Consider the following 115802-nt stretch of genomic DNA (forward strand, 5'->3'; position numbering starts at 1 on the left):
CTTCGATAAACATCGACAATTTCTTCCTCCTAACCATCCATTCCGCCTAGACATCAAGAACTTTACGAAAGGTATCATAGTGACAGACCGTCCACCTGCAACAATGACTGGTGCTGAAATTCGTCAACAGATAGATGGGCTCGTGGCCAATACAGAAGGTGGTTTTGTGGGATATGGTGAGCAGCATATGTGGACACATAAGTCTGGCTTGACTCGGTTCCCCTATTATGACGACCTGCTCCTTCCACACAACATTGACATGATGCACACTGAAAAGAATGTTGCTGAGGCACTATGGGCAACAATTATGGACATTCCTGATAAGTCAAAGGATAACGTAAATGCAAGAGTGGATCTGGCAACGTTATGTGATAGACCAAACCAAGAGATGAAGCCGCCAAGTGGTGGAAAGACATGGAGAAGGCCTAAGGCCGATTTCGTCCTAAGCAGGGCCCAGAGGAAGGAAGTACTTCAGTGGATCAAGATGTTGATGTTCCCTGATAGGTATGCAGCTAACTTGAGTAGGGGGGTGAACTTATCTACTATGCGAGTTTTAGGGATGAAGAGTCATGACTTCCACATATGGATTGAACGGATTCTTCCTGCGATGGTTCGAGGCTATGTCCCTAAGCATGTCTGGCTAGCGCTTTCAGAGTTGAGCTATTTCTTCCGTCAGCTTTGTGCAAAAGAGTTATCTCGGACCATGGTTGCAGACTTGGAAAGATTGGCACCCATGTTACTGTGTAAGATTGAGAAGATATTTCCACCCAGCTTCTTCAATCCAATGCACCATTTGATTCTTCATCTCCCCTATGAGGCACGAATGGGGGAGCCCGTGCAGGGATGTTGGTGCTATCCAATCGAGAGATGTATAAAGACTATTCGAAAGAAATGTAGAAAGAAATGCAAAATCGAGGCTTCCATTGCAGAGGCATACATTCTAGAGGAGGTGTCAAACTTCACAACAACTTATTATGGTGACAAACTACCGAGCGTGCATAATCCACCCCCTCGTTACAATGATGGCGACAATGAATCGAACCTTAGCATATTTCGAGGCCAACTCGGAAGTGCAAGTGGCTCGACCACCAAGACCCTGACACATGAAGAGTGGCGGCATATCATGCTATATGTATTGACCAACCTTGAAGAGGTGACGCCATACATGGAACAATTTCTTCATGAATTCTGGCGTCGATAAAGGGACCCCACTCCACAGGAATATGACACTCTTCTTAGAAAGGGTGCGAGAAATGGTTTGCCCAATTTCATTTCCTGGTTCAAACGTAAGGTACGTGCTTAGTTTGTCAAAGAGATCCATCTATGAACTCAATTTAGCATCTTTTAACTTGCGAATACTTGCAGGGCCAAAGAGATCCGTCTATGAGTGCCGAGTTGAGACAAGTAGCCAACAGCTTTGCTTATAGGGTCAAGAAATATTCTGGGTATGACGTCAATGGATATCGTTTTCGCACAACAAACTATGACAAAAGTCGGGCCAATCGGAAAACAACGTGTTCTGGAGTCTTTACGACCGGCCTTGACGATGTCGATTATTTTGAACGAATCGAAGAAATATATGAGCTCAATTTTTATGGTTCCAAACCTCTTACTCCAGTGATATTCAAATGTCATTGGTTTGACCCTCAAGTGACGAGACGGACACATTCTGATCTTGGGATAGTCAAAATTCGACAAGATTCCACCTTACCAGGAGACGATGTCTATATCGTGGCCCAACAGGCCACACAAGTGTATTATCTCCCATATGCGTGCCAAACGAAAGAACATCTTAAGGGTTGGGATGTTATGTATAAGGTATCGCCGCACGGGAGGTTACCTGTTCCTAACGATGCAGATTATAACTTAGACCTGGACACATATGATGGAGAGTTCTTCCAAGAAGATGGGCTAGAAGGGCGATTTGAGATAGACTTAACCGAAGCTATCCGTCAGTGGGCTCGCGAGGCAGATCATCAGAGGATGGTAGAGATGTTTCAATACATGCAGAGCCTTGGCGCCGCACAGGGTTTCGCTCCGCCACCTCCATTGTTCCCTACAATGGACCCTGCTCTATTCCATACTCATGTGAGTATCAAAATTGTAGTTAGATGTTGGTAATGCATCTGGTATAACACATGCAATCTCTTCTCTGTGCAGGGCCAATCTGGGGCGGCATCCAACAACCCTCATGAAGTGCCCAGCCCAACGCAGCACCAGTCCAACTGCCCACCTCAATGAGTTATGTTTTTAGTGTTCAGATTACAAAACTTATGTTGAATACTTATGTCAAAGCTTGAAACTTATGTGTTGATACTTCTGAACTCGTGTTGATATTGTTTGTGTTGAGAACTTGTATATTAATGTTTGTATTGGATATTTATGTCTGTGATGATATCTGTGATGTATATATGTGATATCTGTGATGTATATATGTGATATCTGTGATGTATATTTTGTTTGTTTGGATGGAATAGGAAAAACAAAAAAAAGTGTGTACTGGTCACTTTGTCGAGTGTAACACTCGGCAAAGAGGTGCTTTGCCGAGTGTCAGGACCATAGCACTCGTCAAAGAACCAAGACCTGGGCACCGGTATAGGTTCTTTGCCGAGTGCAGTGGCTTTGGCACTCGGCAAAGAAGCTCGCTTTGCCGAGTGTCATACAAAGCACTCAACAAAGAACCTGACATGGGGACCCCACTAACGGATTCTTTGTCGAGTGCTGGCCGGCAGACACTCGACAAAGGCGTCACTTTTGTCGAGTGTCACCTAAGACACTCGACAAATACGCCGTCTCCATCACTTGGCACCGTGACAGCTGCTTTTCTTTGCCGAGTACTTCCTAGCACTTGGCAAAGTCTTTGTCGAGTGCCCGAGAAAAAGTACTCGGCAAAGAAGGCTTTGCCGATGCACTGTGTGCCGAGCCCTCTTTGCCGTGTGCGACACTCGGCAAAGACTCTACCGAGTGTTTTAAGGCTTTGCCGAGTGCTTCAGGCACTAGGCAAAGCCGTCGATTCTGGTAGTGAGTCACATACTCACATCTCTATTATATTTAAGCATGAGTTTATTAACCCTGCTTGCTTGGTATAAAATGCTTGGCTTCTTGCAACTCATGTTTGTTTGCGCTATATAAAGGAGAGATATTGTAAATATATAAACCTACTAATAATTTGATTAAATATTTAATATAATGGTGTTTGAAAAAGTATTTTATTTAAGCAAGGTCTACTTATATGATTTATAGAAACCGCAACATGTACATGCAACTAATTAGCAATTAGGAGTGTGACTTCTAAATTCCATTATACTTGTCATGTTTTAGTCACATTAATTTCAATCAACCACAGAACCTAAACAGAAAACTTCTTTGTTGGAGGACACTAATGTACCTTGTGACGAGGTACAGAAATGTCATGTCATATATATTGGATGAAAGGAACCTAAGGTGAATATGCTTTGTAGCAATGCTATGGTACACAAACATTCATGAATTGAGGATATTTGTGTGACATGACATATATCAATGCCATTTTCAAATTTATAACCACAGTGGGAAAATATTCAATATTCAAATTAGGGAAAATACATATTACTGGTACTGATATGAAAAACCAATTATTAATAATTTAAAATAATCATTGCAAAAAATAAAATAAAATACAATCCAAAAAATAATACATCCTTATTATCCATGACTAACGATATTTGTGTATATGAGCTTCAATACAAAATATGGAAAGTAATTTAGTTTTTCAACTATTCTCATCTGTAGTATGTGTAAGCCGACAAGTGTGTAGCGCGTACGAAAAAGATGATTATAAGAGATGTTTATATCCTGCTAGATATATATTACCTAAGGCTTCAACCTTGGAGGCCTATCCACACATTATTGATTCGTTCAAGAAGATAATCTCTTTGCATAGATGACACCCAAAAATATCCATGTATAGTACCCACAATAGCATCCATATTCATCATTAGACCTCCATGTAAATTTCCCACCTTTAGATGCTTGTAGAGACCATTCAATTTTCTATGCATCCATGTCGCGATCTCTATTGTGATGTGATCATCATCATAATAGTAAAATTTGTATCCTATAAGGCCCAAAGTGCTTAGATCATCAACCAAAATTTGTATCCTATAAGGCATAGGCCACCCTCAAGGAAGTCAACATCAAAGTGATATGCATGACATCCTCACAATCAAGATCTGCACGATCGATTAAATGCCAAACATCAAGATCCCAACCACACATTCTCCTTAGACAATCTAGTATGACTTTGTGGACAAAACTGTGGATGGCTTCCCTAGCTTTTCTAGAAGACTAAATGCCCTCATGTACCCAAAGAAGTTCAAGACCATCAACATCGATAAGTATGATAACAAGGACATGAATCAGTGGATTTGATGCTACTAATTTGGAAACTATGGTATAAGTTCGCTCTGCCATGGTGGGTTGCTTCTTGCTAGTCAGGTTCAAATCCTCCCCTTATGCTTAATTGCCATGAGTGCCTAGTTGTCATGCCTAGGGTGGCAACAAACATAGATTACCCTATAGGGTGAGGGTTTCACACAAATTTAGAGTAGTGGTAAGCTAAGTTAGTTTCTGCTACTTCCGGTGCCAAACTTCACATGGCTGGAGCTAGAGTGCATAGAGGACAGTGGATTTACGGGAGAATAGGAGGAAATTTAGTCAAAATAAAACAATGCCCGTGGCAAATCTTGAGAGAATCGGAGCATCGTAGTCATAGTAGTTGTAGGCGTGATTGCATCAATGCGTGAGGTGGTTGCTCCCATCCTTTGCCGTACAAGAGAGGAGAGATCGACCAGTCGGATGTTAGAACCAAATTGAAGTATTGGGTTTGTACCCTTGCTTTGTAATTCATAATCTAAAATGAATTGGGTAATATGTATTGTAGTTTCTATCCATCAATATGTTTTATCTTCTAAACTTCTATTTCCACAATACTTGTCATCTTTTAGTGGCATTAGTTTGAAAAAACAATAGAACCTAAATGCGAAACTTGTTGGAGGATACTAATGTCGCTGCCTTGTGATGGGGTACATAGATGTCATGTCATATATTGGATGGAAGAGGTGAATAAGCTTGGTAGCACGCTTAGGTACACAAATAGCCAAAAATTGAGGATATTTGTATGACATGCCATATAACAACATCATTTTCAAATTTAGAATCACATCGGGGAAGTATTCAATATTCAAACTGTGTAAAATGTAGATTAGTGTTATTAATATGACAAACCAACCAATAAGAATTTATAATAATCATTGAAATAAATAAAATGAAAGACAAACCAAAGATTAATACATCCTTATTGTTCAAGAGTAACAATATTTGTATATAAACTTTTTAAAAAATAAGGAACATATGACCTGAACCCTATTTTAAGCTCCAACACAAAATATGGAAAGTACCTTAGTTTTTCAACTATCCTCATCTATAGTATGTGTAAGCTGGTAGGATGTGTAGTGCGTATGGAAAATTTGATTGTAAGAGATGTTCATATTCATCTAGATATAAATTGCCTAATACTTCAACCTTGGAGGCCTATCAACACATTATTGCTTCGTTCAAGAAGGTTGTCGGTGTTTCAAACTAGCACCAGCAAGTAAATTCGTGTATGCGCATTTTACGCCCAGATGGTGTGGTCAATGGGCGCAAGGGTTATACTGGTTCTGACAGAATGTCCTACTTCTAATCTTCGGTCGCTCACACTACCAGTACCTAATTGCTGGTAGTAGGGGTTACAAGCGGGCAAGAGAGGGATGGATCCCAAGTCTCTATATGTTGTTTGTCTAAAGGGTATCCACATCTCACTAGTGATTCTATGTCTTCTCATGTTCTTCTCTCTCGGGCCCCCTCTTGAGGCCGATGCTCCCCCCTTTTGTAGATCAAGGGGGAGGTGATTACAAATAGCTTCTCTCAGAAGGGAGTGTGACGTTATGGTAAAAAGGAATGCTTCACCCCAAGTAAAACCTTGTCGTGTGTTGATATGCTTTCCTGCGTGGGTCTTGTGCCATGGTTCTAAGATTATCGTGGGAGCACTCGATCTGTGGTGGTGACGGAAGTCTGGGTATCGTCATTACCCATTCTTGTCCGCTTCTTCCTATGCCAACCTTCTACCTTCGTAGCCTGGCTATCGGTCTCCCCTTATCATCGTTGAAAAGAACACAGATGCCTAAGAGGGGGTGAATTAGGACTTCTATTTCTCACGCTAATCTAGGCCACAAATAATTCTTCTAAACAAAACATATGCAAATAACTAAGTAATAATGTGACCCAAGGATCCTACCAACTAGTGAATTAGTGCTGCGTGCCTAGGCCCAGATGGGTGATGCAAGGAGACACAAACCTTTATCCTTGGGCAAGAGAAGGCCCTACTTCCAGCAGATTGGGGTTGAGACTTATATTACTTGCATAAAGTAGACTTGACATCGGTCCTGTAGCCATCCCGTTGCCGGCAGCCTTCGCGAGGAGTTGGTGGCGTCCTCTGGTTGATGTGATCTATGCTGAGGCCAGGCTCAGGCAAGATGGAGGTTCATCCTGAGGCCTTGGTCGAGCCTGCCTTGGGGAATGCAGGAAGGGGTTAGCACAATTGTCGTAGTGGCCTCCTGTGGGATTCGCGGGGAGTTGTTGCCAGGGCAGTTGGCCGAGGCCGAGCTCGGTCGAGGCGGAGTTTCCCCGAGGTTGGGGCTGGCTTCGGTGAGGCGGTGATCCCTCTCGAGAGTGAGACCATGCTCTTTCACACGCACATCCCATCTAGAATTGTTTGGGCACAATAAAAGGAGTGGGAGAGTAGTGGTCGTTATTCTCGGGCGTGCGTCATCGTAGTTGGTGAAAGCGAATGGGACCGTGGTCTCGTCACTCCCTGTCTAACTACGACGAAACGTGGGGTAGGTATTTTTATTAAATGCTCATGTCTTCGCGGTTCCCATGACCTTTGATTGAGGTTGGGCTCAGGGTTGTCCTCTTGTCCGAGACGGGCTCGGGCGAGGCAAAATTGCCATTCTGTGAAGAGGGGACCTCGGGCGGGGCAAAGTTTTGAGCGACCACTGAGTGGGGTCTCGGGCGAATCATGGCTTATCCTTTCTTGACCTCCGGGAATGTGTCTTAGGGTAGTTTAAGTGTTAATCGTGTTTAGGGGTATAATCTGGGTACCCCTAATTACGATACCCAACAAAAGGTAAGTTATTAAACTTATTGATTTTGTTTTTCTTGTTGATTTTCGGTTAGTTTGATTTCTCCTTTTTGTGTTAGATGTCCGAGGTTGAAGAGAATCCTCGCGTTTCTTCACCTGATTCTAAAGATGATCATGTGGATGTCAAAGTCTCTAAGTTAGCACTTGATGATGAAACAAATCTTAGATTTGGAATGTCTTTGATAACATAGTAGGTTTTGGGTTCATTTGTTTCAAAGAAAATTTTGATCAGTGGACAAGTTAGTCTATTCAGAATGAGCCAGTTATGAAGCCAAAGACTAATGAATGTGTTGCCTTTGAAGATTACTTTATTGCTAGCCTTTGTTTCTATTGTAGGATCTGATCGAAGACATTCTTGAAGGTTATAACATAGATCTGCACCATTTAACTCCAAGTGGACTTTTGAAGATTGGTCTCTTTGTCTAGGATATCAAGACTTAGCAATTGACCTATAATATAACTACTTTTGGCTCGTTGAACAAAAATACATTGCTAGTTCAAGAATCAAATTGTTGATGGGGTTAAAGTTAAGAATTACTTTAGATGCCGTAGCTTCAAGCCTTGTCGCATTACGAAGAAATTGCTCTTACCTCAAAGAATAAGTTGCATGATGATTGGTTGGAATATTCGCTTTATCATATAGTTTCTTAGGCTGAGAAGGACCAGAATGATTAAAGGTTAAGAGGTATCCTTTAACGGCAAAGATGGGAAAGAACACTTTTGAATATAAGCTATCCTACAAAGATAGCGTAGTTTCAAAAGTTATTGAAAATGTATATTGTCTCATAGCTTTGCTTCAGAGTTGTAGACATGTTTTAGAAGAGTATGTCACCACTTAGATTTGGCCGCTTTGCCGAGGTTGGGTGCCTTGTTGGTATCATGTGAACAAGATTGGAAGTAAGAAATACAAGATTCCAAACTTTGAGGTTGTGAGGCCTTGTCATTTTAAGATTGACATTGAGTTTACTGAAGCAGTTAAAGTGAAGGCTTCTGAACTTATTAGAAAAATTATTAATAAAGAGAATAATTTGATTATTTATACTCTCGTAGTTGAATGTTTTATCGATTTTTATTATTTTATGTTTTTAATAATATGTGTAACACCCCAAAACTCAATTTTGGTATGTAGAAGAATTCTTTAAAAGATGTGAATTAAAATGTCAATCTAATAAGCATTTTCCTATTTTTAAATTTATTTGTTTTAAGTAAATAGATGGCAATAATAAAATTTGATGGTTCAAGTTTAGATTTTGAATATCAGCACTGGAGATTGAATTTAAGTAAACAAAAAGTATTTTTCCTTTATGTGAGAGGATGGTGTATTACTACTAGATTACATATAGAGTTAGATGCATTGATATACATGACCCAAACAATAAATAAATAAAGTAGAACCTTGCATTCATACTGGCATTTTTGTTTGAGCACTTGAAATCCACACCAAGATTTGAATTTGAATGTTTAAACCAAAAACAAAAATAAAAAAGAGCAATTTACATGGGCCAATTCCCCCAGTCGGCCCATCTCCTGTTTCCCATGCACCCAACCAGCCCACCTCGAAATCCTGTCACCACCACGTCGGGCCCGCGCTACTGGCCTCTCTCTTCTACCACTTACATGTGGGCCCCGCGGGACAGCTCTCTCCCTTCTTCACCCAGAGTCATTTACACGCGGGGCCCGATCGTCAGATCTATCTCTTCGGCTCGCAACGAACTGGAGCAGTGCTCGCCGCGTACTTCTCCGCCTTGGCTGGGATTCGCTCGGCCCTGGACCTAACTCCTGGGATATAAAACCGACCAGAGCAATCCCCTCGGCCTCTCCCTTTCTCTCGTCCAAGTCGTTGAAGTCCCCAAGCCACACCGTCACCGAGAGCTTCTCACCGCGCAGAGAGAGGAAAGTCATGGAGCTCGGCACCACCATCGCGATGGGCTATCGGCTTCCCTTAGCGTGCGGTCAAGGAGCATCGCCGGTGCTTGCCGCATGTGGGTGTGAGATTCCGGAGTGTGGGGATTGACTACCATGACCGAAATCCTTCGTCGTACTTCAATTCCACCACCAAGCCAGCGTGCAGCATGGCCAGCGTCACATTCGTCGTCATTTTTTTGGTAAGGGAAACCTCACCCCTTTGTATGCCCCTCGGATCCATTTAGCGCCTAGGAGAATACACATAGGAGCACTAGGTCGTTGGGTGCGTATGCCGGTGAGGGCTCCGCCATGGAGGTCGGCCGCGCTACCTTGGTCCTAGATCAGGGGTAGAAGACATGGCCTGGGCCGTTGGATCAATGGGCGAGGGTCGGGAGTAGATCCTGGGTAACAGTTCGGCCAGGGTTGATGCTGTTCGTCGATTTATGATTGGAGGGACTCGAGGCGATATCATCTAAAATTAAAGCGAAACCGTAGATCGTTGATCCTACGGCTCATGTGCCTACGGGAGCTCAGATCTAATCTTGACCGAGTGATCCTAATCATGCAGCTCAGAACAGAACGTACCCCTTCGCATGGCATTTTTTATTACGAACCCTTGGAGATTTAGCAAATAAACCCGCAGTCCCCTTGTGTTCAAAGATCATAGCGCATAGGTCCAGATTTTCACAAAAAGACCCTGACCTTTCCAGAAATAAAAGCCAAACACAAAATTTATAAATAAATTTGGAAAATGATTACTAGTTTTTAAATAAAAGTAGAAACTTGCAAAAATCATATATTTCATGTCTTAGCTCCGATTTAATCCGTTCAAAGTGCATTGGCTGCATAATAAAATTTCCCACACATTATTAACATTGTTTTATCATGTAACATGTTTTCAAAATTAATAAAGTACTTGATTAACTTCTCTAGTTACAGTGAAAGCAATATTTTAATCTAGTATATGGCTATAATTTGATAGAGATATGATTTCTAACTAATTTATAACTTAGAATAAGGTTCAATTAAGTTATTTATTTGTAATATCTTTATCATATGAATTATAGTCTACATGGAACATAGTTTTGTTATTTAAACACACAACTCTTTAGAAAACTGTACCTTTTTAATCGTAACTCCGATTTTAGTGATTCTCAAACCCACGATCTCATAGCAGCGCGTAAGATATTCTTATGCTGTTAGTTCTCATGGTTGATGTACTGTTATTTTTATGTACTTCTTGTCTATTTGTATGTATTGCTACGAGTAGCAGTGAGGTCACGAGAATCTGAAGACCAACATGGTACCTGGGATCTTAAGTCTAAGGCAAATTGTGCCCTTGATCACTCTTTTTACCTAATAATGTTCCTGTTAATCACTGTGACATGCTCATGTTAATTTGATGGGACCCAATAGGTTTCCCTAGCATTATTTATCCCACACCTTGCAAACAAAAGAACTATTAGGTAGATTTGCAATTGCTCTACCTGGTTTTGGGAAATTAATGTTATATTATGATTATGTTCTAATTTTGATATTGTTTTAATTATTGTTCAAGATAAAATCATTATGTTAATTGGAATATGGAGCGACCACCCGGGAAAACAGTGCTACCACAAAGGTGGTATGGGACGCCCTTGGCCAAGTAATTAGGAAAGATAGGGAGAGATTACCTTACCCAAAAGGGGCAAGCGGAGAGGTGTCACTGCAGAGTATAGGGAGGTTCTCGGGTCGAACTGCTGCGATGTCATTTTGGACGAGGGATTCCTATGCTTCCTTCTTCCTAAAACCGTAGTGGGTTTTCTCAAACTAGTGGAACTTTGGAAAGGCCTCCTAGTGCTACCCTGCCTCGCTTCCTCGGTAGAGGTGTATGGGGTCCGTACAACCCGTGACAAATGGGTAACACGACTTGTAGGTAAAGATGCTCAACCTCTACAGAGTGTAAAACTGGTATATCAGCCGTACTCACGATCATGAGCAGCTCAGACCCTCACATGATTAATTTATGGAATTAAATTTAATTTATCATTTGCATTGCATTGTGAGTGTCATTATTAATTATGATCTCTTATTTATTTGTGTTGGTATCTACTTATACTTAGTAAGTGCAAATAAAATTTTGACCAACTTTAAAAGCAATGTCAACTGTTGGGGGCCTTCGGCTTTCGAAGGTCCTCAAAAACATGATTTAACAGTATTTATGGAGTATAATATATGAACAGGTACCTTCAGATTTGGATCAGAACCACAATGCAAGAAACACAAAGAATATGAAGGTTGACGTAGAGCCGAAGCTATGTGCAGGGAAGCTTCGGCAGGATAGTAGAAAAGGGGAACCGACTTAAAAGGGAAAAGACTATTTAGACCTCGATGGATCACTATAGAATCATTAGCAAATGTGAAGGGCATAGGTCTAATTTTACATGGGCTGCGTCCCGTGCCTATAAATAGATGAACAGTGCTCCCGTACTGTTCACGCTGACTTGGCATTTGCTTTTCTATCACGCCTGTACTCTTACCTTCTTTCGAGCCGAAGGTACATTTGTAACTTAATATCATTTCTATTTTTCCTTAATAATGAAATAGAAATGAGTTGATAATAATACACAATTGTTCATGTTATCTTTTATATTTCATATGATTTTTTCTTTGTTATTATATGTTGCGTTGATGAAGGTACGTCCTTCATAACCTTCGTCCGAAAATCATTATATCCCAAGGGAAATAATGCGTCGGAGGATGAAGGACTTTAACGTTTAATATTTTTTGTGTTGCCTTGTTCTTAATTCATAGCATTTGAGAACAAGTCCCCAACATTGGCACCCACCTCCGGTGAACTTTTTTCGACCACCTTCGACAAGCACTGACCTTCGTCATGCCACCGAAGAAAGCTTCGGCGATAGGGGCTGCCGCTCTGCAGCCGCTGGACCCGAACTAGGAGACCCTTTCTCTTCGAGAGGTCTGAAGCCAGAAGAGGAAGGCCACTAGTTCAACACCTCAGGAGGACGAGTTGGACCAAGAAATCAAAAACATGGAGATGCTTCATCAACAAGTACAAAGGAAGAAGGAGAAGATGGCCCGACTAGACGACCTTCAGAGGCAGATTGACGAAGCCACTGAAGAAGTACGCCATCTTGCTCAAGATGAGCAAGAACGAAGGTCCCAACAAAGAGAGCTTCATCAAGAAGGCTTGTTCGATGATGATGGATGGTATGATGATTTTAATCATGGTACCTTTACTTTTGACGATGCTTCTCCCTTGGCAGCAGAACTGCAGGCTATCCCATGGCCCCCATTGTATAAGCCACCTCAGCTTCCGATGTATGATGGGCATTCAGACCCGAAGCAGTTTTTGATGAGCTACGAAGCAACTATATCCTCATACGGAGGCAATGCAGCTGTCATGGCCAAGTCTTTCGTCATGGCAGTTAAGAATGTGGCCCAAACGTGGTATTCCTCTCTTCGACCAGGAACTATTACTTCATGGCAGAAGCTCAAAGATATGCTGGTAACAAGTTTCCAGGGCTTTCAGACAAAGACAGTTATAGCTCAGGCTTTGTTTCAGTGCACACAAGATCACGAGGAATATCTCCAAGCATATGTCCGAAGGTTCTTGCGCCTGAGAGCACAAGCGCCTACAATGCCCAATGAAATTGTCATTGAGGCCATGATCAAGGGGCTTCGTCCAGGGCCTACTGCCCAGTATTTTGCTAGAAAGCCTCCACAGACTTTGGAGAAGCTGCTTCAAAAAATGGATGAATACATCCGCGCTGATAATGACTTTCGTCAAAGAAGGGAGGAAGCCTACAGGTTCTCTGAGATGACTAGGGGCTTCGGAGGGAGAATCCACCCAAGGCACGTCAGATCAATCCACTCCACTTAGAATGACGATAGAGGAAGTCAGCAACAGAGGCCACAATATTCCTCACAAGCTTCGGGGCAGCAACAAAGCTATCTTCGGCCGCCAGCTCCAAGGGGCAGAGGCGCCAGGGGCTTCAGAGGAAGGTTTGGGGATCAGCCCAGAAAAATTTATTGCCTATTCTGTGGTGAGAAAAAGGGCCATACTACAAGGATGTGCCATGTCACCATTCAGAAACAGAAGGAAATAGCAGAAGCTGCAGCCCAATAGAACCAGCCGAAGCAGGTCATGCACACTGCTTCGTATCACTCACCCTACATACCAGAGTATGTGGGTAACCATTCTGCAGCTTCTGTTGCTTCGGCTAGCCAGCCACAGACATCATGTCAACAACCTCCACGTCCGCCACCACTACAACCTGTGTATTCACGAAGCCAGTAGCCAGAAGGGAGTCAATAGACCCATCAACAACGAGACTTCAGGGAGGAGTCCGAAGCTCGTACAGTCAACAGTACTGTGCCAGAATCGAAGCATATCTACTAAGAGATATCCTACTCCTGAAACATTTTTTACATTCATTGCCATTTTCTTTTTTTAATAAGGAACAATTACTGAAAACTTAGTTCTCTCGTCATTTTCCATTTCTTGTAATAGCTTCGTTTTTGCCATAGTGAAAATATATCTTCTCCACAGACTTACGGAGTCCAAAAGTCACCGAAGCACAAAAAGTCGTTCTTAAGAGTCACAAGTATCTCCGAAGCTACAAAAATTTGTTCTACGGAACGCAGCGTAAGTTTGCCGAAGTCGTTCTACGGAACGCAGCGTAAGTTTGCCGAAGCTACAAAAAGTCGTTCCTAAGGGAGCACAGTGTAAGTTTTCTGCTCAAAAGTCGTTCCAAAGGGAATGCAGAGCCAAATACCGCCGAAATATAAGGCAAAGCGCGAAAAGTCAACGCGAATACCGCCGAAATAGAAGGCGAAGAAGTTCAAAAGACGTTCCTAAAGGAATGCAGAACTTACAGCGAAAAGTCAGCGCTGATACACCGAAAAATAAACGGTGAAGCCGAAAAATAAACGACAAAGAGATTGTGTATTCCATTATGGGGATGTGTGTGTGTCTTCGGCATAAATATCATTTTGCATAAGCATAACATCATCACATCATTCGCATAACATCATACATCATGTTGCATCAATGGCACAAGAAGGGGATACAATGTTGATCTTCGGAGAATGCGTCAGTGAAATTGTGCTAAGGCACAAAATAAGTTTTGAAGAAATACAGCTTCATTAAATCTGATGAGGAGGAAAAAATCTGTTGTTGACGAAGAATTAATGTTTTTGGGTGACGTCTGGAGGATTTTTTACGAAGCACTATGATATGGAGGAAAAATCTATTGTTGACGAAGCATTAAAGTTTTTTGCGACGATTGGAGGATTTTTCACGAAGCATAAAAGCTCTTCTTTACGAAGCATGAAAAGACGGGAAAGTGTTTTTTCGCCGAAGGCTCAAAAAAGGTATGTACATAAAAATTTCATGCATCGCAAAGAAATGAATTACAAAACTACTTATATATTACATTCAAAATCCATGAGCAGCAAAAATTACAAACATAGTCCAGCAAATGTTACATTAATATTCTAGCAATATTTTTACAATATCTATTCTTCTTCTTTCAAAACTTTGTCTGCAGCTTCGGTCAGCAGTTGAGTAACGACTTCGTCCATAATGCTTTCGGCCATATTAATAATTTCTACTGATTCCTTTGCCTCTGGATCGACCAATGACTCGAAGGGCTCTGGGGGAGTAGATAGTTCGGCTGCGGTAGAAAACGTAAATAAGTTCGAAGTCACAAAAATAAACAATAAAGTTAAAAGCTATTAAGCAATACCTATTCGCCTTTCGAGTTCCGCAGCTTTTTCAGCCGTCTTTGTTGCTTCCCTAGCATCATGAGTATCTTTTCGCTCTTCTTTATTATTTCGTGGGCCATCCTTCGGCCGCCATTTTCCCAGATGTCAGTGAAGAATTTTCTACCAACTAAGCTTGCTTCGGCCGAGGGGTCCTTTGTATCATCAATAGATAAAGCAGCTTCGGCTTGCGCCAAAGTTTTCACATGTTCACACCCTGCTTTCTCCAAAATAGTCGCGACTCCTCTTGCACCAGAGAAGGCACAGACGTCCCCACGATCATTTAAAATCTCCTCAAAGGCTTCGGCCTCGCTGCTGATCCATTCAATTGGGCCTTCGGGATCGCCCCGTACGAAGTTGTCTTCACTTGAATATGCGCCAACATTGGCGAAGCTAGTTTTTATCTTTTTCACACATTCTACAGATTTTTCGTAACATCTTTCTTTTGAGGAGCGAAGTTCTACAACTTTTTTTCCCAATAATTTTTCCAGTAATTACTGGCGTCTCAGTCAGCTTCGGCAATAACACATTTCAATTTTGCTTCAGCCAGCTGTTTCCGAAGGTCTTCAACTTCACATTTTTGGGCTTCACCTTGGGCTTTGGAAGTAGCTTCGTCTTCTTTTATTTTTTTCACTAGTGAATTTAATATTTTATCTTTTTCAAGACCTTCGTTCCTTAGTTCAATTACTTCAGAACGAAGGTTGTTTAGAGCTATAGTACATCCTTCGCCCTCGGCATTTTTCTGCGCCCTGAGGGCATTGCTAAGAATCAGGCCCTGCAAAAAGAAGCGTGGTATTAAGTATAAGCAAATAAAACAAATTTTTGTTTTTAAGTACAAAAAATTCATTCTCACACCTTTAAACTATTATATGCTAAACTGTCAGCCAATTCATCTTTCGATAGCACCGAAAGCCCGTCTTCTAGTGTCGGGAATCCAAAGCTTCTGCTCATCTCCCGACAAACAGAAATTTCCTTGCTGTCTGGGAGACAATACAAGAAATCTTCTTCTCCACTGCCGTTGAATACCAATGCCCCCTTTGGATATTTCAGTTTCTGGGCATAGTATTGAGCTTCTCGCTTTTCTTCTTTAGAAAGATTTTTTCCCGAAGCATGACGGATAATATACTCAGTATTCTCTTTCAAAGCTTCGGGAATAGGAGCGACAGATTTTTCTTCCCCTACTGCCTTTTCTCCAATTTCCGGGGATTTCTCCTTGGCGGGCACTGAAGGCCCAGCTTCGGCATCAACCCGGCTCGTTGTAGCTTCGGCTTCGGTCGGCTTTGTCTCGGCTTCAATCTGCGTTTTCGAAGCCTTGGCAACTTTTTCTGGGGTAGAGCTTGAAGTTTTTATTGTCTCCAACACATCTAGAACATTAATCATCCTTTTTCTTTTGGGGGTCGCTGCTAGACCTTTTTGAGTTTTCGGCATCTCCGCTCCTGCCGAAGGGCTTAGAACTTCTCATATTTTTGTCTCTTCGGTTCTCGGTTCTTCAATCTTGTTAACCTTCGGCATTGCAGCCGGTTCTTCAATCTTCTGCGTAAGGGCAGGTTCTTTGGCTTCAATAGCCGAAGAGGTCTCACCACCAAATTCAGGCACTATGGCCGGTTCAATGTAGCGCGGTCGGCGAGTAAGAACCTTCACCTTTTCCTCTTCGGCGCAGGCACGCTTGAAGCGGCTGAAGCAACATCCTTCCCGGAAGTTGCATTTTTTTCTCTTCTGCCCCCGTGGTGGGTAGCGGTAGTCAGGGTACATGAATCCAATAGCATCAAAAACTCTATTTAGCCTCTTCTTTTTTTGGCTCCCGAAGGCCGCAAATAATGCGTTATCTTCGGCTTTGGAATACGGCCCAAGCAGTTCATCACTTGTAGCTTCGATACATTTCAGCCAGTCATCATTTGGCTCATCAAATTTATCTCCATATCTAAAGGTGTATTTTAGTCGAACCAGCTCTCCTTCGCAAGTCTTAGAGACAGTCTCCTTCGGCATTTCCCACTTCTCTACAAGTGGCCATACTCTGAAGGCTATATGCTCCTGGATTAAATCCCTGGTCCCGATGAAAGAGCAAACTATGCCGAAGGCCCTTTGGCATCCTTCGACTGCCTCATCCATCTCTACCTTCGATTTCCGGAGGCCGAAGCGCTGCCAGATAGGGCGCATGATAATCTCTTTAACGTCTTCTCGGGCCTTTAAATCATTTTTTACATAGAACCATTCTTTCATCCAGTCTCCGGGTCATCTTTTCCGAAAGGTTGGCAATGGGCAGCTTGAGCCAGAACGAGCAACGAAGCTATAGCAACCAAAATTGTTATGATACTGCTCTTTACCCCAGGGTTTTGTTTCATATAAAAGTTCGTGCATGCTGCAAAAACTTTTTGCACTTGGCTCCAAACCCTGACTCCTCACGACCCAGACGAAGATTCCCATTCTGATTATTGCTTCGGGAGTAATTTGGTGAAGGAAAATCTGGTATATCTTTAAAACTTCAACCACAAATCTGCTTTGAAAAAGCTTCGGTAGATCACGACTTCATTCTCTTCGGGAGTAGGAGCAGTCTTATCTCCGACGTCAGCCCTCACAATAGACATATCTCGAAAATATCTTCCCCTCATATTATCAAGATGACTCTGTTTGATAGTCGATTTTCCGAAGACTGCGTGACTTGGTCGCCAGGGCCGATCTTCGGAGTCTTCGCCCCCGCTTTCTGGATCATAACTATCGCTGTCATCAGTATCTTCAGATAAGCCTTCCAGAATTTCTTTTGTAATCTTTTCTGTATTTGTCTTTGCAATTGACTCAATGAATCTAGCAGTCTTTTCCTCAAGAAGTTTCTCCTCTTCGGTTAGCTTCGCTTCAGCAATTGCTTTCTTGTCTTGAGACATCTTATCTTCGGAACTGACGAAAATATGGCTTAAATCCGAAGCTCGGAAAACTTAAGAAACAAAGCAACTATTGGAAAGCAAGAGCTAAGAAATCAAGCAAAGCAAAGTAAGCATACCAAATGTGTCCGGGGTGAGTTCTTATTTATACGCCCAACGCGCTCCAAGTTAGAGGGCCCAGGTTGTCATTGACTGTTGCTATTCTAGCAAAGGGAAGATGTTTTTTCGGACCTTCGGCTTAGGGCCTTCGTCCATATCGCAATCTGAATTCGTTATCTAACAAATTAACATTGCGAGGGGCTACTGTTGGGGGCCTTCGGCTTCCGAAGGTCCTCAAAAACATGATTTAACAGTGTTTCTGGAGTATAATATATGAACAGGTACCTTCGGATTTGGATCAGAACCACAATGCAAGAAACACAAAGAAGACGAAGGTTGACGCAGAGCCGAAGCTATGCACAGGGAAGCTTCGGCAGGATAGCAGAAAAGGGGAACCGACTTAAAAGGGAAAAGGCTATTTAGACCTCGATGGATCACTATATAATCATTAGAAAATGTGAAGGGCATGGGTGTAATTTTACATGGGCTGCATCCCGTGCCTATAAATAGATGAACAATGCTCCCATACTGTTCACGCTGACTTGACATTTGCTTTTGCGTCACGCCTGTACTCTTACCTTCTTTCGAGCCGAAGGTACATTTCTAACTTGATATCATTTCTATTTTTCCTTAATAATGAAATAGAAATGAGTTGATAATAATACATAATTGTTCATGTTATCTTTTATATTTCATATGATTTTCTCTTCGTTATTATATGTTGCGTTGATGAAGGTACGTCCTTCATAACCTTCGTCCGAAAATCATTATATCCCAAGGGAAATAATGCGTCGGAGGACGAAGGACTTTAACGTTTAATATTTTTTGTGTTGCCTTGTTCTTAATTCATAGCATTTGAGAACAAGTTCCCAACATCAACTTTAACCATCCTCTTCGGTAAGTTTTACACTTCACATGAGCCCCACCGTAAGTGAGCTCATGCACATTATTGCCCACAACTTGTTGAGCGATGAACATATTTGAGGTCATCGTAGCTGTACTCACACCCCCAGGTCAAGGACATGTACCACAAGATGAGGAGCATGAAGGATGTCGCGATGAAATTCGTGAGAGTTTTAGGCCGTCGTCTCTCAGTTAACTATGGTAGCTGGATCGTTGTCTTCGTATGACGTAATTATTTAACTATTTTGTACATAACTCCATTATATATTAAAGATGTGACATTCGTTTCGAAACCATGAGTCATCATATGTGTGAGACTTAATCTCAGCACACATTTGAGACGCACCCGGTTTGGCCCCTAAATCCATGTGTGACAATATGTCAGAGTGATATTTATAGATTCCTTATACAAAATCTAAAATATCACTAGATTGTTTTACAAAAATAACAATCTTTTTACCATTCCAAATCAAATGCAACCCAAAATCAAATTCCAAATTCCAATTCAAATAAGATTTAAACTTTAAATCCTACTAAATGCACCAATAAAAAATCTAACATGAAATGCAAACTAAATCTTAAATTAGTTATTTTATTTATTCAAGTAGATATTTCTATGTATGTAGAAAAATAATTGACTCAAATAAATAAATTAAAAGTCTTTCTATTAAACTCGCAAATTGGATTTTGAGGTGTTACATTTTCTTACGCCAGCGAAGAAAATTAGTTTTGTCCTTTGAACATCGACGAAGTGATTGTACATGCTTTGTCCTTTGAACTAAATTGGATCTTCTTATTCCAGCGAATAAAAATCTTAAACTAAATTGAATTTTTATGTAAATAAATTAGTTTTGGCTTCGCCTATCAGTGAAGTGATCGTATAGGCTTTGTCCTTTGAACACCGACCAAGAATATCAAATAACTTTGGCCATTGTATTTGATTTTCATGGTCTTGATAAGTGGTCCTTTTATCTTTGCTATTCCTTTGGCTTTACAACACAAACAAAGTGATTTATGTATAGAGATATAACAAAGGAAAACTCTGGAGTATCAGCGACTATTTATCCAAAGTTGAATCCCTAAGCGCACTGATAGAATATTTGGTTTGAAGAATGATCTTATGCTAGATGAGAATGTAATTGGGATTCTTTTTGCTTCAAGCCAGCTTTATTAACATTTGGTGATTTGGTTAACTATAAAATTTAATTTATAGCAAATAAATACACAGTGTTAAAATCAATGCAACAAACTATAGAGCGATAATAACGGAAAATAGAACTAAAAATAATCTATTGATTTTCTTTATACATCATGTGCTCTTCTTTACAACGAATAAAGACAACAAAGCCCATTACAAGCGCGAGAAACACCTCAATGGCCCATACGAGCCCCTCAAGACAAAAGAGTTGAGCCTCAACTCAGAAGCTCGCGTGTTCACTACCCTTTCGACTGCTTACAAGCGCGACAAACACCCCAACGGCCCATACGAGCCCCCTCTAGACAAAAGAGTTGAGCCCCAGCTAAGAAGCTCGCGTGTCCACTACCCTTCCGACTGCTAACTTTCTCGCTCACCTTTGGAGCTGGAGCGACAACGCGCGGCTTCTGCGTGGGCGGGACAACGCGAACATACATGTCTCGGTGAGCCACCCTACCCTTCGCACCCTCCTACACATAGCCACCATGGTCGTCCGCTACAGCAGATCACGTCGACTCGAGGGTAACACCGCACCTCACAGACCTGTTCCGCTCCAGACTCAGTGGGTCCCTACGACCTTGCCCAATGACATCGTTCCTCTAGGGCGACCCTGCATTAGCAGCAAGCAAATACATGGCCTAAAATGTAGCGATCTTCCCTGCCACTAATTTGAGTCAGCCCTAAGACATAGCACACAATTTTCCAAAAGGAAAACAAGTGACTTATTGTCGGCGTTTCGAGACAGGGGGGTCCCTAAGCCGACGAGTGAGTGTGCTGCGTGCCCCAGCCCAGATGGGTCGAGCGCGTGGGCGAGCGCGAAGGGGGGAGAGGCGAGGTGGCCGGAGTCGAGCGTGAGAGAGGTGGAAGTCCCGCGGCCTTCGTGTTCGTCCCGCGCCCAGGTCAGATGCGCTTGCAGTAGGGGGGTTACAAGCGTCCACGCGGGTGAGGGAAGCGAGCGGCCCCAAGTGAGCGCCTGTCCCGTCCTCGGTCCCGCGCGGCCAACCTTCTCTGAGAAGGCCCTGGTCCTCCCTTTTATAGTCGTAAGGAGAGGATCCAGGTGTACAATGGGGGGTGTAGCAGAGTGCTACGTGTCTAGCGGAGGGAGAGCTAGCGCCCTAGGTACATGCCAATGTGGCAGCCGGAGAGATCTGGGCACCCTGCTGGCGTGATGTCGTGGCTGTCGGAGGTGCGGCGGAGCCTGGCGGAGGGACAGCTGTTGGAGCGGTCGAGTCCCTGCTGACGTCGTCCTGCTTCCGTAAGAGAGCTGGGGGCCGCCGTCGTCATAGAGCTTGTGGAGCGCCATCATTGCCCCTTCGGCGGAGCTGGCCGGATGAGACGCCGGTCTTGTTCTCCGTGACCCGAGTCGATTCGGGGTAGGATGATGATGGCGCTTCCTGTTGACGTGGCGGTCTGTGCCCTAGGCAGGGCGACGTGGGGGTTCCTCCGAAGCCGAGGTTGAGTCTGCCTTCCGTTGCCGTGGCCGAGCCCGAGCCCGAGCCAAGGGGTCAGGCGAGGCGGAAGTCGTTCGGCCGAGGCCAGGGCGGAGTCCGAGCCCTGGGGTCGGGCGAAGCGGAGTTTCGTCGTCTTCCGGGTGTTAGCCCGAGTCCGAGCCCTGGGGTCGGGCGGAGCGGAGTTCGCCGTCTTCCGGGTCTTAGCCCGAGTCCGAGCCCTGGGGTCGGGCGGAGCGGAGTTCGCCGTCTTCCGGGTCTTAGCCCGAGTCCGAGCCCTGGGGTCGGGCGGAGCGGAGTTCGCCGTGGCGCCTTTGGCAAGGCCTGACTGCCTGTCAGACTCACTCTGTCGAGTGGCACTGCAGTCGGAGTGGCGCAGGCGGCGCTGTCCTTCTGTCAGACTGGCCAGTGGAGCGGTGGAGTGACGGCGGTCACTTCGGCTCTGCCGGGGGCGCGTGTCAGGATAGAGGTGTCAGGCCACCTTTGCGTTAAATGCCCCTGCAATTTGGTCAGTCGTTGTGGCGATTTAGTCAAGGTTGCTTCTGAGCGAAGCCAAGGCCTCGGGCGAGCCGGTGATGTGTCCGCCATAAAAAGGGGGCCTCGGGCGAGACGGAAGTCTCTCGAGGTCGGCTGCCCTTGGCCGAGGCTAGGCTCGGGTGAAGCGTGATCGAGTCACTCGTGTGGACTGATCCCTGACTTAATCGTACCCATCAGGCCTTTGCAGCTTTATGCTGATGGGGGTTACCAGCTGAGAATTAGGCGTCTTGAGGGTACCCCTAATTATGGTCCCCGACAGTAGCCCCCGAGCCTCGAAGGGAGTGTTAGCACTCGCTTGGAGGCTTTTGTCGCACTTTTTTGCAAGGGGACCAGCCTTTCTCGGTTGCATTTCGTTCCGGTGGGTGCGCGCGAGCGCACCCGCCGGGTGTAGCCCCCGAGGCCTCGGAGGAGTGGTTACACTCCTTCGAGGTCTTAATACTTCGCTTAACGCTTCGGCTGGTCTGGTCGTTCCCTCATGCGAACTGGCCGTAGCCCGGGTGCACGGTCGGGGCCCAAGCTCTCGGGCTGGTATGTTGACGCTGTCAACGATTTGGCTGGAGCCGGTTTTTGCGAGAGCAGCCCCCGAGCCTCTGCACAGGGCGAGAGGACGATCAGGGGCAGACTCGACTTTTTACATACGCCCCTACGTCGCCTTTCCGCAAGGAGGAGGGGGGGAGTGCGCCATGTTACCCTCGATGGGCACCGAACATGGTGTCTCCGGTGAGCTGCAAGCGGGTAATCCGAGTGGACGTCTGTGCCCCGTTCGTTGGGGGTCGGCTAGGGGCCCGGAGGCACGCCCAAAAGTACCTGCGGGTGATTTGCCGGACCCGGTCCCCTGGCGACGGGGTCCGAGGGCTCGATGCCTCCCTCCGATGGGATTCTGTTACAAGATCGTTCCCGCTGGTCTCGGAAATGTCCTAGGGTACCTCGGGAGCGCAGCCCGAGCCTCGGTTATGTATCGAACGTACCCCTGGTCAACCCTCGCTCGGTGTCTGAGGCGACTGTGAACCCTTCGGGGGCCAGCCTTCGAACCCCTGATCAGTAATGGGCGCGGAGCCCGAGTAGCCTGAGGCGGCCATGGAGCCCTTCGGGGGGCTGGCCTTCGAACCCCTGACCAGTAGTGGGTGTCGGGCCCACGCGATCTGAGGCGACTGTTGAACCCTTCGGAGGGCCAGCCTTCGAACCCCTGATCAGTAATGGGGGGCTCGGAGCCCGGTTCCTTCGCGGAGAAGGATTCCTTTCGGGGTATCCCCCTTTCCCGGTCCCTGTTGCAAGAGATAGAGAAAGAGGAAAACGGAAAAGGATACGAAATCGGACGACGTGGCGTACCTTTTCTGACGCGGTTATTACGACGAAGGTGAAGCGTCGCGCGCTCCTCCTGCCAGAGGCGCCGCGTGTCCCGCCGCGGAGTTAATGCGACGGGGCGAGTGGTTGGCGGGGCGGCCGTTGCGCGCGTGCGATCCGTTCGAGGAACGGGTCACGGGTGCACCGTCTTCACGCCTTGAGAGGAGGCTCTCTTGCTGTCCCAGGATGGGACGTGAGCCTGGCTGACGACGTGACCGCTGCGCCCGCCCGCCTGCCACCGCTATTACTGCCGGCCCACTTTCGGTCGCTTTGACCGACGCGCCAGTCTGGCGCTGTTGGGTCGCCTCGAGTCGCGGCATAGGCTTCGCAACCGAAGAGGCGCGATGGTGGCACAAGTGGCGGTGCAGTTGCTTGCATGCAGCAACTGGCGCGCCGGTTGCTCAACGCGTGGGCCTGGGTTCCCAAGCTGGCGTGTCAGAAGTCGGAGAAGCGCGTCCATCTGGCGCGGTTGCATGCCGCCTGCGTGGCTGCCCGCCCCTTCTGCCCGTTGGTCTGGGCGAAAATGGGGGGTCGCTTGTAACCGCTGGACGGTCGTGCGCACCACGCGCGACGGTTTGGCTTCTTCTGCCCTGAGCCGGCTTGCATGACATGCGGGACCCAGCCCCCGAGTCGCAGGGGAGGGCCTTGGAGCGTGTTGGAGAAGACTCAGCCCGCGGCGCCTGGGGGCGCACGTAGGGAGAGTTGCCTTTAAAAGGAGGGAGACTCCTTTCGGAAGGCAACCATGTCTTCTTCCTCCCTTAAGCGTCGTGTCTTTCCATCTTCCAAGCCCCCGGATGGGGGGTATCCGCCGCCTTTCCGCCTCCTCGTTGGAGGAACGCAACTCCATGGGAGTTGGTACCTCTCAGCCATCGTTCGGCTTCAAGGATTTTCATCAGGCAGCCTGGTTGCTCCCTCCCGCCGGCGGCCACCCAAGACGGTGACCTCCAGCTCCTGGATGGGGAGAGGCAAACCAGGCTGTGATCCCGCCCTCAGCATCGGGTGTGTTCGTCATCCTCGCTGGGGCGGGGGTCGAGGCGAGCCGGGGCTCTACCTCGCGTGCGGGTCGGCGAACCACCTCCTCTTCTAGCTTCTGATGGTGGCAATCGTCCTCCCGCGCTACGACGGAGTCGTCCTCCAGTCATGCCGGGGAAGGCGAACTGTTGCTGTCCAGCTAGGATGCAACATTCCGTCTCCCCCCTCGCATTCGGGGCGAGGACGGCAGCGAGGATCTACCGGAGCGCTTGGGAGCGGCCCGCTCTTTGGCTTTGACGACTTGTTCGCATCCCTTGAGTGGGACCGCGAACAAGAGCCTTCCGGTGATCGTGTTCACCTGGGGCCATGGCTGCCGCTGCAGAGGTCGCTGGCGAGCCTCCCGGCGTTCGTCGCCCCGCAGGCCCGAGGTCGCTTCGTGCCCTCGGGGACGGAACCGGAGTCCCGTTTGTGATGGCACCTTGGCTGCCAGTGTTTTTTGTTCATCGCGGCTGTCGGGGCCTGAACATGTGTGTAATTTCGGCACGGAGCCGTGTTTTTTCCTCATTTTCGAGCACTAAGTCTCGCCTGTTGATTATCTGAACCGCTTTACCAAGCATGAGTCGCCCCGTGTCAAGGTGACGGGTGAGGTATCCGTATCCCAGAGGCGTAGGAATCCCTCGGCCCGTTCGGCCTTGTTGTCTGGGGCTCTTCTAGCTTAGTTAAAGAGACCCCTCGGCCGCCCTTCGGTGGGCCGAGGCCAGGGGTAGCGATATCAGTATGAACAGAGGCGGAGTTGGCTCGAGAATGGGAACCTGGTTGGCCGGAGCCTAGCCGTGTTGTCCGTCAGCGGAGCCGACGCCAAAGTCGATCAGTCGAGGCCTCGGGTCGGGCTGGCGCCCTTGGAAGCCGGTTGACCGAGGCCCCAAGGGTAACCGGTTGAGCCGCCTGCTCGGGCCGGATTCCCGGAGGAGTCCCTGGACCGCGGCGCCGCCCGAGGCTGGGTCGGGCTTTGCTGAGGACGTCGTCGATGCCGAGGGTGCTACGGCTCCCTTCAGCGTGAAGACCCGAGCCTGCAGGATCAGATCATCTTGTAGCGTGTGCTTTCTGCGGCCGCCGAGGCCAGAAGAACACACCCTCGCTGCGCTTGCGAAGCTGCGTCTTTTTTCCTCTTGTTTCGAGCATCTGGACTCTGTCGGTAACAGCGATGTTTGTGTGAGCGAGAGTTGCTTTTCGCGGAAGGGACGAGTGAGGTATCCGTATCCCAGAGGCGTGGGAATCCCTCGGCTCGGTCGGCCTTGCCGCTTACGCGTGCTCTCACCCGTCCATGAGGCCCTGTCCCCGACTTAGTCGAGAAAGCTTGAAGGACTGCTTCGGCAGGAGAGCTTCCGAACGTGATGACTTGTTCGGTCCACGGAGTCGCTTTATCCGAGCGCAAGTTACTTATCGCAGAAGGTGATGAGTGAGGTATCCGTATCCCGGAGGCGTAGGAGTCCCTCGGCTCGGTCAGCCTCGGCTGCTTACGTGTACCCCGTCGTTTCCAAGATCCGCTTTCCGAAGTAGTCAAGAAGCACGAAAGAAATCCTGCTAAAAAGAGATCCTTTTTCGAGGAAAAATTCGACGCAGAGGGGGTCTCCCCCCTTTTAGCCCCCGAGGGAGGGTCGGGCTTTGCCGAGGCTAGGCCGACACTTCCTTGACGACTAAACTTGGCGTAGGTGCGAGGTATATGAACAACTTGAAAACATCTTAAGGGTAGAAGCGACGTAGCTGTTTGATGTTCCAAGCGTTGCCGTAGATCTCGCCTTGATTGTTGGCCAGCTTGTATGTTCCGGGCTTCAGAACTTTGGCGATGACGAATGGCCCTTCCCAGGGGGGCGTGAGCTTGTGCCTCCCTCGGGCGTCTTGCCGCAGCCGAAGCACCAGGTCGCCCACCTGGAGTTCTCGGGACCGGACCCCTCGGGCGTGGTAGCGTCGCAGGGACTGTTGGTACCGCGCCGAGTGTAGTAAGGCCCTGTCCCGAGCTTCCTCCAGCTGGTCCAGCGATTCCTCTCGGCTAGCTTGGTTGCTTTGTTCGGTGTAGGCCCTCGCCCTCGGGGAGCCGTATTCCAGGTCAGTGGGCAAGATAGCTTCAGCCCCGTAGACTAGGAAAAACGGCGTGAAGCCCGTGGCACGACTCGGCGTCGTCCTTAGGCTCCAGACCACCGAGGGGAGTTCCTTCATCCATCGCTTGCCGAACTTGTTGAGGTCGTTGTAGATCCGAGGCTTGAGCCCTTGTAGAATCATGCCGTTGGCACGCTCTACTTGCCCATTCGACATGGGATGAGCCACGGCGGCCCAGTCCACCCGGATATGGTGATCCTCGCAAAAATCCAAGAATTTTTTGCCGGTGAACTGGGTGCCGTTGTCGGTGATGATGGAGTTCGGGACCCCGAAGCGATGGATGATGTTGGTGAAGAATGCCACCGCCTGCTCGGACCTGATGCTGTTCAGAGGTCGGACCTCGATCCTCTTGGAGAATTTGTCGATGGCGACCAGCAGGTGCGTGTAGCCCCCGGGCGCCTTCTGCAAGGGACCGACGAGGTCCAGACCCCATACAGCGAAGGGCCAGGTGATGGGTATTGTCTGCAAAGCCTGAGCGGGCAGGTGCGTCCGCTTCGCATAGAATTGGCACCCTTCGCAGGTGCGGACAATTCTAGTGGCGTCAGCCACCGCCGTTGGCCAGTAGAAGCCTTGCCGGAAAGCATTTCCGACAAGGGCTCGGGGCGCTGCGTGGTGGCCGCAAGCCCCCGAGTGTACTTCTTGCAGCAGTTCCCGACCTTCGGCGATGGAGATGCATCGCTGGAGGATGCCCGAGGGGCTGCGATGGTAGAGCTCCTCTTCGTCGCCCAGCAAGACGAATGACTTGGCGCGTCGCGCTACCCGCCGAGCCTCGACTTGGTCGAGGGGTAGCTCTCCTCGACGGAGATATTGCAGGTACAGGGCCTGCCAATCTTGATCTGGCGTGGCCCCGCTCTGCCCTTCCTCGACGTTCAGTGCCCCGCCCTCGGGGGCCGAGGGTACCTCGGGCTGGGCCGAGGGTGCCTCGGGCTGAGCCGAGGGTACCTCGGGCTGAGCCGAGGGTACCTCGGGCTCGGGCGCGTCGTCGAGCTTGACGGAGGGTTGATGCAGATCCCGGGAGAAGACGTCCGGGGGGACTGTCGTTCGCCCCGAGGCTATCTTAGCCAGCTCGTCTGCGGTTTCGTTGTAGCGCCGAGCGATGTGGTTGAGCTCGAGCCCGAAGAACTTGTCTTCCAGGCGCCGAACCTCATCGCAGTAGGCCTCCATCTTCGGGTCGCGGCAGTGGGAGTTCTTCATGACTTGGTCGATGACGAGCTGCGAATCACCGCGGGCGTCGAGGCGTCTGACCCCTAGCTCGATGGCGATCCGCAATCCGTTGACCAGAGCTTCGTACTCGGCCACATTGTTGGACGCCGGGAAGTGGAGGCGCAGCACGTAGCGTAAGTGCTTTCCGAGGGGCGAGATGAAGAGCAGGCCCGCGCCGGCCCCCGTATTCATCAGTGACCCGTCGAAAAACATGGTCCAGAGCTCCGGTTGGATCGGAGTCGTTGGCAGCTGGGTGTCGACCCATTCGGCCACGAAATCCGCCAACACCTGGGACTTGATGGCCTTCCGAGGGGCGAACGAGATCGTTTCGCCCATGATTTCCACCGCCCACTTCGCGATCCTGCCCGAGGCCTCTCGGCACTGGATGATCTCCCCCAGGGGGAAGGATGACACCACAGTTACCGGATGAGACTCGAAGTAGTGTCGCAGCTTCCGCCTTGTCAGGATCACAGCATACAGCAGCTTTTGAACTTGTGGGTAGCGGATCTTAGTCTCGGACAGCACTTCGCTGATGAAGTAGACCGGCCTCTGAACGGGCAATGTATGCCCTTCCTCTTGCCTTTCGACCACAATCGCGGCGCTAACCACCTGAGTGGTCGCGGCGACGTAGACCAAGAGGGCTTCTCCGTCCGCCGGGGGCACCAAGACAGGCGCCTTTGTAAGGAGCGCCTTCAGGTTGCCGAGGGCTTCCTCGGCCTCAGGGGTCCAAGCGAAACACTCGGCCTTCCTTAAGAGGCGGTACAGAGGCAGACCTCTTTCGCCGAGGCGTGAGATGAAGCGGCTCAGGGCCGCGAGGCATCCCATGACCCTCTGTACCCCTTTTAAGTCCTTGATGGGTCCCATGCTGGTGATGGCCGCAATCTTCTCCGGGTTGGCTTCGATGCCTCGCTCGGAGACGATGAACCCTAGGAGCATGCCTCGGGGCACCCCGAAGACACACTTCTCAGGATTAAGCTTGACTCCTTTCGCCTTGAGACACCGGAATGTCACTTCAAGATCGGAGAGGAGGTCGGAAGCCTTCCGTGTCTTGACTACGATGTCATCGACGTAGGCCTCGACTGTGCAACCGATGTGTTCGCCGAACACATGGTTCATGCACCGCTGGTACGTCGCGCCCGCATTCCTCAAACCGAACGGCATGGTGACATAGCAGTACATGCCGAACGGCGTGATGAAAGAAGTCGCTAGCTGGTCGGACTCTTTCATCCGGATCTGGTGATACCCTGAGTAGGCATCGAGGAAGGACAGGGTTTCGCACCCAGCGGTGGAATCCACGATCTGGTCGATGCGAGGCAGAGGGTAGGGAACCTTCGGACATGCTTTGTTGAGACCAGTGTAGTCTACACACATCCGCCATTTCCCCCCTTTCTTCCTCACAAGCACAGGGTTGGCAAGCCATTCGGGATGGAATACCTCTTTGATGAACCCCGCTGCCATTAGCTTGTGGATCTCTTCGCCAATCACTCTGCGCTTCTCCTCGTCGAATCGGCGCAGAGGCTGCCTGACGGGTCGGGCTCCGGCCCGAATATCCAGCGAGTGCTCGGCGACATCCCTCGGTATGCCGGGCATGTCTGAGGGACTCCACGCAAAGACGTCGGCGTTTGCGCGGAGAAAGTCGACGAGCACTGCTTCCTATTTGGGGTCGAGCCCGGATCCGATCCGGATCTGCTTGGTGGTGTCGCCACTGGGGTCGAGGGGGACGACCTTGACCGTCTCCGCTGGCTCGAAGTTGCCGGCATGGCGCTTCACGTCTGGCACCTCCTTGGAGAGGTTCTCCAGGTCGGCGATGAGGGCCTCGGACTCGGCGAGGGCCTCGGCGTACTCCACGCACTCCACGTCGCATTCGAACGCGTGTTTGTACGTGGGGCCGACGGTGATGACCCCGTTGGGGCCCGGCATCTTGAGCTTCAGGTAGGTGTAGTTGGGGACGGCCATGAACTTCGCGTAGCATGGCCTCCCTAGCACGGCGTGGTAGGTTCCTCGGAACCCGACCACTTCGAACGTCAGGGTCTCCCTTCGGAAGTTGGAGGGTGTCCCGAAGCAGACGGGGAGGTCGAGTCGCCCGAGGGGCTGGACGCGCTTCCCAGGGATGATCCCGTGGAAGGGCGCAGCGCCTGCTCGGACGAAGGACAGATCGACGCGCAGGGGCTTGAGGGTCTCGGCGTAAATGATGTTGAGGCAGCTGCCCCCATCCATCAGGACCTTGGTGAGCCTGACATCGCCGACAACGGGGTCGACGACGAGCGGGTATTTCCCCGGGCTCGGCACATGGTCGGGGTGGTCGGCCCGGTCGAAAGTGATGGGCTTGTCGGACCAGTCTAGGTAGACTGGCGCCGCCACCTTCACCGAGCAGACCTCCCGGCGCTCTTGCTTGCGGTGCCGAGCCGAGGTATTCGCCGCATGCCCTCCATAGATCATGAAGCAGCCGCGGACCTCGGGGAACTCTCCTGCTGGGTGATCTCCGTTCTTGTCGTCGTCGCGGGCCCTGCCACCCTCGGCGGGTGGCCCGGCCCTGTGGAAATGACGCCGAAGCATAACGCACTCCTCGAGGGTGTGCTTGATGGGCCCCTGATGGTAGGGGCACGGCTCCTTGAGCATCTTGTCGAAGAGGTTTGCACCTCCGGGGGGCTTCCGAGGGTTCTTATACTTGGCGGCGGCGACAAGGTCCGCGTCAGCGGCGTCGCGTTTCGATTGCGACTTCTTCTTGCCTTTCTTCTTGGCGCCGCGCGGAGCAGACGCCTCGGGACCTTCTTCCGATGGGCGGCCCTGGGGCTGCTTGTCCTTTCGGAAGATAGCCTCGACCGCCTTCTGGCCAGAGGCGAACTTGGTGGCGATGTCCATCAGCTCGCTCGCCCTGGTGGGGGTTTTGCGACCCAGCTTGCTCACCAGGTCGCGGCAAGTGGTGCCGGCGAGGAACGCGCCGATGACATCCGAGTCGGTGATGTTGGGCAGCTCGGTGCGCTGCTTCGAGAATCGCCGGATGTAGTCCCGGAGCGACTCCCCCGGCTGTTGCCGGCAGCTTCGAAGGTCCCAGGAATTCCCGGGGCGCACGTATGTGCCCTGGAAATTGCCAGCGAAGGCTTGGACCAAGTCGTCCCAATTGGAGATCTGCCCCGGAGGCAGGTGCTCCAACCAGGCGCGAGCAGTGTCGGAGAGGAACAGGGGGAGGTTACGGATGATGAGGTTGTCGTCGTCCGTTCCACCCAGTTGGCAGGCAAGGCGGTAGTCCGCGAGCCACAGTTCCGGTCTCGTTTCCCCCGAGTACTTCGTGATAGTAGTCGGGGGTCGGAACCGGGTCGGGAATGGCGCCCGTCGGATGGCCCGACTGAAGGCCTGCGGACCGGGTGGTTCGGGCGAGGGACTCCGATCCTCCCCGCTGTCGTAGCGCCCCCACGCCTGGGGTGGTAGCCTCGGCGCACCCTTTCGTCGAGGTGAGCCCGACGGTCGCGTCGATGGTGCTCGTTGCCGAGGTGGCCCGGGGCCGCAGGCGCGGTGTTGCGCGTGCGCCCGGTGTAGACCGAGGCTTCCCGCATGAATCGGGAAGTCGCGGCATGAGGTTCCGAGGGATATCCTTGCCTTCGGGATGCAGTGCTCTCGGCCCGCCGGGCCGCAGCGCCTTCCAGGAGATTCTTGAGTTCTCCCTGGATTCGCCGACCCTCGGTGGTTGACGGCTCCGGCATCGCGCGGATGAGCATTGCTGCGGTTGCCAGGTTCTGACCAACCCCGCTGGATGTGGGCGGCGGCCTGATCCTGACATCGTTGGCGACGCGGTGCTGGAGACCTTGGGGCAGATGACGTATTTCTCCGGCCAGGGGTTGGCCCACCCATGCATGTCCGACGTCCCGACGGATCGGCTCAAGCGCTCCTGTTCCCTCGTTGAGCCTGGCCTGCGCCTCGCGGACTTGCTCGAGTTGTGGGTCGTAACCCCCCACCGGAGCGGGGACCACAGCTAGCTCCCGTGGGATGTCGGCGCGAGGCACCGGCCTAGGGAGATCACCGTCCTCCGGCATGCTAGGATGGTTGCCTTCAGAGGGATCCCCTAGCTCGATGTGGAAACATTCGCGGCTTGGGCCGCAGCTCTCGTCGCCAAGGCTGCGGCTTCCATCGGAACAGTCGGATAGGCAGTAGTCACATGCGGTCATGAAGTCCCGCACGGCACTGGGGTTGCCAAGTCCGGAGAAATCCCAACCTATGCTGGGATCGTCATCTTCCTCGGACCCAGAGGGCCCGTAGGTCGAGACGTCCGTCAGTCGGTCCCAAGGCGACCGCATACGGAACCTCAGTGGGGTTGCACTCGCCTCAATGAGAGCGCCCGCCGAAACGAGGTCGTTTGGCGGGTTGAGGCCGAGTCGAAATGACGCAAGATGGGAGTTAGTCGGTACCTTTTGGTCGACGAGGAGCGACGTAGTCACATCGGGGACTGGTTGCACCGTCATCTCTGGTTCGAGGGCGACATCCTGCAGGCTTCCCGCGAGCGCGCCGGCGTCGTCTTCTTGCTCGGGGTCAGCGTGCCGCGGGGGGACGGCGCTTGCCTCCGTCTTGAACGCAAGGTCGACGTCCGGCGTGCCTTCCGTCGGGGCGTCGGGGGCGTCGATTCGCTCGACGGCCGACGAAGCGCGGCCTCCCGCCTGGCCTTGACGGCCCCGCCTCCTCCTCCGTTGGCGGGGGAGAGAACGGAGCGAGCCTGAATGTTGCTCTTCCACCACGCGGGGAAGACGTCGTCGATTCCGCCGCCGGCGGGCGGGTTGTCGGCCGCCATTGTCGTAGTCGCGCGGCGGTGGAAGAAGTATCATGTCGTAGCTGCCGTCGAAGGACATGAACTCAAGAGTCCCGAAACGAAGCACCGTCCCGGGCTGGAGAGGTTGCTGGAGACTGCCCATCTGAAGCTTGACGGGGAGCTGTTCGTCAGCACGCAGCAGGCCCCTACCTGGCGCGCCAACTGTCGGCGTTTCGAGACAGGGGGGTCCCTAAGCCGACGAGTGAGTGTGCTGCGTGCCCCAGCCTAGATGGGTCGAGCGCGTGGGCGAGCGCGAAGGGGGGAGAGGCGAGGTGGCCGGAGTCGAGCGTGAGAGAGGTGGAAGTCCCGCGGCCTTCGTGTTCGTCCCGCGCCCAGGTCAGGTGCGCTTGCAGTAGGGGGGTTACAAGCGTCCACGCGGGTGAGGGAAGCGAGCGGCCCCAAGTGAGCGCCTGTCCCGTCCTCGGTCCCGCGCGGCCAACCTTCTCTGAGAAGGCCCTGGTCCTCCCTTTTATAGTCGTAAGGAGAGGATCCAGGTGTACAATGGGGGGTGTAGCAGAGTGCTACGTGTCTAGCGGAGGGAGAGCTAGCGCCCTAGGTACATGCCAATGTGGCAGCCGGAGAGATCTGGGCACCCTGCTGGCGTGATGTCGTGGCTGTCGGAGGTGCGGCGGAGCCTGGCGGAGGGACAGCTGTTGGAGCGGTCGAGTCCCTGCTGACGTCGTCCTGCTTCCGTAAGAGAGCTGGGGGCCGCCGTCGTCATAGAGCTTGTGGAGCGCCATCATTGCCCCTTCGGCGGAGCTGGCCGAATGAGACGCCGGTCTTGTTCTCCGTGACCCGAGTCGATTCGGGGTAGGATGATGATGGCGCTTCCTGTTGACGTGGCGGTCTGTGCCCTAGGCAGGGCGACGTGGGGGTTCCTCCGAAGCCGAGGTTGAGTCTGCCTTCCGTTGCCGTGGCCGAGCCCGAGCCAAGGGGTCGGGCGAGGCGGAAGTCGTTCGGCCGAGGCCAGGGCGGAGTCCGAGCCCTGGGGTCGGGCGAAGCGGAGTTTCGTCGTCTTCCGGGTGTTAGCCCGAGTCCGAGCCCTGGGGTCGGGCGGAGCGGAGTTCGCCGTCTTCCGGGTCTTAGCCCGAGTCCGAGCCCTGGGGTCGGGCGGAGCGGAGTTCGCCGTCTTCCGGGTCTTAGCCCGAGTCCGAGCCCTGGGGTCGGGCGGAGCGGAGTTCGCCGTGGCGCCTTTGGCAAGGCCTGACTGCCTGTCAGACTCACTCTGTCGAGTGGCACTGCAGTCGGAGTGGCGCATGCGGCGCTGTCCTTCTGTCAGACTGGCCAGTGGAGCGGTGGAGTGACGGCGGTCACTTCGGCTCTGCCGGGGGCGCGTGTCAGGATAGAGGTGTCAGGCCACCTTTGCGTTAAATGCCCCTGCAATTTGGTCAGTCGGTGTGGCGATTTAGTCAAGGTTGCTTCTGAGCGAAGCCAAGGCCTCGGGCGAGCCGGTGATGTGTCCGCCATAAAAAGGGGGCCTCGGGCGAGACGGAAGTCTCTCAAGGTCGGCTGCCCTTGGCCGAGGCTAGGCTCGGGTGAAGCGTGATCGAGTCACTCGTGTGGACTGATCCCTGACTTAATCGTACCCATCAGGCCTTTGCAGCTTTATGCTGATGGGGGTTACCAGCTGAGAATTAGGCGTCTTGAGGGTACCCCTAATTATGGTCCCCGACACTTATTTCAATTGAAATATAATATTGTAGTAAGTATTGAGCCGGTTCTTTTCTAATCTCTAATTGAGCTCTAGAAAAATGTTCTAGGGGTCACAACTTAGGAAGGACTTGATCATGGGCAAAGAGAAGATGATGAATTCAAAGAAGGAAGCAAAATATCTCACCTTGCCGTCACCAAATAAAAGGCGCAGGCCTCCCATAGTTCTTTGTCTTGACGGTCCACTGCCGCTTTTGCCTCCCCGCGTCGCCGTTTCTGACGAACTCCATCAGGTAACTGTAGTTCTCCGGCAGCTTCGCTTCCAACACGAAGTCAGCCCCCGCCGTGTTGCGGAACGTGTGGTTGAGCTGCGCGAGACTACAGATCTCTGGCATGTTGAGCCAGAGCAGCACCCTGGACGACGCAGAGCTCCGACAGGTCGGTCAGTCCCACAGCAGCAGGCCCGACAGTTGCCGTCGCGAATCCGTCCATCCCAAGAAGGACAGACACCCATGCCCCTGCACCGCATCGCCTCCAGTCGCGAGACCCAGCAGTAGCAGGCATATACATGACTGGCCTCCTTGTTGTGTGCAAGGTGAGCCTATCTCTGTGCTGCTGGGCGCCAAGATGAGAATATTCCTCCGGTTACGCCTAACGGGTTTATGGTTAATTTCGACGAAATTTTCAATGAGATAAGCTACAGTTGAGGGCCCACCCGAGAGGAGTGTGAGAGTTTGTTACCACGGGCTTGTATAGATTGGGATGCCGAGGGATGCAGGCGGGCAATGCGAGAAGCGGGTGGATGGGATATGAGAGCAGATGGATGGGGACACAACATTCTTGGATCCGGAACAACAATATACTGCGGGTTGTAAAAAAAATGAGGGAGTTTTTTGCAAATAAAAAATAACGTGAGACGACCGTTAAAACTGTTGCTTTAATATTGTAAAGATTATATTATTTTATTTCTCAAATCAAACAAAAAAAAATGAGGAATTAAAAGACGATATGGACTATTCTGTTTTTTTGAACCAAATGGCCCATCAAAGTGACATTGATATATTGTTATTATATATTCTATTTCACAAATAAAGTAAAAACAAAATGAGGACAGGAATTTAAAAGACGACGGACTATTCTATTTTTTTGAACCAAACGGTGAACAACATTTCTTAAACAAAAACTACTCTCAACATCATAATCCATCGGCTCGCTCGATTGACACGGGGTGCAACCGTGCAACTGCCTTGCTGTAATCTGGCTTTTAGACTCGTGCAGCACGCACCACGCAGTCGGCCAATGCTATATAATCTGCACCTGCACCCCCAATCTCTTGTCCGTCGTCACCGTCACCACGTCTTCCATCTGATCTCCTCGCCTCGTCCCCAGCCTAGCCTAGGCAACGCAATCCGCCGTCGTCCAACTAATTCACTCGTGATGCCTGCCTCCGTAGAGCCTGCCGCCGCGGTAAAGACCGGCCTGAAGAGAAAGCGCATCGCCGTCAGGAGTTCGGAGCAGTACGAGTTCGAGGAGACCTGTCGCCTCGGCGCGGGTGCCTTCGGCGCCGTCTTCAAGGCGCGCCACCGTGCCACGGGCCAGATCGTCGCCGTGAAGTGCCACAGCGCAGCCGACGGCGACCTCACTATGGTGTTCCGCGAGGCGCGCTTCCATGAGGAGGCGTGCTGCGGCGGTGCCAACCCATTCGCCGTCAGCTTCCACGGCGTTGTCCGCGACCCGGGCACCTGGAAGAGGTACCTCGTCATGGAGTGCATGGAGACCAGCCTCCACGATCTTCTCCATCAGCGCCCCCGCGGGAGCCCGCCGCTGCCCGAGGCCACCGTGCGCGCCGCCATGTGGCAACTACTTACGGGCACCAAGAAGATGCACGAAGCCTGCATCATCCACCGCGACATAAAGCTACAGAACATCCTTGTCGGCGAGGGTCAGAGCGTCGTCAAGATTTGTGACTTTGGGCTCGCCATGTCCACCGACGAGCGGCTCCCGTACGAGCCGGCCGGCACGCTCTGGTACCAGGCGCCCGAGATGCTGCTGGGAAAGCCCGACTACGACACCAAGGTTGACGTCTGGTCGCTCGGCTGTGTCATGGCGGAGCTCGTCAACAACGGCAGGCCTCTCTTCCAGGGATCCCACGACGACGGGCAGCTCTGCGCGATCTTCGATGTGCTCGGCGTGCCTGACGACAGCACGTGGCCGTGGTTCTCGTCGACGCCATTCGCCACCGAGGTGATGCCGGAGCTGGACATGCAGCGGAACAACCACCTGCGCGATCTGTTCCCCGAGACGAAGCTGTCCACGGAAGGATTCCAAGTGCTCAGTGGCCTGCTTACATGCAACCCAAACAGGAGGCTGACGGCAGCCGCCGCGCTCAACCACCCATGGTTCGCCAAGGTCGACGATCTGGAGCTACCAAAGAAGAAAGAGAAGCTTGAGTCCATGTTGCCCAATCGACACAAACGACGGAGGTTGCGTGCTGTGTACGTGTGAAGTGAAAAAAAATCTCTTGATCATCTCATGGTCTCTACTAGCAGAAGACAAACCGAGTTACCAATGAAGCGAAAATGTGATCCATGAAGAAGATGGATAGGCTACTAATGAAGAGGCACACAGATCATATAGGAGAGTGATGGATGCATGGTTGAATCTGAGTCAAGGAAAGTTGTAAAAATAAGCCAAGACCGCACGAAGAATTGGAAACTGTTAGAGACTGTTAGAGACTAATGAAAGCTTGAGTTTCTTTTAAACTAATCTCTCATCAATATAATGAAGGTCTGAAAGAGGATATGTTCATTTTTACTACTTCACATAATTTTGAAACATAATCTCTCATCAATATATTGGTTAGAATACTACTTCACATGAGGATTTGTGAATTGATTAGGCTATTGTCACTTGTAGCTACAAAGCTATATATTAGTTCACACCAGTTATCACATCTCTACTATATTTAAGAATGAGTTTATTAACCCAACGCTTGGCTTTTTGCAACTCATGTTTGTTTGCGTTATATAAAAGACAGATGTTGTAAATATATAAACCTACTAATAATTTCAATAAATATTTAATATAATGGTGTTTGAATAAATATTTCATTTAAGCAAGGCCTACCTATATGATTTATAGAAACCATAGCATGTACATGTAACTAATTAGCAGTGTGACTTCTAAATTCCACTGTACTTGTCATGTTTTAGCCGCATTATATTAATTTCAATCAACCATAGAACCTAAACGGCAAACTCGTTTGTTGGAGGACACTAATATACCTTGTGACGAGGTACACAAATGTCATGTTATATATTGGATGAAAGGAACCTAAGGTGAATATGCTTGGTAGCAATTGTACACAAACATTCATGAATTGAGGATATTTGTGTGACATGACATATATCAATCCATTTTCAAATTTATAACTACAGTGGAAAAATATTCAATATTCAAATTGGGGAAAATATAGACTCAGTGGGTCCCTACGACCTCGCCCAACGACATCGTTTGTCTAGGGCGACCCCTCCATTAGCAGCAAGCAGATACATGTGGCCTAAAATGTAGCGATCTTCCTTGCCACTAATTTGAGTCAGCCCTAAGACAGAGCACACAATTTTCCAAAAGGAAAACAAATGACTTATTTCAATTGAAAGATAATATTGTAGTAAGTACTCAACTGATTTTTTTCTAATCTCTTATTGAGCTCTAGAAAAATGTTCCAGGGGTCACAAATTAGGAAGCACTCGGTCATGGACAAAGAAAAGACGATGAATTCAAAGAAGGAAGCAAAATATCTCACCTTGCCGTCACAAAATAAAAGGCGCAAGCCTCGCATAGTTCCCTGTCTTGACGACCCGCTGCCGCTTCTGCCTCCTCGTGTCGCCGCTCCAGACGAACTCTATCAGGTAACTGTAGTTCTCCGGTTGCTTCGCTTCCCACACGAAGTCAGCCCCAGCCGCGTTGCAGAACGCGTGGTTGAGCTACGTGAGACTACAGATCTCTGGCAGGTTAAGCCTGAGCAACACCTGGACGACGCAGAGTTCCAGAAGGTCGGTCAGTTCCACAGCAGCAGGACCGACAGCTGCCGTCGCGACTCCATCCATCCTAAGCAGGACCGACGCTCACACCCACATGCCCCCGCACCACACCACCTCCATTCGCGAGACCCAGTAGTAGCATGCAGATACACGCCTAGCCTCCTCCTTGCGCGTAAGGTGAGCCTATCTCTGTGCTGTTGGGCGCCAAGATGAGTCTACTCCTTCGATCACGCCTCGGGATTTATAGAAGGTTTATGGTTGATTTCGACGAGATAAGCTATAACTGACAGCTCACCCGAGAGGAGTGTGAGAGTTTGTTACCAGGGGCTTGTATAGATTGGGATGCCGAAGGATGCAGGCGGGCAATGCGGAGAAGCGGGTGGATGGGATAGGAGTGCGGATGGATGGGGACACAACGTTCTTGGATCCCGGACAACAATATACTGCGGGTTGTTAAAAAACGAGGGAGTTTTTTTGCAAATAAAAAATGGCGCAGGACGACCGTTGAAACTGTTGCTTTAATATAATAAAGATTATATTATTTTATTTCTCAAATCAAACAAAAAACAAAATGAGGAATTAAAAGACGATATGGACTATTCTATTTTTTAACCAAACGACCCCTGGAAGTGACATTGATATTTTGTTATCTCTACTACACCGTATGTACGTAGCGTGGGCGTCCACCACGGCTTCGCCACGCCTCATCCCGACATCGCAGCGGCACGCCCTCAGCAAGCGCTCAACGGCAAGCTCGCCCTCCCCCGTGGCAATCTCGACGCGCCCTCGGCAAGCGCTCCGTGGCAAGCTAGCCCTCCCCCGCGGCAATCTCGGCGTCCCCCGCGGCAATCTCCCTCCCCCGTAATGGCGCGCCAATGCAATGTTCGCTGCTCATCCCGAACCCGCCCTCTCGCCATAGGATGGTGCCTCTGCGTCCCACACGCCGCCAGCTCCGCTCCGCTCCATTATCGTTCCGTGATGCCCCAAGGGCTCCGTCCCATCGCCTCGCTGTCGCGACGAGACGACCCCGCCCCTACAAATACATGAGATGCTTGACCAATGGGGGATCGATAGGACAATGAGGGCTCCCCACCGGCGTAGCCCGAGCCCAAGCACTAGAGATCCGTCCGCTCCTCTCCTAACTGCGGAAGCGGAAGCGATGGCGATGGCGACCGCGTCGTCCTCTTCGTCATCCATCAACGAGTCGGTGGTGGAGGAGCATACCTAGGGCTCTCCCTCGCCACGACAATGGATGACTCCACATGCAAAGTGTGTCAGTGCCTGCTTTACTAGGTTTCGCTTCCCTATGTTGTGTTGTTGGTTTCAGGATCAATTCGTTTTTTTGCTTATGATGGTGCACTGTGGTCTGCAGAGAAGAAGTGCCTCAACTCAGAGCCATGGCATGCGTGCGCTGGCCCGCTCATCTGCCTCCCCACCGTCGGCACGTGCATCGTGTACTTCCCGTAGGGCCACAAAGAGCAGGTGAGTCAAAGTCCTCGTGCCGTCTCCCTTAGCCTCGCTGCTACTACTTGGCACATTCAGTTCTGAAAACACCTAAGCAGTTCGATTTGATGCACTTGAAAGTCGCCTAGATGTGGGGTGGATAGGTGAAATCTGAAAATTATAAACTTAAGCACACACTACAAGCCGGGGTTAGCGTTAGAATTAAATCTGAGTCCGAAAGAGAGGGGAAAACAAATCAACCAAGAAATAAAGTGGATGAACACGGTGATTTGTTTTACCGAGGTTCGGTTCTAAAGAACCTAGTCCCCGTTGAGGTGGTCACAAAGACCAGGTCTCTTTCAATCCTTTCCCTCTCTCAAACGGTCACTTAGATCGAGTGAGCTTTCTCCTTAATCAAACGGGTCACTTAGACCCCGCAAGGACCACCACACACTTGGTGTCTATTGCTTTGATTACAAGCCACTTTGAGAACAAGAATGAGGAAGAAGAAAGTGATCCAAGAAACAAGAGCTCAAAGAACACGAACAAAACACTAGGTGTTTGGAGTGAATTTGGGACTTGGAGAGGCTTTGATTCTTTTGAATTGTGTCTAGGAGTGAATGCACTGGCTCTTGTATTGAATGTGAAGTGCTGGAAACTTGGATGCTTGGAGTGGTGGTGGTTGGGGGTATTTATAGCCCTCAACCACCACATAGTCGTTGAGGATGGCTACTGTCGATGGGCGCACCGGACAGTCCGGTGCGCCAGCCACGTCACCCAACCGTTAGGGTTTGGGCGCTGTCGACCGTTGGAGGCTTTGTCTTCTAGTGGCACCGGACAGTCCGGTGTCGCACCAGACAGGTACTGTTCACTGTCCGGTGCGCCTCTGACGGGCGGCTCTGCTCTGCCGCGCACTGTTGCGCACTGTTCCTCTGAATCTTCAGCTTTTGCAGTCGACCGTTGCGCGAAGGAGCCGTTGCTCCGCTGGTGCACCGGACAGTCCGGTGAATTATAGCATAGCACGCCCAGAGAAACCCAAAGGTGGAGAGTTGGACATTGTACGGTCTTGGTGCACCGGACACTGTCCGGTGCACCAGACCAGGGCACTCTTGGTTTCTTGGCTCCTTTGTTTTTGAACCCTTTCTTCAATCTTTTATTGGTTTGTGTTGAACCTTTATGCACCTGTTGGATATATGATCTAGAGCAAACTAGTTAGTCCAATATTTGTGTTGGACATTCAACCACCAAAATAATTTATAGGAAAAGGTTAAACCCTATTTCCCTTTCAGCACTGCATTTCAACTCTCCTATTTGGATGTGCTAGAGTTGTTTAATATTTCTAGGTGGTTGTACACATCAACACATGAGCATTATGTGATAGGCCCCATACATAGACGAGGGAAGAAAAATAATCCACATCGATCTGTTCTCAGGAGAGAAAAAATAGGTTTAGTAATCCTGTTCTGGAGCTGTCCATTAATTTCTTCAATGGATCTAGTCCCACGTCCATACATAGGTAATTTTACAAAACATATCTATCTTGACCTTTCGAGCAACCATCATGCTCCTTCTGGTGGCCTTTGCTTGTCTGCAAATCTGCCCAAAAGCCATTGATATTAGATAATTTATTTTTCCTTATATTATGTTGTTTCATAGTTCTTCTTTTATTTATGTACAAAAATGCATTTAAATTATCTAATGACACCTGTCGTGTGTGTGGAGGGGCATAAATAAGTTCGGTCTTTGAGAGATTGTTTCTATTTGACTCAATCAGTATGCAGATACAACCCAAATTTCTCACCATGTTTTCCTTGAGAATGCATGCTATAGGTTTTGTAAATAATATGCTTGCATATTTGTGCTATTTATTTTATTCTTTAGACCTTGTGTTGTGTTTTTCATGTTTATCTGGCACCTGTTTCTACTAAACCGTGACATCAGTTATGGTACTATTTGTCGGCGTTTCGAGACCGGGGTGTCCCTGAGCCGACGAGTGAGTGTGCCGCGTGCCCCAGCCCAGATGGGTCGAGCGCGTGGGCGAGCGCGAAGGGGGGAGAAGCGAGGTGGCCGGAGACGGGCGTGAGAGAGGTGGAGATCCCGCGGCCTTCGTGTTCGTCCCGCGCCCAGGTCGGGTGCGCTTGTAGTAGGGGGGGTTACAAGCGTCCACGCGGGTGAGGGAAGCGAGCGGCCCCAAGAGAGCGCCTGTCCCGTCCTCGGTCCCGCGCGGCCAACCTCCTCTAAGAAGGCCCTGGTCCTTCCTTTTATAGGCGTAAGGAGAGGATCCAGGTGTACAATGGGGGTGTAGCGGAGTGCTACGTGTCTAGCGGAGAGAGAGCTAGCGCCCTAAGTACATGCCAATGTGACAGCCGGAGAGATCTTGGCACCCTGCTGGCGTGATGTCGTGGCTGTCGGAGGAGCAACGGAGCCTGGCGGAGGGACAGCTGTCGGGGCGGTCGAGTCCTTGCTGACGTCCTCCTGCTTCCGTAAGAGAGATGAGAGCCGCCGTCGTCACAGAGCTTGTGGGGCGCCATCATTGCCCATCTGGCGGAGCTAGCTAGATGGGACGCCGGTCTTGTTCTCTGTGACCCGAGTCGGCTCGGGGTAGGATGATGATGGCGCTCCCTGTTGACGTGGTGGGCCTGTGCCCTAGGTCGGGCAACGTGGGGGCTCCTCCGAAGCCGAGGTCGAGTCTGTCTTCTGTTGCCGAGGCCGAGCCCGAGCCCCTGGGTCGGGCGAGGCGGAGGTCGTTCGGCAGAGGCCAGAGCGGAGTCCGAGCCCTGGGGTCGGGCGAGGCGGAGTTCGTCGTCTTCCGGGGCTGAGCCCGAGTCCGAGCCCTGGGTCGGGCGGAGCGGAGTTCGCCGTCTTCCGGGTCTTAGCCCGAGTCCGAGCCCTGGGGTCGGGCGGAGCGGAGTTCGCCGTCTTCCGGGTCTTAGCCCGAGTCCGAGCCCTGGGTCGGGCGGAGCGGAGTTCGCCGTCTTCCGGGTCTTAGCCCGAGTCCGAGCCCTGGGTCGGGCGGAGCGGAGTTCGCCGTCTTCCGGGTCTTAGCCCGAGTCCGAGCCCTGGGTCGGGCGGAGCGGAGTTCGCCGTCTTCCGGGTCTTAGCCCAAGTCCGAGCCCTGGGTCGGGCGGAGCGGAGTTCGCCGTCTTCCGGGTCTTAGCCCGAGTCCGAGCCCTGGGTCGGGCGGAGCGGAGCCTCCTATGGTGCCTTTGGCAAGGCCTGACTGCCTGTCAGACTCACTCTGTCGAGTGGCACTGCAGTTGGAGTGGCGCAGGCGGCGCTGTCCTCCTGTCAGACCGGTCAGTGGAGCGGCGAAGCGACGGCGGTCACTTCGGCTCTGCCGGGGGGCGCGCGTCAGGATAGAGGTGTCAGGCCGCCTTCGCGTTAAATGCTCCTGCAACTCGGTCAGTCGGTGCGGCGATTTAGTCAGGGTTGCTTCTTAACGAAGCCAAGGCCTCGGGCGAGCCGGAGATGTGTCCGCCGTTAATGGGGGGCCTCGGGCGAGACGGAAGTCCCTCGAGGTCGGCTGCCCTTGTCCGAGGCTAGGCTCGGGCGAAGCGTGATCGAGTCACTCGTATGGACTGATCCCTGACTTAATCGCACCCATCAGGCCTTTGTAGCTTTATGCTGATGGGGGTTACCAGCTGAGAATTAGGCGCATTGAGGGTACCCCTAATTATGGTCCCCGACAGTAGCCCCCGAGCCTCGAAGGGAGTGTTAGCACTCGCTTGGAGGCTTTCGTCGCACTTTTTTGCAAGGGGACCAGCCTTTCTCGGTTGCATTTTGTTCCGGTGGGTGCGCGCGAGCGCACCCGCCGGGTGTAGCCCCCGAGGCCTCGGAGGAGTGGTTTCACTCCTTCGAGGTCTTAATGCCTTGCGTGATGCTTCGGCTGGTCTGGTTGTTCCCTCATGCGAACTGGCCGTAGCCCGGGTGCACGGTCGGGGCCCAAGCTCTCGGGCTGGTATGTTGACGCTGTCAACGGTTTGGCCGGAGCCGGGTTTGCGAGAGCAGCCCCCGAGCCTCCGCACAGGGCGAGAGGACGATCAGGGACAGACTCGGCTTTTTTACATACGCCCCTACGTCGCCTTTCCGCAAGGAGGAGGGGGGGAGAGCGCCATGTTACCCTCGATGGGCACCGAACATGTAGTCTCCGGTGAGCTGCAAGCGGGTGATCCGAGTGGACGTCCGTGCCCCGTTCGTTGGGGGTCGGCTAGGGGCCCAGAGGCACGCCCAAAAGTACCTGCGGGTGATCTGCCGGACCCGGTCCCCTGGCGACGGGGTCCGAGGGCTCGATGCCTCCCTCCGATGGGATTCCGTTACAAGATCGTTCCCGCTGGTCTCGGAAATGTCCTAGGGTACCTCGGGAGCGCAGCCCGAGCCTCGGTTATGTATCGAACGTACCCCTGGTCATCCCTCGCTCGGCGTCTGAGGCGACTGTGAACCCTTCGGGGGCCAGCCTTCGAACCCCTGATCAGTAATGGGCGCGGAGCCTGAGTAGCCTGAGGCGGCCATGGAGCCCTTCGGGGGGCTGGCCTTCGAACCCCTGACCAGTAGTGGGTGTCGGACCCACGCGATCTGAGGCGACTGTTGAACCCTTCGGAGGGCCAGCCTTCGAACCTCTGATCAGTAGGGGGGGCTCGGAGCCTGGTTCCTTCACAGGGAAGGATCCTTTTTGGGGTATCCCCCTTTCCCGGTCCCTGTTGCAAGAGATAGAGAAAGAGGAAAAAAGGAAAAGGATACGAAATCGAACGACGTGGTGTACCTTTTTTGGCGCGGTTATTACGGCGAAGGCGAAGCGTCGCCTGCTTCTCCTGCCAGTGGCGCCGCCTGTCCCGCCGCGGAGTTAATGCGACGGGGCGAGTGGTTGGCGGGGCGGCCGTTGCGCGTGCGCGAGCCATTCGAGGAACGGATCACGGGCGCACCGTCTTCACGCCGTGGAAGGAGGCTCTCTTGCTGTCCCTGGATGGGACGTGAGCCTGGCTGACGACGTGACTGCTGCTCCCGCCCGCCTGCCATCGTCATTACTGCCGGCCCACTTTCGGCCGCATTGACCGTCGCGCCAGGCTGGCGCTGCTGGGTCGTGCGCTGGGTCGCCTCGAGTCGCGACATAGGTTCTGCAACCGAAGAGGTGCGACGGTGGCGCAAGTGGCGGTGCAGTTGCTTGCATGCAGCTACTGGCGCACTGGTCGCGTGACGCGTGGGCCTGGGCCTCCAAGCTGGCGTGTCAGAAGTCGGAGAAGCGCGTCCACCTGGCGCGGTTGCATGCCGCCTGCATGGCTGCCCGCCCCTTCCACCCGTTGGTCTGGGCAAAAGTGGGGAGTCTCTTGTAACCGCTGGGCGGTTGTGTGCACCGCGCGCGGCGGTTTGGCTTCTTCTGCTTCTGAGCCGGTTTGCATGACATGCGGGACCCAGCCCCCGAGCCGCAGGGGAGGGCCTTGGAGCGTGTTGGAGAAGACTCAGCCCGTGGCGTTTGGGGGCGCACGTAGGGAGAGTTGCCTTTAAAAGGAGGGCGACCCCTTTCGGAAGGCAACCATGTCTTCTTCCTCCCTTATGCGTCGTGTCTTTCCATCTTCCAAGCCCCCAGATGGGGGGTATCCGCCGTCTTTCCGCCTCCTCGTTGGAGGAACGCAACTCCGTGTGAGTTGGTACCTTTCAGCCATCGTTCGGCTTCAAGGATTTTCATCATGCAGCCCGGCCGCACCCCTCCACCGGCGGTCACCCAAGATGGTGACCTCCAGTTTGACGGTGGGGAATGCGAGCCAGGCTGCGGCCTCTACCCCTCCATCGGCCTCAAGGATTTTCGTCATCCAGGCCAAGATGGAGGATGAGGCGAGTTGGGGGGCTGCCCCTGCATGGGTCGGCTGCCCTTTTCTTCCCCGACGCCTGGGGGAGAATGGCATCCTTCAGTCTCACGGGGACTTCCTCCAGCCATGCCGGGATAGGTAGGCCGCCGTCACTCGGCTAGGGCGCCAGTAGCCCTGGGTCTCCGTCTCCCGGCCTAAATGGCTGGTTCTTGTCCTCCGCGGGTGAGAGCCCTCCTGTCGTAACACCTGCCCCGAAGCTGCTGCCGAAGCCACTTCGCCGCCCGGGGCGTGGGTGGTTGTCGTCGTAATCGGAGCGGGCGGCAACGAGCCGCTCGTCAGTCTTCTGTTGCTCCGCAGGCCTTCCCCATGGAGTGGGGTTATTCGTACCTGCGGAGGGGGAACCGGAGTTCCGTTTGTAATGGCACTTCGATTGCCAGTGTTTTTTGTTCATTGTGGCTGTCGAGGCCTGAACATGTATGTAATTTCGGCACGGAGCCGTGTTTTTTCTTCATTTTCGAGCACTAAGTCTCGCCTGTTGATTATATGAACCGCTTCACCAAGCATGAGTCGCCCCGTGTCAAGGTGATGAGTGAGGTATCCGTATCCCGGAGGCGTAGGAGTCCCTCGGCTCGATCGGCCTTGTTGTCTGGGGCTCCTCTAGCTTAGTTAAAGGGACCCCTTGGCCGCTCTTCGATGAGCCGAGGCCAGGGGTAGCGATATCAGTATGAACAGAGGCGGAGTTGGCTTGAAAATGGGAACCTGGTTGGCCGGAGCCTAGCCGGGTTGCCCGTCAGCGGGGCCGACGCCGGAGTCGATCAGCCGAGGCCTCGGGTCGGGCTGGCGCCCTTGGAAGATGGTTGGCCGAGGCCCCAGGGGTAACCGGCCGAGCCGCCTGCTCGGGCCGGATTCCCGGAGAAGTCCCTGGACCGCGTCGCCGTCCGAGGCTGGGTCGGACCTCGCTGAAGACGTCGTCGATGCCGAGGGTGCTACAGCCTCCTTCAGCGTGAAGACCCGAGCCTGCAGGATCAGATTGTCTTGTAGCGTGTGCCTTCTGCGGCCGCCGAGGCCAGAAAACACACCCTCGCTGCGTTGTAAAGCCGCGTCTCCTTTCCTCTTATTTCGAGCATCTGGACTTTCCGTCGGCAACAGGGATGTTTGCGTGGGCGAGAGTTGCTTCTCGCGGAAGGTGATGAGTGAGGTATCCGTATCCCAGAGGCGTGGGAGTCCCTCGGCTCGGTCGGCCTTGCCGCTTACGCGTACTTTCGCCCGTCCATGAGGCCCTGTCACCGATTCAGTCGAGAAGGCTTGAAGGACCGCCTCGGCAGAAGAGCTTCCGAACGTGAAGACTTGTTCGGTCCGCGGAATCACTTTATCCGAACGCGAGTTACTTATCGCAGAAGGTGATGAGTGAGGTATCCGTATCCCGGAGGCGTAGGAGTCCCTCGGCTCGGTCAGCCTTGACTGCTTACGTGTACTCCGTCGTTTCCAGGATCCGCTTTTCGAAGTAGTCAAAAAGCACGAAAGAAATTCTGCTAAAAAGAGATCCTTTTTCGAGGAAAATTTCGACGCAGAGGGGGTCTCCCCCCTTTTAGCCCCCGAGGGAGGGTCGGGCTTTGCCGAGGCGAGGCCGACCCTTCCTTGATGACTAAACTTTGCGTGGGTGCGAGGTATATGAACAACTTGAAAACATCTTAAGGGTAGAAGCGACGTAGCTGTTTGATGTTCCAGGCGTTGCCGTAGATCTCGCCTTGATTGTTGGCCAGCTTGTATGTTCCGGGCTTCAGCACTTTGGCGATGACGAATGGCCCCTCCCAGGGGGGCGTGAGTTTGTGCCTCCCTCAGGCGTCTTGCCGCAGCCGAAGCACCAGGTCGCCCACCTGGAGGTCTCGGGGCCGGACCCCTCGGGCGTGGTAGCGTCGCAGGGACTGCTGGTACCGCGCCGAGTGTAGTAAGGCCTTGTCCCGAGCCTCTTCCAGCTGGTCCAGCGATTCTTCTCGGCTAGCTCGGTTGCTTTGATCGTTGTAGGCCCTCGTCCTCGGGGAGCCGTATTCCAGGTCAGTGGGCAAGATGGCCTCGGCCCCGTAGACCAGGAAGAACGGCGTGAAACCCGTGGCCCGGCTTGGCGTTGTCCTCAGGCTCCAGATCACCGAGAGGAGTTCCTTCATCCATCGCTTGCCGAACTTGTTGAGGTCGTTGTAGATCCGAGGCTTGAGCCCTTGTAGAATCATGCCGTTGGCACGCTCTACTTGCCCATTCGACATGGGATGAGCCACGGCGGCCCAGTCCACCCGGATGTGGTGATCCTCGCAAAAATCCAAGAATTTTTTGCCGGTGAACTGGGTACCGTTGTCGGTGATGATGGAGTTTGGGACCTCGAAGCGATGGATGATGTTGGTGAAGAACGCCACCGCCTGCTCGGACCTGATGCTGTTCAGAGGTCGGACCTCGATCCACTTGGAGAATTTGTCGATGGCGACCAGCAGGTGCGTGTAGCTCTCGGGCGCCTTCTGCAAGGGACCGACGAGGTCCAGACCCCATACAGCGAAGGGCCAGGTGATGGGTATCGTCTGCAGAGCCTGAGCGGGCAGGTGGGTCTGCTTCGCATAGAATTGGCACCCTTCGCAGGTGCGGACAATCCTAGTGGCGTCAGCCACCGCCGTTGGCCAGTAGAAGCCTTGCCAGAAGGCATTCCTGACAAGGGCTCGAGGCGCTGCATGATGGCTGCAAGCCCCCGAGTGTATTTCTTGCAGGAGTTCCTGACCTTCGGCGATGGAGATGCATCGCTGGAGGATGCCCGAGGGGCTCCGGTGGTAGAGCTCCTCCTCATCGCCCAGCAGGACGAACGACTTGGCGCGTCGAGCTACCCGTCGAGCCTCGGCTTGGTCGAGGGGTAGCTCTCCCTGGCGGAGGTATCGCAGGTATGGGGCCTGCCAATTTCGATCAGGCGTGGCCCCGCTCTGCTCTTCCTCGACGTTCAGTGCCTCGGCTTCGAGGGCCGAGGGTACCTCGGGCTGAACCGAGGACGCCTCGGGCCGAGCCGAGGGCGCCTCGGGCTGAGCCGAGGGTGCCTCGGGCTCGGGCGCGTCGTCGATCTTGACGGAGGGTTGATGCAGATCCCGGGAGAAGACGTCCGGGGGGACCGTCGTTCGCCCCGAGGCTATTTTAGCCAACTCGTCCGCAGTCTCGTTGTAGCGCCGAGCGATGTGGTTAAGCTCGAGCCCGAAGAACTTGTCTTCCAGGCGCCGAACCTCATCGCAGTAGGCCTCCATCTTCGGGTCGCGGCAGTGGGAGTTCTTCATGACTTGGTCGATGACGAGCTGCGAGTCACCGCGGGCGTCGAGGCGTCTGACCCCTAGCTCGATGGCGATCCGCAACCCGTTGACCAGAGCTTCGTACTCGGCCACATTGTTGGACGCCGGGAAATGGAGGCGTAGCACGTAGCGTAGGTGCTTCCCGAGGGGCGAGATGAAGAGCAGGCCCGCGCCGGCTCCCGTCTTCATCAGCGACCCGTCGAAAAACATGGTCCAGAGCTCCGGTTGGATCGGAGCCGTCGGCAGCTGGGTGTCGACCCATTCGGCCACGAAGTCCGCCAACATCTGGGACTTGATGGCTTTCCGAGGGGCGAACGAGATTGTTTCGCCCATGATTTCCACCGCCCACTTTGCGATCCTGCCCGAGGCCTCTCGGCACTGGATGATCTCCCCCAGGGGGAAGGATGACACCACAGTTACCGGATGAGACTCGAAGTAGTGTCGTAACTTCCGCCTTGTCAGGATCACAGCATACAGCAGCTTCTGAACTTGTGGGTAGCGGATCTTGGTCTCGGACAGTACTTCGCTGACGAAGTAGACTGGCCTCTGAACGGGCAATGCATGCCCTTCTTCTCGCCTCTCGACAATAATCGCGGCGCTAACCACCTGAGTGGTAGCGGCGACGTAGACCAAGAGGGCTTCTACATCAGCTAGGGGCACCAAGACAGGCGCCTTTGTAAGGAGCGCCTTCAGCTTCCCGAGGGCTTCCTCGGCCTCAGGGGTCCAAGCGAAACACTCAGTCTTCCTTAAGAGGCGGTACAGAGGCAGACCTCTTTCGCCGAGGCGTGAGATGAAGCGGCTCAGGGCCGCGAGGCATCCCATGACCCTCTGTACGCCTTTTAAGTCCTTGATGGGTCCCATGCTGGTGATAGCTGCGATCTTCTCCGGGTTGGCTTCGATGCCTCGCTCGGAGACGATGAACCCCAGGAGCATGCCCCGGGGTACCCCGAAGACACACTTCTCAGGATTGAGCTTGACTCCTTTCGCCTTGAGACATCAGAATGTCACTTCAAGGTCGGAGAGGAGGTCGGAAGCCTTCCTTGTCTTGACTATGATGTCATCGACGTAGGCCTCGACTGTGCGACCGATGTGTTCGCCGAACACATGGTTCATGCACCGCTGGTACGTCGCGCCCGCATTCCTCAAACCGAACGGCATGGTGACATAGCAGTACATGCCGAACGGCGTGATGAAAGAAGTCGCGAGTTGGTCGGATTCTTTCATCCGGATCTGGTGATACCCTGAGTAGGCATCGAGGAAGGACAGGGTTTCGCACCCAGCAGTGGAATCCACGATTTGATCGATGCGAGGCAGAGGGTAGGGAACCTTCGGACATGCTTTGTTGAGACCAGTGTAGTCTACACACATCCGCCATTTCCCCCCTTTCTTCCTCACAAGCACAGGGTTGGCAAGCCATTCGGGGTGGAATACCTCTTTGATGAACCCTGCTGCCATTAGCTTGTGGATCTCCTCGCCTATCACTCTGCGCTTCCCCTCGTCGAATCGGCGCAGAGGCTGCCTGACGGGTCGGGCTCCGGCCCGAATATCCAGCGAGTGCTCGGCGACATCCCTCGGTATGCCGGGCATGTCCGAGGGACTCCACGCAAAGACGTCGGCATTTGCGCGGAGAAAGTCGACGAGCACTGCTTCCTATTTGGGGTCGAGCCCGGAACCAATCCGGATCTGCTTGGAGGTGTTGCCGCTGGGGTCGAGAGGGACGGCCTTAACCGTCTCCGCTGGCTCGAAGTTGCCGGCATGACGCTTCACGTCTGGCACCTCTTTGGAGAGGTTCTCCAGGTCGGCGATGAGGGCCTCGAATTCGGCGAGGGCCTCGGCGTACTCCACGCACTCCACGTCGCATTCGAACGCGTGTTTGTACGTGGGGCCGACGGTGATGACCCCGTTGGGGCCCGGCATCTTGAGCTTCAGGTAGGTGTAGTTGGGGACGGCCATGAACTTCGCGTAGCATGGCCTCCCTAGTAGCGCGTGGTAGGTTCCTCGGAACCCGACCACCTCGAACGTCAAGGTCTCCCTTCGGAAGTTGGAGGGCGTTCCGAAGCAGACGGAAAGGTCGAGTCGTCCGAGGGGCTGGACGCGCTTCCCAGGGATGATCCCGTGGAATGGCGCAGCGCCTGCCCGGACGGAGGACAGACCGACGCGCAGGAGCCTGAGGGTCTCGGCGTAGATGATGTTGAGGCAGCTGCCCCCATCCATCAGGACCTTGGTGAGCCTAACGTCGCCGATGACGGGGTCGACGACGAGCGGGTATTTCCCTGGGCTCGGCACGTGGTCGGGGTGGTCGGCCTGGTCGAAGGTGATGGGCTTGTCGGACCAGTCTAGGTAGACTGGCGCCGCCACCTTCACCGAGCAGACCTCCCGGTGCTCTTGCTTGCGATGCCGAGCCGAGGCATTCGCCGTATGCCCACCGTAGATCATGAAGCAGTCGCGGACCTCGGGGTATTCTCCTGCTTGGTGATCTTCTTTCTTGTCGTCGTCGTGGGCCCTGCCACCCTCCGCGGGTGGCCCGGCCCTGTGGAAGTGGCGCCGAAGCATGACGCACTCCTCGAGAGTGTGCTTGACGGGCCCCTAATGGTAGGGGCACGACTCCTTGAGCATCTTGTCGAAGAGGTTAGCACCTCCGGGGGGCTTCCGAGGGTTCTTGTACTCGGCGGCGGCGACAAGGTCCGCGTCAGCGGCGTCGCGTTTCGATTGCGACTTCTTCTTGCCCTTCTTCTTGGCGCCGCGCGGAGTAGACGCCTCGGGAGCCTCTTCCGATGGGCGGCCCTGGGGCTGCTTGTCCTTTCGGAAGATAGCCTCGACCGCCTCCTGGCCAGAGGCGAACTTGGTGGCGATGTCCATCAGCTCGCTCGCCCTGGTGGGGGTCTTGCGACCCAACTTGCTCACCAGGTCACGGCAGGTGGTGCCGGCGAGGAACGCGCCGATGACATCCGAGTCGGTGATGTTGGGCAGCTCGGTGCGCTGCTTCGAGAACCGCCGGATGTAGTCCCGGAGAGACTCTCCCGGCTGCTGCCGGCAGCTCCGGAGGTCCCAGGAATTCCCGGGGCGCACGTACGTGCCCTGGAAATTGCCGGCGAAGGCTTGGACCAAGTCGTCCCAGTTGGAGATCTGCCCCGGAGGCAGGTGCTCCAACCAGGCGCGAGCAGTGTCGGAGAGGAACAGGGGAAGGTTGCGGATGATGAGGTTGTCGTCGTCCGTTCCTCCCAGTTGGCAGGCCAGGCGGTAGTCCGCGAGCCACAGTTCCGGCCTCGTTTCCCCCGAGTACTTTGTGATAGTAGTCGGGGGTCGGAACCGGGTCGGGAACGGCGCCCGTCGGATGGCCCGACTGAAGGCCTGCGGACCGGGTGGTTCGGGCGAGGGACTCCGATCCTCCCCGCTGTCGTAGCGTCCCCCACGCCTGGGGTGGTAGCCTCGGCGCACCCTTTCGTCGAGGTGGGCCCGACGGTCGCGACGGTGGTGCTCGTTGCCGAGGTGGCCCGGGGCCGCAGGCGCGGTGTTGCGCGTGCGCCCGGTGTAGACTGAGGCTTCCCGCATGAATCGGGAAGTCGTGGCATGAGGTTCCGAGGGGTATCCCTGCCTTCGGGAGGCAGTGCTCTCGGCCCGTCGGGCCGCAGCGCCTTCCAGGAGATTCTTGAGCTCTCCCTGGATTCGCCGACCCTCGGTGGTTGATGGCTCCGGCATCGCGCGGAGGAGCATCGCTGCGGCTGCCAGGTTCTGACCAACCCCGCTGGATGCGGGTGGCGGCCTGACCCTGACATCGTTGGCGACGCGGTGCTGGAGACCCTGGGGCAGGTGACGTATTTCTTCGGCCGGGGGTTGGCCCGCCCATACCTGCCCGACGTCCCGGCGGATCGTCTCAAGCGCTCCTGTTCCCTCGTCGAGCCTGGCCTGCGCCCCGCGGACTTGCTCGAGCTGTGGGTCGTGACCCCCCGCCGGAACGGGGACCACAGCTAGCTCCCGCGGGATGTCGGCGCGAGGCACCGGCCTAGGAAAATCACCACCCTCCGGCATGCCAAGATGGTTGCCTTCGGAGGGATCCCCCAGCTCGACGTGGAAACATTCGCGGCTTGGGCCGCAGTCCTCGTCGTCAAGGCTGCGGCTTCCGTCGGAACAGTCGGAGAGGCAGTAGTCACATGCGGTCATGAAGTCCCGCATGGCACTGGGGTTGCCAAATCCAGAGAAATCCCAACAGATGCTGGGATCGTCATCTTCCTCGGACCCAGAGGGCCCGTAGGTCGAGACGTCCGTCAACCGGTCCCAAGGCGACCGCATACGAAACCCCAGTGGGGTTGCACTCGCCTCAATGAGAGCGCCCGCCAAAGCGAGGTCGCTTGGCGGGTTGAGGCCGAGTCGAAAAGACGTAGGATGGGAATTAGTCGGTACCTTTTGGTCGACGCGGAGCGACGTAGTCACATCGGGGACTGGTTGCACCGTCGTCTCAGGTACGAGGGCGACGTCCTGCAGGCTTTCCGCGAGCGTGCTGGCGTCGTCTTCTTGCTCGGGATCAGCGTGTCGCGGGGGGACGGCGCTCGTCTTCGTCTCGAACGCGAGGTCGACGCCCGGCATGCCCTCCGTTGGGGCGCTAGGGATGTCGATTCGCTCGACAGCCGACGAAGCGCGGCCTCCCGCTTGGCCTTGGTTGCCCCGCCTCCTCCTCCGTTGGCGGGGGAGAGGACGGGGCGAGCTCGAATGTTGTTCTTCCACCGCGCGGGGAAGATGTCGTCGGTTCCGCCGCCGGCGGGCGGGATGTCGGCCGCCATTGTCGTTGTCGCGCGGCGGTGGAAGGAGTATCATGTCGTAGCTGCCGTCGAAGGACATGAACTCAAGACTCCCGAAACGGAGCACCGTCCCAGGCCGGAGAGGTTGCTGGAGACTGCCCATCTGGAGCTTGACAGGAAGCTGTTCGTCAGCACGCAGCAGGCCCCTACCTGGCGCGCCAACTGTCGGCGTTTCGAGACCGGGGGGTCCCTGAGCCGACGAGTGAGTGTGCCGCGTGCCCCAGCCCAGATGGGTCGAGCGCGTGGGCGAGCGCGAAGGGGGGAGAAGCGAGGTGGCCGGAGACGGGCGTGAGAGAGGTGGAGATCCCGCGGCCTTCGTGTTCGTCCCGCGCCCAGGTCGGGTGCACTTGTAGTAGGGGGGTTACAAGCGTCCACGCGGGTGAGGGAAGCGAGCGGCCCCAAGAGAGCGCCTGTCCCGTCCTCGGTCCCGCGCGGCCAACCTCCTCTAAGAAGGCCATGGTCCTTCCTTTTATAGGCGTAAGGAGAGGATCCAGGTGTACAATGGGGGTGTAGCGGAGTGCTACGTGTCTAGCGGAGAGAGAGCTAGCGCCCTAAGTACATGCCAATGTGGCAGCCGGAGAGATCTTGGCACCCTGCTGGCGTGATGTCGTGGCTGTCGGAGGAGCAACGGAGCCTGGCGGAGGGACAGCTGTCGGGGCGGTCGAGTCCTTGCTGACGTCCTCCTGCTTTCGTAAGAGAGCTGAGAGCCGCCGTCGTCACAGAGCTTGTGGGGCGCCATCATTGCCCATCTGGCGGAGCTAGCCAGATGGGACGCCGGTCTTGTTCTCTGTGACCCGAGTCGGCTCGGGGTAGGATGATGATGGCGCTCCCTATTGACGTGGCGGGCCTGTGCCCTAGGTCGGGCGACGTGGGGGCTCCTCCGAAGCCGAGGTCGAGTCTGTCTTCTGTTGCCGAGGCCGAGCCCGAGCCCCTGGGTCGGGCGAGGCGGAGGTCGTTCGGCAGAGGCCAGAGCGGAGTCCGAGCCCTGGGGTCGGGCGAGGCGGAGTTCGTCGTCTTCCGGGGCTGAGCCCGAGTCCGAGCCCTGGGTCGGGCGGAGCGGAGTTCGCCGTCTTCCGGGTCTTAGCCCGAGTCCGAGCCCTGGGGTCGGGCGGAGCAGAGTTCACCGTCTTCCGGGTCTTAGCCCGAGTCCGAGCCCTGGGTCGGGCGGAGCGGAGTTCGCCGTCTTCCGGGTCTTAGCCCGAGTCCGAGCCCTGGGTCGGGCGGAGCGGAGTTCGCCGTCTTCCGGGTCTTAGCCCGAGTCCGAGCCCTGGGTCGGGCGGAGCGGAGTTCGCCGTCTTCCGGGTCTTAGCCCGAGTCCGAGCCCTGGGTCGGGCGGAGCGGAGCCTCCTATGGTGCCTTTGGCAAGGCCTGACTGCCTGTCAGACTCACTCTGTCGAGTGGCACTGTAGTTGGAGTGGCACAGGCGGCGCTGTCCTCCTGTCAGACCTGTCAGTGGAGCGGCGAAGTGACGGCGGTCACTTCGGCTCTGTCGGGGGGCGCGCGTCAGGATAGAGGTGTCAGGCCGCCTTCGCGTTAAATGCTCCTGCAACTCGGTCAGTCGGTGCGGCGATTTAGTCAGGGTTGCTTCTTAACGAAGCCAAGGCCTCGGGCGAGCCGGAGATGTGTCCGCCGTTAATGGGGGGCCTCGGGCGAGACGGAAGTCCCTCGAGGTCGGCTGCCCTTGTCCGAGGCTAGGCTCGGGCGAAGCGTGATCGAGTCACTCGTATGGACTGATCCCTGACTTAATCGCACCCAACAGGCCTTTGCAGCTTTATGCTGATGGGGGTTACCAGCTGAGAATTAGGCGCATTGAGGGTACCCCTAATTATGGTCCCCGACACTATTGATATGATAAGCAGGGGAAAATCGATGCCAAGATGATGGATATCATGTTGATGAATTGAAACTGATTTCTTGGTAATATAACATTTTTTTGCCAATTATTTTTTATTCAACCTCTTCCAAACGTTCGCAAAAAGTTTGACTCCACTAATGCACAAAACTCTTTGCACTAACCAGATCCAAATACGAACCATTAAATTACCAGGACTTCTACACCATGATCTTGGAGAAAGGCAAAGAGATCTTATGTGCAGCAACTATCAATTAATCTTTTGATCATTATCTCTCTTATGGACAAAATCACATGTCTTTTACCATTTTCTAAAGATTGGCACAAATCCACCCATCCCCAAAATGTATTTGCATGCTCAAACTTTACAGTTGATTGTAACTTTCCATGATTTTTCAAACTAAATCTTATATTAGTTATTTTATTTATTCAAGTAGATATTTCTATCTATGTAAAAATAATAATTGACTCAAATAAATAAATTAAAAATTGTTCTATTGAACTCCCGAATTGAATTTTGAGGTGTTACATTTTCTTCACGGATCTAGCCGTGTCCTTATGGCCGTGGAGGTTTTTGGGCACACACAAACTATCAGCGCCCGATACTGAGTAAATATTTTATAAATGTACTGAATTGAATTCTTATTTCATGTCCTTCAATGATATATGTCAGAGGATTATTTAGACTATCTCTAGGAGCGTTATTTATCCCACTTCTTATTTTAAACTTCACTATGTAAACTATACAATATATAGTGTAAAACAATATTTTCTAAGACCATATACACAATCTGCTGACCATATATAACCTTATAGAGGACATTACCTTTTTTATTTTCTATACAAGGTTAAAATACACTCGGACTATTTACTTTCAATTATCCATTTAAAAAAGAGTAATATAGTCGCTTGATTCTAAACTCAAGCTCTAGACTTTTTTTTGTTGTGTAGTCTTGGTTGAGGGGGCTTCGTATTCTACGAACGAGCTAAGTGATCGCATAGGTTTTGTCCTTCGAACATCGACGAAGAGTATCAAATAACTTTGTCCATTGTATTTGATTTTCGTGGTCTTGATAAGTGGTCCTTTTATCTTTACTATTCCTTTGGCTTTACGATACAAACGACGTGATTTATGTAAATAGATATAACAAAGAAAAACTATGGAGCATTAGGGACTTTATTTATCCAAAGTCGAATCCCTAAGCGCAGTGATAGAATATTTGGTTTGAAGAATGATCTTATGCCAATTGAGACTGCATTATGTCTAGCGCTTAAACTTATGGAGAACGACTGAATTAAAGTGATATACTACTATAATACCCGTGCGTTGCGACAACACACAAATTATTCGATATTTTTTTATGAACCACCAATATACTAAGTTTGCTTCTGAATTCCTTAATTTATAAAAATAATAACATGTAATTGGGATTGTTTTTGCTTCAAACCTGCGTTATTAACATTTGGTGATTTGGTTAACTATAAAACTTAATTTATAGCAGATAAATACACAGTGTTAAAATCAACCCAACAAACTATAGAATGATAATAACGGAAACTAGAAATGAAAATAATCTATTGTTTTTCTTTATTCACCACGTGCACATCTTTACAACGAATAAATACAACAAAGCCTATTACAAGCGCGAGAAACACCCCAACGGCCCATACGAGCCACCTCAAGACAAAAGAGTTGAGCCCCAGCTCAGAAGCTCGTGTGCCCACTACCGTTCCGACTGTTTACTTCCTTGCTCACCTTTGGAACTGGAGCGGTGTGGCACGACTTCTGCGTGGGTGGGACAATGCGGACATACATGTCTTGGTGAGCCACCCTGCCCCTCGCCCCCTCCTACACATAGCCATTGTGGCTGTCCGCTACAACATATCGCGTCGACTCGAGGGCAACACCGCACCTCACAACCCTGTTCCACTCCAGACTGAGTGGGTACCATGACCTCGCCCAACAGCGTCATTCCTCTAGGGCGACCCCTGCATTAGCAGCAAGCAGATACATAGCCTAAAATGTAGCGATCTTCCTTGCCACTAATTTGAGTCACCCCTAAGACAGAGCACACAATTTTCCAAAAGAAAAAACAAGTGACTTATTTCAATTGAAAGATAATATTGTAGTAAGTACTGAGCCGGTTCTTTCCTAATCTCTAATTGAGCTCTAGAAAAATGTTCGAGGGGTCACAAATTAGGAAGGACTCGGTCATGGACAAAGAAAAGTTGATGAATTCAAAGAAGGAAGCAAAATATCTCACCTTGCCGTCACCAAATAAAAGGCGCAAGCCTCACATAGTTCTCTGTCTTGACGACCCGCCGCCGCTTCTGCCTCACCGTGTCGCCGCTACCGACGAACTCCATCAGGTAACTGTAGTTCTCCGACAGCTTTGCTTCCCACACGAAGTCCGCCCCCGCCGCGTTGCAGAATGCGTGGTTGAGCTACGCAAGACTGCAGATCTCTGGCAGGTTGAGCCTGAGCAGCACCTGGACGACTCAGAGTTCCGGAAGGTCGGTCAGTCCCACAGTAGCAGGCCCGACAGCTGCCGTCGCGACTCCGTCCATCCCAAGCAGGACCGACACCCACGACCACATGCCCCCGCGCCGCACCATCGCGAGACCCAGTAGTAGCAAGCAGATACACGACTGGCCTCCTCCTTGCGCGCAAGGTGAGCCTATCTCTGTGCTGGTGGGCGCCAAGATGAATCTGCTCCTCTGGTCATGCCGCAGGATTTATAACAGGTTTATGGTTGATTTCGACGAGATAAGCTACAGCTGACGGCCCGCCAGAGAGGTGTGAGAGTTTGTTACCACGGGCTTGTATAGATTGGGATGCCGAGGGATGCAGGCGGGCAATGCGAGAAGCGGGTGGATGGGATATGAGAGCAGATGGATGGGGATACAACGTTCTTGGATCCGGGACAACAATATACTCCGGGTTGTTAAAAAAATGAGGGAGTTTTTTGCAAATAAAAAATAACGTGAGACGACCGTTGAAACTGTTGCTTTAATATTGTAAAGATTATATTATTTTATTTCTCAAATCAAACAAAAAACAAAATGAGGAATTAAAAGACGATATGGACTATTCTGTTTTTTTGAACCAAATGGCCCATCAAAGTGACATTGATATATTGTTATTATATATTCTATTTCACAAATAAAGTAAAAACAAAATGAGGACAGGAATTTAAAAGACGACGGACTATTCTATTTTTTTGAACCAAACGGTGAACAACATTTCTTAAACAAAAACTACTCTCAACATCATAATCCATCGGCTCGCTCGATTGACACGGGGTGCAACCGTGCAACTGCCTTGCTGTAATCTGGCTTTTAGACTTGTGCAGCACGCACCACGCAGTCGGCCAATGCTATATAATCTGCACCTGCACCCCCAATCTCTTGTCCGTCGTCACCGTCACCACGTCTTCCATCTGATCTCCTCGCCTCGTCCCCAGCCTAGCCTAGGCAACGCAATCCGCCGTCGTCCAACTAATTCACTCGTGATGCCTGCCTCCGTAGAGCCTGCCGCCACGGTAAAGACCGGCCTGAAGAGAAAGCGCATCGCCGTCGGGAGTTCGGAGCAGTACGAGTTCGAGGAGACCTGTCGCCTCGGCGCGGGTGCCTTCGGCGCCGTCTTCAAGGCGCGCCACCGTGCCACGGGCCAGATCGTCGCCGTGAAGTGCCACAGCGCAGCCGACGGCGACCTCACTATGGTGTTCCGCGAGGCGCGCTTCCATGAGGAGGCGTGCTGCGGCGGTGCCAACCCATTCGCCGTCAGCTTCCACGGCGTTGTCCGCGACCCGGGCACCTGGAAGAGGTACCTCGTCATGGAGTGCATGGAGACCAGCCTCCACGATCTTCTCCATCAGCGCCCCCGCGGGAGCCCGCCGCTGCCCGAGGCCACCGTGCGTGCCGCCATGTGGCAACTACTTACGGGCACCAAGAAGATGCACGAAGCCTGCATCATCCACCGCGACATAAAGCTACAGAACATCCTTGTCGGCGAGGGTCAGAGCGTCGTCAAGATTTGTGACTTTGGGCTCGCCATGTCCACCGACGAGCGGCTCCCGTACGAGCCGGCCGGCACGCTCTGGTACCAGGCGCCCGAGATGCTGCTGGGAAAGCCCGACTACGACACCAAGGTCGACGTCTGGTCGCTCGGCTGTGTCATGGCGGAGCTCGTCAACAACGGCAGGCCTCTCTTCCAGGGATCCCACGACGACGGGCAGCTCTGCGCGATCTTCGATGTGCTCGGCGTGCCTGACGACAGCACGTGGCAGTGGTTCTCGTCGACGCCATTCGCCACCGAGGTGATGCCGGAGCTGGACATGCAGCGGAACAACCACCTGCGCGATCTGTTCCCCGAGACGAAGCTGTCCACGGAAGGATTCCAAGTGCTCAGTGGCCTGCTTACATGCAACCCAAACAGGAGGCTGACGGCAGCCGCCGCGCTCAACCACCCATGGTTCGCCAAGGTCGACGATCTGGAGCTACCAAAGAAGAAAGAGAAGCTTGAGTCCATGTTGCCCAAGGGACACAAACGACGGAGGTTGCGTGCTGTGTACGTGTGAAGTGAAAAAAAATCGGGAACTATTAGGTACTAGAGTTAGTTTTGTTCCCAATATATATTTAGCAACTTGTTAATTAAACCTGAGTTTAGTGAGCATTTCTTTAGAGAACTAATGGTGACTACAGTGTTTTCCGGCCACTTGTGATTGTTCAAATTTTGAAACGTAATCTCTCATCAATATAATGAAGGTTTGAAAGACGATATGTTCATTTTTACCGATGGTATTGGTTAGAATACTACTTCACATGAGGATTTGTGAATTTATTAGGCTATTGTCACTTGTAGCTACAAAGCTATATATTAGTTCACACCAGTTATCACATCTCTACTATATTTAAGAATGAGTTTATTAACCCAACGCTTGGCTTTTTGCAACTCATGTTTGTTTGCGTTATATAAAAGACAGATGTTGTAAATATATAAACCTACTAATAATTTCAATAAAGATTTAATATAATGGTGTTTGAATAAATATTTCATTTAAGCAAGGCCTATCTATATGATTTATAGAAACCGTAGCATGCACATGTAACTAATTAGCAGTGTGACTTCTAAATTCCACTATACTTGTCATGTTTTAGCCGCATTATATTAATTTCAATCAACCATAGAACCTAAACGGCAAACTCGTTTGTTGGAGGACACTAATATACCTTGTGACGAGGTACACAAATGTCATGTTATATATTGGATGAAAGGAACCTAAGGTGAATATGCTTGGTAGCAATTGTACACAAACATTCATGAATTGAGGATATTTGTGTGACATGACATATATCAATCCATTTTCAAATTTATAACTACAGTGGGAAAATATTCAATATTCAAATTGGGGAAAATACAGACTCAGTGGGTCCCTACGACCTCGCCCAACGGCATCGTTCCTCTAGGGCGACCCCTCCATTAGCAGCAAGCAGATACATGGCCCAAAATGTAGCGATCTTCCTTGCCACTAATTTGAGTCAGCCCTAAGACAGAGCGCACAATTTTCCAAAAGGAAAACAAGTGACTTATTTCAATTGAAAGATAATATTGTAGTAAGTACTCAACCGATTTTTTTTCTAATCTCTTATTGAGCTCTAGAAAAATGTTCCAGGGGTCACAAATTAGGAAGCACTCGGTCATGGACAAAGAAAAGACGATGAATTCAAAGAAGGAAGCAAAATATCTCACCTTGCCGTCACAAAATAAAAGGCGCAGGCCTCGCAAGCCTCGCATAGTTCCCTGTCTTGATGACCCGCTGCCGCTTCTGCCTCCTCGTGTCGCCGCTCCAGACGAACTCCATCAAGTAACTGTAGTTCTCCGGTAGCTTCGCTTCCCGCATGAAGTCAGCCCCAGCCGCGTTGCAGAACGCGTGGTTGAGCTACGTGAGACTACAGATCTCTGGCAGGTTAAGCCTGAGCAACACCTGGACGACGCAGAGTTCCAGAAGGTCGGTCAGTCCCACAGCAGCAGGCCCAACAGCTGCCGTCGCGACTCCATCCATCCTAAGCAGGACCGACGCTCACACCCACATGCCCCCGCACCGCCTCCATTCGCGAGACCCAGTAGTAGCATGCAGATACACGGCTGGCCTCCTCCTTGCACGCAAGGTGAGCCTATCTCTGTGCTGCTGGGCGCCAAGATGAGTCTACTCCTTCGGTCACGCCTCGGGATTTATAGAAGGTTTATGGTTGATTTCGACGAGATAAGCTATAACTGACAGCTCACCCGAGAGGAGTGTGAGAGTTTGTTACCAGGGGCTTGTATAGATTGGGATGTCGAAGGATGCAGACGGGCAATGCAGAGAAGCGGGTGGATGGGATAGGAGTGCGGATGGATGGGGACACAACGTTCTTGGATCCGGGACAACAATATATTGCGGGTTGTTAAAAAACGAGGGAGTTTTTTTGCAAATAAAAAATGACGCGGGACGACCGTTGAAACTGTTGCTTTAATATATTAAAGATTATATTATTTTATTTCTCAAATCAAACAAAAAACGAAATGAGGAATTAAAAGACGATATGGACTATTCTGTTTTTTAACCAAACGACCCCTGGAAGTGACATTGATATTTTGTTATCTCTACTACACCGTATGTACGTAGCGTGGGCGTCCACCACGGCTTCACCACGCCTCCACCCGGCATCGCAGCGGCGTGCCCTCAACGCTCAACGGCAAGCTCGCCCTCCCCCGTGGCAATCTCGACGCGCCCTTGGCAAGCGCTCCGCGGCAAGCTAGCCCTCCCCCACGGCAATCTCGGCGTCCCCTACGGCAATCTCCCTCCCCCGTAATGGCGCGCCAACGCAATGTCCGCTGCTCAGCCTGAACCCGCCCTCTCGCCATAGGATGGTGCCTCCGCGTCCCACACGCCGCCAGCTCCGCTCCGCTCCATTGTCGCTCCATGATGCCCCAAGGGCTCCTTCCCGTCGCCTCGCTGTCGCGACGAGATGACCCCGCCCCTACAAATACATGAGATGCTCGACCAATGGGGGATCAAGAGGACAATGAGGGCTCCCCACCGGCGTAGCCCGAACCCAAGCACTGGAGATCCGTCCGCTCCTCTCCTAACTGCGGAAGCGGAAGCGACGGCGATGGCGACCGCGTCGTCCTCTTCCTCATTCATCAACGAGTCGGTGGTGGAGGAGCATACCTAGGGCTCTCCCTCGCCGTGGCAATGGATGACTCCACATGCGAAGTGTGTCAGTGCCTGCTTTACTAGGTTTCGCTTCCCTATGTTGTGTTGTTGGTTTCAGGATCAATTCGTTTTTTGCTTATGATGGTGCACTGTGGTCTGCAGAGAAGAAGTGCCTCAAGTCGGAGCTATGGCATGCGTGCGTTGGCCCGCTCATCTGCCTCCCCACCGTCGGCACGTGCATCGTGTACTTCCCGTAGGGCCACAATGAGCAGGTGAGTCAAAGTCCTCGTGCCGTCTCCCTTAGCCTCGCTGCTACTACTTGGCACATTCAGTTCTGAAAACACCTAAGCAGTTCGATTTGATGCACTTGAAAGTCGCCTAGATGTGGGGTGGATAGGCGAAATATGAAAATATAAACTAAAGCACACACTACAAGCCGGAGTTAGCGTTAGAATTAAATCCGAGTCCGAAAGAGAGGGGAAAACAAATCAACCAAGAAATAAAGCGGATGAACACGGTGATTTGTTTTACTGAGGTTCGGTTCTAAAGAACCTAGTCCCCATTGAGGTGGTCACAAAGACCGGGTCTCTTTCAATCCTTTCCCTCTCACAAACGGTCACTTAGACCGAGTGAGCTTTCTCCTTAATCAAACGGGTCACTTAGACCCCGCAAGGACCACCACACACTTGGTGTCTCTTGCTTTGATTACAAGTCACTTTGAGAACAAGAATGAGGAAGAAGAAAGCGATCCAAGAAACAAGAGCTCAAAGAACACGAACAAAACACTAGGTGTTTGGAGTGAATTTGGGACTTGGAGAGGCTTTGATTCTTTTGAATTGTGTCTAGGAGTGAATGCATTGGCTCTTGTATTGAATGTGAAGTGCTGGAAACTTGGATGCTTGGAGTGGTGGTGGTTGGGGGTATTTATAGCCCTCAACCACCACATAGTCGTTGAGGATGGCTGCTGTCGATGGGCGCACCGGACAGTCCGGTGTGCCAGCCACGTCACCCAACCGTTAGGGTTCGGGAGCTGTCGACCGTTGGAGGCTTTATCTTCTAGTGGCACCGGACACTCCGGTGCCGCACCAGACAGGTACTGTTCACTGTCCGGTGCGCCTCTGACGGGCGGCTCTGCTCTGTCGTGCACTGTTGCACACTGTTCCTCTGAATCTTCAGCTATTGCAGTCGACCGTTGCGCGAAGGAGTCGTTGCTCCGCTGGTGCACCGGACAGTCCGGTGAATAATAGCGTAGCACGCCCAGAGAAACCCAAAGGTGGAGGGTTGGACGTTGTACGGTCTTGGTGCACTGGACACTGTCCGGTGGCACACCGGACAGTCCGGTGCGCTAGACCAGGGCACTCTTGGTTTCTTTGCTCCTTTGTTTTTGAACCCTTTCTTTAATCTTTTATTGGTTTGTGTTGAACCTTTATTCACCTGTTGGATATATGATCTAGAGCAAACTAGTTAGTCCAATATTTGTGTTGGACATTCAACCACCAAAATAATTTATAGGAAAAGGTTAAACCCTATTTCCCTTTCAGCACTACATTTCAACTCTCCTATTTGGATGTGCTAGAGTTGTTTAATATTTCTAGGTGGTTGTACACATCAACACATGAGCATTATGTGATAGGCCCCATACATAGCCGAGGGAAGAAAAATAATCCACATCGATCTGTTCTCAGGAGAGAAAAAATCGGTTTAGTAATCCTGTTCTGGAGTTGTCCATTAATTTCTTCAATGGATCTAGTCCCACGTCCATACATAGGTAATTTTACAAAACATACCTATCTTGACCTTTCGAGCAACCATCATGCTCCTTCTGGTGGCCTTTGCTTGTCTGCAAATCTGCCCAAAAGCCATTGAAATTAGATAATTTATTTTTCCTTATATTATGTTGTTTCATAGTTCTTTTATTTATGTACAAAAATGCATTTAAATTATCTAATGACACCTGTCGTGTGTGTGGAGGGGCATAAATAAGTTCGGCCTTTGAGAGATTGTTTCTATTTGACTCAATCAGTATGCAGATACAACCCAAATTTCTCACCATGTTTTCCTTGAGAATGCATGCTATAGGTTTTGTAAATAATATGCTTGAATATTTGTGCTATTTATTTTATTCTTTAGACCTTGTGTTGTGTTTTTCATGTTTATCTGGCACCTGTTTCTACTAAACCGTGACATCAGTTATGGTACTATTGATATGATAAGCAGGGGAAAATCGATGCCAAGATGATGGATATCATGTTGATGAATTGAAACTGATTTCTTGGTAATATAACATTTTTTTGCCAATTATTTTTTATTCAACCTCTTCCAAACGTTCGCAAAAAGTTTGACTCCACTGATGCACAAAACTCTTTGCACTAACCAGATCCAAATACGAACCATTGAATTACCAGGACTTCTACACCATGATCTTGGAGAAAGGCAAAGAGATCTTATGTGCAGCAACTATCAAGTAATCTTTTGATCATTATCTCTCTTATGGACAAAATCACATGTCTTTTACCATTTTCTAAAGATTGGCACAAATCCATCCATCCCCAAAATGTATTTGCATGCTCAAACTTTATAGTTGATTGTAACTTTCCATGATTTTTCAAACTAAATCTTATATTAGTTATTTTATTTATTCAAGTAGATATTTCTATCTATGTAAAAATAATAATTGACTCAAATAAATAAATTAAAAATTGTTCTATTGAACTCCCGAATTGAATTTTGAGGTGTTACATTTTCTTCACGGATCTAGCCGTGTCCTTATGGCCGTGGAGGTTTTTGGGCACACACAAACTATCAGCGCCCGATACTGAGTAAATATTTTATAAATGTACTGAATTGAATTCTTATTTCATGTCCTTCAATGATATATGTCAGAGGATTATTTAGACTATCTCTAGGAGTGTTATTTATCCCACTTCTTATTTTAAACTTCACTATGTAAACTATACAATATATAGTGTAAAACAATATTTTCTAAGACCATATACACGATCTGCTGACCATATATAACCTTATAGAGGACATTAACTTTTTTATTTTCTATACAAGGTTAAAATACACTCGGACTATTTACTTTCAACTATCCATTTAAAAAAGAGTAATACAGTCGCTTGATTCTAAACTCAAGCTCTAGACTTCCTTTTGTTGTGTAGTCTTGGTTGAGGGGCTTCGTATTCTACGAACGAGCTAAGTGATCGCATAGGTTTTGTCCTTCGAACATCGACGAAGAGTATCAAATAACTTTGTCCATTGTATTTGATTTTCGTGGTCTTGATAAGTGGTCCTTTTATCTTTGCTATTCATTTGGCTTTACAATACAAACGACGTGATTTATGTAAATAGATATAACAAAGAAAAACTCTGGAGCATTAGGGACTTTATTTATCCAAATCGAATCCCTAAGCGCAGTGATAGAATATTTGGTTTGAAGAATGATCTTATGCCAATTGAGACTGCATTATGTCTAGCGCTTAAACTTATGGAGAACGACTGAATTAAAGTGATATACTACTATAATACCCGTGCGTTGCGACAACACACAAATTATTCGATATTTTTTTATGAACCACCAATATACTAAGTTTGCTTCTGAATTCCTTAATTTATAAAAATAATAACATGTAATTGGGATTGTTTTTGCTTCAAACCTGCTTTATTAACATTTGGTGATTTGGTTAACTATAAAACTTAATTTATAGCAGATAAATACGCAGTGTTAAAATCAACCCAACAAACTATAGAATGATAATAACGGAAACTAGAAATGAAAATAATCTATTGTTTTTCTTTATTCACCACGTGCACATCTTTACAACGAATAAAGACAACAAAGCCCATTACAAGCGCGAGAAACACCCCAACGGCCCATACGAGCCCCCTCAAGACAAAAGAGTTGAGCCCCAGCTCAGAAGCTCGCGTGCCCACTACCGTTCCGACTGTTTACTTCCATGCTCACCTTTGGAACTGGAGCGGTGTGGCACGACTTTTGCGTGGGTGGGACAATGCGGACATACATGTCTTGGTGAGCCACCCTGCCCGATCTCCTACACATAGCCACCGTGGCTGTCCGCTACAACATATCGCGTCGACTCGAGGGCAACACCGCACCTCACAACCCTGTTCCACTTGATAGTCGCCTAGAGGGGGGGGTGAATAGGGCGAAACTGAAATTTACAAATATAAACACAACTACAAGACGGGTTAGCGTTAGAAATATGATCGAGTCCGCGAGAGAGGGTGGAAAACAAATCGTAAGCAAATAAGAAGTGTGACACACGGATTTGTTTTACCGAGGTTCGGTTCTTGCAAACCTACTCCCCGTTGAGGAGGCCACAAAGGCCGGGTCTCTTTCAACCCTTTCCCTCTCTCAAACGGTCCCTCGGACCGAGTGAGCTTTCTCTTCTCAATCACTTGGAACACAAAGTTCCCACAAGGACCACCACAAGATTGGTGTCTCTTGCCTCAATTACAAGTGAGTTTGATCGTAATGAAAGATTGAAAGAAAGCACGATTGCAAAAGAGCCAAGCGACAAGAGCGACAAATAACACACGGATCACTTTCTCTCTCAAGTCACTGATCACTAATGATCTCTTTTCTCAATTGTGAAACTTGGAGAGATGGAGGCTTTGAATGTGTCTTGGAATGAATTGCTATCTCTTGTATTGAATGTTGAAGGTTGGAATGCTTGGATGTAGTGAATGGAGGTGGTTGGGGTTGTATTTATAGCCACCAACCACTTCCTAGCCATTGCACCTTTCTGCTGAGCGCGGACGGTCCGCGAGCCAGGTCCGGACGGTCCACCCCTGTAGATCAACGGCTGAAAATGCAACGGTCAGCAGTAACGGCTATATCAACGGCTATATTGCATTTAATGCGTCGTCAGATGTCAGACAGAGCCAGTCGCGGACGGTCCGGTCGTGCACCCCGGACGGTCCGCGAGGCTCCCTATAATTCATTTCTCCGAACCCGTCACCTTCGGGTTTTTCGGTTTCTTACCGACCGGACGGTCCGCGCCTGAGGCCGGACGGTCCGCGCCTGAGGCCGGACGGTCCGCGCGAGGGCTCGGACGGTCTTCGCTTTTCCTCCGGACAGTCTGTAGTGGAAACTTGTGTTTTTGCATTGGTTCTGTCCGAGGGTCATTCTTCTGTCACGGACGGTCCGCCGCAGGGGCCCGGACGGTCCGCGCTTGGCCTGTTTTTCCAAAAAGCTTCTCCTGTCCGGAATAATCTACGGTATTCCGGACAGTCGAATTAGTATAGTTGTAGATGAACCTTTGGCACCTGTAGAACATACAATCTAGAGCAAACTAGTTAGTCCAATTATTTGTGTTGGACAATTCAACCACCAAAACAATTTAGGAACTAGGTGTAAGCCTAATTCCCTTTCAATCTCCCCCTTTTTGGTGATTGATGCCAACACAAACCAAAGCAAATATAAAAGTGCATAATTGAACTAGTTTGCATAATGTGAGTGCAAATGTTGCTTGGAATTGAGCCAATCTAAATACTTACAAGATATGCATGGATTGTTTCTTTCTTATTTAACATTTTGGACCACGCTTGCACCACAATTTTTGCAAACTCTTTTGTAAATCCTTTTCAAAGTTCTTTTTGCAAATAGTCAAAGGTAAATGAATAAGATTTTGAGAAGCATTTTCAAGATTTGAAATTTTCTCCCCCTGTTTCAAATGCTTTTCCTTTGACTAACAAAACTCCCCCTAAATGAAATCCTCATCTTAGTGTTCAAGAGGGTTTTGAAGAATCACTTTTGAAATACCACTTTCTCCCCCTTTTGAACACAATAGGATACCAATTGATAAATTTTTTGAAAACACGAAGTTTTTGAAATTGGTGGTGGTGCGGTCCTTTTGCTTTGGGCTCTTACTCTCTCCCCCTTTGGCATGAATCGCCAAAAACGGAATCATTAGAGCCCTCGAAGTGCTATCTTCCCCTTTGGTCATAAATAAATGAGTTAGGATTATACCAAAGATGAAGTCCTTTTGCTCTCTCCCTCAAAGATGGAGAGAGGCTTGGAGCGACGGCGAAGGATGAGTTACGGAGTGGAAGCCTTTGTCTTCACCGAAGACTCCAATTCCCTTTCAATACACCTATGACTTGGTTTGAATTAGACTTGAAAAACATATTAGTCATAGCATATGAAAGAGACATGATCAAAGGTATATAAAATAGCTATGTGTGCAATTTAACAAAAGAAGTTCCTAGAATCAAGAATATTTAGCTCATGCCTAAGTTTGTTAAAAGATTGTTCATCAAGAGGCTTGGTAAAGATATCGGCTAATTGATCTTTAGTATTAATGTATGAAATCTCGATATCTCCCTTTTTTTGGTGATCCCTAAGAAAATGATACCGAATGGCTATGTGCTTAGTGCGACTATGCTCGACGGGATTGTCGGCCATTTTGATTGCACTCTCATTATCACATAGCAAAGGGACTTTGGTTAATTTGTAACCGTAGTCCCGCAGGGTTTGCCTCATCCAAAGCAATTGTGCGCAACAATGACCTGCGGCAATGTACTCGGCTTCGGCAGTGGAAAGAGCGACCGAATTTTGCTTCTTTGAAGCCCAAGACACCAAGGATCTTCCCAAGAACTGGCAAGTTCCTGATGTGCTCTTCCTATTGATTTTACACCCCGCCCAATCGGCATCCGAATATCCAATCAAATCAAATGTGGATCCCCTAGGATACCAAAGCCCAAACTTAGGAGTGTAAGCCAAATATCTCAAGATTCGTTTTACGGCCGTAAGGTGAGCTTCCTTAGGGTCGGCTTGGAATCTTGCACACATGCATACGGAAAGCATAATATCCGGTCGAGATGCACATAAATAGAGTAAAGAACCTATCATCGACCGGTATACCTTTTGATCCACGGACTTACCTCCCGTGTCGAGGTCGAGATGCCCATTAGTTCCCATGGGCGTCTTGATAGGCTTGGCATCCTTCATTCCAAACTTGTTTAAAATGTCTTGAGTGTACTTCGTTTGGCTAATGAAGGTGCCCTCTTGGAGTTGCTTTACTTGAAATCCTAGGAAATACTTCAACTCCCCCATCATAGACATCTCGAATTTTTGTGTCATAATCCTACTAAACTCTTCACATGTAGACTCGTTAGTAGACCCAAATATAATATCATCAACATAAATTTGGCATACAAACAAGTCATTTTCAAGAGTTTTAGTAAAGAGTGTAGGATCGGCCTTTCCGACTTTGAATCCATTTGCAATAAGAAAATCCCTAAGGCATTCATACCATGCTCTTGGGGCTTGCTTGAGCCCATAAAGCGCCTTAGACAGCTTATAGACATGGTTAGGATACTCACTGTCTTCAAAGCCGGGAGGTTGCTCAACATAGACCTCTTCCTTGATTGGTCCATTGAGGAAGGCAGTTTTCACGTCCATTTGTTAAAGCTTAAAGCCATGGTAAGTAGCATAGGCCAATAATATACGAATTGACTCAAGCCTAGCTACGAGTGCATAGGTTTCACCGAAATCCAAACCTTCGACTTGTGAGTATCCCTTGGCCACAAGTCGAGCTTTGTTCCTTGTCACCACACCATGCTCATCTTGCTTGTTGCGGAAGACCCATTTGGTTCCTACAACATTTTGGTTAGGACGTGGAACTAAATGCCATACCTCATTTCTAGTGAAGTTGTTGAGCTCCTCTTGCATTGCCACCACCCAATCCGAATCTTGGAGTGCTTCCTCTACCTTGTGTGGCTCAATAGAGGAAACAAACGAGTAATGTTCACAAAAATGGGCAACACGAGATCGAGTAGTTACCCCCTTATGAATGTCGCCGAGGATGGTGTCGACGGGGTGATCTCATTGAATTGCTTGGTGGACTCTTGGGTGTGGCGGCCTTTGTTCCTCTTCCTCCTTGTCTTCCTCATTTGTATCTCCCCCTTGATTAATGCCATCATCTTGAGGTGGCTCATTTGCTTGATCTTCTACTTCATCAACTTGAGCTTCATCCTCATTTTGAGTCGGTGGAGATGCTTGCGTGGAGGAGGACAGTTGATCTTGCGTATTTGGAGGCTCTTCGGATTCCTTAGGACACACATCCCCAATGGACATGTTCCTTAGCGCGATGCATGGAGCCTCTTCTTCACCTATCTCATCAAGATCAACTTGCTCTACTTGAGAGCCGTTAGTCTCATCAAACACAACGTCACATGAGACTTCAACTAGTCCAGTGGACTTGTTAAAGACCCTATATGCCCTTGTGTTTGAGTCATAACCAAGTAAAAAGCCTTCTACAGTCTTAGGAGCAAATTTAGATTTTCTACCTCTTTTAACAAGAATAAAGCATTTGCTACCAAAGACTCTAAAATATGAAATGTTGGGCTTTTTACCGGTTAGGAGTTCATATGATGTCTTCTTGAGGATTCGGTGTAGATACAACCGGTTGATGGCGTAGCAAGCGGTGTTGACCGCCTCGGCCCAAAACCGATCTGAAGTCTTGTACTCATCAAGCATGGTTCTTGCCATGTCCAATAGAGTTCTATTCTTCCTCTCCACTACACCATTTTGTTGAGATGTGTAGGGAGAAGAGAACTCATGCTTGATGCCCTCCTCCTCAAGGAAGCCTTCGATTTGAGAGTTCTTGAACTCCGTCCCGTTGTCGCTTCTTATTTTCTTGATCCTTAAGCCGAACTCATTTTGAGCCCGTCTCAAGAATCCCTTTAAGGTCTCTTGGGTTTGAGATTTTTCCTGCAAAAAGAATACCCAAGTGAAGCGAGAATAATCATCCACTATTACAAGACAATACTTACTCCCGCCGATGCTTATGTAAGCAATCGGGCCGAATAGATCCATGTGGAGTAGCTCAAGCGGCCTATCGGTCGTCATGATGTTCTTGTGTGGATGATGGGTACCAACTTGCTTCCCTGCTTGGCATGCGCTAAAAATCTTGTCTTTCTCAAAATGAACATTTGTTAGTCCTAAAATGTGTTCTCCCTTTAGAAGCTTATGAAGATTCTTCATCCCAACATGAGCTAGTCGGCGGTGCCAGAGCCAACCCATGTTAGTCTTAGCAATTAAGCAAGTGTCGAGTTTAGCTCTATCAAAATCTACCAAGTATAGCTGACCCTCTAACACTCCCTTAAATGCTATTGAATCATCACTTCTTCTAAAGACAGTGACTCCTATATCAGTGAATAGACAGTTGTAGCCCATTTGACATAATTGGGAAACAGAAAGCAAATTGTAATCTAATGAATCAACAAGAAAAACATTTGAAATGGAATGGTCAGGTGAAATAGCAATTTTACCCAAACCTTTGACCAAACCTTGATTTCCATCCCCGAATGTGATCGCTCTTTGGGGATCTTGGTTTTTCTCATAGGAGGAGAACATCCTTTTCTCCCCAGTCATGTGGTTCGTGCACCCGCTGTCGAGTATCCAACTTGAGCCCCCGGATGCATAAACCTACAAAACAAGTTTAGTTCTTGACTTTAGGTACCCAAATGGTTTTGGGTCCTTTGGCATTAGACACAAGAACTTTGGGTACCCAAACACAAGTCTTTGACCCCTTGTGCTTGCCCCCAACATATTTGGCAACTACCTTGCCGGATTTGTTAGTCAAAACATAAGATGCATCAAAAGTTTTAAATGAAATATTATGATCATTTGATGCACTAGGAGTTTTCTTCTTAGGCAACTTAGCACGGGTTGGTTGCCTAGAGCTAGATGTCTCACTCTTATACATAAAAGCATGGTTAGAACCAGAGTGAGACTTCCTAGAATGAATTTTCCTAATTTTGTCCTCGGGATAACCGGCAGGGTATAAAATGTAACCCTCGTTATCCTGAGGCATGGGAGCCTTGCCCTTAACAAAGTTGGACAATCTTTTAGGAGGGGCACTAATTTTGACATTGTCTCCCCTTTGGAAGCCAATGCCATCCTTGATGCCCGGGCGTCTCCCATTATAAAGCATGCTACGAGCAAATTTAAATTTCTCATTTTCTAAGTTGTGCTCGGCAATTTTAGCATCTAATTTAGCTATATGATCATTTTGTTGTTTAATTAAAGCCATGTGATCATGTATAGCATCAATGTTAACATCTCTACATCTGGTGCAAATAGAAGTGTGCTCAACGGTAGATGTAGAGGGTTTGCAAGATTTTAGTTCTACAACCTTAGCATGCAATATTTCATTTTTACTTCTAAGGTCGGAAATGGTAGCATTGCAAACATCAAAATCTTTAGCCTTAGCAAGCAATTTTTCATTCTCAATTCTAAGGCTAGCAAGGGAAGCATTCAACTCATCAATCCTAATAAGTAAATCAACATTATCATCTCTAGGATTTGAAGTTGAAACATTGCAAACGTGTGAATCAACCTTAGCATTTAAACTAGCATTTTCATTCCTAAGGTTGTCAATCATCTCACGGCAAGTGCTTAGCTCACTAGATAATTTTTCACATTTTTCTACTTCTAGAGCATAAGCATTTTTAACCTTAACATGTTTCTTGTTTTCTTTAATCAGACACTCCTCTTGGGAATCCAAAAGGTCATCCTTTTCATGAATAGCACTAATTAATTCATTTAATTTTTCTTTTTGTTCCATGTTAAGATTGGCAAAAAGGGTACGCAAGTTATCCTCCTCATCACTAGCATTTTCATCACTAGAGGACTCATATTTAGTGGAGGAGTTGGATTTAACCTTCTTCCGTTTGCCGTCCTTTGCCATGAGGCACTTGTGGCCGACGTTGGGGAAGAGAAGTCCCTTGGTGACGGCGATGTTGGCGGCGTCCTCGTCGTCGGAGGAGTCGCTTGAGCTTTCGTCGGAATCCCACTCCCGACAAACATGGGCATCGCCACCCTTCTTCTTGTAGTACCTCTTCTTCTCCTTTCTTCTCCCCTTCTTGTCATCGCCCCTGTCACTATCACTTGATAATGGACATTTAGCAATAAAATGACCGGGCTTACCACACTTGTAGCAAACCTTCTTGGAGCGGGACTTATAGTCTTTCCCTCTCCTTTGCTTGAGGATTTGGCGGAAGCTCTTGATGACGAGCGCCATTTCCTCATTGTCAAGCTTGGAGGCGTCTATTGGTTGTCGACTTGGGGTAGACTCCTCCTTCTTTTCTTCCGTCGCCTTGAATGCGACGGGTTGAGCTTCGGATGTAGATGGATCATCAAGCTCGTTGATCTTCCTCGAGCCTTCGATCATGCACTCAAAACTTACAAAATGCCCGATTACTTCCTCGGGGGTCATTTTAGTATATCTAGGATTACCACGAATTAATTGAACTTGAGTAGGGTTAAGGAAAATAAGAGATCTTAGAATAACCTTAACCACTTCATGGTCATCCCACTTTACGCTCCCGAGGTTGCGCACTTGGTTCACCAAGGTCTTGAGCCGGTTATACATGTGTTGTGGCTCCTCCCCTTTGCGAAGCCGGAACCGACCGAGCTCCCCCTCGATCGTTTCCCGCTTGGTGATCTTGGTGAGCTCGTCTCCCTCGTGCGCGGTTTTGAGCACATCCCAAACCTCCTTGGCACTCTTCAACCCTTGTACTTTGTTATACTCCTCTCTATTTAGTGAGGCGAGAAGTATTGTTGTCGCTTGAGAGTTGAAGTGCTCGATTTGGGCCACCTCATCCTCATCGTAGTCTTCATCCCCTACGGATGGTACTTGTGCACCAAACTCAACAACATCCCATATACTTTTGTGGAGCGAGGTTAGATGAAATCGCATTAAATCGCTCCACCTAGCGTAATCTTCACCATCAAAAGTTGGTGGTTTGCCTAATGGGACGGAAAGTAAAGGTGTATGTTTGGAAATGCGAGGGTAGCATAGGGGGATCTTACTATACTTCTTGCGCTCTTGGCGCTTAGAAGTGACGGATGCCGCGTCGGAGCCGGAGGTGGATGCCGATGAAGAATCGGTCTCGTAGTAGACCACCTTCCTCATTCTTTTCTTCTTGTCCCCACTCCGATGCGGCTTGTGGGAAGAAGATTTTTCCTTCTTCTCTTTGTGGTGAGAAGAAGATTTCTTCTCCTTCCCTTTGTTGGAGGAGATCTTCTTCTTCTCCTTCCTCTTGGTGCGGGACTCTTCCGATGAAGTGCTCCCGTGGCTTGTAGTGGGCTTTTCGCCGGTCTCCATCTCCTTCTTGGCGTGATCTCCCGACATCACTTCGAGCGGTTAGGCTCTAATGAAGCACCGGGCTCTGATACCAATTGATAGTCGCCTAGAGGGGGGGGGTGAATAGGGCGAAACTGAAATTTACAAATATAAACACAACTACAAGACGGGTTAGCGTTAGAAATATGATCGAGTCCGCGAGAGAGGGTGGAAAACAAATCGTAAGCAAATAAGAAGTGTGACACACGGATTTGTTTTACCGAGGTTCGGTTCTTGCAAACCTACTCCCCGTTGAGGAGGCCACAAAGGCCGGGTCTCTTTCAACCCTTTCCCTCTCTCAAACGGTCCCTCGGACCGAGTGAGCTTTCTCTTCTCAATCACTTGGAACACAAAGTTCCCACAAGGACCACCACAAGATTGGTGTCTCTTGCCTCAATTACAAGTGAGTTTGATCGTAATGAAAGATTGAAAGAAAGCATGATTGCAAAAGAGCCAAGCGACAAGAGCGACAAATAACACACGGATCACTTTCTCTCTCAAGTCACTGATCACTAATGATCTCTTTTCTCAATTGTGAAACTTGGAGAGATGGAGGCTTTGAATGTGTCTTGGAATGAATTGCTAGCTCTTGTATTGAATGTTGAAGGTTGGAATGCTTGGATGTAGTGAATGGAGGTGGTTGGGGTTGTATTTATAGCCACCAACCACTTCCTAGCCGTTGCACCTTTCTGCTGAGCGCGGACGGTCCGCGAGCCAGGTCCGGACGGTCCGCCCCTGTGGATCAACGGCTGAAAATGCAACGGTCAGCAGTAACGGCTATATCAACGGCTATATTGCATTTAATGCGTCGTCAGATGTCAGACAGAGCTAGTCGCGGACGGTCCGGTCGTGCACCCCGGACGGTCCGCGAGGCCCCCTATAATTCATTTCTCCGAACCCGTCACCTTCGGGTTTTTCGGTTTCTTACCGACCGGACGGTCCACGCCTGAGGCCGGACGGTCCGCGCGAGGGCTCGGACGGTCTTCGCTTTTCCTCCGGACAGTCTGTAGTGGAAACTTGTGTTTTTGCATTGGTTCTGTCCGAGGGTCATTCTTCTGTCACGGACGGTCCGCCGCAGGGGCCCGGACGGTCCGCGCTTGGCCTGTTTTTCCAAAAAGCTTCTCCTGTCCGGAATAATCTACGGTATTCCGGACAGTCGAATTAGTATAGTTGTAGATGAACCTTTGGCACCTGTAGAACATACAATCTAGAGCAAACTAGTTAGTCCAATTATTTGTGTTGGACAATTCAACCACCAAAACAATTTAGGAACTAGGTGTAAGCCTAATTCCCTTTCACCACTCCAGACTGAGTGGGTACCTATGACCTCGCCCAACAGCGTCATTCCTCTAGGGCGACCCCTGCATTAGCAGCAAGCAGATACATAGCCTAAAATGTAGCGATCTTCCTTGCCACTAATTTGAGTCACCCCTAAGACAGAGCACACAATTTTCCAAAAGAAAAAACAAGTGACTTATTTCAATTGAAAGATAATATTGTAGTAAGTACTGAGCCGGTTCTTTCCTAATGTCTAATTGAGCTCTAGAAAAATGTTCAAGGGGTCACAAATTAGGAAGGACTCGGTCATGGACAAAGAAAAGTTGATGAATTCAAAGAAGGAAGCAAAATATCTCACCTTGCCGTCACCAAATAAAAGGCGCAAGCCTCACATAGTTCTCTGTCTTGACGACCCGCCGCCGCTTCTGCCTCACCGTGTCGCCGCTACCGACGAACTCCATCAGGTAACTGTAGTTCTCCGACAGCTTTGCTTCCCACACGAAGTCCGCCCCCGCCGCGTTGCAGAATGCGTGGTTGAGCTACGCAAGACTGCAGATCTCTGGCAGGTTGAGCCTGAGCAGCACCTGGACGACTCAGAGTTCCGGAAGGTCGGTCAGTCCCACAGTAGCAGGCCCGACAGCTGCCGTCGCGACTCCGTCCATCCCAAGCAGGACCGACACCCACGACCACATGCCCCCGCGCCGCACCGTCGCGAGACCTAGTAGTAGCAAGCAGATACACGACTGGCCTCCTCCTTGCGCGCAAGGTGAGCCTATCTCTGTGCTGGTGGGCGCCAAGATGAATCTGCTCCTCTGGTCATGCCGCAGGATTTATAACAGGTTTATGGTTGATTTCGACGAGATAAGCTACAGCTGACGGCCCGCCAGAGAGGTGTGAGAGTTTGTTACCACGGGCTTGTATAGATTGGGATGCCGAGGGATGCAGGCGGGCAATGCGAGAAGCGGGTGGATGGGATATGAGAGCAGATGGATGGGGATACAACGTTCTTGGATCCGGGACAACAATATACTCCGGGTTGTTAAAAAAATGAGGGAGTTTTTTGCAAATAAAAAATAACGTGAGACGACCGTTGAAACTGTTGCTTTAATATTGTAAAGATTATATTATTTTATTTCTCAAATCAAACAAAAAACAAAATGAGGAATTAAAAGACGATATGGACTATTCTGTTTTTTTGAACCAAATGGCCCATCAAAGTGACATTGATATATTGTTATTATATATTCTATTTCACAAATAAAGTAAAAACAAAATGAGGACAGGAATTTAAAAGACGACGGACTATTCTATTTTTTTGAACCAAACGGTGAACAACATTTCTTAAACAAAAACTACTCTCAACATCATAATCCATCGGCTCGCTCGATTGACACGGGGTGCAACCGTGCAACTGCCTTGCTGTAATCTGGCTTTTAGACTCGTGCAGCACGCACCACGCAGTCGGCCAATGCTATATAATCTGCACCTGCACCCCCAATCTCTTGTCCGTCGTCACCGTCACCACGTCTTCCATCTGATCTCCTCGCCTCGTCCCCAGCCTAGCCTAGGCAACGCAATCCGCCGTCGTCCAACTAATTCACTCGTGATGCCTGCCTCCGTAGAGCCTGCCGCCGCGGTAAAGACCGGCCTGAAGAGAAAGCGCATCGCCGTCGGGAGTTCGGAGCAGTACGAGTTCGAGGAGACCTGTCGCCTCGGCGCGGGTGCCTTCGGCGCCGTCTTCAAGGCGCGCCACCGTGCCACGGGCCAGATCGTCGCCGTGAAGTGCCACAGCGCAGCCGACGGCGACCTCACTATGGTGTTCCGCGAGGCGCGCTTCCATGAGGAGGCGTGCTGCGGCGGTGCCAACCCATTCGCCGTCAGCTTCCACGGCGTTGTCCGCGACCCGGGCACCTGGAAGAGGTACCTCGTCATGGAGTGCATGGAGACCAGCCTCCACGATCTTCTCCATCAGCGCCCCCGCGGGAGCCCGCCGCTGCCCGAGGCCACCGTGCGCGCCGCCATGTGGCAACTACTTACGGGCACCAAGAAGATGCACGAAGCCTGCATCATCCACCGCGACATAAAGCTACAGAACATCCTTGTCGGCGAGGGTCAGAGCGTCGTCAAGATTTGTGACTTTGGGCTCGCCATGTCCACCGACGAGCGGCTCCCGTACGAGCCGGCCGGCACGCTCTGGTACCAGGCGCCCGAGATGCTGCTGGGAAAGCCCGACTACGACACCAAGGTCGACGTCTGGTCGCTCGGCTGTGTCATGGCGGAGCTCGTCAACAACGGCAGGCCTCTCTTCCAGGGATCCCACGACGACGGGCAGCTCTGCGCGATCTTCGATGTGCTCGGCGTGCCTGACGACAGCACGTGGCCGTGGTTCTCGTCGACGCCATTCGCCACCGAGGTGATGCCGGAGCTGGACATGCAGCGGAACAACCACCTGCGCGATCTGTTCCCCGAGACGAAGCTGTCCACGGAAGGATTCCAAGTGCTCAGTGGCCTGCTTACATGCAACCCAAACAGGAGGCTGACGGCAGCCGCCGCGCTCAACCACCCATGGTTCGCCAAGGTCGACGATCTGGAGCTACCAAAGAAGAAAGAGAAGCTTGAGTCCATGTTGCCCAAGGGACACAAACGACGGAGGTTGCGTGCTGTGTACGTGTGAAGTGAAAAAAAATCGGGAACTATTAGGTACTAGAGTTAGTTTTGTTCCCAATATATATTTAGCAACTTGTTAATTAAACCTGAGTTTAGTGAGCATTTCTTTAGAGAACTAATGGTGACTACAGTGTTTTCCGGCCACTTGTGATTGTTCAAATTTTGAAACGTAATCTCTCATCAATATAATGAAGGTTTGAAAGACGATATGTTCATTTTTACCGATGGTATTGGTTAGAATACTACTTCACATGAGGATTTGTGAATTTATTAGGCTATTGTCACTTGTAGCTACAAAGCTATATATTAGTTCACACCAGTTATCACATCTCTACTATATTTAAGAATGAGTTTATTAACCCAACGCTTGGCTTTTTGCAACTCATGTTTGTTTGCGTTATATAAAAGACAGATGTTGTAAATATATAAACCTACTAATAATTTCAATAAAGATTTAATATAATGGTGTTTGAATAAATATTTCATTTAAGCAAGGCCTATCTATATGATTTATAGAAACCGTAGCATGCACATGTAACTAATTAGCAGTGTGACTTCTAAATTCCACTATACTTGTCATGTTTTAGTCGCATTATATTAATTTCAATCAACCATAGAACCTAAACGGCAAACTCGTTTGTTGGAGGACACTAATATACCTTGTGACGAGGTACACAAATGTCATGTTATATATTGGATGAAAGGAACCTAAGGTGAATATGCTTGGTAGCAATTGTACACAAACATTCATGAATTGAGGATATTTGTGTGACATGACATATATCAATCCATTTTCAAATTTATAACTACAGTGGGAAAATATTCAATATTCAAATTGGGGAAAATACAGACTCAGTGGGTCCCTACGACCTCGCCCAACGGCATCGTTCCTCTAGGGCGACCCCTCCATTAGCAGCAAGCAGATACATGGCCTAAAATGTAGCGATCTTCCTTGCCACTAATTTGAGTCAGCCCTAAGACAGAGCGCACAATTTTCCAAAAGGAAAACAAGTGACTTATTTCAATTGAAAGATAATATTGTAGTAAGTACTCAACCGATTTTTTTCTAATCTCTTATTGAGCTCTAGAAAAATGTTCCAGGGGTCACAAATTAGGAAGCACTCGGTCATGGACAAAGAAAAGACGATGAATTCAAAGAAGGAAGCAAAATATCTCACCTTGCCATCACAAAATAAAAGGCGCAGGCCTCGCAAGCCTCGCATATTTCCCTGTCTTGATGACCCGCTGCCGCTTCTGCCTCCTCGTGTCGCCGCTTCAGACGAACTCCATCAGGTAACTGTAGTTCTCCGGTAGCTTCGCTTCCCACATGAAGTCAGCCCCAGCCGCGTTGCAGAACGCGTGGTTGAGCTACGTGAGACTACAGATCTCTGACAGGTTAAGCCTGAGCAACACCTGGACGACACAGAGTTCTAGAAGGTCGGTCAGTCCCACAGCAGCAGGCCCAACAGCTGTCATCGTGACTCCATCCATCCTAAGCAGGACCGACGCTCACACCCACATGCCCCCGCACCGCCTCCATTCGCGAGACCCAGTAGTAGCATGCAGATACACGGCTGGCCTCCTCCTTGCACGCAAGGTGAGCCTATCTCTGTGCTGCTGGGCGCCAAGATGAGTCTACTCCTTCGGTCACGCCTCGGGATTTATAGCAGGTTTATGGTTGATTTCGACGAGATAAGCTATAACTGACAGCTCACCCGAGAGGAGTGTGAGAGTTTGTTACCAGGGGCTTATATAGATTGGGATGCCGAAGGATGCAGGCGGGCAAAGCGGAGAAGCGGGTGGATGGGATAGGAGTGCGGATGGATGGGGACACAACGTTCTTGGATCCTGGACAACAATATATTGCGGGTTGTTAAAAAACGAGGGAGTTTTTTTTGCAAATAAAAAATGACGCGGGACTACCGTTGAAACTGTTGCTTTAATATATTAAAGATTATATTATTTTATTTCTCAAATCAAACAAAAAACGAAATGAGGAATTAAAAGACGATATGGACTATTCTGTTTTTTAACCAAACGACCCCTGTAAGTGACATTGATATTTTGTTATCTCTACTACACCGTATGTACGTAGCGTGGGCGTCCACCACGGCTTCACCACGCCTCCACCCGGCATCGCAGCGGCGCGCCCTCAACAAGCGCTCAACGGCAAGCTCGCCCTCCCCCGTGGCAATCTCGACGCGCCCTTGGCAAGCGCTCCGTGGCAAGCTAGCCCTCCCCCACGGCAATCTCGGCGTCCCCTGCGGCAATCTCCCTCCCCCGTAATGGCGCGCCAACGCAATGTCTGCTGCTCAGCCTGAACCCGCCCTCTCGCCATAGGATGGTGCCTCTCCATTGTCGCTCAGTGATGCCCCAAGGGCTCCGTCCCGTCTGCTCGCTGTCGTGATGAGACGACCCCGCCCCTACAAATACATGAGATGCTCGACCAATGGGGGATCGAGAGGACAATGAGGGCTCCCCACCGGCGTAGCCCGAACCCAAGCACTTGAGATCCGTCCGCTCCTCTCCTAACTACGGAAGCGGAAGCGATGGTGATGGCGACCGCGTCGTCCTCTTCCTCATTCATCAACGAGTCGGTGGTGGAGGAGCATACCTAGGGCTCTCCCTCTCCGTGGCAATGGATGACTCCACATGCGAAGTGTGTCAGTGCCTGCTTTACTAGGTTTCGCTTCCCTATGTTGTGTTGTTGGTTTCAAGATCAATTCGTTTTTTGCTTATGATGGTGCACTGTGGTCTGCAGAGAAGAAGTGCCTCAACTCGGAGCTATGGCATGCGTGCGCTGGCCCGCACATCTGCCTCCCCACCGTCGGCACATGCATCGTGTATTTCCCGTAGGGCCACAACGAGCAGGTGAGTCAAAGTCCTCGTGTCGTCTCCCTTAGCCTCGCTGCTACTACTTGGCACATTCAGTTCTGAAAACACCTAAGCAGTTCGATTTGATGCACTTGAAAGTCGCCTAGATGTGGGGTGGATAGGCGAAATCTGAAAATTATAAACTAAAGCACACACTACAAGCCGGAGTTAGCGTTAGAATTAAATCCGAGTCCGAAAGAGAGGGGAAAACAAATCAACCAAGAAATAAAGCGGATGAACACGGTGATTTGTTTTACTGAGGTTCGGTTCTAAAGAACCTAGTCCCCATTGAGGTGGTCACAAAGACCGGGTCTCTTTCAATCCTTTCCCTCTCACAAACGGTCACTTAGACCGAGTGAGCTTTCTCCTTAATCAAACGGGTCACTTAGACCCCGCAAGGACCACCACACACTTGGTGTCTCTTGCTTTGATTACAAGTCACTTTGAGAACAAGAATGAGGAAGAAGAAAGCGATCCAAGAAACAAGAGCTCAAAGAACACGAACAAAACACTAGGTGTTTGGAGTGAATTTGGGGCTTGGAGAGGCTTTGATTCTTTTGAATTGTGTCTAGGAGTGAATGCATTGGCTCTTGTATTGAATGTGAAGTGCTGGAAACTTGGATGCTTGGAGTGGTGGTGGTTGGGGTTATTTATAGCCCTCAACCACCACATAGTCGTTGAGGATGGCTGCTGTCGATGGGCGCACCGGACAGTCCGGTGTGCCAGCCACGTCACCCAACCGTTAGGGTTCGGGCGCTGTCGACCGTTGGAGGCTTTGTCTTCTAGTGGCACCGGACAGTCCGGTGCCGCACCAGACAGGTACTGTTCACTGTCCGGTGCGCCTCTGACGGGCGGCTCTACACTGTCGCGCACTGTTGCACACTGTTCCTTTGAATCTTCAGCTATTGCAGTCGACCGTTGCGCGAAGGAGTCGTTGCTCCGCTGGTGCACCGGACAGTCCGGTGAATTTTAGCGTAGCACGCCCAGAGAAACCCAAAGGTGGAGGGTTGGACGTTGTACGGTCTTGTGCACCGGACACTGTCCGGTGGCACACCGGACAGTCCGGTGCGCCAGACTAGGGCACTCTTGGTTTCTTTGCTCCTTTGTTTTTGAACCCTTTCTTTAATCTTTTATTGGTTTGTGTTGAACCTTTATGCACCTGTTGGATATATGATCTAGAGCAAACTAGTTAGTCCAATATTTGTGTTGGACATTCAACCACCAAAATAATTTATAGGAAAAGGTTAAACCCTATTTCCCTTTCAGCACTACATTTCAACTCTCCTATTTGGATGTGCTAGAGTTGTTTAATATTTCTAGGTGGTTGTACACATCAACACATGAGCATTATGTGATAGGCCCCATACATAGCCGAGGGAAGAAAAATAATCCACATCGATATGTTCTCAGGAGAGAAAAAATCGGTTTAGTAATCCTATTCTGGAGCTGTCCATTAATTTCTTCAATGGATCTAGTCCCACGTCCATACATAGGTAATTTTACAAAACATACCTATCTTGACCTTTCGAGCAACCATCATGCTCCTTCTGGTGGCCTTTCCTTGTCTGCAAATCTGCCCAAAAGCCATTGAAATTAGATAATTTATTTTTCCTTATATTATGTTGTTTCATAGTTCTTTTATTTATGTACAAAAATGCATTTAAATTATCTAATGACACCTGTCGTGTGTGTGGAGGGGCATAAATAAGTTCGGCCTTTGAGAGATTGTTTCTATTTGACTCAATCAGTATGCAGATACAACCCAAATTTCTCACCATGTTTTCCTTGAGAATGCTTGCTATAGGTTTTGTAAATAATATGCTTGCATATTTGTGCTATTTATTTTATTCTTTAGACCTTGTGTTGTGTTTTTCATGTTTATCTGGCACCTGTTTCTACTAAACCGTGACATCAGTTATGGTACTATTGATATGATAAGCAGGGGAAAATCGATGCCAAGATGATGGATATCATGTTGATGAATTGAAACTGATTTCTTGGTAATATAACATTTTTTTGCCAATTATTTTTTATTCAACCTCTTCCAAACGTTCGCAAAAAGTTTGACTCCACTGATGCACAAAACTCTTTGCACTAACCAGATCCAAATACGAACCATTGAATTACGAGGACTTCTACACCATGATCTTGGAGAAAGGCAAAGAGATCTTATGTGCAGCAACTATCAAGTAATCTTTTGATCATTATCTCTCTTATGGACAAAATCACATGTCTTTTACCATTTTCTAAAGATTGGCACAAATCCATCCATCCCCAAAATGTATTTGCATGCTCAAACTTAATAGTTGATTGTAACTTTCCATGTTTTTTCAAACTAAATCTTATATTAGTTATTTTATTTATTCAAGTAGATATTTCTATCTATGTAAAAATAATAATTGACTCAAATAAATAAATTAAAAATTGTTCTATTGAACTCCCGAATTGAATTTTGAGGTGTTACATTTTTTTCACGGATCTAGCCGTGTCCTTATGGCCGTGGAGGTTTTTGGGCACACACAAACTATCAGCGCCCGATACTGAGTAAATATTTTATAAATGTACTGAATTGAATTCTTATTTCATGTCCTTCAATGATATATGTCAGAGGATTAATTAGACTATCTCTAGGAGCGTTATTTATCCCACTTTTTATTTTAAACTTCACTATGTAAACTATACAATATATAGTGTAAAACAATATTTTCTAAGACCATATACACGATCTGCTGACCATATATAACCTTATAGAGGACATTACCTTTTTTATTTTCTATACAAGGTTAAAATACACTCGGACTATTTACTTTCAATTATCCATTTAAAAAAGAGTAATATAGTCGCTTGATTCTAAACTCAAGCTCTAGACTTCCTTTTGTTGTGTAGTCTTGGTTGAGGGGGCTTCGTATTCTACGAACGAGCTAAGTGATCGCATAGGTTTTGTCCTTCGAACATCGACGAAGAGTATCAAATAACTTTGTCCATTGTATTTGATTTTCGTGGTCTTGATAAGTGGTCCTTTTATCTTTGCTATTCATTTGGCTTTACAATACAAACGACGTGATTTATGTAAATAGATATAACAAAGAAAAACTCTGGAGCATTAGGGACTTTATTTATCCAAAGTCGAATCCCTAAGCGCAGTGATAGAATATTTGGTTTGAAGAATGATCTTATGCCAATTGAGACTGCATTATGTCTAGCGCTTAAACTTATGGAGAACGACTGAATTAAAGTGATATACTACTATAATACCCGTGCGTTGCGACAACACACAAATTATTCGATATTTTTTTATGAACCACCAATATACTAAGTTTGCTTCTGAATTCCTTAATTTATAAAATAATAACATGTAATTGGGATTGTTTTTGCTTCAAACCTGCTTTATTAACATTTGGTGATTTGGTTAACTATAAAACTTAATTTATAGCAGATAAATACGCAGTGTTAAAATCAACCCAACAAACTATAGAATGATAATAACGGAAACTAGAAATGAAAATAATCTATTGTTTTTCTTTATTCACCACGTGCACATCTTTACAACGAATAAAGACAACAAAGCCCATTACAAGCGCGAGAAACACCCCAACGGCCCATACGAGCCCCCTCAAGACAAAAGAGTTGAGCCCCAGCTCAGAAGCTCGCGTGCCCACTACCGTTCCGACTGTTTACTTCCTTGCTCACCTTTGGAACTGGAGCGGTGTGGCACGACTTCTGCATGGGTGGGACAATGCGGACATACATGTCTTGGTGAGCCACCCTGCCCCTCGCCCCCTCCTACACATAGCCACCGTGGCTGTCCGCTACAACATATCGCGTCGACTCGAGGGCAACACCGCACCTCACAACCCTGTTCCACTCCAGACTGAGTGGGTACCTATGACCTCGCCCAACAGCGTCATTCCTCTAGGGCGACCCCTGCATTAGCAGCAAGCAGATACATAGCCTAAAATGTAGCGATCTTCCTTGCCACTAATTTGAGTCACCCCTAAGACAGAGCACACAATTTTCCAAAAGAAAAAAACAAGTGACTTATTTCAATTGAAATATAATATTGTAGTAAGTACTGAGCCGGTTCTTTCCTAATCTCTAATTGAGCTCTAGAAATATGTTCGAGGGGTCACAAATTAGGAAGGACTCGGTCATGCACAAAGAAAAGTTGATGAATTCAAAGAAGGAAGCAAAATATCTCACCTTGCCGTCACCAAATAAAAGGCGCAAGCCTCACATAGTTCTCTGTCTTGACGACCCGCCGCCGCTTCTGTCTCACCGTGTCGCCGCTACCGACGAACTCCATCAGGTAACTGTAGTTCTCCGGCAGCTTTGCTTCCCACACGAAGTCCGCCCCCGCCACGTTGCAGAATGCGTGGTTGAGCTACGCAAGACTGCAGATCTCTGGCAGGTTGAGCCTGAGCAGCACCTGGACGACTCAGAGTTCCGGAAGGTCGGTCAGTCCCACAGTAGCAGGCCCGACAGCTGCCGTCGCGACTCCGTCCATCCCAAGCAGGACCGACACCCACGCCCACATGCCCCCTCGCCGCACCGTCGCGAGACCCAGTAGTAGCAAGCAGATACACGACTGGCCTCCTCCTTGCGCGCAAGGTGAGCCTATCTCTGTGCTGGTGGGCGCCAAGATGAATCTGCTCCTCTGGTCATGCCGCAGGATTTATAACAGGTTTATGGTTGATTTCGACGAGATAAGCTACAGCTGACGGCCTGCCAGAGAGGTGTGAGAGTTTGTTACCACGGGCTTGTATAGATTGGGATGCCGAGGGATGCAGGCGGGCAATGCGAGAAGCGGGTGGATGGGATATGAGAGCAGATGGATGGGGATACAACGTTCTTGGATCCGGGACAACAATATACTCCGGGTTGTTAAAAAAATGAGGGAGTTTTTTGCAAATAAAAAATAACGTGAGACGACCGTTGAAATTGTTGCTTTAATATTGTAAAGATTATATTATTTTATTTCTCAAATCAAACAAAAAACAAAATGAGGAATTAAAAGACGATATGGACTATTCTGTTTTTTTGAACCAAATGGCCCATCAAAGTGACATTGATATATTGTTATTATATATTCTATTTCACAAATAAAGTAAAAACAAAATGAGGACAGGAATTTAAAAGACGACGGACTATTCTATTTTTTTGAACCAAACGGTGAACAACATTTCTTAAACAAAAACTACTCTCAACATCATAATCCATCGGCTCTCTCGATTGACACGGGGTGCAACCGTGCAACTGCCTTGCTGTAATCTGGCTTTTAGACTCGTGCAGCACGCACCACGCAGTCGGCCAATGCTATATAATCTGCACCTGCACCCCCAATCTCTTGTCCGTCGTCACCGTCACCACGTCTTCCATCTGATCTCCTCGCCTCGTCCCCAGCCTAGCCTAGGCAACGCAATCCGCCGTCGTCCAACTAATTCACTCGTGATGCCTGCCTCCGTAGAGCCTGCCGCCGCGGTAAAGACCGGCCTGAAGAGAAAGCGCATCGCCGTCGGGAGTTCGGAGCAGTACGAGTTCGAGGAGACCTGTCGCCTCGGCGCGGGTGCCTTCGGCGCCGTCTTCAAGGCGCGCCACCGTGCCACGGGCCAGATCGTCGCCGTGAAGTGCCACAGCGCAGCCGACGGCGACCTCACTATGGTGTTCCGCGAGGCGCGCTTCCATGAGGAGGCGTGCTGCGGCGGTGCCAACCCATTCGCCGTCAGCTTCCACGGCGTTGTCCGCGACCCGGGCACCTGGAAGAGGTACCTCGTCATGGAGTGCATGGAGACCAGCCTCCACGATCTTCTCCATCAGCGCCCCCGCGGGAGCCCGCCGCTGCCCGAGGCCACCGTGCGCGCCGCCATGTGGCAACTACTTACGGGCACCAAGAAGATGCACGAAGCCTGCATCATCCACCGCGACATAAAGCTACAGAACATCCTTGTCGGCGAGGGTCAGAGCGTCGTCAAGATTTGTGACTTTGGGCTCGCCATGTCCACCGACGAGCGGCTCCCGTACGAGCCGGCCGGCACGCTCTGGTACCAGGCGCCCGAGATGCTGCTGGGAAAGCCCGACTACGACACCAAGGTCGACGTCTGGTCGCTCGGCTGTGTCATGGCGGAGCTCGTCAACAACGGCAGGCCTCTCTTCCAGGGATCCCACGACGACGGGCAGCTCTGCGCGATCTTCGATGTGCTCGGCGTGCCTGACGACAGCACGTGGCCGTGGTTCTCGTCGACGCCATTCGCCACCGAGGTGATGCCGGAGCTGGACATGCAGCGGAACAACCACCTGCGCGATCTGTTCCCCGAGACGAAGCTGTCCACGGAAGGATTCCAAGTGCTCAGTGGCCTGCTTACATGCAACCCAAACAGGAGGCTGACGGCAGCCGCCGCGCTCAACCACCCATGGTTCGCCAAGGTCGACGATCTGGAGCTACCAAAGAAGAAAGAGAAGCTTGAGTCCATGTTGCCCAAGGGACACAAACGACGGAGGTTGCGTGCTGTGTACGTGTGAAGTGAAAAAAAATCGGGAACTATTAGGTACTAGAGTTAGTTTTGTTCCCAATATATATTTAGCAACTTGTTAATTAAACCTGAGTTTAGTGAGCATTTCTTTAGAGAACTAATGGTGACTACAGTGTTTTCCGGCCACTTGTGATTGTTCAAATTTTGAAACGTAATCTCTCATCAATATAATGAAGGTTTGAAAGACGATATGTTCATTTTTACCGATGGTATTGGTTAGAATACTACTTCACATGAGGATTTGTGAATTTATTAGGCTATTGTCACTTGTAGCTACAAAGCTATATATTAGTTCACACCAGTTATCACATCTCTACTATATTTAAGAATGAGTTTATTAACCCAACGCTTGGCTTTTTGCAACTCATGTTTGTTTGCGTTATATAAAAGACAGATGTTGTAAATATATAAACCTACTAATAATTTCAATAAAGATTTAATATAATGGTGTTTGAATAAATATTTCATTTAAGCAAGGCCTACCTATATGATTTATAGAAACCGTAGCATGTACATGTAACTAATTAGCCGTGTGACTTCTAAATTCCACTATACTCGTCATGTTTTAGCCGCATTATATTAATTTCAATCAACCATAGAACCTAAACGGCAAACTCGTTTGTTGGAGGACACTAATATACCTTGTGACGAGGTACACAAATGTCATGTTATATATTGGATGAAAGGAACCTAAGGTGAATATGCTTGGTAGCAATTGTACACAAACATTCATGAATTGAGGATATTTGTGTGACATGACATATATCAATCCATTTTCAAATTTATAACTACAGTGGGAAAATATTCAATATTCAAATTGGGGAAAATACAGACTCAGTGGGTCCCTACGACCTCGCCAACGACATCGTTCCTCTAGGGCGACCCCTCCATTAGCGGCAAGCAGATACATGTAATTGGGATTGTTTTTGCTTCAAACCTGCTTTATTAACATTTGGTGATTTCGTTAACTATAAAACTTAATTTATAGCAGATAAATACACAGTGTTAAAATCAACCCAACAAACTATAGAATGATAATAATGGAAACTAGAACTGAAAATAATCTATTGTTTTTCTTTATTCACCACGTGCTCATCTTTACAACGAATAAAGACAACAAAGCCCATTACAAGCGCGAGAAACACCCCAACGGCCCATACGAGCCCCCTCAAGACAAAAGAGCTGAGCCCCAGCTCAGAAGCTCGCGTGCCCACTACCCTTCCGACTGTTTACTTCCTTGCTCACCTTTGGAACTGGAGCGGCGACGTGGCTTCTGCGTGGGCGGGACAATGCGGACATACATGTCTTGGTGAGCCACCCTACCCCTCGCCCCCTCCTACACATAGCCACCGTGGCTGTCCGCTACAACATATCACGTCAACTCGAGGGCAACACCGCACCTCACAACCCTGGTCCACTCCAGACTGAGTGGGTACCTATGAGCTTGCCCAACAACGTCATTCCTCTAGGGCGACCCCTGCATTAGCAGCAAGCAGATACATGGCCTAAAATGTAGCGATCTTCCTTGCCACTAATTTGAGTCAGCCCTAAGATAGAGCACACAATTTTCCAAAAGGAAAAACAAGTGACTTATTTCAATTAAAAGATAATATTGTAATAAGTACTGAGTCGGTTCTTTCCTAATCTCTAATTGAGCTCTAGAAAAATGTTCGAGGGGTCACAAATTAGGAAGGACTTGGTCATGGACAAAGAAAACATGATGAATTCAAAGAAGGAAGCAAAATATCTCACCTTGCCGTCACCAAATAAAAGGGGCAAGCCTCACATAGTTCTCTATCTTGATGACCCGCCGCCGCTTCTGCCTCCCCGTGTCGCCGCTCCCGACGAACTCCATCAGGTAACTATAGTTCTCCGGCAGCTTCGCTTCCCACACAAAGTCAGCCCCCGTCGCGTTGCAGAATGCGTGGTTGAGCTACGCGAGATTACAAATCTCTGGCAGGTTGAGCCTGAGTAGCACCTGGACGACTCAGAGTTCCGGAAGGTCGGTCAGTCCAACAGCAGCAGGCCCGGCAGCTGCCGTCGCGACTCCGTCCATCCCAAGCAGGACTGATACCCACGCCCACATGCCCCCACACTGCACCGCCTCCAGTCGCGAGACCCAGTAGTAGCAGGCAGATACACGGGTTGCCTCCTCCTTGCGCGCAAGGTGAGCCTATCTCTGTGATGCCGGACACCAAGATGAGTCTACTCCTCCAGTCACGCCGCAGGATTTATAGCAGGTTTATGGTTGATTTCGACGAGATAAGCTACAGCTGACGGCCCGCCCGAGAGGAGTGTGAGAGTTTGTTACCACGGGCTTGTATAGATGAGATGTCGAGGGATGTAGGCGGGCAATGCGGAGAAGCGGGTGGATAGGATTGGAGAGCAGATGGATGGGGACACAACGTTCTTGGATCCAGGACAACAATATACTGCGGGTTGTAAAAAAATGAGAGAGTTTTTTGCAAATAAAAAATAACGTGGGACGACCGTTGAAACTGTTGCTTTAATATAGTAAAGATTATTATATTTTATGTGTCAAATCAAACAAAAAAACAAAATGAGGAATTAAAAGACAATATGGACTATTCTGTTTTTTTGAACCAAATGGCCCCCGGAAGTAACCGGGGCCGATCCTGAGGGCGGGCAACCGTAGCGGCCGCACCGGGCCCCAAAATTCCAGGGGCCCCACCCCAGGTATACATACAGTGTATATACGTATTATGGTCAGGTCCAGCTAAAACTAATCCAATTAGGCCCATGTCGATTCAACTGCCTGGACACCACGGTAATTGGTATAAAAAATCCCTAATAACCGCCGGCCGCCGCAAACGCACGCGAAAGCCTTGCCCTTGCGCGATTGTGCCCTGCGCTTGCCGCCCTTGCCATCTGATCACCTCACATTGCAGTCCTGCCATCTTCTTGCCGGTCCCCAGGCCTGCTGTGCTGCCTGTTCACGGAATCACAGCACAGGTCACGGCTTCAACTGCTTGAAGCTAAGTTTACATGAAAGTCCAATGTCTTCTATGGAGATCTTTAAGTATGTTCGGCAAATGGATTCATATCCAAATATTTCAATCGTTTACCGGATATTATTTACTGTGCTTGTAACTGTTGCATCAGCTGAGAGAAGCTTTTCAAAGTTGAAATTGTTGAAGAACTATTTAAGGTCAACAATGTCTCAAGAACGGCTCAACGGATTGGCCACTTTATGTATTGAGAAGAAATTATTGGACAAGGTTGATAGCAACAATATTATCAACGACTTCGCATCAAGAAATGTTAGAAGAAATTTTTGAGGTAATATGTAAACATATTTGAATTTATTTTGATATATTTGAGTTTTTTATCATATAAAAAATTTGTCGACGTACTTAGAAGAAAGTAAAAAAATTATAGATGAAGCTTTAGGTCTCTGAAATCTCAGGACCGGCCCTGGAAGTGACATTGATATATTGTTATTATATATACTATTTCACAAATAAAGTAAAAACAAAATGAGGACAGGAATTTAAAAGACGACGGACTATTCTATTTTTTGAACCAAACGGTGAACAAACGGTGCAACTCCTTGCTGTAATCTGGCTTTTAGGCTCGTGCAGCACGCACCACGCAGTCGGCCAATGCTATATAATCTGCACCTGCACCCCCCAATTTCTTGTCCGTCGTCACCGTCACCACGTCTTCCATCTGATCTCCTCGCATCGTCCCCAGCCTAGGCAACGCAATCCGCCGTCGTCCAGCTAATTCGCTCATGATGCCTGCCTACGTAGAGCCTGCCGCCGCGGTAAAGACCGGCCTGAAGAGGAAGCGCATCGCCGTCGGGAGTTCGGAGCAGTATGAGTTCGAGGAGACATGTCGCCTCGGCGCGGGTGCCTTCGGCGCCGTCTTCAAGGCGCGCCACCGCGCTACGGGCCAGATCGTCGCCGTGAAGTGCCACAGCGCAGCCGACGGCGACCTCACTATGGTGTTCCGCGAGGCGCGCTTCCATGAGGAGGCGTGCTGCGGCGGTGCCAACCCATTCGTCGTCAGCTTCCACGGCGTTGTCCGCGACCCCGGCACCTGGAAGAGGTACCTCGTCATGGAGTGCATGGAGACCAGCCTCCACGATCTTCTCCATCAGCGCCCCCGCGGGAGCCCGCCGCTGCCCGAGGCCACCGTGCGCGCCGCCATGTGGCAACTACTTACGGGCACCAAGAAGATGCACGAAGCCTGCATCATCCACCGCGACATAAAGCTACAGAACATCCTTGTCGGCGAGGGTCAGAGCGTCGTCAAGATTTGTGACTTTGGGCTCGCCATGTCCACCGACGAGCGGCTCCCGTACGAGCCGGCCGGCACGCTCTGGTACCAGGCGCCCGAGTTGCTGCTGGGAAAGCCCGACTACGACACCAAGGTCGACGTCTGGTCGCTCGGCTGTGTCATGGCGGAGCTCGTCAACAACGGCAGGCCTCTCTTCCAGGGATCCGACGACGACGGGCAGCTCTGCGCGATCTTCGATGTGCTCGGCGTGCCTGACGACAGCACGTGGCCGTGGTTCTCGTCGATGCCATTCGCCACCGAGGTGATGCCGGAGCTGGACATGCAGGCGTACAACCGTCTGCGCGATCTGTTCCCCGAGACGAAGCTATCCACGGAAGGATTCCAACTTTCCAAGTGCTCAGTGGCATGCTTACATGCAACCCCAACAGGAGGCTGACGGCAGCCGCCGCGCTCAACCACCCATGGTTCGCCAAGATCGACGATCTGGAGCTACCAAAGAAGAAAGAGAAGCTTGAGTCCATGTTGCCCAAGGGACACAAACGACGGAGGTTGCGTGCTGTGTAGTTTTGTTCCCAATATATATCTAGCAACTTGTTAATTAAACCTGAATTTAGTGAGCATTTCTTTAGAGAACTAATGGTGACTACAGTGATTTCCGGCCACTTGTGATTGTTCAAATTTTGAAACATAATCTCTCATCAATATAATATAATGAAGGTCTGAAAGACGATATGTTCATTTTTACCGATGGTATTGGTTAGAATACTACTTCACATGAGGATTTGCGAATTTATTAGGCTATTGTCACTTGTAGCTACAAAGCTATATATATTAGTTCACACCAGTTATCACATCTCTACTATATTTAAGAATGAGTTTATTAACCCAACGCTTGGCTTTTTGCAACTCATGTTTGTTTACGTTATATAAAAGACAGATGTTGTAAATATATAAACCTACTAATAATTTCAATAAATATTTAATATAATGGTGTTTGAATAAATATTTCATTTAAGCGAGGCCTATCTATATGATTTATAGAAACCGTAGCATGCACATGTAACTAATTAGCAGTGTGACTTCTAAATTCCACTATACTTGTCATGTTTTAGCCGCATTATATTAATTTCAATCAACCATAGAACCTAAACGGCAAACTCGTTTGTTGGAGGACACTAATATACCTTGTGACGAGGTACACAAATGTCATGTTATATATTGGATGAAAGGAACCTAAGGTGAATATGCTTGGTAGCAATTGTACACAAACATTCATGAATTGAGGATATTTGTGTGACATGACATATATCAATCCATTTTCAAATTTATAACTACAGTGGGAAAATATTCAATATTCAAATTGGGGAAAATACAGACTCAGTGGGTCCCTACGACCTCGCCCAACGGCATCGTTCCTCTAGGGCGACCCCTCCATTAGCAGCAAGCAGATACATGGCCTAAAATGTAGCGATCTTCCTTGCCACTAATTTGAGTCAGCCCTAAGACAGAGCACACAATTTTCCAAAAGGAAAACAAGTGACTTATTTCAATTGAAAGATAATATTGTAGTAAGTACTCAACCGATTTTTTTCTAATCTCTTATTGAGCTCTAGAAAAATGTTCCAGGGGTCACAAATTAGGAAGCACTCGGTCATGGACAAAGAAAAGACGATGAATTCAAAGAAGGAAGCAAAATATCTCACCTTGCCGTCACAAAATAAAAGGCGCAGGCCTCGCAAGCCTCGCATAGTTCCCAGTCTTGATGACCCGCTGCCGCTTCTGCCTCCTCGTGTCGTCGCTCCAGACGAACTCCATCAGGTAACTGTAGTTCTCCGGTAGCTTCGCTTCCCACATGAAGTCAGCCCCAGCCGCGTTGCAGAACGCGTGGTTGAGCTACGTGAGACTACGGATCTCTGGCAAGTTAAGCCTGAGCAACACCTGGACGACGCAGAGTTCCAGAAGGTCGGTCAGTCCCACAGCAGCAGGCCCGACAGCTGCCGTCGTGACTCCATCGATCCTAAGTAGGATCGACGCTCACACCCACATGCCCCCGCACTGCCTCCATTCGCGAGACCCAGTAGTAGCATGCAGATACACGGCTGGCCTCCTCCTTGCACGCAAGGTGAGCCTATCTCTGTGCTGCTGGGCACCAAGATGAGTCTACTCCTTCGGTCACGCCTCGGGATTTATAGCAGGTTTATGGTTCACTATCGGAATCAATCGCTTCGCCGAGTGCCTGAAGCACTCAGCGAAGCCTTAAAAACACTCGGCAAAGGCTTTGCCGAGTGTAACACTCGGCAAAGAAGGCTCGGCAAACAGTGCATCGGCAAAGACTTCTTTGCCGAGTACTTTTTCTCGGGCACTCGGCATACTCGGCAAAGATGTTTGCCGAGTGCCAGGGAGCACTCGGCAAAGAAAAGTGACCGTTACGGCGCCGGGTGACGGAGACGGCGGCTTTGCCGAGTGTCAACGGTGACACTCGGCAACGAAGATATCTTTGCCGAGTGTCTTGCTGGCAGCACTCGGCAAAGCCGCCTTCTTTGCCGAGTGCCACTTGGGACACTCGGCAAAGAGCCCGCCAGGGAGGGTCCCCATGTCAGGCTCTTTGCCGAGTGTCCCAAGTGGCACTCGGCAAAGCCGACCTCTTTGCCGAGTGCCAGCGACATAACACTCGGCAAAGAAGTCTTTGCCGGTGCCCAGGTCTGTGCTCTTTGCCGAGTGTTATGACCCTGACACTCGGCAAAGAGCCTCTTTGCCGAGTGTAACACTCGGCAAAGTGACCAGTACATACCTTTTTTATTTGTTTTTGTATTCCATCCACACAAACATAAGATATCACATATATATCACATATATACATCACAGATATCATCACAGACATAAATAGCCAACACAAACATAAAACCGTCACCACAAACATAAATATCCATCACAAACATAAGTGTTCAACACAAGTATCAAACACAAACATAAGTCTCAAACGTCGCAAGGTCTCACATAAGTATCAAACACAGACATAAGTATTATACATAAGTTCTGAAGTCTAAAACAATGAAAACACAACACTCATGGAGGTGGGCTGTTTGACCGGGGCTGCGTTGGGCTGAACCCTTCCGGAGGGTTGTTGGATGCCGCTCCAGATTGGCCCTGCACAGAGAAGAGATTGCATGTGTTATACCAGATGCATTACAAACATCTAACTACAATTTTGATACTCACAGGAGTGTGGAAGAGAGCAGGGTCAACTGGAGGGAACAATGGAGGTGGTGGAGCGATGCCCTGTGCGGCGCCAAGGCTCTGCATGTACTGGAACATCTCTGCCATCCTCTGATGATCTGCCCGGCGCTCTGCCTCCCGCTCCGCCATCATCCTCGCTTCCATCTCGTGACGTTCCCTCCTCTCTTCTTCTAGTTGGGTCTGTAATATTACAAGCCAACGTTATAGTAACTCAAAGACTAGGTATATAACTCAAGGAAGGACGAGTTACAGAAGCACTAACCTCGAGTTGCTGTATGCGATGCTGTGAGCTGTCGTGCTGAGGTCGAATGGCTGGACTCGAGCCCGTGCTCCTTGCTCTCACCTGAGACAGAGTGGGAGTGGAGGACGAGTCGATTGCCCCGTCGGCAATCCAGTACCGCCCATGTCTCTTGCCTCCTCCGACCCTCATGAGCACATCGAGGTCGATTGGCTCGGTGCTCGGATCATAGTCTAGGCCATGGACCTCCTGCGCCATGGCGGTGTAGTCATGGAGGTGGCTGTAGACGGCGGGGTTGGTGTAGGCCTCGGGCCCGTCATCCGGGTTGTAGGTGACGTCGGACGTCGCCTTACCCTTATGGGCCATAGCATAGGCCGAGAAGGTGGAACAAGGCCTGCCACCATGTGACGCCGACTGCAACGAAAACCAACGAGATAGTTAGAAATAATATCTAACTTAGTGCTATATATCTAAATAAAAAAGGTGGCGTACCCATGCTTCGGCATATTGGCCCAGGCTCCAGCTGCCTTGGTGGTGGGAGGGGCCTTGCATCATCAAACGTCGTTCCCGGCTAGCTGTGTGTGCCTCGTCCCACTCAGCCGAACACCACCTATCCACCATCTGCTCCCAGCACAGAGGATGTGCGGCGCACCAATGTGGAATCACCTGCAAAGTAAACACATAAAGTGCATATCAGAAGATAAAATAAAATTCATGCATTGAGTACTGGTACCAAACATGCATGACTTTACCTGCAGGTACTGCTCCCTGGTCAACGACATGGTTCGGGCTTGAGGTTTGGTCACCTTCTCCCCAAGGACGGAGCCGTGGTAGGTGATGATGGCCTGGATGCGGGCCTCATAGTGCATGTCCACAACGAGCTTCTTACAGCTCGTGGTGGCCACCACATCCGCCCTAGCCTCGTATCCAGCATCGCATCTGAAGAAATCCTGCATACAAAAACGATGTATCCATACATTATTTCAAGAATTTGCAACGAATGCGACATATTTTACATTATACTAAGACTTACCCACAGCTCTTGCTTCACCCGCTCCGCCTTGTTATTGAATTCCCTGTCGTCCCGGTCTACTGCATCGGGGGCGACGGCGTAGTGGTCGAAGGTGAAGGCTGGGCCCGTCACTCCGGCGTACTCCACAAGTCCAGGGAAGTGTTCCCTGCACAGCAGGCCGAGGATGTTGTTGGGGGGGCGACGATGACCCCCAGCATAATCCAAAACCGTCCAAGACCTGTCCAAGTGATAAATAAAAAGTATTAGTTTATATTATGATTTTGAACACATAATATGAACAAGAATGAAGAACATAAAGTTACATACCTCTCCCCTTCCGGCCGAATCAACGGCCATCTGTCCCGAAGTATGGGACGCGGCGGGAGACTCGCGGGGCCTCGCAGGTAGATGCTCCTCGAACTAGAGCCGCCTGAACCTGAGGCGTCCTGCTGCTGGTCGTCGTCGTCCTGCTGCTGGTCGTCATCGTCCTGAGGCGCCGCCTGCTGCTGCGCTGCCTGCTCTGCCTCGTGCTGCTGCGCTGCCTGCTCTGCATCGTCCGCCGTCCTACTCCTCCTCCCCCTCCTCCTCCTCAGGAAACCGCCCACCATATTTGTCCAACAACCTGCAATTAAGAGTAAACAAATAAGCACATATAAAAAGATGTATTTAAAAACAGGTGCGAAATAAAAAGTCATATAGCATTACATCGATTAAAAATAATCTTCATATGTGTCGGGGTTAGCCGGATCATAACTCTCATCATCACTATCAAGCATTTCAATCTCAACACCATCGGAAGACGCAACCTCATCATTGCCTTCAAGGATTACTAAGTCATTATCATTTTGCACCTCATCATCCTCCTCATCAACAACCATTTCAATATCTACGTCCATTCCGATAGCTTCAGTTAAGTCTATCTCAAATCGCCCTTCTAGCCCATCTTCTTGGAAGAACTCTCCATCATATGTGTCCGGGTCTAAGTTGTAATCTTCATCGTTAGGAACAGGTAACCTCCCGTGCGGCGATACCTTATACACAACATCCCAACCCTTAAGATGTTCTTTCGTTTGACACGCATATGAGAGATAATACACTTGTGTGGCCTGTTGGGCCACGATATAGACATCGTCTCCTGCTAAGGTGGAATCTTGTCGAATTTCGACTATCCCAAGATTAGAATGTGTCTGTCTCGTCACTTGAGGGTCAAACCAATGACATTTGAATATCACTGGAGTAAGAGGTTTGGAACCATAAAAATTGAGCTCGTATATTTCTTCGATTCGTCCAAAATAATCGACATTGTCAAGGCCCGGCGTAAAGACTCCAGAACACGTTGTTTTCCGATTGGGCCGACTTTTGTCGTAGTGTGTTGTGCAAAAACGGTATCCATTGACGTCATACCCAGAATATTTCTTGACCCTATAAGCAAAGTCGTTGGCTACTTGTCTCAACTCGGCACTCATAGACGGATCTCTTTGGCCCTGCAAGTATTCGCAAGTTAAAAGACGCTAAATTGAGTTCAAAGACGTATCTCTTTTACAAACTAAGCACGTACCTTACGTTTGAACCAGGATATGAAATCGGGCAACCCATTTCTCGCACCCTTTCTAAGAAGAGCGTCATATTCCTGTGGAGTGGGATCCCTTGATCGACGCCAGAATTCATGAAGAAATTGTTCCATGTATGGCGTCACCTCTTCAAGGTTGGTCAATACGTATAGCATGATATGCCTCCACTCTTCATGTGTCAAGGTCTTGGTGGTCGAGCCACTTGCGCTTCCGAGTTGGCCTCGAAATATGCTAAGGTTCGATTCATTGTCGCCATCATTGTAACGAGGGGGTGGATTATGCACGCTCGGTAGTTTGTCACCATAATAAGTTGTTGTGAAGTTTGAGACCTCCTCTAGAATGTATGCCTCTGCAATGGAAGCCTCGATTTTGCATTTATTTCTACATTTCTTTCGAATAGTCTTTAGACATCTCTCGATTGGATAGCACCAATGTCCCTGCACGGGGCCCCCCATTCGTGCCTCATAGGGGAGATGAAGAATCAAATGCTGCATTGGATTGAAGAAGCCGGGTGGAAATATCTTCTCAAGCTTACACAGTAACACGGGGGCCAATCTTTCCAAGTCTGCAACAACGGTCCGAGATAACTCTTTTGCACAAAGTTGACGGAAGAAATAGCTCAACTCTGAAAGCGCTAGCCAGACATGCTCAGGGACATAGCCTCGAACCATCGCAGGAAGAATCCGTTCAATCCATATGTGGAAGTCATGACTCTTCATCCCTAAGACTCGCATAGTAGATAAGTTCACCCCCCTACTCAGGTTAGATGCATACCCATCAGGGAACATCAACATCTTGATCCACTAAAGTACTTCCTTCCTCTGGGCCCTGCTTAGGACGAAATCGGCCTTAGGCCTTCTCCACGTCTTTCCGCCACTTGGCGGCTTCATCTCTAGTTTTGGTCTATCACATAACGCTGCCAGATCCACTCTTGCCTTCACATTATCCTTTGACTTATCATGAATGTCCATAATTGTTGCCCACAGTGCCTCAGCAACATTCTTTTCAGTGTGCATCACGTCAATGTTGTGTGGAAGGAGCAGGTCGTCATAATAGGGGAGCCGAGTCAAGCCAGACTTATGTGTCCACATATGCTGCTCACCATATCCCACAAAACCACCTTCTGTATTGGCCACGAGGCCATCTATCTGTTGACGAATTTCGGCACCAGTCATCGTTGCAGGTGGGCGGTCTGTCACTACGACACCTTTCGTAAAGTTCTTGATGTCTAGGCGGAATGGATGGTCATCAGGAAGAAATTGTCGATGTTTATCGAAGGACGAATATTTGCCACCCTTTTTCAACCAAATGAACCTGAGAGCTTCCTTGCAAACTGGGCATGGGAACTTACCGTGAACACACCAGGCACAGAATAGCCCATACGCCGGTAAGTCATGCATGGAGTACTGGTACCAAACATGCATTCTGAAGTTTGTCTTCGTAGCTCGGTCATACGTCCATACCCCTTCCTCCCAGGCACGTACCAATTCATCGATCAAAGGCTCCATGTACACGCCCATTTTGTCCCCCGGGTGTCCGGGAATTATCAACGACACGAATATATTCTGCCTTTGAAAGCACACACCAGGGGGGAGATTGATTGGGATAACAAACACGGGCCAACATGTGTACGGGGCAGCGCTCATTCCATAGGGATTGAACCCATCTGTGGCCAACGCAACACGTACATTACGAGCCTCTTCGGCTTTCTCACGGTGAATGTCATCAAAGTGTTTCCATGCTTCACCATCTGATGCATGCACCATCTTGTCAGGATTGTATCGTTTTCCATTTTTGTGCCATGTCATCTGTTTCGCGGATTCCTCTGTCATGTACAGACGCTGGATCCTCGGTATGAACGGAAGGTGTCGTAGGATTGTCAAGGGGATGTCGAGCTGCCTCTTCTGTCCATCACCAGAGTCTACCTCCATAAACCTAGACGAATTACACTTGGGACAGTACTTTGCCTCCGTGTATTCTTTCCTAAATAGCACGCAGCCCTTCGGACAAGCATGAATCTGCTCATACGTCATCTTGAGTGCACGAAGTAGTTTCTGTGCCTCGTACATGCTCTTTGGCAGAACGTGATTATCCGGAAGCAGACTCCCAATAACCGTCAACAAGCCATCGAATGCGTCTCTACTCATGCTGTACTGCGACTTGAACGCCATTACACGCCCAATGGCATCCAGTTGAGAAACCTTTGTCTGGCCGTGAAGGGGCTTCTGTGCCGCGTCGAACATGTCGTAGAACGCCTTTGCAGTCGGCTCTGGCTCGTCATCCATACATCCTCCCGTGTACTGTGCCTCCTGATAGTCGTTCAACATATCCGCTACCCCCGCATCCGCGTCATAATCCTCGACACGTTGTCTCAGCACCTCCTCTCTCGTACGATGCGCTTCACCATGAAATATCCACCGAGTATAGCTCGGCGTAAATCCATTCTTCCAAATATGTTCTACCATGGTCTTCTTTGGTTTTCTTTTCCGGTTGTCACATTTGCTGCACGGGCATGGGACTAGACTCGCTCCTTTAGCAGCTTCGCCATATGCCCGTTCCACGAAATCATCGGTCTTTCTAATCCATTCAGTAGTGACATCGTTCCTTCCTCTACGGCCCGTGTACATCCACTCACGGTCCTCCATCCTATAACATATTTAACCAAAGCCTATCAACAAAAAAAATCCGGCAGCACCTCCCCTGCACGGGGAGGTTTTCAAAGCCTGTAAATATAAGTAGCAGCACGATGGCTGACATCCACACATATACATATCCACACATATACATTAATGCCTAAATAACCACATAAACAATTAGAAGACTTACCTAATGCATGCAAAGTGAGGACTAAAAACCTAACTCTATTTCACAATACACAATCACACACAAAAAACCTAATTCTATTTCACAATACACAATCACAATACACAATACACAACCACACATATACATTTATTTGATAATAGTTAGCAACTAAAATGTGAAAATTAGTTTATACCTATTTGCTCGGCGTGGACGGTGCACGACGGCGAACGGACGTGACGGCGTGGAGGTCGTGAGCGGTCGACGGCGTGGAGGTCGTCGGCGCGGGGTCGTCGGCGGTCGTGGGCGGCGCGCGGGCGGCGCGGGCGACGCGGGCGAGCGGGCGCAGGCCGGCGGCGCGAGGCCGGCGGCGAGGGTGGGCGCGGGCGCGGCGTCGGCGGCGAGGGTGGGCGTGGGCGCGTGCAGCGAGTGAGCGTGAGTGAGAGAGAGAAGAAGGAGAAGTCGTCTGATTGGCTAAGTTTATGTTCTTTGCCGAGTGCCCGCGATGCGGCACTCGGCAAAGTTTTTTTTATTTTTAAAATATGGTTTGCCGAGTGCCAGATCGGCGGCACTCGGCAAAGGCGCCTTCTTTGCCGAGTGCCATCCAGGGGCTCTCGGCAAAGGCTACTTTCCTCTTCTTTGCCGAGTGCCACCCCGGGACACTCGGCAAAGCCTACTTTGCCGAGTGTCAACCACTCGACACTCGGCAAAGTACATTTGTATTTTTTTTTGTTTTCAGCACCAAACTTTTTGTGGTATGTTTCTAAACTATATAGACCTACATGTATCATTTTGGAACAATTATAACAGTGTTTGCAATATCTAGTAGATTTAGTTCGTTTATTTGAATTTCTTCGGAAAATTCAAATTTGAACTGCAGGTCACTCGAAACTTGGAAAACCGTGCATGAAAAAATGATATTCATGGTACTTAGCATAAGTTACGACCGATTTCAGAAGCGTACCGGAAACTTCGAGCAACATGCTCACTAAACATGGCCGTGAACTTGGCATCCACGTGTTTAAAAATTGTATAAAACACAAACAAAGTCAGAAAATCATGAAACTTGTCCCCGTGTCATGATATCATATGTATAGGCTGTGATAAAAATTTTAGAGTATTTGGAGAAAGTTGTGAGACATTATGTGTAGAAACCTAAGAGATCCACATTGAAACTCTATGATTTCATGTGTAGTCCTCTTAGGTTTCTACACATAGTGTCTCACAACTTTCTCCAAATACTCTAAAATTTTTATCACAGCCTATACATATGATATCATGACACGGGGACAAGTTTCATGATTTTCTGACTTTGTTTGTGTTTTATACAATTTTTAAACATGTGGATGCCAAGTTCACGGCCATGTTTAGTGAGCATGTTGCTCGAAGTTTCCGGTACGCTTCTGAAATCGGTCGTAACTTATGCTAAGTACCATGAATATCATTTTTTCATGCACGGTTTTCCAAGTTTCGAGTGACCTGCAGTTCAAATTTGAATTTTCCGAAGAAATTCAAATAAACGAACTAAATCTACTAACGATTGAATCTCTGTTATAATTGTCCACAAATGATACATGTAGGTATACATAGTTTAGGAACATACCACAAAAAGTTTGGGAGACAAAATCAAAAAAATAAAAATATACTTTGCCGAGTGTCTAGAGATGACACTCGACAAAGAGTTCTTTGCCGAGTGCTAGATGTGTGACACTCGGCAAAGAAGCCTCTTTGCCGAGTGCCATCCGTTGGCTCTCGGCAAAGACTGACGGCCGTCAGCTTTGGGACGACCGTTGACGGCCCTTTGCCGAGAGCCCCCTTTGCCGAGTGTTTGACACTCGGCAAACTAGTCTTTGCCGAGTGTCGTCCTGTGCCGAGTGTCCAGCACTCGGTAAAGAGCCTCGTTGCCGAGAGTCTAGCTTCACCGAGTGCGGCACTCGGCAAAGCCTTCTTTGCCGAGTGCCCGACAAAAGGCACTCGGCAAAGAATACAACACTCGGCAAAGCCTTGGATTCCGGTAGTGGTTGATTTCGACGAGATAAGCTATAACTGACAGCTCACCCGAGAGGAGTGTGAGAGTTTGTTACCAGGGGCTTGTATAGATTGGGATGCCGAAGGATGCAGGCGGGCAATGCGGAGAAGCGGGTGGATGGGATAGGAGTGCGGATGGATGGGGACACAACGTTCTTGGATCCGGGACAACAATATATTGCGGGTTGTTAAAAAACGAGGGAGTTTTTTTGCAAATAAAAAATGACGCGGGACGACCGTTGAAACTGTTGCTTTAATATATTAAATATTATATTATTTTATTTCTCAAATCAAACAAAAAATGAAATGAGGAATTAAAAGACGATATGGACTATTCTGTTTTTTAACCAAACGACCCCTGGAAGTGACATTGATATTTTGTTATCTCTACTACATCGTATGTACGTAGCGTGGGCGTCCACCACGGCTTCGCCACGCCTCCACCCGACATCGCAGCGGCGCGCCCTCAACAAGCGCTCAACGGCAAGCTCGCCCTCCCTCGTGGCAATCTCGACGCGCCCTTGGCAAGCGCTCCGCGGCAAGCTAGCCCTCCCCCGCGGCAATCTCGGCGTCCCCCGCGGCAATCTCCCTCCCCCGTAATGGCGCGCCAACGCAATGTCTGCTGCTCAGCCTGAACCCGCCCTCTTGCCATAGGATGGTGCCTCCGCGTCCCACACGCCGCCAGCTCCGCTCCGCTCCATTGTCGCTCCGTGATGCCCCAAGGGCTCTGTCCCGTCGCCTCGCTATCGCGACGAGACGACCCCGCCCCTACAAATACATGAGATGCTCGACCAATGGGGGATCGAGAGGACAATGAGGGCTCCCCACCGGCGTAGCCCGAGCCCAAGCACTGGAGATCCGTCCGCTCCTCTCCTAACTGCGGAAGTGGAAGCGACGGCGATGGCGACCGCGTCGTCCTCTTCCTCATTCATCAACGAGTCGGTGGTGGAGGAGCATACCTAGGGCTCTCCCTCGCCGTGGCAATGGATGACTCCACATGCGAAGTGTGTCAGTGCCTGCTTTACTAGGTTTCGCTTCCCTATGTTGTGTTGTTGGTTTCAGGATCAATTCGTTTTTTGCTTATGATGGTGCACTGTGGTCTGCAGAGAAGAAGTGCCTCAACTCGGAGCTATGGCATGCATGCGCTGGCCCGCTCATCTGCCTCCCCACCGTCGGCACGTGCATCGTGTACTTCCCGTAGGGCCACAACGATTAGGTGAGTCAAAGTCCTCGTGCTGTCTCCCTTAGCCTCGCTGCTACTACTTGGCACATTCAGTTCTGAAAACACCTAAGCAGTTCGATTTGATGCACTTGAAAGTCGCCTAGATGTGGGGTGGATAGGCGAAATCTGAAAATTATAAACTAAAGCACACACTACAAGCCAGAGTTAGCGTTAGAATTAAATCAGAGTCCGAAAGAGAGGGGAAAACAAATCAACCAAGAAATAAAGCGGATGAACACGGTGATTTGTTTTACTGAGGTTCGGTTCTAAAGAACCTAGTCCCCATTGAGGTGGTCACAAAGACCGGGTCTCTTTCAATCCTTTCCCTCTCACAAACGGTCACTTAGACCGAGTGAGCTTTCTCCTTAATCAAACGGGTCACTTAGACCCCGCAAGGACCACCACACACTTGGTGTCTCTTGCTTTGATTACAAGTCACTTTGAGAACAAGAATGAGGAAGAAGAAAGCGATCCAAGAAACAAGAGCTCAAAGAACACGAACAAAACACTAGGTGTTTGGAGTGCATTTGGGACTTGGAGAGGCTTTGATTCTTTTGAATTGTGTCTAGGAGTGAATGCATTGGCTCTTGTATTGAATGTGAAGTGCTGGAAACTTGGATGCTTGGAGTGGTGGTGGTTGGGGGTATTTATAGCCCTCAACCACCACATAGTCGTTGAGGATGGCTGCTGTCGATGGGCGCACCGGACAGTCCGGTGTGCCAGCCACGTCACCCAACCGTTAGGGTTCGGGCGCTGTCGACCGTTGGAGGCTTTGTCTTCTAGTGGCACCGGACAGTCCGGTGCCGCACCAGACAGGTACTGTTCACTGTCCGGTGCGCCTCTGACGGGCGGCTCTGCTCTGCCGCGCACTGTTGCACACTGTTCCTCTGAATCTTCAGCTATTGCAGTCGACCGTTGCGCGAAGGAGTCGTTGCTCCGCTGGTGCACCGGACAGTCCGGTGAATTATAGCGTAGCTGATAGTCGCCTAGAGGGGGGGTGAATAGGGCGAAACTGGAATTTACAAATATAAACACAACTACAAGCCGGGGTTAGCGTTAGTAATAAGAAATGAGTCCGCAAGAGAAGGCGCAAAACAAATCGCAAGCGAATAAACAAGTGAGACACGCGGATTTGTTTTACCGAGGTTCGGTTCTTGCAAACCTACTCCCCGTTGAGGAGGCCACAAAGGCCGGGTCTCTTTCAACCCTTCCCTCTCTCAAACGATCCACGGATCGAGTGAGCTTTCTCTTCTCAATCACTTGGAACACAAAGTTCCCACAAGGACCACCACAAGTTTGGTGTCTCTTGCCTCAAATTACAAGTGAGTTTGATTGCAAAGAAAGGATCAAGAAAGAAGAAAGCAATCCAAGCGCAAGAGCTCGAAAGAACACAAGCAAATCACTCTCTCTAATCACTATGGCGTTGTGTGGAGTTTGGAGAGGATTTGATCTCTTTGGTGTGTCTAGAATTGAATGCTAGAGCTCTTGTAGTAGTTGGGAAGTGGAAAACTTGGATGCAATGAATGGTGGGGTGGTTGGGGTATTTATAGCCCCAACCACCAAATGTAGCCGTTGGGAGCTCTGTCTGTTCGATGGCGCACCGGACAGTCCGGTGCACACCGGACAGTCCGGTGCCCCCTGCCACGTCATCACTGCCGTTGGATTCGACCGTTGGATCATCTGACTTGTGGGCCCGCCTAGGTGTCCGGTGCACACCGGACATCTATTGTTCCTTGTCCGGTGTGCCGGAATGGGCGCGCCTGACTTCTGCGCGCGCAGAGCGCGCATTTAATGCGCGGCAGAGAGCCGTTGGCGCGGAGGTAGCCGTTGCTCCGGAGTCGCACCGGACAGTCCGGTGCACACCGGACAGTCCGGTGAATTATAGCGGACTAGCCGTTGGAGTTTCCCGAAGCTGACGAGTTCCTGAGGCCGACCTCCCTTGGCGCACCGGACACTGTCCGGTGTACACCGGACAGTCCGGTGAATTATAGCGGAGTCGCCTCTGGAAATTCCCGAAGGTGGCGAGTTGGCGTTGGAGTCCTCTGGTGCACCGGACACTGTCCGGTGCTCCCAGACCAGAGGGCCTTCGGTTCCCACTTAGCTCTTTTGTTGAATCCAAAACTTGGTCTTTTTATTGGCTGAGTGTGAACCTTTTACACCTGTGTAATCTATACACTTGGGCAAACTAGTTAGTTCAATTGTTTGTGTTGGGCAATTCAACCACCAAAATTATATAGGAACTAGGTGTAAGCCTAATTCCCTTTCAATCTCCCCCTTTTTGGTGATTGATGCCAACACAAACCAAAGCAAATATAGAAGTGTATAATTGAACTAGTTTGCATAATGTAAGTGTAAAGGTTGCTTGGAATTGAGCCAATATAAATACTTACAAGATATGCATGGATTGTTTTCTTACTTATAACATTTTGGACCACGCTTGCACCACATGTTTTGTTTTTGCAAACAATTTTGTAAATTCATTTCAAAGTTCTTTTGCAAATAGTCAAAGGTAGTGAATAAGAGTTTTGCAAAGCATTTTCAAGATTTGAAATTTTCTCCCCCTGTTTCAAATGCTTTTCCTTTGACTAAAACAAAACTCCCCCCTAAAAGAGATTCTCCTCTTAGTGTTCAAGAGGGTTTTGATATGTCTTTTGGAAATGCTACTTTCTTCCCCTTTTTGAACACAATAGGATATCAATTGAAAATAATCAACACTAAGTTTTTGAAATCGGTGGTGGTGCGGTCCTTTTGCTTTGGGCTCATTTCTCCCCCTTTTTGGCATGAATCGCCAAAAACGGAATCATTAGAGCCCTTGAAGTGCTATCTTCCCCTTTGGTCATAAATAAATGAGTTAAGATTATACCAAAGACGAAGTCCGGTCCTTTTGCCTTGGGCTCATTTCTCCCCCAAAGACGAGGTCCGGTCCTTTTGCTTGATGCTCATGCTTGAAGTGATGGCGAAGTATGAGTTACGGAGTGGAAGCCTTTGTCTTCGCCGAAGACTCCAATTCCCTTTCAATATACCTATGACTTGGTTTGAAATAGACTTGAAAGCACATTAGTCATAGCATATAAAAGAGATATGATCAAAGGTATATAGAAGAGCAATGTGTGCAATCTAGCAAAAGAAGTTCCTAGAATCAAGAATATTGAGCTCATGCCTAAGTTTGTTAAAAGATTGTTCATCAAGAGGCTTGGTAAAGATATCGGCTAATTGATCTTTAGTATTTATGTATGAAATCTCGATATCTCCCTTTTGTTGGTGATCCCTAAGAAAATGATACCGAATGGCTATGTGCTTAGTGCGGCTGTGCTCGACGGGATTGTCGACCATTTTGATTGCACTTTCATTATCACATAGCAAAGGGACTTTGGTTATTTTGTAACCGTAGTCCCGCAGGGTTTGCCTCATCCAAAGCAATTGCGCGCAACAATGGCCTGCGGCAATGTACTCGGCTTCGGCGGTGGAAAGAGCGACCGAATTTTGCTTCTTTGAAGCCCAAGACACCAAGGATCTTCCCAAGAACTGGCAAGTCCCCGATGTGCTCTTCCTATTAATTTTACACCCCGCCCAATCGGCATCCGAATAACCAATCAAATCAAATGTGGATCCCCTAGGATACCAAAGCCCAAACTTAGGAGTATAAGCCAAATATCTCAAGATCCGTTTCACGGCCGTAAGGTGAGCTTCCTTAGGGTCGGCTTGGAATCTTGCACACATGCATACGGAAAGCATAATGTCCGGTCGAGATGCACATAAATAGAGTAAAGAACCTATCATCGACCGGTATACCTTTTGATCCACGGACTTACCTCCCGTGTCGAGGTCGAGATGCCCATTGGTTCCCATGGGTGTCTTGATGGGTTTGGCATCCTTCATCCCAAACTTGTTTAGAATATCTTGAGTGTACTTTGTTTGGCTAATGAAGGTGCCCTCTTGGAGTTGCTTCACTTGGAATCCTAAGAAATACTTCAACTCCCCCATCATAGACATCTCGAATTTCTGTGTCATGATCCTACTAAACTCTTCACATGTAGACTCGTTAGTAGACCCAAATATAATATCATCAACATAAATTTGGCATACAAACAAGTCATTTTCAAGAGTTTTGGTAAAGAGTGTAGGATCGGCCTTGCCGACTTTGAATCCATTTGCAATAAGAAAATCTCTAAGGCATTCATACCATGCTCTTGGGGCTTGCTTGAGCCCATAAAGCGCCTTAGAGAGCTTATAGACATGGTTAGGATACTCACTGTCTTCAAAGCCGGGAGGTTGCTCAACATAGCCCTCTTCCTTGATTGGTCCATTGAGGAAAGCACTTTTCACGTCCATTTGATAAAGCTTAAAGCCATGGTAAGTAGCATAGGCCAATAATATACGAATTGACTCAAGCCTAGATACGGGTGCATAGGTTTCATCGAAATCCAAACCTTCGACTTGGGAGTATCCCTTGGCCACAAGTCGAGCTTTGTTCCTTGTCACCACACCATGCTCATCTTGCTTGTTGCGGAAGACCCATTTGGTTCCTACAACATTTTGGTTAGGACGTGGAACTAAATGTCATACCTCATTTCTCGTGAAGTTGTTGAGCTCCTCTTGCATCGCCACCACCCAATCCGAATCTTGCAGTGCTTCCTCTACCCTGTGTGGCTCAATAGAGGAAACAAAAGAGTAATGTTCACAAAAATGAGCAACACGAGATCTAGTGGTTACCCCCTTATGAATATCGCCGAGGATGGTGTCGACGGGGTGATCTCTTTGGATTGCTTGGTGGACTCTTGGGTGTGGCGGTCTTTGCTCTTGCTCATCCTCCTTTTCTTGAATATTCGCATCTCCCCCTTGATCTATGCCGTCATCTTGAGGTGGCTCATTTGATTGATCTTCTTCTTCATCAACTTGAGCCTCTTCCTCATTTTGAGTTGGTGGAGATGCTTGCATGGAGGAGGATGGTTGATCTTGTGCATTTGGAGGCTCTTTGGATTCCTTAGGACATACATCCCCAATGGACATGTTCCTTAGTGCGATGCATGGAGCCTATTCTTCACCTATCTCATCAAGATCAACTTGCTCTACTTGAGAGCCATTAGTCTCATCAAACACAACGTCACATGAGACTTCAACTAGTCCAGTGGACTTGTTAAAGACCCTATATGCCCTTGTGTTTGAGTCATAACCAAGAAAAAAACCTTCTACAGTCTTGGGAGCAAATTTAGATTTTCTACCTCTTTTAACAAGAATAAAGCATTTGCTACCAAAGACTCTAAAATTTGAAATGTTGGGCTTTTTACCGGTTAGGAGTTCATATGATGTCTTCTTGAGGATTCGGTGTAGATATAACCGGTTGATGGCGTAGCAGGCGGTGTTGACCGCCTCGGCCCAAAACCGATCCGAAGTGTTGTACTCATCAAGCATGGTTCTTGCCATGTCCAATAGAGTTCGATTCTTCCTCTCCACTACACCGTTTTGTTGTGGCGTGTAGGGAGAAGAGAACTCATGCTTGATGCCTTCCTCCTCAAGGAAGCCTTCGATTTGAGAGTTCTTGAACTCCGTTCCGTTGTCGCTTCTTATTTTCTTGATCCTTAAGCCGAACTCATTTTGAGCCCGTCTCAAGAATCCCTTTAAGGTCTCTTGGGTTTGAGATTTTTCCTGTAGAAAGAATACCCAAGTGAAGCGAGAATAATCATCCACTATAACTAGACAGTACTTACTCCCGCCGATGCTTATGTAAGCAATCGGGCCGAATAGATCCATGTGTAGGAGCTCCAGTGGCCTGTCGGTCGTCATTATGTTTTTATGCGGATGATGAGTGCCAACTTGCTTCCCTGCTTGACATGCGCTACAAATCCTGTCTTTCTCAAAATGAACATTGGTTAGTCCTAATATGTGTTCTCCCTTTAGAAGCTTATGAAGATTCTTCATCCCAACATGGGCTAGTCGGCGATGCCAGAGCCAACCCATGTTAGTCTTAGCAATTAAGCAAGTGTCGAGTTCAGCTCTATCAAAATCTACCAAGTATAGCTGACCCTCTAACACTCCCTTAAATGCTATTGAATCATCACTTCTTCTAAAGACAGTGACACCTATATCAGTAAAAAGACAGTTGTAGCCCATATGACATAATTGAGATACAGAAAGCAAATTGTAATCTAAAGAATCGACAAGAAAAACATTGGAAATGGAATGGTCAGGAGATATAGCAATTTTACCCAAACCTTTGACCAAACCTTGATTTCCATCCCCGAATGTGATCGCTCTTTGGGGATCTTGGTTTTTCTCATAGGAGGAGAACATCCTTTTCTCCCCTGTCATGTGGTTTGTGCACCCGCTGTCGAGTATCCAACTTGAACCCCCGGATGCATAAACCTACAAAACAAGTTTAGTTCTTGACTTTAGGTACCCAAATGGTTTTGGGTCCTTTGGCATTAGACACAAGAACTTTGGGTACCCAAACACAAGTCTTGGAGCCCTTGTGCTTGCCCCCAACATATTTGGCAACTACTTTGCCGGATTTGTTAGTCAATACATAAGTTGCATCAAAGGTTTTAAATGAAATGTTATGATCATTTGATGCACTAGGAGTTTTCTTAGGCAACTTAGCACGGGTTGGTTGCCTAGAACTAGATGTCTCACCCTTATACATAAAAGCATAATTAGGGCCAGAGTGAGACTTCCTAGAGTGAATTCTCTTAATTTTGCTCTCGGGATAACCGGCAGGGTACAAAATGTAACCCTCGTTATCCTGAGGCATGGGAGCCTTGCCCTTAACAAAATTTGACAATTTCTTAGGAGGGGCATTAATTTTGACATTGTCTCCCCTTTGGAAGCCAATGCCATCCTTAATGCCAGGGCGTCTCCCATTATAGAGCATACTTCTAGCAAATTTAAATTTTTCATTTTCTAAGTTATGCTCGGCAATTTTAGCATCTAATTTAGCTATATGATCATTTTGTTGTTTAATTAAAGCCATATGATCATGAATAGCATTAACATCAACATCTCTACATCTAGTACAAATAGATACATGCTCAACAATAGATGTAGAGGGTTTGCAAGAATTAAGTTCAACAATCTTAGCATGAAGAATATCATTTTTATCTCTAAGATTGGAAATGGTAGTATTGCAAACATCTAGTTCTTTAGCCTTAGCAATTAAGTTTTCATTTTCTACTCTAAGGCTAGCAAGAGAGATGTTCAATTCTTCAATCCTAGCAAGCAAATCATCATTATTATCTCTAGGATTGGAAATTGAAATACTACAAACATGTGAATCAACCTTAGTATTTAGACTAGCATTTTCATTCCTAAGGTTGTCAATCATCTCATGGCAAGTGCTTAGCTCACTGGATAACTTTTCACATTTTTCAATTTCAAGAGCATAAGCCTTTTTAACCTTAACATGTTTCTTGTTTTCTTTAATTAGACAATCCTCTTGGGAATCCAAAAGGTCATCCTTTTCATGAATAGCACTAACTAATTCATTTAATTTTTCCTTTTGTGCTATGTTAAGGTTGGCAAAAAGGGAACGCAAACTATCCTCCTCATCACTAGCATTATCATCACTAGAAGATTCATATTTAGTGGAGGAGTTAGATTTAACCTTTTTCTGTTTGCCGTCCTTTGCCATGAGGCACTTGTGGCCGACGTTGGGGAAGAGGAGTCCCTTGGTGACGGCGATGTTAGCGGCGTCCTCGTCGTCGGAGGAGTCGCTTGAGCTTTCGTCGGAATCCCATTCCCGACAAACATGGGCATCGCCGCCCTTCTTCTTGTAGTACCTCTTCTTCTCCTTTCTTCTCCCCTTCTTGTCGTCGTCTCGGTCACTGTCACTAGATATGGGACATTTAGCAATAAAATGACCGGGCTTACCACATTTGTAGCAAACCTTTTTGGAGCGGGAGTTGTAGTCTTTCCCTCTCCTTTGCTTGAGGATTTGGCGGAAGCTCTTGATGACGAGCGCCATTTCCTCATTGTCGAGCTTGGAGGCGTCTATTGGTTGTCGACTTGGTGTAGCCTCCTCCTTCTTTTCCTCCATCGCCTTGAATGCGACGGGTTGAGCTTCGGATGTGGATGGATCATCAAGCTCGTTGATCTTCCTCGAGCCTTCGATCATGCACTCAAAACTTACAAAATTCCCGATAACTTCCTCGGGGGTCATTTTAGTATATCTAGGATTACCACGAATTAATTGAACTTGAGTGGGGTTAAGGAAAATGAGAGATCTTAGAATAACCTTAACCATTTCGTGGTCGTCCCACTTTACGCTCCCGAGGTTGCGCACTTAGTTCACCAAGGTCTTGAGCCGGTTGTACATGTGTTGTGGCTCCTCCCCTTTGCGAAGCCGGAACCGACCGAGCTCCCCCTCGATCGTTTCCCGCTTGGTGATCTTTGTAAGCTCATCTCCCTCGTGCGCGGTTTTGAGCACATCCCAAACCTCCTTGGCGCTCTTCAACCCTTGCACTTTGTTATACTCCTCTCTACTTAAGGAGGCGAGGAGTATTGTTGTCGCTTGAGAGTTGAAGTGCTCGATTTGGGCCACCTCATCCTCATCATAATCCTTGTCCCCTACGGACGGTACCTGTGCACCAAACTCAACAACATCCCATATACTTTTGTGGAGTGAGGTTAGATGAAATCGCATTAAATCACTCCACCTAGCATAATCTTCACCATCAAAAGTTGGTGGTTTGCCTAATGGGACGGAAAGTAAAGGTGCATGTTTAGAAATGCGAGGGTAGTGTAGGGGGATCTTACTAAACTTCTTACGCTCTTGGCGTTTAGAAGTTACGGAGGGCGCATCGGAGTCGGAGGTCGATGTTGATGAAGTGTCGGTCTCATAGTAGACCACTTTCCTCATCCTCTTTTGCTTGTCCTTACTCCGATGCGGCTTGTGGGAAGAAGATTTTTCCTTCTTCTCTTTGTGGTGAGAAGAAGATTTCTTCTCCTTCCCTTTGTTGGAGGAGATCTTCTTCTTCTCCCTCCTCTTGGTGCGGGACTCTTCCGATGAAGTGCTCCCTTGGCTTGTAGTGGGCTTTTCGCCGGTCTCCATCTCCTTCTTGGCGTGATCTCCCGACATCACTTCGAGCGGTTAGGCTCTAATGAAGCATCGGGCTCTGATACCAATTGATAGTCGCCTAGAGGGGGGGTGAATAGGGCGAAACTGAAATTTACAAATATAAACACAACTACAAGCCGGGGTTAGCGTTAGTAATAAGAAATGAGTCCGCAAGAGAAGGCGCAAAACAAATCGCAAGCGAATAAACAAGTGAGACACGCGGATTTGTTTTACCGAGGTTCGGTTCTTGCAAACCTACTCCCCGTTGAGGAGGCCACAAAGGCCGGGTCTCTTTCAACCCTTCCCTCTCTCAAACGATCCACGGATCGAGTGAGCTTTCTCTTCTCAATCACTTGGAACACAAAGTTCCCACAAGGACCACCACAAGTTTGGTGTCTCTTGCCTCAAATTACAAGTGAGTTTGATTGCAAAGAAAGGATCAAGAAAGAAGAAAGCAATCCAAGCGCAAGATCTCGAAAGAACACAAGCAAATCACTCTCTCTAATCACTATGGCGTTGTGTGGAGTTTGGAGAGGATTTGATCTCTTTGGTGTGTCTAGAATTGAATGCTAGAGCTCTTGTAGTAGTTGGGAAGTGGAAAACTTGGATGCAATGAATGGTGGGGTGGTTGGGGTATTTATAGCCCCAACCACCAAATGTGGCCGTTGGGAGCTCTGTCTGTTCGATGGCGCACCGGACAGTCCGGTGCACACCGGATAGTCCGGTGCCCCCTGCCACGTCATCACTGCCGTTGGATTCGACCGTTGGATCATCTGACTTGTGGGCCCGCCTGGGTGTCCGGTGCACACCGGACATCTACTGTTCCTTGTCCGGTGTGCCGGAATGGGCGCGCCTGACTTCTGCGCGCGCAGAGCGCGCATTTAATGCGCGGCAGAGAGCCGTTGGCGTGGAGGTAGCCGTTGCTCCGGAGTCGCACCGGACAGTCCGGTGCACACAAGACAGTCCGGTGAATTATAGCGGACTAGCCGTTGGAGTTTCCCGAAGCTGGCGAGTTCCTGAGGCCGACCTCCCTTGGCGCACCGGACACTGTCCGGTGTACACCGGACAGTCCGGTGAATTATAGCGGAGTCGCCTCTGGAAATTCCCGAAGGTGGCGAGTTGGCGTTGGAGTCCTCTGGTGCACCGGACACTGTCCGGTGGCGCACCGGACACTGTCCGGTGTACACCGGACAGTCCGGTGCTCCCAGACCAGAGGGCCTTCGGTTCCCACTTAGCTCTTTTGTTGAATCCAAAACTTGGTCTTTTTATTGGCTGAGTGTGAACCTTTTACACCTGTGTAATCTATACACTTGGGCAAACTAGTTAGTTCAATTGTTTGTGTTGGGCAATTCAACCACCAAAATTATATAGGAACTAGGTGTAAGCCTAATTCCCTTTCAGTAGCACGCCCAGAGAAACCCAAAGGTGGAGGGTTGGACGTTGTACGGTCTTGGTGCACCGGACAGTCCGGTGCGCCAGACCAGGGCACTCTTGGTTTCTTTGCTCCTTTGTTTTTGAACCCTTTCTTCAATCTTTTATTGGTTTGTGTTGAACCTTTATGCGCCTGTTGGATATATGATCTAGGGCAAACTAGTTAGTCCAATATTTGTGTTGGACATTCAACCACCAAAATAATTTATAGGAAAAGGTTAAACCCTATTTCCCTTTCAGCACTACATTTCAACTCTCCTATTTGGATGTGCTAGAGTTGTTTAATATTCTAGGTGGTTGTACACATCAACACATGAGCATTATGTGATAGGCCCCATACATAGCCGAGGGAAGAAAAATAATCCACATCGATCTGTTCTCAGGAGAGAAAAAATCGGTTTAGTAATCCCGTTCTGGAGCTGTCTGTTAATTTCTTCAATGGATCTAGTCCCACGTCCATACATAGGTAATTTTACAAAACATACCTATCTTGACCTTTCGAGCAACCATCATGCTCCTTCTGGTGGCCTTTGCTTGTCTGCAAATCTACCCAAAAGCCATTGAAATTAGATAATTTATTTTTCCTTATATTATGTTGTTTCATAGTTCTTTTATTTATGTACAAAAATGCATTTAAATTATCTAATGACACCTGTCGTGTGTGTGGAGGGGCATAAATAAGTTCGGCCTTTGAGAGATTGTTTCTATTTGACTCAATCAGTATGCAGATACAACCCAAATTTCTCACCATGTTTTCCTTGAGAATGCATGCTATAGGTTTTGTAAATAATATGCTTGCATATTTGTGCTATTTATTTATTCTTTAGACCTTGTGTTGTGTTTTTCATGTTTATCTGGCACCTGTTTCTACTAAACCGTGACATCAGTTATGGTACTATTGATATGATAAGCAGGGGAAAATCGATGC

General features: G+C 49.5%; 3 protein-coding genes and 2 pseudogenes across 3 annotated transcripts; all 5 read left to right on the plus strand.

Annotated features, from left to right (window-relative positions):
- Nucleotides 1-35512: 35512 nt before the first annotated feature.
- Nucleotides 35513-36580, plus strand: LOC103645503 (putative cyclin-dependent kinase F-2). Its single transcript, XM_008668544.2, has one exon. The coding sequence runs from the start codon at nucleotides 35513-35515 to the stop codon at nucleotides 36578-36580; it is 1068 nt and encodes a 355-aa protein (XP_008666766.2).
- A 22253-nt stretch (nucleotides 36581-58833) lies between these two features.
- LOC103645505 (putative cyclin-dependent kinase F-2) lies at nucleotides 58834-59901 on the plus strand. Its single transcript, XM_008668546.2, has one exon. The coding sequence runs from the start codon at nucleotides 58834-58836 to the stop codon at nucleotides 59899-59901; it is 1068 nt and encodes a 355-aa protein (XP_008666768.2).
- A 17658-nt stretch (nucleotides 59902-77559) lies between these two features.
- LOC109942172 (putative cyclin-dependent kinase F-2) lies at nucleotides 77560-78627 on the plus strand. The gene has a single exon (XM_020543859.1). The coding sequence runs from the start codon at nucleotides 77560-77562 to the stop codon at nucleotides 78625-78627; it is 1068 nt and encodes a 355-aa protein (XP_020399448.1).
- On the plus strand, nucleotides 86943-88010 carry LOC103645510 (cyclin-dependent kinase pseudogene; annotated as a pseudogene).
- LOC109942174 (protein kinase superfamily protein pseudogene) lies at nucleotides 91829-92804 on the plus strand (annotated as a pseudogene).

Source organism: Zea mays, chromosome 1, assembly GCF_902167145.1.
Source record: "Zea mays cultivar B73 chromosome 1, Zm-B73-REFERENCE-NAM-5.0, whole genome shotgun sequence".
NCBI lineage: Eukaryota > Viridiplantae > Streptophyta > Magnoliopsida > Poales > Poaceae > Zea > Zea mays.

Excerpts from the sequence above, each read along its gene's own strand:
- LOC103645503 (XM_008668544.2), top strand. The coding sequence starts at position 35,513 with ATGCCTGCCTCCGTAGAGCCTGCCGCCGCGGTAAAGACCGGCCTGAAG.
- LOC103645505 (XM_008668546.2), top strand. The coding sequence starts at position 58,834 with ATGCCTGCCTCCGTAGAGCCTGCCGCCACGGTAAAGACCGGCCTGAAG.
- LOC109942172 (XM_020543859.1), top strand. The coding sequence starts at position 77,560 with ATGCCTGCCTCCGTAGAGCCTGCCGCCGCGGTAAAGACCGGCCTGAAG.